General features: G+C 36.1%; 8 protein-coding genes and 1 gene segment (V, D, J or C); 2 read left to right on the top strand and 7 right to left on the bottom strand.

Moving 5' to 3' along the window:
* Positions 1–38,731: 38,731 nt before the first annotated feature.
* Positions 38,732–45,165, bottom strand: LOC127951284 (programmed cell death protein 10). The gene is made up of 8 exons (XM_052549092.1): positions 44,998–45,165; positions 44,009–44,168; positions 43,514–43,569; positions 43,228–43,345; positions 42,974–43,100; positions 42,396–42,474; positions 39,689–39,771; positions 38,732–39,530 (listed from the first exon to the last, which is right to left on the bottom strand). The coding sequence occupies exons 2-8, from the start codon at positions 44,094–44,096 to the stop codon at positions 39,449–39,451; spliced, it is 633 nt and encodes a 210-aa protein (XP_052405052.1). The 5' UTR covers positions 44,097–44,168; positions 44,998–45,165; the 3' UTR covers positions 38,732–39,448.
* A 236-nt stretch (positions 45,166–45,401) lies between these two features.
* LOC127951283 (Golgi integral membrane protein 4) lies at positions 45,402–54,648 on the bottom strand. 4 transcript variants are annotated; one of them, XM_052549089.1, is made up of 15 exons: positions 54,146–54,648; positions 52,764–52,838; positions 52,538–52,587; positions 52,375–52,428; positions 52,119–52,269; positions 51,898–51,980; positions 51,502–51,585; positions 49,167–49,328; positions 48,784–48,826; positions 48,493–48,711; positions 48,071–48,141; positions 47,475–47,612; positions 46,592–46,648; positions 46,398–46,487; positions 45,403–46,227 (listed from the first exon to the last, which is right to left on the bottom strand). In XM_052549089.1, the coding sequence occupies exons 1-15, from the start codon at positions 54,330–54,332 to the stop codon at positions 46,138–46,140; spliced, it is 1,554 nt and encodes a 517-aa protein (XP_052405049.1). In that variant the 5' UTR covers positions 54,333–54,648; the 3' UTR covers positions 45,403–46,137. The 4 variants fall into 4 exon arrangements, with proteins under 4 accessions (XP_052405051.1, XP_052405049.1, XP_052405050.1 ...); XM_052549091.1 differs by lacking the exon at positions 49,167–49,328 and having other exon boundaries at positions 45,402–46,227; XM_052549088.1 differs by having other exon boundaries at positions 45,404–46,227; positions 48,493–48,826; positions 54,146–54,647.
* A 1,897-nt stretch (positions 54,649–56,545) lies between these two features.
* Positions 56,546–60,443, bottom strand: LOC127951282 (pentraxin-related protein PTX3-like). Its single transcript, XM_052549087.1, has 3 exons — positions 60,129–60,443; positions 58,652–59,209; positions 56,546–57,918 (listed from the first exon to the last, which is right to left on the bottom strand). The coding sequence occupies exons 1-3, from the start codon at positions 60,301–60,303 to the stop codon at positions 57,302–57,304; spliced, it is 1,350 nt and encodes a 449-aa protein (XP_052405047.1). The 5' UTR covers positions 60,304–60,443; the 3' UTR covers positions 56,546–57,301.
* Positions 60,444–66,532: 6,089 nt separating this feature from the next.
* On the top strand, positions 66,533–71,558 carry LOC127951280 (cyclin-L1). 4 transcript variants are annotated; one of them, XM_052549082.1, is made up of 11 exons: positions 66,540–66,867; positions 67,140–67,214; positions 67,298–67,407; positions 67,753–67,870; positions 67,977–68,041; positions 69,096–69,195; positions 69,275–69,379; positions 69,478–69,619; positions 69,712–69,811; positions 70,641–70,736; positions 70,853–71,558. In XM_052549082.1, the coding sequence occupies exons 1-11, from the start codon at positions 66,628–66,630 to the stop codon at positions 71,193–71,195; spliced, it is 1,494 nt and encodes a 497-aa protein (XP_052405042.1). In that variant the 5' UTR covers positions 66,540–66,627; the 3' UTR covers positions 71,196–71,558. The 4 variants fall into 4 exon arrangements, with proteins under 4 accessions (XP_052405044.1, XP_052405045.1, XP_052405042.1 ...); XM_052549081.1 differs by having other exon boundaries at positions 66,541–66,867; positions 70,638–70,736; XM_052549085.1 differs by lacking the exons at positions 69,275–69,379; positions 69,478–69,619; positions 69,712–69,811; positions 70,641–70,736; positions 70,853–71,558 and adding an exon at positions 68,478–68,491 and having other exon boundaries at positions 66,534–66,867; positions 69,096–69,159.
* An 833-nt stretch (positions 71,559–72,391) lies between these two features.
* Positions 72,392–77,443, bottom strand: LOC127951278 (kelch-like protein 6). The gene is made up of 7 exons (XM_052549078.1): positions 77,032–77,443; positions 76,702–76,867; positions 75,298–75,747; positions 74,287–74,524; positions 73,958–74,160; positions 73,137–73,350; positions 72,392–73,037 (listed from the first exon to the last, which is right to left on the bottom strand). The coding sequence occupies exons 1-7, from the start codon at positions 77,301–77,303 to the stop codon at positions 72,736–72,738; spliced, it is 1,845 nt and encodes a 614-aa protein (XP_052405038.1). The 5' UTR covers positions 77,304–77,443; the 3' UTR covers positions 72,392–72,735.
* A 406-nt stretch (positions 77,444–77,849) lies between these two features.
* LOC127951279 (serine/threonine-protein kinase PAK 2-like) lies at positions 77,850–95,104 on the bottom strand. Of its 2 annotated transcripts, XM_052549079.1 has the most exons (15): positions 94,725–95,098; positions 94,186–94,204; positions 86,534–86,760; positions 84,520–84,623; positions 84,135–84,279; positions 83,930–84,051; positions 83,680–83,812; positions 83,488–83,551; positions 83,306–83,354; positions 82,702–82,814; positions 82,457–82,574; positions 82,277–82,376; positions 81,998–82,194; positions 81,716–81,853; positions 77,850–78,938 (listed from the first exon to the last, which is right to left on the bottom strand). In XM_052549079.1, the coding sequence occupies exons 3-15, from the start codon at positions 86,712–86,714 to the stop codon at positions 78,852–78,854; spliced, it is 1,551 nt and encodes a 516-aa protein (XP_052405039.1). In that variant the 5' UTR covers positions 86,715–86,760; positions 94,186–94,204; positions 94,725–95,098; the 3' UTR covers positions 77,850–78,851. The 2 variants fall into 2 exon arrangements, with proteins under 2 accessions (XP_052405039.1, XP_052405040.1); XM_052549080.1 differs by lacking the exon at positions 94,186–94,204 and having other exon boundaries at positions 94,725–95,104.
* A 272-nt stretch (positions 95,105–95,376) lies between these two features.
* Positions 95,377–97,257, bottom strand: LOC127951281 (inhibitor of growth protein 5). The gene is made up of 8 exons (XM_052549086.1): positions 97,067–97,257; positions 96,812–96,883; positions 96,553–96,719; positions 96,360–96,471; positions 96,151–96,244; positions 95,916–96,051; positions 95,724–95,785; positions 95,377–95,611 (listed from the first exon to the last, which is right to left on the bottom strand). Exons 1-8 carry the CDS (start codon positions 97,101–97,103, stop codon positions 95,572–95,574), a joined length of 720 nt encoding a protein of 239 aa, XP_052405046.1. The 5' UTR covers positions 97,104–97,257; the 3' UTR covers positions 95,377–95,571.
* Positions 97,258–105,490: 8,233 nt separating this feature from the next.
* Positions 105,491–106,280, top strand: LOC127950639 (T cell receptor alpha variable 26-2-like). The segment is given in 2 exon segments: positions 105,491–105,818; positions 105,928–106,280. Coding segments are annotated over 2 exon segments (489 nt in total).
* A 3,914-nt stretch (positions 106,281–110,194) lies between these two features.
* LOC127951266 (polymeric immunoglobulin receptor-like) lies at positions 110,195–118,384 on the bottom strand. The gene is made up of 5 exons (XM_052549074.1): positions 118,302–118,384; positions 117,876–118,187; positions 117,405–117,710; positions 117,264–117,300; positions 110,195–111,156 (listed from the first exon to the last, which is right to left on the bottom strand). The coding sequence occupies exons 1-5, from the start codon at positions 118,360–118,362 to the stop codon at positions 111,129–111,131; spliced, it is 744 nt and encodes a 247-aa protein (XP_052405034.1). The 5' UTR covers positions 118,363–118,384; the 3' UTR covers positions 110,195–111,128.
* Between the last annotated feature and the right edge of the window lie 3,391 nt (positions 118,385–121,775).

Genomic DNA, 121,775 nt, shown 5'->3' with positions numbered 1-121,775 from the left:
TAGCCTGTTTCAAAGAGCTACAGTAAACATTAAAGTAATCGAGCGTCTAAAGTACAAAAGTGTGTGCCTGAATGTTTTAGCTGCTCACAAAAGGGTTTTGCTGTCAATCCAGCTTCTCTTGAAATTGGCCAGTCGACGAGCTGAAAGTCCAAGGACACGTGTGTGAAAGGAGGATAACGTCAGAATGTGGCTCGGCTCTTATCGCGCTGCCCCTGTTTATTTTTGCTAATGTTGTACTTGGCAGATTCCATCCCTCACAGGCCATCCATCATTTACACAGTTGGACGTTTATAACGGCATTTCTGCTTCTGGCATCCAGATCTGCTTGTCAAAGAGAGCAGCTTCCTAACCACCTTTCCTCGGTGATAATTCACAAAGCTTTTGTCCAAAGTATGAGGAGAGATAATCCTCTCAATGCCACTCCAGTAACCCTCATTATACGCCTCTGCCGCCCAATCCCACAGACGGCCTGGCCAACTGATCCTGTACGCAGCGAATGCGATCGCAGGGGCAGTCAGCTGCTCTGCTACATAGTGCTCATGTGCCTCGCCAAGACAAAGTGGCATTTAACCAAGAGACCATGAACAGAGAGAAACGGGCAAATGTGAAATGATAGCTTATGTTTAATGGTTGATGGAATCGAACTCACCAGCAGTTACTTTCTTTGATAGTATTGTGTGACTTTTTTTTGATGGGAATGCTCCTGACATAAAGTGGCATCATTATGAGGTTAATAATTACTTCTGAAAAATGCTCTCGGAACAGCCATTTAACAAAACACCACTGTTATGAATTTTGAACACGACATATGGCGATGAATGTGAAAATGTAATGTGCCGCACAGCGGATAATGTGTTCCCAACACGTAAATGAGCCACAAAGTACCTGCGGAATTTTCAATGGGATGCAATTAGTCAGCAAACGGTGTGTGCCGTTGCTCTCTGACATTTGCATTTTTACCGGAGACTGTGGCCTTTTCCTCTGGCTGTCACGCCTGTAATGTGTCTGCTCAGACATGCCGTCAAAAACCCTGGCCCTTGGGAAATTCAGGGACACCACAGTGCAGGCAGTTGTCATTTTACTTAGTTGAAATGCTGGACAACTTGGACATGGTTTAAGTATTCTGCTGTCGTCAGAGCTGTTCTTACTCAAAATGTATCACTGAGCAGAAAAATATGGAAAAGTTTGCACTGCCTTGCATATAGATGTGTTTAGTTTTGACCAGAATTCGGTGTGGTATTGTTTTTATAAACCCTCGGCAAATGCCTTTCTAATATTGATGATACCATTCAATATTGACCAATATTGCTGTGGCATTGTGTTGGGTGATATTTACTGCATGTGGTTTGCTCTTTAACCTTTCACGATATTGAAGTGGCTTGTTTGAGAAAGAAAAGAGGAATAATTAGAATGTGCTTGAAAAGAACAGGTAGGGGACGCAGAGAGAAAATGGAAAGGTTTCTTTAAAAACAACTTATTTAGTTAAAAATGAAAAAGCCACAAGACGTCTTTGGATATAAGATTTTAATTTAAAACATATGCCTGTTTTATTGAACTAATTTAGTCCCTATTAAGTACTGTACTACATTATTGTATACATGGTAAACATCCAATGTTACTTAAGAGCTTTTTGCTAACTATTGCCACCAAATCTTTATGTTTTGTTTTAGTGGTGTATTTGATTTGAATAAAATCAGACTGTTTTGTGGTTACCACATTCAGCACTATTAGTAAGGATGCAAAATATCCAAACCTGTACCATGTTGGTTATTGTACAGTATATTAATATTCAGTGAATAATTAACGATTATTTAATGTAGTATATTTAATTTTCATTTACCATATATTTTTATATTATGTGAGTGTTAATGTTTGTGATAGTTAATCTTTGAAAAAACTATAATTTTATAAGACTTTTAAATTATTTCATATTGTACACTACAATTCTGTGATGCCTAAAATGACTTTTAGAATTTAAAATGTTTTGTGTTTTCTTTTACTTCTTTCTTTTTTGTTTTCAATTATTATGACAAAATGGTAAAACATGTTAATATATGTAATATCAGTATTGGGATTTATTGGTTAAAGTAAAAAATATAATAAAAAAATGCTCTATTTTGTTGCCCAGAATTAAAATTGCAGGGCATTCCTATTTTCCCATTTCCTTCTCTCTCTGTGGTTCACATCCACCTGATTGTCAAATCAGCTCACAAACCCTGACTGAAAGATAAATGGTGATTGCTAGTTTAGGAAATGATAAGAAAATTTTACCTCATACCACAAACTTTTCTAAATGTACAGCCGGTGCAAGAACAGGCTGGTGTTTTGTATGCCATACAGGTTCAATCTCTGTTTGAAGCAGCACTGACACCATGCTGAGAGCTTTGTCTTGGGAAAAGAGAGTAGGATGCTGTCAAACCAGATCTTTTGTTTCTCCTTTACTTTTCTTTCTTCATCTGGAATTAAACCCTGCCAGCAAGGAGAAAAGTTGTGTTTTAGTGTCTGACGAGTGACTTTTTATGCCCAATTTCTTCATACAGTGCGGAGTGCTGATACAGTCAGTGTGAGCTGGTTATTCCCTGTCCGTGGTGCTGAATTTCTTTTGTGCAAAGGATAGAGAAGGTATCGACAAGGCGTTCTGCAATGCCTTGTGCTGTGCTGTGCAGCTTTTGCAGTGTGCTATTTCCTGCAGTGGGAGCTGTTTTATGCATTCGAGGATGAATCTTGAATCTAGTACACTGTGAAGCAGCCATAAGCACCGTCTCTTAAGTCCACCATCTGCTGTAGTTCTTGGACATTTATGGGAGATCTGTCAGTGTAATTGTGTTTTGCCTTGGCTGGGAAAGCATTGATCTGACCCATGGCATCTAACGGGGCACCATCACTGTCTCAGTAATTACATGTTTTCCATTAAGAAATCTTGATCAGCGTGGAAGGGGAGAGACAAAAGGAAAACAAAGCAAATTATATGCGGTATTTGTTTATTTGAATGTCTTGAGTTTGTATATTTAAACATTCAAAAGTAATGCTTTTTATGTGTGATATCTGCCAAATGGTTTATTGGAAATGACCATATAACAAAACAGGCTTTTTGGAAGTTTAGATAGCACTAGAATGCTGGTAGCACTGTATTTTACAGTCCTGTTCCTTGTGTACATACTATGTACTTATTATAGTAATTACAATGACTATGTAATAACTAGGTACTAACCCTGAACCTACCCCTAAACCTAACCCTACCCAATGTAGTTACCTTGTATTACCAGAACTTTCATAGATAAATACTCGTAAGTACAATATAAGTACATGTTAGTACACGTACTGTAAAATAAAGTGCAACCAGAATGCTTTTATATGGCGTTTTATTTTTAATTAGGCTTATTTGTTATTCTCAATGGAGAATTTTGCTGATTATGTTTTTGCCAGCAGCATGTTTCCAGGAACAATCTTTCCCCTAGCAAATTCCAAATGTCTTTCTTCAGCTTACACAATATACAGTGAGAAAGAGACAGACATGCATGCACAATGGGAGTGATGATTTTATTATACTAATATTAAAAATGCTGAAGGTTACACAGAGGTGTTTACGTATGTGTCAGATAGAGCTGCTTTGGGCAGGTGGGAACTAAATATGGAAAAATAACATATAAACAGGTGAAAAAATAAAGCAGAAAAAAGCTCAAATGGACAAAGCAAGCTCTTTGTTATCCTATATCTATAAATTTGAATGTCCTACTCAATCATCTGTTATTGAAAATTATGTTAGAGATTATGTACAGTCAGTCGGTCATTATCACAAAATACAACGTGGTAATCGGGAGTGTGTCAATCTTATAACAGCCAGAAGGTGTTTTTTTTTTTTGCAATAATGACCATCTGATTGTACATTATCATGACTGATCACTAAATAAATAAACATGTGTACATGAAATGTGAATTGTGTTATCTTGAATATAAGAAAAAATTATGTACCTTTAAAGACAGATCTACTTTAAGCTATTTCAACCTTTTTAAATAAATATGAAATTCCTGGTGAAAAACTACCCATGATTCAACCAAGCAAATTGTGCTAAAAGAACACTTTAGTTCCTGTCCGCTCCCTTGAAACGCCATGAATGACATGAAAGAGTCTCCCATACTCTCAACACTCTCAAACTACGACAATGTCCATAACATGCATATTTTGCAATAAATATGAAAATATGTTGTTTCACATATATAACTAACATATTAAAATCAATAGTCTCATATTTCACCATTGTGTTTAATCAATTGTTATTCTCAGTGCTTAATGGAATAGTAGTTGTTTCCCTCAGTAAAGACTTTAAGCAGACAGTTTTGTGCCTTTTTCTTTTTTTTAATCTGATTTTCATTAAAGTTTGTAATGTTGTAATTAATCTAGTAGCTTGTTGATTTGGTTCATGGCTTTTAACTATAAAGCAAAGTCTTTCTTTTAATCCCTAAGGGAAAAATGAATAGGAAAAATGCTTTAGAACCAATACCACTGAAAAAGCGGACAGGCACTGTTGCAGTCTATTAGGAAATACCTGAACACTAGCAGCATAATTGACCAATAAGAATCAACCATTCTAGAACACCGTGTTATTAAATAATATACAGTACTGCAGTAATGATGGAATTTAATTTCATTATAGAACACTAGTTTCCATATTTAGCTAATTACATGATTCCACCGAGCTAGATAAGACCATAACTAGTGAAATGTACAAGTGCAACCTTTTCTTAATTGTTTTGACAGAATGACAGAAATAGTTTTGCTATCTTAATGTTTGTATAAGCAACCTGAAGCTATGCAATGTTTCTGCATGATAAGATGTAATAACAATCATAATGAGGGTTTCATGTTTTATATTGGATGCAACAATATAATTACAAGGAGAGCATAATTAGAGTCTTTTGCCCCTCCACCTTAAGAATATGAATTTCTTTTTCAGTCGATCTCAAATCAATCAGAATATCTTTGAAGAGACATCCACACATTTTTTTCCTTTTCCTCGATTTTCCTTCGTTTAAATGAGAGTTCAGACCCCATATGATAAAAAATAGAAAAGGGGACAGACTGCATTCATTTTGAGAATAGTGATTAATTACAGATGTTACGGAGACAATGAAATATGGATCATACCGACTGGGACTCCAGCCGGGTTTACTCAGTGTCAGGCTCTTCCAATTTTGATCAGAGGAAAAGAAATTCATTGCTGAGCTATTTGGCACAGGTTTCCGTGATCATTAACATTCTCTTCAAAGCATTGCAGAGAAGCATGCTAACCAGAAAAGAGGGAGAAGGAAAGCTGTGACTTATTGTGACATGCTGTGGTAGATTTATTTAGATATTTTTGTTTTTGCAGCGTGTTGCAACTCATTTGGAGCTTGTGGCTTGTGTAAATGGCACTCCGAAATGAAATCTCTAAACCGAATCCTCGAGAACGAAATGGAAAAGAGAGGATGTGCGAAGGAAAAGGCGAGAGAAGATATACTTTGCATGGCTGAGATAAAGGACAGATCATTAGTCAGGGCTCTTAATATAACTGCAGGAATAGGAGAGCACGGCACTGTCAGTTTTTAGACATTTGGGATCTATTTTCATTTTATGTGTGCTTATCTCACAACTATCTGCCAAGGTTTAACATCTAACATTAAGAAATGTGTGGGCATGTTTATTTTTATATGATGTCTTGAGTTAAGTTGATTTTTTTAAACCCTTTTGTTCTCTTATAACCATGTTTAAAACTCTTAAAAACAATGACTAATATTTGTTTTATGTATATAGAGTCCACCTACATTTTGGAACATTTCCAGAGGAAGCATTATGCAAAAAACTAAAACAATTCATTTTCATGACAAAATGCAAATCGTGATTCGTGAAGACATCAAAACTTTTAACTTGTTTGAGCAATGTATCATCGGCTCTACCTGTTTGGGGCGGGACTACCTGATTTTGGTGATAGAAGTAGAGCATTTAGGAAATCTTTTTGGAAATAATCATTATTGTTGCAGTTCCAGTTGGTTTTGCTAGTGTTGCTGAAATTTCTGCACTGACCACTGTTACAGCTTTGTTTTCAGGTTTACTCGTGTCATTCATCCAAATGAGTTCAGAAGAGATGTTCAGACAACACAATTTTTGGACATGGGCTTTGTTGCACTTTCTTTCATCTGGTTTTAGTGTAGAAAGACAAACCTACTCTGATATTTTGATCACAGGCAGATGTATACCTATAAGCCATCAGATTCCTCATAAAACAACTCCACAAGTACATTACCATTTTTAAACAAATTATATTTTGATTCAGAAAGAACACAAAAGTGAAAATAGATTTCTGTTTTAAACAATGCTTTCTATTCATCAAAGAATCCTAAAAAAATATCATGGTTTTACAGTGATTATTAATAATAATAATAATAATAATATTAATAATAATAATTTTTTATTGAGCAGAGCACCAATTCATCATATTAGAATGATTTCTGAAGGATCATGTAACACTTTAGACTGGAGAGACGGTTGCTGAAAATACAGGTTTTACTATATGTAAAAAATAAATAAATGCAGCTTTGGTGAGCAGAAGAGTCTTCTTTCAAAAGACCCCAAACTGGCAATTTATTGTTTCAGCCACAGATGGTGATAGAGAGGCCACACTTCCGTATAGTGTATCTTTGAAGGGACAGATCATCCAAAAATAAAAATGTACTCACCTTCATGTTGTTTCAAGCCTCATGTGACCTATTTTCTTTTGCAAAACACAAGAGAAGATATTAAAAAAAAAAATGTCAGGGTTTTTTCTTCATGCAGTGAAAGTAAATGGGATTCAGTGTTGTTTATTCCCCAGTGTTCTTCAAAAATACCTTTTTGTATTTGACATGAGAGTGAGTAAATCATGACAGAAACATCATTTTGTGAACTATCCTTTGAAAGAAAATAGAAGGTTTTTGTTGTGCCTAATTTCTGATTTCTAATATCTGACCAAAAAACAAAAACAAAAAAACAAAGGTGCTATTTGTGGGTTGTGTTTCTCAGCCTGCATTAACAGTAGTTTTGATGATGTTTAAAGTCACCATGAATTCAAAATTGATAATTCCTATTTTAGCAGAATATTGCAGTCTTTACTATAACTATATTATAGACAACTCTTCTCTGCTGATGTGTGCACAGGCATGAGAGCTGGACAAGAAGATACACAATATAAGAGGCCATCAAATAGCAAACAGCAATCTAATAATCTAATCAGTTCCTATGGACAAAAATCAAGTCCCATAATAATTTTTTTTTTGAGAATATGTTTGACTCTGATATATGTCACAATAGGGAAGAAAAGATAATTGCAACTTCTGTTTCATGACGACTTTAAGACTGATCTTCCTTTTGTAATTGATTATAAAAAATCTAGCCTTGAAATGTCAAGGATTACACAGTCATTTTTAATTGAATTACAGTACTATATTTCATTACATACCATACTGGAATTATGGATTAAAACATCAATTCTCTAAATATCCAGTTTAATGCCAGTGAATCTGCACATGCAGTTGAAATTCAGTGGAGTGAGCTGGAGTGATACACTAACGTAATTTTCTCGAAGCCTTTTGAATGTTGATGGCAGCTTGTTGGTGTCAAGGGGTGAGCCTGCAGACTTCATAATGACAGTGAGAAGATTCACCATCCACTCATTAGTACCATAGTGAAAGGAAATTTTGTACTGAGGCAAAAAAGAAACAAATGTTCACAAGCTTGTCCCATAATGCTCCAATAAAAGCTTAATGATTTCCTCAGTTGTAATGAATGGATATATCTATGCAGGCAGAGTTTAACGGCTTCCATTATGAGTCTTTTTTTCATTTCCTTTGAGGAGGGCAGGTTATTGTTCACATCATCACTAGTCTCGATTCCAGAATAGTTAGTTTCAGAGAGCCCAGCGTCTTCAGGGAGTCTTCTTCGCTCTTAGGCTCGCTGCCAATCGTCTCTTAACTCCGACTGCTGGAATAACACCCTCACAGTATCAATTATTCCAGTCTATTTCCCAGTCTGACACTCACCATTATCCTCTCAGATATCATCGCTGTCATTGAAACGGAGCCGAGGCGGAAGCGTTTGTCTACCTGGGAATTTGCGCCTGCTCATCCCTGACGTAGAATGGATGCACAGATGTCACATTTAAACGATGGCTCATCTTTTGCGACCCACATGTTCTATAGCCCATCTTCGGCTATACGTTCCCCCGTCATAATACGGCGGGCTTCCACTTTGTCTAGACTCTTGAAGACGGCGGAGGAGGAGGAGGAGGAGGAGGAGGAGAAGGGTTCAGATGGCCAAATCGATTTCGGTTCAGTAAGGTGCACATATGTCATAACAATGATATTCAAATTCTTTTTGAAGTGCTTCGCTCACAAAGAAAGCTCCTTACCCAGCAAGGGAGAAAAAATGGCCTGTGACTAAGCACAGTCTCTTTGATTTCAGCTTGGAGGATTCTGGCAATCCAGATGAATGAAACGTGACCGTTTCCAACTTGCGTTCAGATCAATTATGAAAGGAACCTCGAAGAGATCAGTCATTTTTTTTGCCGCTAATTTCTCTCTGGTTATGAAACGTACACACCATTAAACGTGTGAGCGGGACTGACCTTGGCTAGCGCACATGAAAGGGAAAATGACAGTGGCAGCTGTATGATATGCAGTGGTGCTGTCTTCTGCAGTCTCTTATTTAGGCCTAGTCCCCGAAGTCATTTGCAAGGATAATTAGAGAGGTACATGAATTGTATCTGCAGCGCTTCTCTCCCCATCCTTAATAAAATATGAAGTTTTTAATGACAGTGTGGTGTTATGCACCATTCATTATTCATCACTTTACGTAACCTTTATGTAAGTCCTAAATTAATCGCAACTTAAATAAGTTTGAAGGACCGAATTTGGAAGGCTTCACGGTAGTTATCGATGGCCCTACGCAAATCCAGTTTGGAGGATGAGGAAACATGAAAGGGAGTCCTGCAAACAAGCACATCGTAGATGTAAAAATGATGAGATGAATCATTCAGCGGTATTTGTTCATGTGCTGGGTACATAATCTGTTCCATACAGATTAAAAGAGATTATAGTTGTAGTTCAGTTGCGTTTCAAAGCGCCATACCTGGTTAATGGATTTCATGGTTTCGCAGAGACAGAGAGTGTGAATTTGCATTTCCCTGAAAACAACACTGGGAGAGCTTGTTGTTTTAAGGGAATTAACCTTTGATGTTAATGAGGCACGTTTCCAAAGCACATTTCAGCAGCCATATCTGAACTCTCCATTGCACGCTATCGGCTAGCATCAGTTGCTGCAAAGCAAATTGTTCTCTCAGTCCCTCTCTCTCCATGAGGCCACTAGCCAGGTTTTGCATCCCATGAGACCAAGAGGGAAGAGTTCACTGAATTATGGATGTTTTACAGTGCCAGGAATTCTGTCGAAATCTTCTGCAAATAAGCTTTAAATCACTGCGGTGTCATCGCAGATTACCTTGCAACCACTGAAACGCTGAAAACACAGCCCAAAACTCAGCAATCCCAACAAGTACAGCAAAGCAATTTTGCAGACAATGCAGCAGCGGAGGCAGAAAGCAAAGGAGCATGTTCTGACGTGTTTTTATATTATGCTAATGCTAAGGTGTTTGTTTTTGCGGGCACTTAAGGGGGCGTTCACATTGACAGCTATTAAAATGTTGGAGGTCACTGAATTTTTGGTGGATGTTCTTACTGCTTGCATTCCCATTGGTCATTGTTGTGTCCAGTCACTGCTCATTTGCATAAAGTTGAGCTCTCAAAAACAAATGATGCCTGGTTGTTTTGTCACTGTGAATCACTGTCAGTGTGTGGCTGGTTAGCATGGCCCTCTTGACCCTTGCTTGTGGATGTCAAACTTTTTACCTTGACTTCTACTCAAAGACCAAATATGTAACATATAAATAACAAAATATTTTAAGAAACTGAAGTAGATATTTTAATCGTTCCTGGTTCACTTTAGAAGGTTTTAAGATTAAACTGTTTTTATAAATTATCATTGTAAATCACCAGCCAGGTAACCACTAGTGAGAATAATGGGAATGTTAACACATAGCTCTTTCCAGATATTAGAGACCTCCTTAGTTTTCTCCAAATAAACCATTAATAGTATTTATTGATCACAAAGAGAGAGGGAAAAGTAAATGAGGTTTGGTTGAAACTGTGACACACAGTGTCATTGTAAGCTCTAAGCCTGCAACAGCTGTGGTTGTTTGCATCCCTAACCCAACAGCTATACCTCAACCTTAGCTTAGATTTGCTGTCGCCACACACCTCTGTGGCCCAATCTTAGACGGACAGCTACAATATGTTCCAGCCACAGGACAGTTTTTATTCTCTTATTGGGTTTGGTCTGAGCACTTTGGGTTATACCCTGTATCACTCTTATTCTCTCAACACATGAAGGGTCCAGTCAAATCCTAAGAGATGTTCTGAGGGACATTTTACCTCCCTACTGAATTAGAACACAAGCTAAAAAAAAAAAAGATAATGCATTCAGACTGATATATTTTTAGATTTGTGCCACTAATCATTTAACATTCTTAGATCTTTTCAGCATCATACCTTTCTAAGTAGGGATGTATCAATATTAAAATTATTTCTTGTACTAATAAGCCAATATATATATATATATATATATATATATATATATATATATATATATATATATATATATATATATATATATATATATATACATATTTCATGTTATGGCTGATATCTGATAAATGGGCAGTATTAAAACTCTATACTCTTTTGTCTAAATAAATGAATAAATTTTTCTTAGATCAAGCCAGGAGTTGCTAGAACATTTCTTTAATCATATCGCTGGCATCTGAAATATGACATTAATATGTGCAATAAAGCATTCTGACTTAGAACAACAAAGAAGCCGTCAGAGCAAAATGGAAGATCCTGGTGCTAGAAAAAAATATGAAAATTTCACTGCTGCAATGCAGAGAAAGATCCATCAAGCATGTACTTGATATGTCTGTTTGTTATATTGTTTATGCCTATTTCATCATCATGGCCACCACCACAATGATTGCATCATCTTTTGCACTCAGTGCACTGAAACATCTGAACACCCAGAATCCAGTAGAATTTCCCTTTGGTATTCTGTGCGAGTTTAACTGCAGTCCTTATTTCGGTATTTATATTTTTCGATTTCATTTCAACACTTGGACAGATTAGTGAGAGAGAGAGAGCGTACGTGTGTGAACATCTCCTAGCGTTTGGCTTAATAAATGTAATTCTATTCCAAAGTTTCAGCACAGCCGAGTGTCAGAGAGTATGCTATTACGCATTGTGAAGTTCAGAGAATTCCATGAGTTGCTTCACACAATGGCTTTCGTCTAGATTAATTGAAAATGACTTCGGCTGAGTACAGCCATGGCAGACACAAAGTCTGCACAGTGCTGTAATTATTATCCCTTGATTTGGACCATGCTGTACAATTTACTCTTTCTCCTCTCTTTTTTCTCCTATCCATTATTGTTGTTTGCTAAAGTAGAAATACAATTTCACAGCTCAGAGGCTGGGTCAGGACTGGAATTTTGATTAATAATATTTCACTGAAAATGATTCAGTCCTCTGCATGTCGGTGAAAAATAATTACTCTTCTTAATTGTACAAAATATTGCCGCACGTGACGCAGAATATTAGAAGAAAAACAAAAGGCGTGCATGAAGCTAATATATTAAACCCAAGTTTCGCCCAGCGCCTTGTAATGACCTCTGAAAGGCGTATCAGTGGTGTGCAATTATTGATAATTCAAGAGAAATTCCTGTTGAATTATTCAGACACAGAGTCGAGGCTTTCATTTTACGTCTCAAGCTGTCTGCTTTATGGTCCCTGCTCCCTATTCAGATAATTGAGCCAATCCATTTGGCTTGGTGTGGTGATAAAGTCCTCAGCGCTGTGAGTTCAGTTATGACACTTGAGTTATTAATTACTGCATCTTAAATTTGGTCATTGACCGTAATGCAAGGCAGTTAAATAGCCACCAGAAACCCAGCTTCACATTGTGTCAATTTACATGAAGTTAAAAGACTTTTGTAAATGCATTATCTTTCCAACTTCTGCCCTGTAGCTCATCCCTAGTTATTCTTCCCCTCCGACAATACACTGAGGGAGAATAATCTGATCTTTTACAGAAGCAAGCGCCGTTTATTTATCACATGACCGCTGTTGCTTGGCAACCCAAAGCCTTCAGTTGATCCACCAGCACAAGTCATAAATCCATTATACAGAAAAGCAAAGTAGCCTCCAACAACAGATGTACAACTCATTCTTCTATTTCCTACTGCATACGGGATTGTTCATTTAACATGATATCTATCTATCTATCTGTCTGTCTGTCTGTCTGTCTGTCTGTCTATCTATCTATCTATCTATCTATCTATCTATCTATCTATCACTACTGTTGAAAACTTTGCATAAATTAAGATCTTTTAATGTTTTCTCTTTTTCTAATCAAAGGTGCATTTAATTGATCAAAAATACACTAAAAACTGTAATACTGAGAAATACATTTGAATGTATTTTAACATTTAATTTATATTCTGGATGAAAAGCAAAATTTTCAGAAAAAAAAGCAGAAATAAATGTGACCCTGGAACACAAAACTGGCTGAAAAAAAAATCTAAATATTCAGAAAATTGCCTCAAAAGTTGTCCAAATAAAGTTCCTTGTCATGCATATTACTAATAAAAAATTAACTTTTGATATATTTATGGTAGGAATACAATAATTTTATCCATATGTATTGTTGGCTATTGCTACAAATATACAAATGGCCCAGTGTCACAAATATATTTGATGAAAAAAAGCTGAACATTTGATAATAAATATATTTTCAACATCAATATTCATTCCCTTTTCCAAAATGATAAAGCAAAAACCTGATTTGTGATAACAAATCAATAAATGTATTGAAAAACAAAAATTACTTGACTCTCCATTCCATTCTGATATGGTGCTGACAAACATTCCCTGTTATTGTCAATATTCAAAAGGGTTGTTTTGCTTAATATCTTTGTAGAAATCATAAGCCATTTTCTTCCAGAACTAATCACTATCAAAAACAGATATTAGATAGATAGATAGATAGATAGATAGATAGATAGATAGATAGATAGATAGATAGATAGATAGATAGATAGATAGATAGATAGATAGATAGATAGAATCCTATCACTGCAATTCATTTCATCAAATCAACAAAATGAGTTTTCGGTATGGGAACCTGTGAACCTGCAAGCAATCCTGATTGTTCCAATATCAGATAAGAGAGAAACACTAGCTTTCTCTTGATACAATCTCTCAAGTGTCCTCTTGATTTTTTAGATTGCCCCTGTGCTATCTGCTACTGGACTATCTTTAGATCCTGTCACTAACATGGCTGCACTGGCTTGGAAAAAACAAAGGCCATCTAGGTGCTGATCTGTAAAAAAAAAAAAATCCCCTGAATTTGGGGTGTATATTGCATGTGCCACTTCAACCACAGAGACAGAGAAAGTGAACCAGCTTTTAATGTTTTTAGACTTCCAGCACATTCTCTTTTACTCGGCTGCACACATTCCGAAACACGATCGAATGTGACCTTTTTTTCCTACAAAGAAGTGGGAGTATGTTTTTGAAGAGTTCATCTCAAAGCCTTTGACTTGATTACTCAAGCTGTGTTGTTTGTGCTTGCAGGCATCATAAAAGACAGAGACATACGGAAAATAGCAGTTTGAGAGCTGCTATTCATGTGGCAGAAACACAGGTCAATGACAGCTGAAAAGCCCAGTATTATTGCAGAAAGATAATTAAAAATAATTTGAAACAAATCCATTAAATGAGCAGCCTGTGACACTACTTGTAAAAAAAAAACATATTTATCAAGCCTGAATTTCCAGGAAGGAATCCTTCACAAAATGTGTCTGTAAGCAAACCGAGATACTTCCCAGACGACCTTGGCACAGAGCGAGGAGAGAGCAGACTCATCTTTGTGTGTGGTCACTGGCTGTGAATGTATTAAACGTTGGAGGACCAGAGCGTCAAGTGTGGTGCTTACAGGAAGGTGCGGGAAGCCCTTAACTGTGACCGAGAATCCATAAAGACGCTAATTCGAAATAATGCCTCCTACCTGCATTTCATTTCTTTCTTTTCTCTTCCATAATGGTGTGGTGGGTTGACATCGTCCCCATGACCGTCTGCCTGCAGTGATTAAAATAATGATCAATCACAGTGCACTGGATGGGCCCTCATCACGCTCACATTCCCACTGGGGCTCGAACACATTGATGAGAGCGGTTGATCCATTCACTAATGATTCAGAGCTGAGTTAGAGTCAAGACTCATTACAATAACAGATGATGTGCTCTTTGATGACATGGAATAGCTCCAAGGAGTAGTTATTGAAGAAGCCCTCACCAAATTGAATGGTGAGAAGCTGTGTTTGTGCAGGAATAATAGTGCAACCTTGAAATGCAAAGAAAACAATGCAACATAAAAGCTGTGTGCTTTCCTGACTTCTCCACTTATATTCCATCAAGCGTGCAGCCACGAGTCTGCTATGCCTGCAGCTTCTTATTTGACTGCGGACTAACATGTCTCTCATGTTTTGGCATAGGAAGAATTAAGGAGTTTTGGCCTTTCATTCTGAGCAATTTTGATTTCTTAATAGTCCCAACAACATTGATTGATTAAAGAGTAAGAAATATTTGGAAGGACATATGTGACCCAGGACCACAAAAGCAGTCATAAGTAGTATGGCTTTATTTGTAGCAATAGTGAAAAATACATTGTATGGGTCAAAATGATAGATTTTTCGGTCACACTTTATTTTAGGGTCCAGTTCTCACTATTAACTAACCATTAACTATGACTTTTGCCTCAATTAACTCCTTATTTGCTGCTTATTAATAGTTTATAAGGTAGTTGTTAAGTTTAGTGTATTGGGTAGGATTATGGATGTCATGCATTATATGTACTTTATATGCACTAATAAACAGCCAATATGTTAATAATAGACATGCTAATAAGCAACTAGTTATTAGTGTGAATTGGACCCTATACTAAAGTGTTACCGATTTTTCTTTTATGCCAAAAATCATTAGGATATTTAGATCTAAATTTTCTACCGTAAATATATCAAAATGTAATTTTTGATTGGTAACATGCATCACTAAAGACTTCATTTGGACTACTTTAAAGGCATTTTTTTTTTATGCACCCTCAGATTCCAGATTTTCAAATAGTTGCATCTCGTGCAAATATTGTCCTATCCTAACAAACCAAACATAATTGGAATGATTATTTATTCAGATTTTAGATTATATATAAATCTCAGTTTCGAAAAAAAAATACCTTATGACTGGTTTTGTGGTCCAGGGTCACAGTATATAGTTCAAATTAAAAAAATATTTTTACCAAATGCTGAGAACAGTAACATATAAAATAACAAAGAACAAATTATCATATATTTAATATTAACTTATTTTTTTATGAAATACCAGTTATATTTTAGATTTTAGAACACATGATCAAATCTGGGTACAGTGATATTTTAGCATTATGTATTTAACATATTTGGTTTGGGCTTATTTAAAATATATATTTTTATAAAATTTTAATGTATTTTTATTTCAGTTTTTGTTTTTAGTAATTTTAATAATTTAACACTAACTTGTTTCAGTTAGTTGCCAAAACAACATTTCTAACTTTCATTCATTTAAATTTAGTTTTTCTTTGTTAATATTAATATTTTATTTTATTATAATTTATACATTATCTTTATGTTATGTACAGACAACAATATTACATTTAAATATTAAATATTGTAATAGTTTAAATTTTTTACTTTATATACCAAAGTTTAGAAAGTGAGTTGATTTAGTGTGTTGCATTAATTGAGAAGCTGAACTGAAAAGTGTTTGTGATTAGCTAAAAAGAACCATCATTCATACTCAAATGGGATGCACTAGTTTCACTGCATGTGTTTCATTCACTAATAAGAACCTACTCTGACTTCACTAGCCATGCACTGCTCTATGCTTTTGATTTACTAACAATAATCGGCTCATAAAAAACATTTGCTCAAGAATCAGACTGGTCTAACTGTATGTTCTGAGCTAAGAAGTAATTCACTGAACACTATCAGAACGTCTGTGAAAAGATGCACACAAGAGAAGCGAAGGAACCTAGCGACATCAAAATTATGATTAAGCATTATTATTTTTTATTTTTTTTTAGATGAGACTGTTCTCAGTTCCCAAACATATATGTTTAAAACAAGTGATGTTGTTGGAGAAATAGCCAGTTAATGTTCAAGGCCAACATGTGTGTGGGTAAATCTGGCCAAAGTAGAAAAAACCTGTTAAAAGTTGTTAACGCATGCTAATGGTAGGCTGAAAGTAAGCCTCGTTCATGCACTTTCTACATCAGCATTTTCCTTCCCATATTCACTATAACCAGCTCTCGCTTAAGTACTTTTATTTACTCTTTATTTTTTTGCAGGCAAAATGTGCGGAGCTCTAAGCTCCTCACGGCTGCAGCATGTGCAGGACGATAACAAACAAATCTGCCATAAATTCTACAAACCATTTATAAATCACTTTTGAACTGTATGTATTACATAAAACATTTCCCATAAAAACCTAGTATCAGAACATTACATAGATGAGCCCAAAAATGTACAAACCAACCCGCTGCCTCATTACCCTGAAATTCAGCTCAACAAAATCTGTTACAAATATATTTAACTATAGGTTTACAGATAGATATTTTTAGGATGGGCTAAAATAAAAGCACTCTTTGCATAGGATACATTGTTGTCATCCTGCCAGCTATCTCTTGCTGTATGGGGCAGAGCATTTCTGTGTGTGTATGTACAGCTGTGCAGCTTCTGTTTAGACTCGACTCCAGGGATGTCGCTTGACAGTAATCCTACTCCAACCCTGATCTTTCAAACACACTTACAGCTACAGTGTTCGAAACCAAAACAAAGAAAGGCTTCAAACTCTAAATCGATTGTAACTATAAATAACGCTAACTAGCCATTTGTTAGTGGAAAACATCGCTCACCCATAGCCCGTACAAACATGGGTTCTCATTACCGTTATCCATCATCATTATCATCTTGGTGTTAAGTGCAAAGCCTAGCCTAAGCGTTGGCTTAACCTCATGCCCGGCTAACAAAAATATGATCTAAGACCATTTTCCCATTAAGGAAAATTTTATTTCTGAATGTTCTCTAAAGTCCAATTTGTTTTAAAATAATTGTTTTGGTTATGCCAACTTCAAGGGGATATTACATTTTTGAATTCTGCAAACATTAAGGTAACACTTTTTAATGTTCTCCTTTCAATATTTTAGCGGTAACATTAAAGGAATAGTTCACCCAAAAATGAAAATTCTGTCATTAATTAATCACCCTCATTTCGTTCCGAACCTGTAAGACCTTGTAAGAAAATAAAATAAAAATAATGACTTTATTCAGCAATTAGACTCTTCCGCGTCACCCTATAGTGCCATTTTGGAGCATATCACATAGGTAAAAAATGTATGAAATGAATGCATGCAGATACGTTGTTTATGTTTAGATCAAAACGTAAATAATGCAAACAACGTATCTGCATATGGTGCTGGTGAAACAGAACAGCATACATTGTTAACATATGTGAAACCCTCCAAAATGGTGCTATAGGGTAACACGGAGGAGACGAATTGTTGAATAAAGTCATTATTATTGTTTTCTTTGCACACTAAAAGAATTCTTGTAGCTTCGTAAAATTAAGGTTGAACCACTGATGTGGATTATTTTAACATTTTCCTTAACAGTTTCTAGAGCTTAACCGTGTAAGGAACCTTGTTGTCTATGGGAGGACCAGAGAGCTCTCAGAATTCATCAAAATATCTTCATTTGTGTTCTGAAGATGAATGAGTTTTAGAACGACATGAGGGTGAGTAATTAATGACAGAATTTTCATTTTTGGATAAACTATCCCTTTAAATAGTAACATTTAAAAACATTCAACTGAAGAGATTCAATAAAAAATGTAATAAATAATTGTGCTAACATTTTATTAAAGACCAGCTAAATTTAAATTAACATTCTATTAGTGTCACTTGAAGAATGTTTGTTTATGACTTTGAGAGAGCTTTGCCAGCCACAGTTCTGAGACATTATATTGCATTGGTTTCAGTTTGATCTATGCATTTATGCCATAAGTAATTCATGGGCATGCCTTAAAATGGAGCAAATAAAACTGGAATAATACTATTTCCCTGCATTTTGCATTGATACTGATATTCCTTGTCAAAGAAGGATCACTGTATTTAACGCACAATCTTGGTATCCCTTCCTCCAGGGAATGAGAACTAATGGGAAACATTTTTTTTTTGTGTTCATGGCTAAACTAGAGCATCCTCACTGTAATCTTGCAACTTTCATATTTGTCTCCTCACTGTCTGAGCTTTTGTGCATTTAAAATAATTAAAATACTTTAATTAAGCTCAGCATGCAATAACAGTCTTGGAGTGTTTAATTAGTTTAATAGTTTTGATTCAGCTGTAATACTTCAATGGTGAATTATATGTCCCATTTATCACAAGCTGTAATAGCTCATTTCGCAGAATCATAGCATAACTAATAAATAAAGGTCTTCTTATGTTGTTTTTGAGGATTGTGGCGCGCTCTAAATCCATGCTCCAGACATTAGTGATGCCTATGGGCTTTGAAAAGAAAATTAATTAGATTTTGACAAATAAAGCATCTCCATGCATCCTTTTTTGGAAGATGAAAGCGCTTGATTACCTTGGTTCTTTAAAACGAGTTGAGCCAAATCTAGGACATTATTGTGAATTCATTTGCAGTTGTAGGTAACATCATACAGGTGGTGAAGTAAAAACCACACATAACCTGACTTGAGTTGCGTATTTAATTATGTATAGGCTAATGTAAATGAATATACCATGATTATAATGGAAATTTATCCTTAAAGCTGGTGGACGCTTATTAGGAGATTTACACCATGACTGCAGCTCATAGAAACAGGGCTTTTACCATTTTATGACACAATTATATTGTATTACTTTTTGACATCATCATAATGTGGGCTGTGAGTCATCACTGTTAATTAATGCTTGCTTGACAATGGCTGATGTTGTATTGCACCGTGGGACGTCATGAGGTATTAGACAAAGCGTTCTCCAAAATACTTGCTTTTAAATAAGAATTCATTTGAAACTGATCAAACTTTGAGCTCAAAATGAGGTTCTGAGAGAGGGTGAAAAGAGTAAGAGCCGCAGCTCCAGTATTGAGCAAAAGGGCTGTTTTGTATGTACTGACACAGAGCTCATTACAGAAGAAGCAGAAGCCAAATCCTTCAGTGCCCGTAGGCAGGGATTTACCGAGGAGGAGATAAAAGCTGGTTCATGATCGCAATAGAAGAACATGCTTGGTCACTGCACTTAAACACTTCATTGTTTGGCATTCAGTTGAAATAGTGCTTTAATGGAGCTATGTGAATACAATTGTTTCTGTCAAATTACGTCTCTGCTCTCATTATATAAAAAGGTTTTGCTGTTGCTGTGGAGAAAGTACTGTAAAACATGTCGGCTAAGTTGGGAAGCTGTAAGTTGGAATTTTGCATGCGGCGAAAACCACCGTTGTCAACACCTTATGTGTGGTTTGCAGTTGCTTCTAAAATGTGCGTCCTCTAATTGCATGAACACAACTCATTGGCAAGATTCAAGGGTATCAGTGAAGTCTTAAAATAGCTTAAAAATGCATGCATTTTTGTGAATAGGGAGCTATGCATTCATGTGGGCAAAGTTTTTGTAATATCAAGAAACTGAGTTCATTTTCTTCTGTAGGTACTGACATCGATTCCTACGTGTGTTTGATTTGCTCCCCTTCTCTTTCTTTAATTGTGAAAGGTGTTTGACATTCCCTGAAGTGTCAAGAATATGGCAAGAAATATATCAATGCTAGACTGCGTACATGACAGATATTCTTGTTTGTCTTTGTAATCCCATGAAAGTCTAACTACATGGAGGCTGTATTTGTGTAGACTGGTATACATTTTCTTGGTGTCTGATTAACAATATGGTAAAAAAAAGAAAAAAAGAAAAAATGTTGAGAATAGGAGATGAACAACAAATAAGTACATGCATATATCCTCTTAATAGCTTTCTGAGGTTCTGTTGTTTCCCTTATTATGTTTAATATCACGAAGATTAAGTATGCAGACAGTACATTGTACTGCAGAGAGCAGTTATGGAATATGGAGTAGTCCTCATTACGTATCCCTCACCAGTCTAGCATTTAATATTTGTAGAACATTATAAAATGATGGAAATTAAACTGCTGAGATTCATTAACTGTATGTGTTGCAGCAATACGAAAGTAATTAAACCACTGCAGGCATTATGATGCTCCAGTTAAGAAAGAGGCCAAGTTCTTTGAAATTGTTTGTGCTGTAATGAAAAATGGATCAGCTGATTTTTGATAATGTTGTTTTAGATGAACAGAAAGACAAATGCCATAATGTCGTCTTTTTAACCTCTCAGAGATTTACAATGGTCTCACTGTTTGTTAAATTAGTTTTTTTTTTAAATGCATGATTCTGATCAATCATCGTGTCCTGTAGTCGGATATTTCCCAAGAGATCGTAGAACAATCGGGTTTAGGTAAAAACCTCATTCATTTTCCGCATAGGGAAATAGATTTTTTGAGGATAACATAAAACTTTAAAGACAGACCTGTTGTGAGCTCTGAGATTGTTGATTGATGAATTGTTGAAGACATTTGTTCACATTATTTCAACTAACTAACTAAAAAAGTTTAACAGCGATATTGGATGTTGAAAACTACATTACCCATGATGCTGCACAAAAGTTTAAACAATCATAGAGCTGCAGTGAGAAAATCATATAAAAAGAGCCTTCTCCCTACACTTTCAAAATACTTTGTAAAAAAAATGTCAATACATTGTTTCTATAGATTAACAACTCAAAATAAATAGTTTTATGTTTATCTGTTATTTTTTTTAACTCAGTTGCCATTTCAGTGCTTCATGGGATTGTAGTTCTTTCCCTCAATATAGCCATTGGTACAAAATCTTGTTCCTTTGTATTTTTTTTCCAATTTTTGCATCAAATCAAACAATTTTATGTTGTTTTTCACCTTTTAACTGGATAGCTTGGTTCAGGGCTTAAAATGGTTTAATGAAGACTTTTTTTTTTTTTTTTGAAATCCCTGTGGGAAATATATAAATGTTTGTAATAATTTCTATGTAAATAAGTACTTTATTTGGTAAGTAGCTATGTTAAGTGAGATAATATCCAGTAAGATCAAATATACAGCTAGAGTTCACCCGTTCCAGGTTGATTTTGCGATAATAACTGATTTGACTGTAAAAATGTCAAAAATTTTCAAAGATATGAGAAAAGAAGCAGCTAGCAGCCACTCTCAGAGAACAGAAAGCCAAAGAACAGACAGAAAGAAAGAAATGAGGACATTAATATGTGCTGTACAATAACAGTGTATCATATTTCCAAGCATTATTGGTTTGTTTATTGAAGATGGTGGAAAAACTCATTTTATGGATAGTAATAAACCTCTCTGTTTATTGAATACACAGATCAATTATAGACTGGGGAATCAAAACTATAATCATTTTTTTTTGTCTCCTGTGAACACAGACCCACAATTGTGCTTCGGCTGATGACAAACAAATGAGCCTCTGTGTAGGAGTTTTTTTCAGAGTCCAGATATAAAGGAACACTATGATAACAAAGGTTGAATTGAATTCTCTTTGTCACTGTCTGTTTCTAAAGAAACACTTTTTTTTTTTCATTTTGTGTCACGACTGTTTCATGTTTTTCCATCCATCTGTTGCCAAAGAGCTTTGGCATGCAGCTTTCATCTCTACTCTACTTCACTATCATCCGTTTATTCTGACCCCATCGAGGACAAACGCGATTGAACACACCTTTTTCAGAGAAACATAAACATCCTGTTACAATCAGACTTGGAGAGCAGGCAACTTAAAATTGGATGTGTAACAACGGATGCCTGAAATTGAAATAAACATAAGACTAGTTGGACAGAGTTAAAAGCATGATTCATATGTGGCAAGGTCACTGTGTCACTCAAAAAAATTCAGACAGATTCGTCAGCTTCCAAAATCACCTTTGATTAGCTATGATGGCAAATGTGCTCTAAATCATGTAAACCCCCACTGATGCCTTCCCTGTGCACTCCGAAGTCAGCTCGTAAACACAGACGACTGGCAGAATTTTAAAATCTGCCGATTTGATTAATATCAAAAAACAATAACCATCAATTACTTTCACAGCGACTTCCTGACAGCTAGTTGCCCATACGCTGCGATATTTGATTTCACATTAACCAACTGCTTACATGAATAGTGGAACATTTCATAGTAGCTGGCAGCTCGCTATCCCTTGGTAAATCTGTTTATCATTAATGTAAATAAGTGGCAATTTTGACATCCTCTGGAGAAAATAGAAACACACTTTGAAGATATTTATGCTCTTTGAACTGGCTTAAATTGTTTAAACATTTGTTCAATAAAATATGTTAATGGCTAAGTGTATGCTGATTTATTTACAGTTACATTTTGTCATTTAGCAGCTGTTTTTATCAAGTGACTTATGAGCGAGTCATGTGTTTATATCTTATTATTATATATTTATTTGTATTTTTTTATTTTAAAGTATATATCTATCTATCTATCGCTATCTATCTATCTATCTATCTATCTATTAAAAAAATGTTGTTGCTATTTTTTTTCACACAATTGCACAAAACCTATCAAGTTTCTCCATTTTGATTTATTGTTTTTAGTGTACATCTATAACAAAGTTGAACACAAGGAATGAAGAAGAGGTATGATTATTGATTGGAGCCACAAGCAGGTTTTAGTTAGACCAGAAAACCCGTCAACACCTGTCATGCGGTACTGGAAGAACAGCAGTGAGAAAGTCAATGAGAAAGAAAAAAGCAAGAGAGAAAAGCGGCAGGAGAAAAGAAAGAGAGAAAGAGTAAGAGAGGGAGGGGAGGATGAGAGACCTTGCGAAAATCGACTCCTCTGTAAATCAATCCTCAGCCAGGTTTCACAACAGTTTGAAATCTTCTATCATCATGATGAAGTATAAAAACACAAAGGAGGAGAAAAAAACAAGACTTTTGTTAAGTTTTACACATCAATATAATGTCAGTGCTTCTCTCCGCATAAAAAAGCTGGCCCACGTTTGTGCAGGAGGTGCATGCAGCCAGAATGACATGGTATTCCTAAAAAAAGGAATAGGAAATTGTCTGCCAGTCAGGGCCTGTTTGTAAAAGATTGCATTGTTATCAGTCCATTGTGAAGCAAAATCACATCACTGGATATCAGTGCTCCTGCTTGTTTACACAGCAGTTCTACAGGCAAGAAGTTCAGTAACTTCAGATGAAAACTTTCATATAAATTGGCCAGTTTGTACAGTTTGCACAAAAAAATGTTCTAAAACAAGCCAAACCATCAGTCTCTGCATGGCCCTAAGCAAAGCAAAGACAGAAATAGAATATACTCCAGCCAAGTGTTCTGAAATTACTCCACTACACATCTTTTGTTCCTCATTTTCTGATTCATACATTCCTACGATAGAGAAAACATACATGCATTTAAAATACATGCTCTGAAACATAAAGGAAACATTCAAGTGGAGTGAAACAAACAGCGAAAAGCCCCAGTTTAAGTTTCATGAACTTTTCTTGTGATTTGTTCAGTCAGAACTGATGAACGAAAAAGTTCTAACATTTCACACCTTGCAACTGATAAAAATGTATGTGCAATAAAAAAGTGTTGTCATTTGTAATTCATGCAGTGTCATCTATGCTATTCTTTGCCCTTGTGAAACATGGGCATCATGAAACACCTTGTGACTTTATATAGTGGAAACACCCAGGGAGTTGAGAATGTCATGCTGATTAAAGTAATCCCAAGGCAACACATCCCAAAGAACATTCATCAGTATTTTTTTTTTTGTTATTGAGTTATTAAACATGTTAACACATGATTGAAGATAAATGAAGCCATGCTTTGACTTCTCTTATGTTTATTTGATATGTTGGTTGTGCCCTCTGTATTCATCTAGATAGAGGGTGAGTGAATTTATTAGCTCATTCAGAGTGACTAATTTGAACAGGTTTTTATTAAAATTCTGTGTGTACACTAGCATTCAGAGTTTGGTGTCAGTAAGTTGTTGTAGTCTCTGTTTTGTTGTTGTAGGGCAGCAATTGTCTGATCAAAAATACAGTAAATATTAAATACAGTAATATTGTGAAATATTAATAACATTCTAAATAATCATTTTTGCTTTAATGTATTATAAAATGTAATTTATTCCTGTGATGGCAACGCTGAATTTTCAGCAGCCATTACTCTAGTGTCACATGATCTTTCAGAAAGCATTCTAATATGCTGATTTGGTGCTCAAGAAACATTTATTATTAATATATTTTTTTCCAGTATTCTTTTATGGATAGAAAGTAGAAATTATTTAATTTCAAATGAAATCTTGATTAAATAAAATAATATCTTACTGACCCCAAACTTATGTAGTAGTGTATATGTTGTTCTTAAGGCTCTACAGATAAACTGATGGATCTTATAGCATAACATTTATATTGTTGCCAACTCAACCAGTTTACCTCTGTGATCAGTCCAGTCTACCGTGGTGTGATGTTGGATTGGCTGGATCTTCTTTACCTGGACTGTACGTAGAAAAATCTCCAAACAAAACAATGAGAAGTCTTGAAAGTTCACACTTTTGGACAACACTGTGGCTTTCATTTGGAGCTCTGGGAAAAAATTGAATCTATTTTCATGAAGATTACACTCCTAGAGGCTGCAGATGGCTCTCACCGGGTTACATGCTTTTGATAATTGCTACTGCAGAGAGGCCTGAGGTTACAGCAGAGTAACGGAGCATCCCGAATGAGAGCCATCAAAGTGCTTTTCATTAGCCTCCTTCAGTCTCCCTATCAATTAACTCCTTTAAATCACACATTCACAAAGCTACCCGGACGTTCTGCGAATGTGAACTCCGTCGTAGAGCACCCTCATCAAGACAACAACCAGACATCTCACCTTTCCAGAGAGTTATTCTAGTAGGAGTCGCCTTGTATCCTCAACCTTTTACTTAGCGGCGGTTGTCTCTAATAGCCGTGATTATGCATTATTAGTTATGCTGGCGGTTGGATTGACTTTATCAGTTCGAAAAACAGTGAGGTGGGAGTTTTCGAATGAGACCCTGTTTTGTCCCCGCCTGACAATGAGGCTGCAATTACTGATTTGCCATTTCCAGCGAATCCCAGGCCCATTGTTTTAAAGGGTGCCACGGCAATGATTGATGCGGATGTTTTTGTAGCTGTAATAGAAGCCCTGTCACTCACAGTGAAGACGTGAGGGCCGCATTGTGTTTTGTGGGCTATCCATCTATCAGATTGTCATATGGTGGCATGCTTTGCCCCGATAAGCTAATTGTCTTTTATCAAATAAAAGAAAGCAGAAATTGTCAGATCGATAGGACTATCTTTAAAATGGCCTAATTGCTTAAAAAATGGGAGGAGAAAGTGTGAATGCGGCTATTAGAGATGTTTGCAGGGATAATTCGCTCATTAAATGCAAGCCTTGATCCACAGATGCACTGATACAGTTAGCAGTGAAATCTGTTCTACATGCTACTTTAGTTCTTTAATTCCACATTCACGGCACGCATGATGGAAGAACATCACAGTCTCAGTAGGACTCAAGATGTGAAATGTGGTTCTAGCACAGTAATTTAGTTCTCAGGCTCTGTATGATTACAACCAACATGCTACTTTAAACAAGGCAAAAATCATATAAACAGTGATTGCCATACTTATACATCTGCACTGGGGTCACTGCCACTGCCATGACTGACATTCATTTTTGCCATTGCATAACCTTTTATTGTTATTTTGTAGAAAAAAATATTTGTCAATATTATTTATACTTGAAAACTTTTGTATAGCAAATTTTGTTGTACAGGTGGAAAATGCGGTGCAACAAAATTATATATATATATATATATATATACACACACACACACACACACACATACAGTATTGTTCAAAATAATAGCAGTACAATGTGACTAACCAGAATAATCAAGGTTTTTCGTATATTTTTTTATTGCTACGTGGCAAACAAGTTACCAGTAGGTTCAGTAGATTCTCAGAAAACAAATGAGACCCAGCATTCATGATATGCACGCTCTTAAGGCTGTGCAATTGGGCAATTAGTTGAATTAGTTGAAAGGGGTGTGTTCAAAAAAATAGCAGTGTGGCATTCAATCACTGAGGTCATCAATTTTGTGAAGAAACAGGTGTGAATCAGGTGGCCCCTATTTAAGGATGAAGCCAACACTTGTTGAACATGCATTTGAAAGCTGAGGAAAATGGGTCGTTCAAGACATTGTTCAGAAGAACAGCGTACTTTGATTAAAAAGTTGATTAGAGAGGGGAAAACCTATAAAGAGGTGCAAAAAATGATAGGCTGTTCAGCTAAAATGATCTCCAATGCCTTAAAATGGAGAGCAAAACCAGAGAGACGTGGAAGAAAACGGAAGACAACCATCAAAATGGATAGAAGAATAACCAGAATGGCAAAGGCTCAGCCAATGATCACCTCCAGGATGATCAAAGACAGTCTGGAGTTACCTGTAAGTACTGTGACAGTTAGAAGACGTCTGTGTGAAGCTAATCTATTTTCAAGAATCCCCCGCAAAGTCCCTCTGTTAAAAAAAAGGCATGTGCAGAAGAGGTTACAATTTGCCAAAGAACACATCAACTGGCCTAAAGAGAAATGGAGGAACATTTTGTGGACTGATGAGAGTAAAATTGTTCTTTTTGGGTCCAAGGGCCACAGGCAGTTTGTGAGACGACCCCCAAACTCTGAATTCAAGCCACAGTACACAGTGAAGACAGTGAAGCATGGAGATGCAAGCATCATGATATGGGCATGTTTCTCCTACTATGGTGTTGGGCCTATTTATCGCATACCAGGGATCATGGATCAGTTTGCATATGTTAAAATACTTGAAGAGGTCATGTTGCCCTATGCTGAAGAGGACATGCCCTTGAAATGGTTGTTTCAACAAGACAATGACCCAAAACACACTAGTAAACGGGCAAAGTCTTGGTTCCAAACCAACAAAATTAATGTTATGGAGTGGCCAGCCCAATCTCCAGACCTTAATCCAATTGAGAACTTGTGGGGTGATATCAAAAATGCTGTTTCTGAAGCAAAACCAAGAAATGTGAATGAATTGTGGAATGTTGTAAAAGAATCATGGAGTGGAATAACAGTTGAGAGGTGCCACAAGTTGGTTGACTCCATGCCACACAGATGTCAAGCAGTTTTAAAAAACTGTGGTCATACAACTAAATATTAGTTTAGTGATTCACAGGATTGCTAAATCCCAGAAAAAAAATTTTTTTGTACAAAATAGTTTTGAGTTTGTACAGTCAAAGGTAGACACTGCTATTTTTGTGAACACACCCCTTTCAACTAATTGCCCAATTGCACAGCCTTAAGAGCGTGCATATCATGAATGCTGGGTCTTGTTTGTTTTCTGACAATCTACTGAACCTACTGGTCACTTGTTTGCCACGTAGCAATAAAAAATATACTAAAAACCTTGATTATTCTGGTTAGTCACATTGTACTGCTATTATTTTGAACAATACTGTATATATATATATATATATATATATATATACTTTTTTTTCTTTTTCTTTTTTGTATCTTGAAAAATATATTTAAATATTAATAATAATAAGTGTACATCTTTCTTGCATTTCACTTGATGATTAGACCACATGACATTTATCAAAACACATCAAAACATTTCTCGAAAATTGCATAAATTAAAATGGCCATAGCCATTTGGAACACTATTGTTTTTGTTAAGACTATTTTTATTCTTACTTAACTGTTTTTGTTATGTAAGACTATATAAAAATTATTTTCATTCACTAAAATAAAAGTGCATAGAAATATTAGATGAACAACCAAAACTTAAAAAACTTTGAATTTTTAATTTGGCAACTAACTAAAATAAGTACATTGAAGCTGAATGAATTACTATAACTGTAACTAAAATATACATTTATTTGAATAAAGATAAACAAAAAAAATGACAAGAGACATAAAATTACTTACATTTAAACAAAATTTTATTCTGAAAATATGAGGGAATTTAAAATATTAATAATGTAATCTTTTGATTTGACTAACCTTTTAGTATTTAACATATCAGGTATATTCATCTCTAACCTCATGTTTGTTTTTATCAGAAACCTAAATAAAGTTTATAAAACATCTATTTAAAAAGTCATTTAAATGCTATTAAGAATATATCAATATAAATAAATAGAAAACAAATAAGTGTGTATGTACATGAATACAAAATGGAGATGTTAAGCAAAATGTTCCTTTTTATTATCGCAGACTGTCTTATTTTTCATTGATCTAAAGAATGAACCACTAGCAGAGCAGTGCATTATATACAGAGCCCAGTGCCTCTCATCGCTTTCCGACAGACAACATTTGGATAATAATGGATTAATCTGACATAATTATTTCGTCTTAGGCGCAGACCTCCAGTCATGGCTAAGAAGATGCAGCGATGAGCTAATTTACTGTATTGTCAGAGGGCCTATCATGGCTTCTTATTAGGCTGCATAGCAAATCCTAAGCTAAATGATCTGTGTCCGGCCTTCCGAGGGAGAAAACGGCATTCTGCAGCACAAGTTCTGCCAGCACAAATGAGATGCAAGATTTGAAGAGAAATCCTCTTCCCCCATACAGATATGAAAGCAAGGACGTGCACAGAGCCGCCTCCCGATCCAAACATTGACTCATCAGCACACGCCACCTGTGAAAACACCAAGCTGTTTTCACAAGAATAAAGAGATGCACCAACTTGCACGTTTAACTGTTATGCGCCACACTTAATTCCGGCACAGTTGTGTGCGTGTCCTAAATCTACAATTTATCACATAAATGCCAGATAAACCTAATCACTATGCTAACATTTGCAGCTCCAATTGTGCCAAACACAGAAGCGTTAATTAATCTAATGTTCTTGCGGCAGACGCATGCAGTCGCACATGCAGTCACGCTGTGGGAGTGATTTGTAAGGCACCATGTGGGGCTCTAATCTGCGGGTTGCGGTGGGATCTTTACAGCCTGCTCACGGGCCCGAGTGGCAGAAATTAGGCCCAAATTCAATCAGCTGTCCAGGCAGGCCTGGGCTTTTCCTGCAGGCCTCGAAGTGCCTTGGGATGCCAGCTCCATCTGCACTAGGGGTACGGAGAGCTTTGTTTGTGGCGTTGAGGAGTTATGAGTATTGCGGGCCGCCATCTCTATGCACATTAGTGTCAAGGCTAAACTAAATAAGAACTCGGGGTTTGAGTGTTTAGCTGAGGTATAATTTATTTTAGGCAACAACGTGCTGTTTTAAATCACAAGGATGAGATGGTGGACTGCATCTGGAGAAGGGTATTTATCTCAAGGCAATACCAGAACATTAAGTTAAAAAGAAATTACACCCTGAGATTATCTTTCTACAGAAAGCGTTCAGATCTCTGTATTTCTGCCTTATTTGGAACCCGAAGTAAATGCGGAGCCAGAGCCGAAAACAGCTCCTATTTTTCGAGCAAGTTAACTTTCATACAGTCATTGTTGAGGGATTTTTGCAGCGGCATTGAACGCTGAGAGCACTGTATTGCCCGATTGCATCAACTAATCCGCCAACCTATCTGCTGAGGAATATACAGAGCAAGACACTGGAGAACGCATTCGCGTCTGACTCGGTCGTCTGTGAAATTGATAAGCCACAAGAGATCGACCGTTTCTTACGAAGCCACAAACACGCATAAAACATTGTGGAACACAGAAGAGCAGGAAAAGCTAGAGCCATATGCACCGTTCTCAGGTAAATTGTCTGCATATCTCAAATATAATTCATCATCCCCAGCTGCAGTCCTGGCATATTCATTTCTCTCTCTTTCTCTCTCTCTCTCTCTGCACACTCAAGGATTGTGGGCGATGTGATAGGGTGTATAGGTTGTCCCTTGAGGCCAAACTGACATGATTGGAGCTCCCAATAAAACCAGAATGAAAAGTCTTCACAATGGCAGAAACTCTTGGGAGCAAATTCGGCCCTGGAGACCAGAATAATCCCAGGGTTTTTTTCATCAGCAGGTGAGAATCTTGCATACCTTTGCAGCATTCTTGGGTAATAGAATTGATTCTGCAAGAGTGATATGTACGATCTGTGCAAATTAAAAGAAAAAAGGTTAGGGCAACATAAAATAAAAAGCTAATCCACAGCCTGAGTTTATCCTTTGGTGGAAATGGAGTATAGTTAGGTTGTAGGAGCTTTAGCCGCACAATCAGTGCAGGGGTTTGTGATACAGTGCTCCATTGGGACCTAATTTACAGAGAGAGGTGCTCCACAATACTACAGAGCAAAACTCCAACAAACAAACTACTTACCAATTCATTTATTCCGGCACTCATGCACAGGAGACACAACTATTTTCACTTTTACCTTGTGCTTCAGGAGCACCGTTTCAAATGCATATGTGTTTTTTTTTTTGTGCAAATCTTTTAAAGAAAGAAGGCCAGCATGCAAATAATTGATTGGGATCTTAGCAACCTTCGTATAGATTTAAGGTTTTGGTTAAGATAACAGTCTATAACTTTAAATATTCATATGAAGCATGCATTGAAGATTTATCTTTAGAGAAATGTACTTTTCAGTGAAGCAGCAGAACAACACTGAGTCACTCTTGCATGTTTTATGTGTCTTGGTTTTCAATAAGGTTGATAGTGAATCATAAAGATGGTCATTTTGTGTTTTAATTGCGTTCCAGAAAACATACAGTGGTGTTGTTACATATTGTGTTATTATACCCATTTTGGTTGTACTTTGATTTACAGTACGTGCACTTAACTGAACTTACAGTCTAAGAAAGAAATGGTAATGTAAGGTAGTTACATGAGTTAAGGTCAGGGTTAGTGCCTATACCCAGTTCTAATTACTATAACAAGTCCTTGAATTTCTTAGTATGTGATATGTTCACTTCTGATTTAATGGGCTTGAGCTGACATGGCCCTCTTAAGTGATGATTCATATTTTCCTGCATGATATGAGAATCTTCCATAGAGCATCTTTATTGCTTCAGTGGAAGCAAGACAAATGTGAAAAAGAGTTGTCACAAATTTACTACACGCTACACACAATGTCACTACACGCTAACCCAACCCTTAAACCTACCCATACCACCAAACCTGTTCCTAACCTTACCCACACAGTAAAAAACGTTGGGTTGTTTTTTTAACCCAACATTTTTTTGTTTGCATATCCCACCTCAATAGCAGTTTTGCAGTCAAGTGTTTTGAATTACAAAATGGACACATTGTAATTATTTTTGATGTAAGTACATTGTAGTTAAGGACACTTAATATAAAATGGTCCCCTAACTCATTTTTACACAGCACTATGTAATAGTTGATTCTAATTGGTCAGTTGTGGTATTCAGTGGTTGGATATTTTCTAATATTCACTGTTGTCCTTGGCAGCTCTGTATATCCGGGTAACTGAAACCAGCACTACTTTCACGTCTATCAAATCACACGGCAGACTTTCTCTTTTTTAATACAAACACAACTGGCACTATTTTGCACCTCATTTGAAGTTAAAATTACCTTTTCAGTGACTGATTATAGTTAAATGGGGGCAGTACTAATAATAATGTAATATTGTTAATAGTGTTTTTCTTGTTACCAGGCTGATTGTTTTGTATATTGTAATGATTTTTTTCTTAGCTGAAGATTAAAGATAATATATTGGTAAAACTGCTTTTAAAAATATATCATAATTTTAATTATCTTTTTTTTTTTTTTTTTTGGTTACTATCGCTGTTTACTTTGCAATAATGAATGCAATTTGAAGAATGAAGTCACGTGCTTTGTTTTTGTCACATTAAACAAAGAGTTTCAAAGGTTCTTTTTTTGTTTTAAAACATTCAAAATCCTAAAACTGAGATTTTCAGCCTGACTTTCACTGTGACATGTGTCGAGTCTATAAGAGTGCTTTGTATAGGATCAATCTCTTTTTCTCCCGGATGCTGAATGCAGCATACATTTGACTTCACAGTAAAGCTGTCATTTAACCACTCTAAGCAAAATAATAGATTTGATGGTTTGGGAATATTATTCAATTTTACAGCCCATCATGGAAGAGGGTTTTTATTTTCCTCACATGACTCCATCTGCCCAATTGCTGTTCCTGGTAATACACAATAAAAAAATATCAAAATCCATTTTTGCAGAACAGGAAGGGCAAGAATTGATCACACTCTTCCATTACAGAAGCAAACAGCGGGCTAGAGGGAGAAGAGGAGAGATGAAAGAACATCAATGCAGAGAAAATGTGCAAAGCCACAGAGAAGCACTGCCCGGCATAATGACTCAGCTACCGCGCAGGGACCAACAACTTTCTAAAGCATCTCAGACATTAGGCAGAGAGACGGGATGCTCCTTGCCCAGTACTCTAACTGTGGGCGCTGCCTGATGCAATTAAATCGAGCCCACAGAGCCCGTGCGCAGACGCAGTGAGGTGCCTCGTACTAGTGAAGGATCACATCAGTGTTGTAAGGCCGACCGGGCCCTAATCTACACTTTTTCAACAGCCGGCACACCATGCATAATTAACACACATTACTAATTCAGACCTAAAGTGGTTCCCATGTAATATACTGCAGTTCACTTTAATTAAACACATGTACTCTCGAACGATCTGCAACCGTGTAATGTGTGTGAATGAATAAAGGAAAGCAGTGGGATTGCAGTCATGTGCAACCACAGACCCATTAACTGAAAACGAGATGGATCATTTCAGGGCATTTTAATAATATGCAATACACTGGACCCAAAATGTATCTGGACACTTAAAAAATGTATGAATTTCCTAGCACACATAACAAAATTTAAAAGCAGCATTTCCAAACAAAGTCTGCTTTTCTCAGAGATAAGTTCACTTTAGTTAGGTACTGTATTTTTGCTCGATAACTCGATCTGAATGTGATTTTTTGTGGATAACACAATAACATATTCCACTAACATCGGCTTTAATAAATACATTTAAAAGGCACAAAAATGTGTTAATGTTGTTCATCGTTAATTTACTTATCCTCCAGTTGTTCTAAACCTAGAGGAGTTATTTTGTTCTTTGAACATAAAAGAAGATATTTTGAAGAATGTTGGTGACTTCCAAAGTAGATGACAGAATTTTCATATTTGGGTGAACTATTCCTTTAAGTGTCCAAATGTTTTTGGCGCAACTGCCAGATTTTTAATCTGCTTCATTTTAAGAATTCAAATTATTTAAGTTAATCTTGGGATGGTGCATAAACAAGATGTTTTTTAAAGGCAAATCCTTTATCAGCTGGTGTCCATAAAGCATAGGCTGAAACTCTGCAGTGATTTGTAAGCAAGCGTTTGAGATTGCCAGGAGCCAGGCTGAACTTTGCCCTCTCCTGAAACACATTATTAAGATAAACCTTTTAAGGAAAAGTCGGGAGACTGGATTTACTCTATTGTGCTTTAAACACAGTAATGGAAACAACCCCAGTGGGCAAGCCTTTGCTGGAAAGTGTTATCAGACAGCTGACCTACTGAAATATCAGTGTTGTGACCCACACTGCCCCTGCATTAAAAACAGCTGTCTCCTCACAGAGCAAGTCGGCTGAAATGAAAAAACCTCTCTGCTAAATTTGACAAAGGATCCTTAGTGAACTGAAATTGTGATTTCAATGCAAATTCATTCATGTCCTTCTCTCCTTCTTAACTGTTTCTGTTCTGCACAGACTCGTACACGTACACTGAAATTCTGAGGCAACACGTTGTGGGTGTTACGAAGGTGAAGTTCAGAGACAAATTGAGGAGGTGTAAGAAAGGCAACACAGGAAAATGATACATCTGTTCTGTTGCTGCTCAAACATGTACTTTGACACAATTACCTTGTGTGAGTGAATTTTCACCCTTCGGCTTGCGAGAGGTACAACAAGCCAGTGACAGGTGAGAACGGAGATGAGGATTGCCTCCAAAGTGCTTGGAAAAATTGACAAACTGCTAGAGCGATAGCAGCATTTGACACTCCCAAAAAACATAAAAACATCTCAACAGTTTTAAAGTGGTGACCTGTGCTGTTTGTCATACACCAGCAGTATGCATCTTTTAAAAGCTAAATTATTCTTAATTGGTCACATTATGGTAATAAATAGCCACTGTTTAAGAAAATGTAAGAATAGAGACCCTGCTATTAGGGTGCAGTCAGGATACCAAGTCAGTACTATACTGGCATCCAGTGGCTGATATGGGAAGATTGTAAGAATGCCTATAGCGATTCTACTTCTCTGTGGTTATACCAACAAATTATCTTCTTACATATGACCATTTACACACAACTTTATCCATGCATGTGGAATGAAGCATGAATCATCAACTTAGTCAGCATTTTAAATATCAAATCCTTTGCCATCTATGTTAAAGGAATAGTTCACCCACAGTGTTTTTTATAATATACAAATGTAAGTCAAAGGGCCCCACTGACTTTAGTACTGATAAGAACAAAATGTTTTTTTTGTGTGTGTGTCCCCAGTCTGTAACAGTTTTGTAGCAGTAAATGACACTGTTTTGTTTTATGAGAAAACAACCATTTAAGAGGTGGTGATTTTGTATGAATTTGTAAAATGTGATATGTACAGAAACATAGGTGCCTAGTATTACTATTAAAAAAGGGTTAGTTCACCAAAAGAAATTTAGTCCTCAATCACATACCCTTGTATCAAACCCTTATGGGTTTCTTTCTATGCCGAGACCGGAAGATGTTTTTAAAAAACGTGGGTAAGCAATTAATGGTAGCCTACCCACCGACTTCCATAGTACAGGGGAAAAAATACTAATGAAAGTCAATGGCTACCATCATCTGCTTGGCCACCCAAGTTCTTTGAAACATTTGTTTCAGGGGAAGAAAGAAGACTAGGGATTTGGAACAACATGAGGGTGAATGAATGATGATTGATTGATTGATTGTGTGAACTATCTGGCTGAAGATCCACCCTCAACATACTTACGGGTGACATTATGCAAATTCTTATGAATTAACCACCAATTCGCCTAAAAACGATTATGAATTTACATGAGACAGTTATGTTGACTGACCTTGTGAGCAAAGTAGACGTAAAAGGAGATCCATACATTTCGAATCGCACAATGACTGAAAAGACGGAGGTCTGTATTAAAATTAAACAACATGCTATTAAATGTATGCTGTGTGCTGAGACAGAAAGCAGGAGACGCACCACTATACTCTGAATGTGCTTACGCTTGTGTATTCAATTACCTCGCCCCAAGTTAATCCATGGTTCAACAACAATTTTAATTTCATGGAAGAGTACACAAATACCTGGGGATTGAAAGATTTCTGCATTTTAATGACCTGGGTTACAGTAGGACACCTGCCGACACTGTCTGCAGACCTTTTTTGTGCAACGGCGCTAGTTCTGAATGCTGAAAATAAACAGACGCTCAGCAATCTATCAATCAAGCGTGTTGCTATGATAACTAATGGTGTGAAGAGGTCCCGCATCTCTGCAGAAGTGCTCTCTCCATCAGTAACACCAGCAGGGATTCTCTGATGGCTCTTTATACATCCTGGTAAGAGAGACGGGAGTATTTCCTCCCAAAATCAAGGTGTGATGGAACAGAGATAACTGACATGAAGTGTGCCTCTAAAATGATTGAAAGCCTCAGTGCTTGCTCACGCTTGTGACTGTACTTTGGATAGGCGCTATAAATGTTCTAATGGAAGAGAAAGTCAGCATGTTTAGCAGAGAAAGGATAACTGTGAAACTTAACTGTGAGTGATAACTTTCCTATTGTGGTGCAGTCAATTCGATTTCAAACTGCTTGAAACAACTATTTCTTCTTGTTGACTTTTCCCTCAGAGTCATGAATGAGCCTGCAAATCTTTGACACAGATGTGTTTGGGAAATGGTGTACTGTACACATTTTCGGCGACTACATTGTTGGGGTCAAAGGATTGAAAGGATGTTTCTGGTTGTTATAATATAATATAATATAATATAATATAATATAATATAATATAATATAATATAATATAATATAATATAATATAATATAATATAATATAATATATATGTGTGTGTGTGTGTGTGTTCTCAGTTGCAGCACTGAAAATAAGTGCAGAAAAAAAGTTACCCTCAAAACCAGACAAAACAAAAACATGCAGAGGCTAAAATATTCTTTTTATTTTAATTAGTTAGTTGTAGTCATTTGCATCTAAGTGGGAAAAAAATTCTCAATACGAAGTAGCCATGACAAAAAACATCAAAGAAAGCCAATTTTAAACAGAAATCTGTGGGACCAATTGACCCCATAACAAAGAGTTCATCATTTTTCATATTTTACATTTTTTAGTCTCTGACAAGCTACAGCAGAGTTTTAGTTTTTTTCATGACTCATTAGTGTTTTCAGTAGTGTTTATTTTTTGGCAAATGCATTGCATTGGGGGTTAAACTGATGCCTAATATAAATGGGGCACCCATATTATCAACCCAACAGGAGGTTTAAGCTAGAAAGAAATCGGCATTGACAGTTCTAACTCCTGTTTATGACTGGACAGGATGCTGTCCAAGTGTGTAAACTTGTTCTGATGTTGCAAGAATGCAGACAAAAACAAAGCGGTCCCTAGTAGAGGCTCATTAAACTCAACTCAGACCATTTTAAATGCTAATTCTGCAGCAGCTCATGGACTTTCTGCATTAATGCCAGCTATTTTTTTTTTTTTTTTTTTTTTTTTGCTAAATCCAAAAGACTGGATTGGAGAGCATTGCATGAATATCAAACATTGTGTATGAATTAAATTGGAGATTTTGACTGGAATGACTTTGAGCTGTTTTAAATTTAAAATTCCAAATGCAAAGCCCACTTTGGAAAATGAAATGGAATTTGTACTTCAGAGCCATCAACTCTCTAGGTTGTTTTTATTCTGTAACAAGCACTTATTATTATGAGAGCTATTAAAGCCGGCAGTAGATGAGACCGTGTCAGCAGCATCTGCAATGTCAAAAGTCCCTGCGAAACGTCCAACCAGTGGCCTCTCTCTTCATAAAGAGGCTTTTCAGCAGGTTCTGCCAATGCATAAGGTCAGATTATGCACATAACCACTGTTGCTTTATCAGACTGGTGGACAGAGCCCAGCCAAACACCTGAACGAGAAGCAGTGGCCCTCGGTCTCATATCGACAGGTGAAAAAAAAGACTTATGAATACAATCGACTCGCACAGTCATGCCTGCTGACATTTCCAATCAATAGGCCTCTATAATTGATCAATCTGCTGCAGCTGCAAACTTCTAAACTGTTTCAACAAATAGCTTCAGACTAAATAGTTTTCCAAAGACAAATAGACCCCAAAAGGGCATCATTAGATATTAAAGCAGAAGCAGCAACTTGTCTGTGCTGGCCTGGGGCGTTCTATTTAGAGTCAGTAATAAATGGTTTGCTCACCAGTATCATCTGTTGCCTTACCTTGTGCAGTCACTTTTCTCTCAGATATTTTACCACACACAAAGCTGCAGCAGAAGGCCTATGTAGGTTTATATGAGTGCAAGCGCATCATTTACTCACTTTGATCCATACCAGTCATCATATTGATCCAATTCCTCTCTGGAACACAATAGAAGATAATTGAAAAATAAAAAACAGGATAAAATTGGATCAATTGGGTCTAATGTTTCAGATGACTTTCATTGTATATAGACAGAAACAGTAGATCATTTTTCAGAATTACATTTTTTGTTTGATTTCTGAATTAAGTCATACAGGTTTGGAACAACATGAGGATAAATAAATAAGGAAATAATAACAAAACTTAATTTTAGAGAGAAATATCCCTTTAAGACTATACTCTTTTAAACAACTGTTCATTAAAAATATGTGGACAGAGCATTCAAAATTATAGGGTCTGCATGATTTTATTTTTATATAAATTAATATTTATTTTTACAATGGCAAATAACTGCCAGTTTTGATCAAGTTAAGGACATTTATTATGTTACAAAAATATACACTTAAATAAATTATAGGCTTTTAACTTCTGAATAAATTCCATTCTTTTTTCAGGACTCAAAAGAAAACCTGATTTTTTTTTTTTTTTTTATAAATTCACAGTCTATGCACAAATATAAAGCAGCACACCTGTTTTCAACATTAATAAGAATTATATCAGAAGGATCTGGCGACACTTAAGATTCTTAAGTGTCGCCAGATCCTTCTGATATAATTCTTATTAATGTTTAAGATTAGAGTAATGGCTGCTAAAAACAGCTTTGCAAATAACTGGAATAATTAAAAAATTACAAAAAAAAGAAAAAATGAAAACTTCTTAATTGCAATATTTCATATTACCTTTTTGCTGTATTTTGTTTTTATTAAATAAATGCAGCCTTGGTGAGAATAAGAGGCTTCTTAAGAATAAGAAAAATAAATGACAAGCAACACATTTTTGAACAGTAGTGTATTTTTGTACATGACAGCAAATATGCATGTTTTGGTTTTCAGTTTCAAAACTAATAACATTATGAGGTTGGGTGACCCAATTAGACTATACTCAGCATCTTTCAGCCCAGGACACCCTCTTCTGCATCTACTCGCAGACCATTAAATATCCACTTAAACGCATAGAAAGTCAAACAGCTCTTCCATTAACTGTGCTTCTTTATGTACATTACAGAGCAGACTTCATAAAAGCTGTGTTTTTAACTTCCTTAGTGTAGCTGTGGGGATATATTAATTGAATAAATTAAAAACCTCCCAAGACTCCCGAGAATATTAAACATTTGGAAACTATTTATTGAACATTTATAACCAAATATCTGTTAAATACATAATTTATTCCTATTCTTGTTCTTTATGTCTCAATGACAAAGAAAGAATACTAATATTTACACTTTGAATATGGAATGTTGCATGACACTTTAAGGCGCAAAGTCTTTTGGCTTTCGTTTGATCGGAACAATAGTAAAAGAAAAAGGTAATGAAGCTGTCAGTAAGGGTAAAAATCATAATTTTTTAGGTAAGGGTAAATGAACGTGTCTTGAACTTGAACAAGTTCCTTTAAATGAGGCAAAGTTGATAAATTATACTTTGAAAATACAAAAATCTTTGTATATTAAACATAACTGGCTCCACACTCCCGCACACGTCACGTCTCCATCTCCTAGGCCACGGTTTTGAACGTCTGTAGTATCAAGTTAGTTTGGTGGATAAGTCTGTTGGCACTGATAAAGACGTTTATTGCCCTGTGGATGGGAAAGAGAAAGTCACTGCTCAGGACATCAACTGGCTGATCATTTTTCACAGAGAAATGTACTTTCATAGAAGATCTGTAAAACAGATGTCTGCTAGAAGCATAAGCACTGCACTTTAAAAAGACATCCGTCACTGTCTGCTTGCTTACTTTCCATCTTTGAAGTATGTTTTCAGTGTATCACTGAAGCTTTTGGAGTACTTCACAAACTCCTTCTTTTGGTGTTCAAGTGCCTGGGGAAAAAAAGTTAAAATGTTAATATTTGGTTATTAAGGGAAAAAAAACTTTTTTTTTTTTAGCCATTAGGCTGTCGTTGCAGCAAAATTGTAACAAAGTATAATTAGATGAACATTACACAGAAAAGGTTAGTAAATTATTTTCTTCACATTAAAATCATGTTAACACACATAATGTTTATGACTTGTGGCTCTATTACTACAATGAGTATTCTAACATTTATGAATTGGACAGATTCCACTGCAAGTGTCTCACTGCAAGCTACATTTCTTTTTTCAAGAAAAGATTCGAAATGTATTTATAAGCACTATCAATAGAGCTTAAAGGAACAGTTCACCCAAATTTTCTGAATATTTACGCACCTTCAGGCCATCCAAGATGTTACTTTTTAAAAACAGATGATAAAGACATCAAAATAATGTTTTCTTTTATCAGATATCCATCATCAAGGTGTTTTATTTTTAAACTGTTGAGTTCATAAACCATAATAATAAACATAAGCTTTTTTTGTTTATCAGCTGTTTGGACTCATTCTGATGGCACCCATTCACTACAGAGGATCCACTGATGAGCAAGTGACGTAATGCTACATTTCTCAAAGTCCGTATCATTGAAGAAACAATCTCACCTACATCATGACCTGAGGGTTTACATTCTTTCAAAATTTTCATTTTTGGGTGAATTATTCATCTCAAGGTATAGTTCTAAGTAGAAGTGCTGGTATTTGGTAGTGTGATACACCACAGTAATGAATATGCACAATATTGTTTTCGTGGGCACTTCTAAATACCGTGAATAATTATATATTACAAATTATTCAGAATTTGGAATGCATTTTAAGAATACTTTCCCATTAACTGGATGAAGGAACATGTGCTGAATGAAAGCACATTCACTCTCCGACAGAAGATGGCGCTAAACTGCAGAAAATGCAGACCTTATCCTGGAAACCCCATAAATAAAGCAGCTGCTCTACTTTCTAAAGGCTGGTTCACACGGCAGGATAAATAGGCCGATTTTAGCCCCGATTCCCCCCTTCCGACAATTTTAGGATGCTCCAATTATCGTAAAATAATCTGATCAAATATTCCTGCCGTGTGTGGTGTGTTAAGACTGCTCTCCTCTGCTCGGAAGGACGTCGGGACCGCTCCGATCTCAAATCAGGGATATCCAACATGTTGGATTTATTTGGCCCGATTTCTTCTCGTGTGTGGTGTCCCCCGAGGACAAACGATCACGCAGCCTGTGGACTGTGGCGTGTAGCCAGTCAGAAAGCGAGGTGACGAGGCGGTGAGGACATACCGGGAAACAAAATCAAAACAGCCGGCGGAATGGCGCACCAGAAAGTCCGGTGGACGTCGGAGATGGAGGACCAACTCGTCGACCTGTGGCAACACCGTGAATGTTTGTACAACGTTTCGTGTAAAGAATATCATAACCGATATGACAAGGAGAGGAATTGGGCAGAAATTGCTGCTGCACTTGAAATACCAGGTAATGTTTATCTACAGTAACGTTACCCATCGCTAGCATGACCATAACATTCATTCATATAAATGTCTCGTGTTTGCATCCTCTTCGTCCACCATGATTGTTTACTCTGAAGTCACGTTTGATCTTGAGGAATTTTGCGAGATTTCCCGTCTGACATGGGAATGCTCGGGAGTCAAATCGGTTTCTTGTGTGATGTGTTGATTTTTCCGTGTGGCTGCACACCACACACTGTAGACCAAAAATGTTAGACCCGTGATTTTTTATCGCCGTGTGTGGGGTCTCTCAGGTTTGGAAAATCGGCCGACAATTTTAAAATCGTCCCATGTGAACCAGGCCTAAGACGTATTTAAATAGCCATTAAGATTTGTGGATTTGCTGTGTTGTTAATCACATTTTTACATTTTAATCTGGACTACAACATATCCTAGATATTGTTTGAAAGTGTTTTGATTCTTTATTGTTTATTCACACTTTACTTCTTTAGTTAACATTAGTTAATTCATTAATTAACAAACTGCCAAAGAAAAAATCTTCTAAACATTCATTAATCTTACGTATTACAATATGTAACACGTTGCTGAAATTGAAAGCTGCAACTGTGTCATTTAATAAGCTAACGAACTAAGAGATTTTTTTTAACAAAGATAAATGACTTATGTAGCAAATGTAACTATTTCTCATTGTGAATGTTAATGCATTATCTAAGGTTAACTAAAGAGATCTTATTGTAAAGTGATAACTATTGGTCTTTATAGTTCTTTTGCACTTTAATCTATGTAAAACTTTTAACTTTATATATTTTTCTGTATTGCTTTATTGCATAGTTATTTTTGTTATAAGAAAAAAGTTATTAAACCTGTTATACTGTATTATGACCACTTTTTAAAATGAAATTTCAATATCGCGATAATACTGTATACCGTGATAAAAGCATTAGAAATTAATCGCAAAGAAAATCCCTGGACTTCCAAGAATGAAAATTACCCCATGACTTTCTCATCCTCTGCGTGTATGACTTTCTTCTTGCAAACAAATACAATCAGTGTTACATAAAAAAATATGTCCTGGTTCTTCCAAGCATAATAAAGGCAGTGAAACGGTTCAAGATTCAAGAAGAAATACTTACCCTGCGATTCTGATACTGATATTTCTTAAACACATTGTTGACTGTGTCCAGCAGCTCTTTTATGGCACTGGCGATGTCTCTGTGGAAATCAGTGAGGGGTCAGGAGTGATGAATACGTTTATGAACAGGGAAGCACTGACTCAGCAGTCAGCAGATAGTGGCAAGATAACAGAGGAGAGGCCCATTAAAATGTCTACAAATCTTTCACGTTTGAACATCTCCTGAGGTCTATGCAGCCATGGTATTGTCAGCTATGTGAGATCCCTTAGTCGATTAATAGTTGGCTGATTGCTTGATTAAAACTAAAGCACTAGACTTTAAGCAAGACTATAAGGGGAGAAAACTCTATAGGCTCCAAACGATTTCGACTGCAGTTATTGCGTGATCATTACTCTAGTTTGTAGTAAGTACAACATAAGTATTCATTTAGCAGATGCTTTTATCCTAAGTGACATAAAGTACACTTTTTACTGGGACAATCCCTCTGGAGTGACTGGAGGTTAAGTGCCATACAGATTACCGGGGCAGATCTTTAACCACTATGCCATCAAGGCAAAAACATGGGACAGGATCCTCACTTTATGGTCTGTAGAAATCGCACTCTGTCGTTGATCTCATCTGGGATTTTACTCAAGATATGTTTGAGGCCCCGTGCTTTCTCGTTTAGGTCCTGGAATTCCTGCTCTGGTCTTTCAATCATGTACTCTGTGAAATATGAATCACAAAACATCTTTGGTTCAGATACTACAGAAAGTCATTATTTTGTTAACATTTGAGTGTAGGAAAGGTCCAGAATTACAGACTGTACCAGAAGCAAATCATGTTTTTTTACCTTCCACGTCATCTGCAGCCATGCGCAGTAGTGACTCTGTGAAGTTGATCTCCACGCTCTTCTTCTCCAGTATCTTCATGATGATATCCTGAGTGAGGCCTGGGTTCTCCTTCTCTGCCTTGAGAGGGTGGCGTCGATTGAAGAGCATTAAACTCACATCAGTAAACCTTATATTATGTTGAGCATGAAATTAATCGTTTTTTAAAAAATGAAGCGAGATAACATATCAGAAAAAGTAAATTAATTTATTGATGAATGACGAACGGACACTTTCAGGAAGTCTTACTTTGATAAATGCTGCCCGCAACGTCTGTGCTGCTGACAGGTTTATCCTCTCCAACTGTCAGATGAACAAATTCAAAATCAAATATTTCATATTCACATTCTTTATCATGTAATATTAACTGCATTAAGCCACACCACTGCTAAAAATGTTGTGGTCAGTAAAACTTTTTTCATAAATATTTATCAAGTATGCAATTCACTTATCAAAAGTGACAATAAAGATAAGTATAATGTTATAAAAGATTTATATTTTAAAAATAAATGCTATTCTTTTAAACTTTGTATTTAACATGGATAAAAAAAACACAAATTTATAAGTGTGCAGAGAACAGCTGTAAAAAAGAAAAAAAAATGGTAGATAAATAAATAATTAATTGAATGAAAGATAAAATCCATAATTTGACAGCAAGTTCCATCATACAAATGTAAACATAACATGTTTATATGGTCAATAAACTACATATTCATTTATACTGAATTGTAAATCTCAATATCTCATTGAAGACTGGATACATGACTGCATATAATGTCATAGAGACTATTGAATTTGTCTCAGCTTCATTCTTCATCTCTTCCATTGTCATCCTCAATGGAGGCCCACCTCAGGTAAAAATGGGCAGTTGAGCCACACAGTTCACTCAGTTCTCTCAAGCACACTACAAGGTTTGGAAGGAATACATTGAATTAACGGATATCAAAAATGTATTCTCTCAACTCATAACAATTTATTTCATGACAAATTTTCTACATTAAAAGATTTACATTTCATAATTTAACAGATTAAATATAAAAAAAATGTTACTACTTGGAAGTTTTGAACACACTATTAGTGACAGCTAAGAGAATATGACTTTAAAAAAAAAATCAGTAACATTAAATTATTAGTATTTTTACTCTGAGGTGCAATTAAGAAGATACAATTAATTATATAACTCTTACTGCATTTAAATAAATATTCTGATCAAGCCTTTCTCAATGTAACTATTTTAATGAATTATATATACCTTATTTATATATTATGTAAAATATACATATATATTTTACAGCAATGGTTTCCTCAGTCAAACTTGACTGCTAACATGCATGACATAACATCGACGTCATCTGACACAATCTAACGTTGACACCTTGTTTTTGTCACAAATGTAGCCTAGATAGTCCAAGCTAGAAGAACTATGTTTAATTATTTAACCTGCTAACCCGTCCATTACAACAGACTTGAAGCAAATGTTTTTATAGCATCTTTGTCACAATCCCTTCGGCTCCTTTCGGTTCAGCTTAGCTGTGTTTAAACCGCCAAAAGCCAAATAAAACATTACTCATTCTGACATTATTCAAGCTTATTTCTCAAGTGTTTCTTAGAGTTAACAGCCTAGCTAACTCCTTCATAGCCAAAAATGAACAGGCTGGCTATCAAAGTTAGCAGACAGATCTGTTCATTTCGACGTCCATACATTTAATATATCACAATCTTAACAAAAATACCCGCTCTCGTCTTCGACCGCACGTCCCACAGCTGAAGGGTAAGTAATAAAGATTTCCTTGAAGCTTAGCTAGCAAAATGTAGCCGTGTTGTTTTTTTGTTTTTTATTTTTCAACTTCGGAAGTCGGAAGTTTTCTGCGTGAGCTAGAAAGCTGACGACTTCCGTCTCCTGACCAACCAGACGAGAAGACTGTACCTTATTGAATATAATGTAAATTACTGTAGAAAAATGTGACCTTTTTATTTGCAAAACAGTAAACATGCAGCATTTTATTCGCAAAAAATAATAATATTATATGAGTAGTTAAGAAAATAATAATAGTATGAGTAGTTAAGAAAAGACAAAACTATAAGGGGTGAAGATGAAAAAAAGAACCCACATTAATCATGAATTTAATTAATAAAAAAAATGAAAAAATAAAAATCCCTGATTTGGTTTAATGTAAATATTTCAAAATATAGTGTAATAAAAAAAAGTAAATTTTATGACCACATGTTCAAATTATTTAAGGTTCATACTGAGAAGCATAACAATTTAATTTGATAACAGAAAATGATAAAATAGCTTTTTTTACAGCTTTAATATATACACTATTTTTATACTTTACAGGGAATGTCCAGATGTGCTTTAGGTTTTGAGATGAAATCGACATACCAGACAAAAAGTACAAAAAGTACAAAAAGGTAAAAAGAAACATTTGAAAATCATTTACAATTGAACTTGTTATCCATTTTACTACATTACTACTTTTAATAAGTGTAATAATAAATTTTTTTAACCTTAAAAATCTGAAGTACAGAACTGAGGGAATATTAAAAAATGAATAGTATTTGCCTATATGAAATCATTCAACTACTCACTGACATAAGAAATCAAAAGTTTACTTATTTGTATTCAGCAGGGTGCCATTTCATATCCGTAAGATCAAAAAGATACAATGCTTTGATTAAATATGAATGCTAAACAAATCCTTGTACTTGGAAGTACAAGGCTCTTGCATAAGTAGTCACTTAAAAAAAAAAAAAAAAAAAAAAAAGGGATCACAGTTGTTGCAAGGAGAAACGTGTAAAGCCACTCATCAGAAACTAGAATCAGTCCCCTCCACATCTCAGGCTTTTGATTTCTTTCCCTAAGCTCTTCTTCACCCTCTTTTTATCAGTTTTTCTTGGAAGCTTTCCATCTGATTGGCATCTTTTTCAGCTTCTGGGTTTTCATTCAGTTTACCATGGCCCTGAAACAAAACATTTTTTCATATTTCAAATCTCCTGTGCTCAAAATGCACTTAGCCGGTCTAACATTCTGTGCATTTACATTCTAAAGACACTGCTCTGCATTTTCAGCTGAAGTACAGAGTTATAATTCTTGATTGATAGGAAAGGCCTTCTTAAGCAGTTGGCTGACCTGTGCTCCATTACGCTCACTGTAGGGATCTTCTTCACTCTCTTCCTCTTCTGCTCTCTTCTGTCTGTCATGCACTGAGTCATCAAGAGTCTAATGGATGTTGCAGTGGGGATGATGAGAACAAGTCATTTTTCATGTAGCATTTTGTATCACTTCCTCAGCACACCAGTCCATCAATGCCTGTATTCCCTCACCTCATCCTCATATTGCTCATCCAGCTGGTCCTCTTGCTGCTCGGGATTGCCTGCCACCTATTGATATAGTCCATCAGTAATCTGCTTATCGTTCCATACCAGTGGGTTTAGTTTGTTTGCTGGAAACTACTAACAGCAACTTTGTCAACAGGTTTTACATTTATTTATTTACTTTTTTGTCTAAACGAAAAAATAAATCACTAATATATATATATGTACATTATAAAATGGATGTTAATTTAAAGATTTGCTATAAATTATAAAATGGATGTTAATTTAAAGATTTGCTTTAGTTATTAAAGTGCTGAAGTGTTTTTTTAGACAAGGCTGCATTTGTTTGATCAAAAATACACTAAAAACTGTGAAACTAATTCTGTGAAATAGTTACAATTGAAAATAACTGCTTTTATTTTAATGTATTTTAAAACATTATTTATTCCTATGATGGCAAAGTTAACTTTTCAGCATCATTGCTCGGTGTCACAGTGTCTTCAGTGTTTTTGTTATCAATTTTTTTTTTCTGTAGAAATCATGATATTTTCAGAATTCTTTCGCCAACTGAACATTTAAAACATTAACTGCATTTATTTGAAATATATATATATTTTTTGTGACAATGTAAAAGGCATTACAATCAGTTTTGATCAGTTTCCTTGCTGAATAAAATTCATCTCTCAAAAAAAAAAAAAAAAAAAAATCATCTGACTGACCCCAGATGTTTGAACAGTAGTGTATGTTCAATATGCAAAATAATGATAAATTAAAGAAAATCCCTTGGCAAAATAAATCAAACTTGTACAAATGTCAGAGGTCAGTATCACTGCAGACTTTATTCCATGAATATTAGAAGAGGAGCTTGTCTGTATCCTTCTTGTTAGCTCACCACAAGCTGCTCATCCTCTTCAGGCCTGATCTTATTCGCATTGCTCTTGTACTCGGTCTCTTCTTCTGCCTCTTCAAATTCATCTTCTTTCTGATTGTTGGCCTCATTCAAAGAGTTCAGGTTTATTTCTCCTATGCCCTGCTCAAAAGAGTCATTTCAAGAGAGAAGAAGTCATTAATAGAAATCTTAAACTTCAAATGATATACTTTCCTGTGATAAAACTTTAAAGAAATTGCAATTTGCACTTCAAAGTCAAATAATTGAGCTTTTCGAGAAATAATACAGAGAAAGCGCAGCCACAGTGTTTACGCCACACTGCCTTGATGTTATTGAATAATTAATTTATGACTCTGCATGCAATTTGTCATTCACTCGCTGTGTAAGTGGTCCGGATCAGTTTTTTCCTCTCTACATGTGACACAGATCTAATTTCTGAACAGCGTAAACAAACATTGATCTTTTCAAATCTGTTTTAGGCCTCTTTCATGTCTGATCATGCAGTTCTTACTGCAAAGAGGAAAATTTGCAAATGCAGATCAAAAAAAGACACTGAGACATTATATATAATAAAACACACACCGCATTATCAGACACACCTTTTCAAGCTTTTGCATCTCCTTTACATCTTCTCGTCCAGCCATAACATGGTGTGCTTGCACAGCATTACCTGTATTTCAACAGAAATGAAAACTAAACTGTAAAAATTATTTTTCAAAGCTGTAAAAAAACACAGATTTTTGTTTTACAAGAAAATACTACTTTAGGTTATCTACTTAGTAATTTTATGTTTCATTTATATGTTACTTACCTTTTTTTTGTAATTTGTGAAATTTAACGGCAATTTCATGGGTAAAAAAAAATGTTTTTCAGCATAATAACATCAGTGTTTTGATTTAAATGTTGTCAGTTCAAATCTCAGCTTGGTAGCACTTTGCACTTTTGTGCTTGAACCCTTAGCTTCATAAAATACAGCGGAATCAGAAAACTCTATACCTGCCACAAAAATATCCTTCCTTACCAGCAATAACTGGATCCAAAGCCTCAAAGTGTCCTTTGGTTCTGTGAAGTGGCTCTGTCTGTGTCTGTTTCCCGGGGCTTTGGCTTAGCGTGTTGCTAGGGTTAATGCCCAGCTCTTCTGGGTTTGATAAGGAATGTTCCAGCACTGCCTTTTCCCCCTTATCCTCTCCTCCTCTATCCTTTGATGTGCTCCTCTCCTCTTTCTTGCCGTTTCCCTCAGCTAAAATATCAATTTGCCGAGGCTGCTTCATTGCCACTTTGGTTGCATTGTTATTTTCAATTTCCAACACACCTTGAGGGGATAAACCTTTTCCATTTTCCTCATATCCTTCCACCTGTAAAGGAGAAACATCCGTATGACCAAAGTGTGGTGTGGCCTGATGATAAGACACTTGCATTAGCCACAGTCACACATTTACATTATTAGGTTATGTGAGTCATCTCATCCTGGAGTTGACAAACTAGCCCAAATGGCCTTTGAATATATACTTCAACTGCAAAAGAAAGTCAGAATAATTTCAAAAAAGGATTAAGACTTAATCCATTTGTCACGCGAGAGTGTGAACAGCATACATTCATGTCTACAGTAGACTAATCCATAGGCTTCTTTATTAATAAAAGCAAAAAGCCAAATAGTAAATAAGTTAACGTTGTAGGTTACATTTCCTTCTGTACCTGAATGGGCTTATTATGCAGCTCCTCATTTAGGCGCTCTACTGTCTTCAGTATATAGCTGCGGGTGCGCTCAGTGGCAAATTTATAGATTTTAGCCTCGCGGCCTGCACTGGATGCTTTATTGCGATTCTCCTTTAAGCGCCTCAGCTCATCCACCTGAAGCTTTATTCAAACATTGAATTAGGATGGAATTAAAATTTCTCAAGTGATACTTTGTATAGCATAGATTGGGTAATGAAAGTCAAATAGATTGAGAGCTGACTCTACGAGAAAAAGATGCAAACTCAGCACAAAGACTGTAGAACATAAATTAAATAAACAGCCAAGGAGAAAATGTACTTAATTTATAATGTTATATATTCTAACCTTCATAAATAATTGTTATAAAACAGATTCCCAGTTTTATTTGAGAACAATGTTTTATACGGCATGACACTATTATTTCTACAATGCAAGGTGAGAGAGAATAAGTAGTTTACATGTTAGAATGTGTCACAGTGGGACATTAGAGTCCGGCAAAAATGCTGACTTTTTTTTTTTTTGCATGTCACACTTGAATGATTCAGATCATTAAACCAATTAAAATATTACACAAATATAACCCGAGTTAATACAAAATTCAGTTTTTATAAATAATGATTTAATTTATTAAGGGAAAAAACCTGCCTGGCACTACATGAAAAAGTAAATGCTCCGTAAATCTACAGTAATAACTCGTGCCGCCCTTTGCAGAAACAACTGCAATCAATCATTTGCGTTAACTGCCACTGCGTTTTTCACATCGCTGTGGAGGAATTTTGGCCCACTCTTTGGCCATAGAGTTGTTTCAATTCAGCCACATTGGTAGGGTTTCGAGCATGAAAGGACTGTCATGCCAAAGCATCTAAATCGGATTTAAGTCCGGACTTTCACTTGGCTACTCCAAAACCTTAATTTTATTTTTCTTGAGCCATTCAGAGGTGGACTTGCTGGCGTGTTTGGGATCACTGTCCTGATGCATAAGCCAAGATATTTTGGGGCAGATGTGAGACGAGCCTTTGTGTTCTTTTTGGTCAGCAGTGGCGTTAGCCTTAGAACTCTCCTGTGGATGCTGTCTCTTTCTTACTGTTGATCACCACATTCAACACTGTTACAAGTTTCTCCATTTGTGGATCATGGCTCTGATCTTGGTTCGCTGGTGTCCCAAAGCCTTTTAAATGGCTTTATAACCCTTTCCAGATTGATACATGTCAACTACTTTGTTTCTCATCTGTTCCTAAATTTCTTTAGATTACGGCATGGTGTGTTGCTCTTTAATCATGCTTAATAAATGAAATCATTTAAAAACTGCTTTTTGTATTTACTTAAATTATCTTTGTGAAATAGTAATATTAATTTGATGATCTGACGCATTTAAGTGTGACACATATGCAAAAAAGGGGGGAAAAAATACAGGAATGGGGCAAAAACTTTTACACAGCTCTGTATATCCGGTCAGATATAATGTCAGTATTAAAATGTTAATAGCAGGCAAACATGCATCACTCACACATGGTCAAATGCCAGGGTGACACATCGGTAGTATTTACAGCTTGAGATGGCCTAAGGCAAAGAAAAAGAGCAACCATAATAAGAGACTTAAGACATGCTTAAGATGTACACATCGCTAGGCAGGTGTTTCCAACAAACTTAACTCCATTTCACATCTCTCTGCACATTTAAGCTGTCTTTGTGGGGTGAGATGGCATGAAATGAGATGAGAACATGATTAGTAGGTTAAAAAGTTTAAGGGTCAATAAAAATCTTTGAGAGAAAAAACTAATATAGGTGCATTAGGATGCATTAAACTGATCCAAAGAAAATGAATGTTTCCAAAATTAATAAGTAAATGATTTCTGAAGGATCATGTGACACTGAAGACTGCGGTAATGCTGCTGAAAAACCAGCTTTGGAGTAAATTACATTATGAAATATATTAAAACAGAATAAATTGTAATGATATTTAACAATATTGCTCTTTTTACTGTATTTATCTAACAAATGCAGCCTTTGTGAGCATAAGAGACCTCTTTCAAAACAATCTTACAAACCCCAAACTTTTGAACGGTAGTGTACACCGTCTTTAACAGTTGTTTATCTTGACCACACCGTCACAAACATAAAATTTGTGTTTTCTTAAATTAATAACAAACACAGTATATTAAATGTTAAGGATTGGGATACCAAGCAATCATTTTTGTTTTATTTTATTTGCCAATTTGTTTTTGTATTTGTTAAAGGTGTTGCGGTGGCAAATGTGATTGACTTCAAGCATGATACACACAAACTTAAAGCAGTGGTCATGACTGTGTGTTACCTCGGCAGCAACAAGTGCATTTTTATGGTCTTGTAATGTGAGTGAGAGATGATCTTTTGAAGCTCGCAGGTTCTTGTGCTGTTCCTGAAATGATGAGGAAGAAATAAATACTCTAACTGTAATTTCAGTAACGGTTAGAATAGTAAAAGTCCAGGTTTTAGGATTACAAACTGAACAGCAATACAGTCGTCAGCATTAGTTAATCCAAGTTGTCCTAACACAAGAACACATTTTAGTTTTAGGTTTAGTTAAACAACTTTGATGAAAGGTTTTGAGCCACTTCAAATGTTGACTACCATATTCCCTGTCCTTAACTGAACTACTACATGCAAATTCAAACTTCCTTGAAACTCTAATCACACAATGCATCACAGAATCCTTTGTAGTTTCTCTGACCTGCACATCATGTAACTGTGTGTAGATGTCCTGATGAGATTTCCGCAGCTGTCTGTTCTCCTCTCGAAGGTTGTACACATTCTCTACAAGGGGGAAATCTGGTGATGAAAGACTCTAGCAAATGTATGTGGTCAGGTGCATTTTATATGTCTGGAAATGGATTTGGCCTGATCTTAAATCGGATTACTCTGAACACATAGAAGAGCAGCACACAGATTCACCTTTCAGTCTGGAAATTTCAATCTCCTTCTCCCTCTGTAGATTGTCTATTTCCAACCTGTGCTCATCCACAACACGTTCATGGTCCTGCCCTTGATTCTGGTGCTTCTCTTGAAGTTCATAATATTGCATCTTCAAGTCTTCATGCTGGGACTGATTTAGTGGTATGCAAACGATATGAGAATTATTATATTTAACATCATCCACAATTAAAATACTAATAATTTTTTTTTTTTAAACTACATTATTCCATCTCACCTTCAGTATTTGATGCTCTGTATGCAGAGCATTCAGTCGATAGGCTGATTCTTGCTGTTAGGTCAAACAAAACTGTAAGTTATTATGCATCCACAACATCTGACAGTAGCTATACCATGTTTATACATCATTAGTCATCAAAACACCATAAGTTTTAAATTACCTTTTCTTTGTTGAGGGCTTTCTGTGATTCCCGCTTAAACACAAGCAAATCTACGATGTATTGACAATCAATAGAGGCTTTTAAAAACAAACGTGAAGCAGACTGCATTCAGCACAACCTGGATTCATTATCATTCATTATCTCTCATCATTATCAAATCGCATCCAGATTAAGTGGGCTGTGTATATCAGGAAATCAATTATTGTGCAAATGAACAGGACATTACCCTCTTCAGCCTTCTTATGCTCAAGTCTTTCTTTCTGGAGGGATTTCTCTAGTTTAGAATGATGCTCATATACCACTGAAAAGAGAAAGAAAATTTTTTATTGTATAATATTATTTTTTTAGAATGTAAATATATGAAATTATCAGCTTTGTGGAATTACAAAAACATATAAATAGATTTTTTTTAAGTTAAGTTTAAGTTACATATATAAATAAAATAAATATTGATGACATATGGTTGCTTAATACACTGGCACATAAAAAAATCATCATAGATACATATATACATGTACACATACATGTTTACTATGGAAAAAAAAAAGTGACATTTAACCCATCCAAAGTTCACTGAACACAAACACACACTGTGAACACATACCCGGAGCAGTGGGCAGCTATTTATGCTGCGGCACCCAGGGAGCAGTTGGGGGTTCAATGCCTTGATCAAGGGCACCCAAGTCGTGGTATTACCGGCCCGAGATTCGAACCCACAACCCTATGGTTAGGAGTCAAGATCTCAAACCAATAGCCCATGACTCCCCTTAATACATATACTCTAATTTTCCTTTCATTTTTTAATGATATTATTTTCAGGATGTTTTAGGTGATTTCATCCCCAAATCATTACTGTAATGAAAATGTCATTCTCATTGGAATGACATAAATTAAAATTTTATTTAATATATTCATATATACATTAATTTATTTTATCATAGTATTTTCCTGTACTGCCTTTAATGAATTAAAGCTAATTATTTTTTAATTAAAAAAAAAATCTCTTTACTGCAGTACATTAAATGGCTGCATTACAGTAATGAGAATCATTACTGGGGAAAAAAGTAGAAAGAGAATACAATAAACTATACAGTGATTAGAATATAGGAGTAAAATTACCTTAATTGTCCTGAAAATTATTTCACAATGTAAAAAGTCCAGTTGTAAATATTCAAGTTATTTTATGCAAGATATGTTTGTTTGTTTTTAGGACAGATGTGTGATTTGGTTTTATGTTCTTCACTTTGATATAATAAACACTATGATCTGGCACAGAAAGGTGAAAATGCTCAGTGTGGTGTTACCCGATGTTTGTCAAAGGACCCCATTCAAAAGCTTAAAGGGCAGAAAGCATTGCCATCAAGTGAAAACAAATAAGTATTCTCAAGGAATCGTGTTCACAAGAAAATCTTGTTGTTCTGATGCTTGTCAATTATTATGCACCAACTATTAGGCTTGGATAAGAGGAATTAATAAAACAGGCCAAAACATTTTCAAAAGAAATCTCCGTAGGCATGCATCAGATATCTCAAATCAATCAGATAAGCCCCACTCAAACATCTAATACAAAGTGCCTTCGCTGTAGGGTCTTTTTCATTAATTTTCTACCTTGCAGCTGCGCAGAAAGTGACTCTTGATGCTGCTGGTACTTCAAAGCCGTCGCCTCGGTCTTTTTCAGCTCTTTATGCATCTCATATGAGATCATGAAGGCGTACAACGTCCCGCAGACGAAGATGAGAAGCAGGAAAGACTGAAATATTCTTCTCTGTCGTCTCGAACAAATTCCTTTCCCCATACTTTCCTCCTCTTCTTGAGTAGACAGTAAAGACTATATGCCATCCGATTCTTCTTCAGTAACGTAAATGTTTAGGAAAGCCACATGATCCGTCTGTTTATTTGATTTTTTTCTCCTCGCGATGCTGTCCCTTTAATGGACGCACCAGTTGAGTTCGCCTAGACTTCTCGAGTTAGCCCTAATTACAGGCTATTTATCCCTTACGGAAAAAGTAAGTCCGACTAATGGCTATGAATTAGCTTTTTCAAAACTTTCATACGTGTCATTCACAAAGGACTATCATTATTGTGAGTTGCTGCCTAACCAACTCCTCCCTTTTGAGTAGCGTTACAGTGCCACCCAGAGGCCAGCACGCTGACGTACTTCGGTTACTGTACTCAAAAGAGATTAATGTGCATCAGAAATCTATCCACAATATTATATATTCTTATTAAACAGTGTTTTCTCACCTATGGGCACAAATTATTTATTATATGTTTTCTGAAAGGCGTTAGGCTACAACTGCTACCACATAAATTCCCCGACATTCAGGCTATTGTTTTTATTAGCGTTTTGTGGTGAAGAAATACTGTGAACTTTTAAACATTGCTGATTTGAAATATAAATGTATATGCTCATTTATAAAGTAAAACTATTGTATTGCTATGACTTATTCATAACAGTTTTTTATGTAGGTACACAACTAAAAAAAAACTACAAGATGAAATTACAAACAATAAAAATTTAGTTTTATTCTCATTTCTGGCTACTAGAAATAAAAGTACGTGAAATTCAGGAAAGTAAATAGCTATAAACTGACAGAAGGCAGTCTGCTGAGACTAGTTCTTTACAGTCCTCTGTCTCATGGGCCGACGATAACTATTTGATGTCCTGGAACAAGTGGAATGAAGTAGACTGGGGTCAGGAAGAGAAGCCGGCCCCTGAGAGAAGAGTTCAGGAGCAGAGGAGCTTTAGAAAGCTGATCCACCATCATGCCAGCTGTGCTGCTAAAAGAACTTTGGGTACAAACTAATGCAAAAATGGTTGAACTTTTCTCTTTGGCAGCAAAGATTCCAGACCTGACAGTACTTCTGCTCAGTCTGCTGCTGTTATCTGGGTTGAGAATGTGGACTGGAGTACATGGGTTGATGGCTGGAAGGAGACCATCGAATGTGCTGGAAAGCTGAAGAGCCAGTCAGGTGTGATGTATCCACTGCCTTAGACCTCTTATAAACAATAAGATGAGACAAATGATATACATGCTGTTCACTTCTATAAGCTTGAAAGCAAGCTAAAGGGAAGAAAAAGAATGTGAAGTAGTCATCTGACCCCTTGTTCTTGGGTGAATGGCAGGCAAAGAAGGTTCCTGAAGATTTCCTTTGTCACCGTGCAACCTTTGTATTGTATGTATGATTTGTCATACGTCTTTTCAAAGTTTTATCACAACAATTTCAACACTTCTTTCATCAAAATAATCCTGCTGTGACTTAAGCATCTGACCTGTGTTTTGATAGACTTTCTTAAAAATTAAAAATGCAAAGAAATGCTACAAATTCACATATAGTGTAACCTCTTTGTTTTTGAGCTGATGGATTTCCAAATAATTCTGAGCTATATAAATGTAATAACTTGAACAATGTTGTTTTCGATATGCCATACAAAAAAATATCTAAATTGTCATGTTTCAAAACTATAGCAACATTTTATGATACAATGATTATTGTAATACAGAAATAGCAAGTGATATACATCAATTTGTACAGTCATTGATACTGATGTGTTAGGCTTTGATAATAAATAATAAAGTTAAATATAGCCTATTTTAAGCATGACAGGACAAAGTTAGGTCATTTAACTTGGGAGGGCTATTCTGACTGTATGTCTCACAAACCACTGGAAAATACTTCTCAGTGTAACAATCATTATATGTACACATGTGGGTGACATTTCAGAGTTACTGTCACTATGGTTAAAGCACACGCCTTGTTTGGGTTCATTTTATGTGATTTGTGGTCAAACTGGACCAATAGTCATGAGCAACACCTATACAGCAATACACCAGACAAACATTGTAAATTACCAAAAAACAATAGAAGAGGGAGAATCTGTTTTTAATTATTGGTGACCAAGGTAAACAGTAATTTCCAGCATGGTGATGTAAATAAATCCAGGCTTGCCCCACCTTAAGTCATTCAAATAAAAATTTGGAACAGCAGAGAAACTGTTATATTTATATAGTCTATGAATTATCCTCACTGAGCCACACCACTAGAATTTATTAAATTTTTACTCATTTAACTAATTTATGATGGTAATGCAATTGTACTAAAAGCTAAAATTAAAAACCATTTTAATTAAACCATTTTAATTGTTTTGTTGTACAGTGTTTTAAGGTTAAAGAGATAATCATCCAAAAATTAAATTTGTGTCATGTTTTTTTTTTTATATATTTTATTTATTATTAAGGTATTTTTTAGAATGTTTCAGCTGTTTTTCCATTGTGCCCCACTGAGAAATGTATCAAAATATATGTTTGTGTTCCAAATGGGGGAAAATCATTTATGACATAAGGGTGAGTAAATGAGGCAGAAATTTTTATTTTTGTGTAGATTATCCCTTTAAAGGAATAGTTCACTCAAAAAGAACAAAAGAACAGTACAGAAGATTTTTAGCTGAAACCATGGTCCTTGGTGAGTCGTAAAATATAGGTCAATTATTATTTTATTTTTTACATTTTTAGAGTAAAAAAAAAAAAAACATGGGTTCAACTAAAAATCTTCTTTACTGTTCTACTGATGAAAGACAGTCCCATACATCTTGGATGGCCTGAGGTTGAGTAAATACCACATTTTCTGTTTTGAGAGAACTACTCCTTTTAGCAGTGCTTTCTATTTGGAATGAAGAAGAAGTTAAATACAAAATCATTGATGATGTACAATGTAATATTACTTTATGTACAAGACTGTATTGCAGTGTATACTGGTGCAGTGTCAGTTGATATACTGAGAGCCACCATGTGGAATGATTTCTGAAACGCCCCATCCAATCACATTCCCACGGCTATCACAGGATCCGTCTTGATTGGCGAACTCTTTAATCCTCCCTGCGTCCAGCACATGGTCCCACATGTTCACCCCTGTCATTTTTCCTGTGAATGCAACTGATGAGTCCAGATCTCTGTAGACACCCGAGCGGCTGCGCTCCTGTCCGAGCAGAATGAACCCATTAATGGGCAAAACGTGCCCTTCTGCTACTCCAGGCACTCTGGCAACATTCTCTCCATTCGCCCACAAAGCGGCCAGCCCTTGCTCTGAGCTCCAAGCTGCACAGAAGTGTCCCCACTGCCCATCTGTTACTACGTTGTGAGCTTCCACTAGATGGGTCTCACCGCCTACCGTGAGGAGCACTGAGTGTCTTGCCAAAAGAAGCTGGAGCTCTTGAGGGTTTTTCTTGGTTCCGTAAGAGAAAAGCACTGTTTTATTCAGAGTCTGAGTCACTTTGGCCCACAGACAGATGGTGAATGATTGTACGGACATGGACATGGAGGGTATTACTTCTGCGAAGATGTGTTTGGAGCGCATTGGGAATAATAAAGCCATTTCACAGCCTAAAAACAGAGTGAGCAAGAAATTAAAGATTCATTACTGCATTGAATCATCATGCAAATACTAACAAAGTACAGTGTTTGCAAAGTATTTATTTATCATTTCTCAAGGCCACAGATGTTTTATATTACACTTTCTGTTATAAGTTCAAAGTTTGGAATCGTTGTTTTTTTTATGTTTTTGAAATAAGTTTCTTATGCTCACCAAAGCTGCATTCATTTGATAAAAGAAAATAGAGTAAAAATGGTAATATTGAAATAAAATTTTATCACATTTCAATAACTATTGTTAATTTATTAAAAAACATCTTTTGATTGCAAAGATGAATTTGCAGCAGCCATTATTTCAGATTTCAGTTGTGCTCGGTTATTTAGTAAAGGCCTTTTAAAACATTTTTTCAAGATTCTTTTGATGAATAAAAAAAGTTCTGAAGGACAACATTTATTTGAAATTGAAATCTTTTGTTAGAATATAAATGTCTTTACTGTCACTTTTGGTCTCTTCTTTTTAATAACGTAAAATATATGATAATTTATATCTCAATATAAATGTTTTTACTGTCTTTTGTTTAACTACATTCAGCCTTGTTGTGGATAAGATAAATAGACAGTGTTGGTCGGCTCTGTCAGTTCCGAATGCCCTTAAGCAAACTGTCCTTTGCAAATGAATAAAGTGTATTCAATTATTCAAACAAAAACAGTAAAATCATAGTTTGGTTTTCATTGAAACATCTACCTGAGGGCAGAAACCGATGTGCTGTTGTTCGTTGGAAAAGGGCCAGCTGGGCATGTACCCTTTGGAGATCCGCAACGGTGGCCATAAGCGCTCTCTCCAGCTTTCCGCCATCTGCATTGATTGCTTCTTGTTCCTTTTGATAAGTGGAGAAAGACTTCATGGCCACTTGCCCCAGACCTGCTCCCAGCAGTGAGCTGCTCTCCAGTTTGGTGAGACGGGTGGCCTGGTTCCTGCTGAACTGAATGAGCTGCAGCAGCGTCTCGTTGTTTTGGGCTTGATAAGTGTCTGCAGCCTCTCTGAGCTGCTCCATGGCTTGGTTCAAATTGCCGTTCATCTGTTCACTTATACATTTACAGGTGTTTTCTGAGGCCTGGAGGCACACTTTGTTGTTGTTAAGCTTATGGAGCTCCTTACGAATGGAGTCCATCTCCGTCTTAACCATGTCTTCATTCTGATTCAAGAGCATGTCTTGCTTCATTTGAGAGTCCTCCAGCATGACAAAAAGTTTGTCCCAGCGTGAAAGGTCTTGAGGCGGACAGGGAATTTGTGTTGCTCCTGCTGTGAACAAAGAGTATGCTTTTTACTGCTCTGTGCTGGTGCAACATAACCAATTTTTTAAAAGGTAATACCTTCATACATCATATAATAATACGAAACAAAATGTTCTTGTCATGAATAACATTGTGGTTTGTTGTCATTTTTTTTCCCCAGGGCTGCCGCTAAAGGTTTTGTAGTGGCCACAAGGAATACTAACTGCCTCTTTGCTAAATTCTCAGAGACAAGTTCTCTGAAAATGAATAACTTTTGATGCTCATAAGCATCCTCTGGTTAAAATGTTCAAGCTCCAGGCTTGGCTTTGCAGGAAAGTGTCAGTGGAAAGGTATGCAAAAGTCAAATGTCATGAAACCTGTCAACACTTTTGTATTTTTGAAAGCTAAAGGTCATGAATCATGACATTATGCTTTCATAGCACTGTGAATTAAAAATACAGATATTTAAATGTATTTTGGTTGTTGACATTAAATATTTGTAGAAAGTTGCCATATGCTTCTGTAACTACATTTAAAACCTTTAACAGAAATATTTCGCTTTTTTATAATGATGTGTGAGCAACTTTTATGACATTATAATGTGAGAGGTTTTATGGAATATTGTTCTTGAATTTGTCACAACATTTAAATCTTGTGAAAAGCATAAATGTAAAAAATCATTTTATATTAATTTATCACATCTAAAATATCAAATGAAGACAAAAATCTAGTGAAATAATTATAAGCACCTTGTATGTTTCCTTTTATCAATTTTAACCTGAAATTTAACAAAACAATTCAGCTTACCCTTTATTCAGTCATTCTGTTTTAAAATTATTTCTGATGCAGTCATGATTATTTTAAAAAAGTCAGATGAAAAGCAAAATGTCACTACAGCTGCATGTATAAATAAAAATGAAGAGACATCTGGAACTGAAAATACTTACTTTGCAGGCGCTCACCATTGGAGATTTCATTATAGTAGGAATCAGAGTAATCCTCTCCATATTCATAACCAAACACATTCCCACTCAAAAAGCAGGGCAGGCAGAGGGCCAGCAGGGCCCCGGGCGCACACATTCTGATGTTAAGGCTGGTGTGTATGTTAGTCTGCCCCTGCATGTAATCAGATTATTTTGAAGTAAATCAGATGTTCCACAGCCACACAGCCGTTGTCCCTCATGTGTCTGCAAACCCACTGAGCGTACATGAGGCTGAGCAAGCTCTTTTAAACACAGCCCTCAGAGCAGGGCTGTCACAGTGTGAGTAATACTTTGTTGGAGGTGGGCAGCATATGTGATGTACTCAAATGTCACAGCCTCTGCTGCTGGTTGGGCAAGAAACTGTCATGTGGGTGTGGAAAGGAAAAGTAGGAAAGAGGTTGGATCTCCCCAAAGGAGGTCTCAGGTCAAAGTGGAAGCATAAGGAGAGAGATTTGGGCAAAAGTATGTTTGATCTTATGGGAGTAGCTATAATGTCTCCAGAGGGAGCTTTCCTTTGTATGTTGTCCAGGATTTAGCCTATCCATTTATATCTTTCTTATCAGCACTTGAATATGGGAGAATCCTCTTTTACATCTGGTTCTTAAAGGGATAGATCAGCCAAAAATGACAGTTTTGCCAGTGATTAGTCACCGTCATGTCATTCCAAACCTTTATGAACACAAAATAGGATATTCTGAAGATTGTCCTCCACGATGAATGTCAGTGGGGTCCACACGTAATCAAAAAACAGATATTAGAGATATTTTTGCGTTCCACAGAAGAAAGAAAATCATATAGGTTTGGTATGACATGAGGTTGAGTAAAATATGATAGAACGTTTATTTTGGGTCAATCCATTTCATAATCTGAGGTTCCAACTGTCTAAATATTAACAGGTAGTGTAAATATTAACTGTGGGTGCATTGGAGCATCAGTCTCTGATTGAAGTTTAATTCATTCACCATATTGTATAGAGGGAAAAGAGAACTTGGGAGTTGAGTTACACAACACAATATTGAAATAATTGTGTCAAGGACTGTATTAATAAATTACCAGCAGATCTCAAGATAAACAATGAGAGAATGACTATGTCATGGCTATTTAGACCCCTAGGTCAAACTCTCAACGCCACAAACAAGTTAATAAATACAATACAAAACAATGAAGTAATATCGTCTGGTTTCCAGCTTTCATACTATTGAAGGAAGTATTTGTGACCTCACTACATTTTGTAAGAACAGACAGAAAGCCAAAAAGTCCCCCTTCACGCAATATTGTGTCTTGAACACCTGACATTTATTATTATAATTTTTTTGTCTGAAAGGTCTTTTTCTCAGTCTTTTTCCAGCAGAAATAATTTTGTCCCCATACATCAGACCAGGGCTAATTTCAATTAATGCTCCACCCACTGCTTATGAGCAGAGAGGTTTTTAGAAGCACAGCCAAAAAATTTATTGAGGTGAGGACAAACGTCTGTTAAATACTCCTTGTCTGAGGCGTGTCTTCATTTTCCAATATACTGGCAGTTATGAGAGGGACAGAAATAGCATTGTTTAAATGCAGACTGATTTAGTGTGTGTCTACTTTTGTGCTGGGCACATGTGTGAGTGTTCAATCAGTATCACCTTTTACAGTCTGTTCTTAGACTGTAAAATAAGCAATGAAAGTACTTTGCTATAGTAATATAGTTTATTTGACACCCAAATGTAAAAATATACTGCTTTTATAAAAAATTTTAATCTTGAAAGTTGTTTGAGATTATATGTATAATTTCTGCAGTTTTGTTATAGTGGCTTTGAACATATCTGTCACGCTTATGTTCTGTTATTTTATTTTTCATTCCTTATGTGTTCTGTGACCCAGTTCAGTGTTCAGTTGTCCCTCGTCTGGTATTATGAATGTTGCCCCATGTGTGTCTCCTGCCTGCTTGCTGATTTACTATGTGTGGATTTATTAAAAGAAAGGTTTATCTTGGACATCCGAACTGTGACAATATGTATGTATGTATGTATGTATGTATGTGTGTGTGTGTATATATATATATATATATATATATATATATGCACTACTCTCTCTCTCACACATACACACACACATACTGTCATTAGCTGTTGTACTTGGCCCACAATTAGAAAATTAAGTAGCAAATAAAAATGGTACTAAATTATATTTCTGCACTACTTATTCAAATTAAGTAAACTATGCACATATGTGTATGATTTTACTAAATATCTGCTCATTATAATGGCCAGATCTATCTCCATCAAGTCAGTCAGAAAACAGTAAACAACAAAGACAGAAATTCTAAGAAGCAATCATTAATCTGAAGAATTATGAAATCTCTCCTCCAGTGATTTATCAATACTGGCAGAGGGTTTCATTCCATTCTTGTTTTTACTATTTGTGGGGAATTTACAGACACGCCGCATACTATGTGTCACATAGAAACAGAAAAATGTGATCACATGTGATTTTGTTCTGCACTTATGGTTCGGCATTCAGTTCAGAAAACCGCACACTCTCAGTCAGAATAAAATTGAGAACATGTGGAGATGGAAATATTTACACTTCTGGGCCTTCTGGGGGGTGAGGTGGGAATTAAACCCAGCGTGAACCAGGCAACAGATCTAGCCTGTTTCTAAAAAATGGGTTTCGGATTGTGAGGTATAGAGGAACTGAACTTTCTGCAGGTGTCCTGTGATGCTGTTTCTCAATAAAGCCATGCAGCTGGTTTGTGGGCCAGCCAGGTCAATAACCGTGCAACAAGGCACCTGTAGTGTATAGGCTACCATATACCAGAGGGGATATAATATATTACAATTGGGAAAAAAAACACACACCTTTACTTCCCTCCTCTGACACACAATCAGGAATGGGAAATGACCTCAGGCCGTCAGGCCGTCAGCCAATCAGTATTACGGGGTAATGGCAGACGGAGATGTCTAGAAACAAAAAATTTCTCTGGTGAAAGGAACATTCACCATGAAGTCAGTCAAAGAAACATGCTGATTTACGTCACCCATCTGTCCATGCCGAACTTGCTACAGGCGACAACTTTATATTCCCAATCTTTGGGGGCTACTTCAAACCTGCCTTATAAAACACTGTATAGTTCATTTTTAACTGTGCGGTACTGCTGATGATATTTCCTTCCTGTGGACTTAAGGGTTTTAGATATTAATTTCACTCAGAATGTTTTGTTCATAATGATGGTACCTCCTGGGTCTATGAAGCTCCTGCACTGTGAAATAAAGCACTCGTAGAAAATTGAGCACACACACAGACATCATTTTTGCTTTTAAACTTCAAATTTTCACTCCTAGCAAAGATGCAGTGTGTACTTTTCTGAACCTGTGAGATGAAACATTACAGCTCTGTAACCAGATCCCAGCAGTGCCATTCAAGGGACCAGCAGAATCTGGAGTACATTATGAATCCCCAGTCACTGACAGAAAGGATGAATAATTACCTGATTAAAATGTCTCAGTGAGTGATTTATGCAAGAAGAAGCTGCAAGATGTTCCTCCTTTGGGACATTTGGTTTATTCAGTGCTACTCAGCTGCCAGTAACACCTTATACGTATGAGAGAATATGACGCTTTGCACTTGCATGACTGACACACAATGTAAGTTAAATGGCTGTCCAACTGAGCTAATTTTCAGTTTTTTGAAAGCCACAGCATAGTCACAAACATATTGTGTAACAAACTGAAGTAAAGGGGATGGGGCTTCTTTTTATACAACTGAAAAAGCAGCTTGTGTGCAAGGTGTTATTTGCATGGCTTATTGACATGCTGGCATGCACAGAAACTTCCCTGGAGGAAACCTCAAGAGAAAGGCTCCCAACAGTGAAACATTTGAAAATAATGCATATAACTGTGGTGATATAATGCATATAGTAATGCATATGCACAGGAAACAGGCTATATTGAGTAAGTTTCACAGAATATAATGGAACTGCTACAGCAGGATATTTTCTCTACAGTAGGTCTTGTTTACTCTTTCTTTCAGTAACTTGGGATGTGCTTTTCACAAAAACAACCACAGGCCAAGAGGGGGGAATACTGTGAAAATACATGGATTAAAAAAAAAAAAAAAAAGTGTTACTGTTCGCTGGCAGTGACATCAAAATGTTTTTACTTGGACTGAGAAAACAGCATTTGCACAACTTCTCTATAAAAACTAATTCCGTCCCGTAAATTTCTCTTAACTATTTAGTAGTAGATTTATGAAAAGTGCAGTAATAAGAGATCAAATTGGATTTAGATCTTTTACAAAACATTTGTTTATTGAAATCAGTGGTGTTTTGGGGAAAATCAACTGTGACACTAATGAATGCCTTGTGTTCTTTAATTCTTTTGGACACATCTCATAAGGATATTGGTTGATAAATGAGAGGGGCAAGGGGGTTAATGTAATTAGGTCAAAATAAGTATCAGTGACAGCTGGCATCTCTCCTACTTCTTGCTTGGTGCACAGCAAAGACAGAGGCTATCATTTACCCTCTCAGCAAATGTAGCCAATTAGTATAATCAGTGCTGATGAAGACATTAAAGAGGAAAAGTTCATCACAGTTTTCTGTTCACAAAGAGTAGGCTACCAAATTATCCTGTATCCATAATCTTAAGTATCAGTATATTTTAAAACAGTATGTTGAATGGGAAATTATTATGTTAAAAAGAAAAGGCAAATAGAAGTATCATACTTTATTGCAGTTTAATTTTTTTTTATTATACAAGTCAATTTTTTTTCCTCCTGGGTATGTAACTAATGGTGTTTTTGATATGAAGAGGGAAGCACAAGATTTCCTCAAGTCAACAACTATCTCTATGTCTTGTTGACCAAGTGTTTAGGCATATCACATCCCCTCTGTAAGCTGTCTCAACAGTTTCAGTAATGAGCCCCTCACCGTGGTGTAGGTCTCAAACATGATGATGTGATTACTTTGGTACTTGGCAACACAGTACATCCCTGCAGGGACCTGGTGCACAGCATGGCATAGCAAGAAATCTGACTTTGTACTTTTTTGTATCTATCTATCTATCTATCTATCTATCTATCTATCTATCTATCTATCTATCTATCTATCTATCTATCTATCTATCTATCTATCTATCTATCTATCTATCTATCTATCTATCTATCTATCTATCTATCTATCCATCCATCCATCCATCCATCCATCCATCATGTTGTTCTACGGTGGCATAAAGTTGTTTTATTCCATTTCTTTTCATTATTACACAAATGTGTGTATACACACATCTATATATATAGTACAGACCAAACGTTTAGACACACCTTCTCATTCAAAGAGTTTTCTTTATTTTCATGACTATGAAAATTGTAGATTCACACTGAAGGCATCAAAACTATGAATTAACACATGTGGAATTATATATGGAATTATATACATAACAAAAAAGTGTGAAACAACTGAAAATATGTCATACTCTAGGTTCTTCAAAGTAGCCACCTTTTGCTTTGATTACTGCTTTGCACACTCTTGGCATTCTCTTGATGAGCTTCAAGAGGTAGTCACCTGAAATGGTCTTCCAACAGTCTTGAAGGAGTTCCCCGAGAGATGCTTAGCACTTGTTGGCCCTTTTGCCTTCTGTCTGCGGTCCAGCTCACCCCTAAACCATCTGGATTGGGTTCAGGTCCGGTGACTGTGGAGGCCAGGTCATCTGGCGCAGCACCCCTTCACTCTCCTTCTTGGTCAAATAGCCCTTGATGCCTTCAGTGTGACGCTACAATTTTCATAGTCATGAAAATAAAGAAAACTCTTTGAATGAGAAGGTGTGTCCAAACTTTTGGTCTGTACTGTATATATACATATATATAATTCACAGGGGATACAAAGCAATAAGGTTAATACATAACCAGAATACAAAACAATAAATACATAAAGAATAATAAAAATTAATGTAAACAGAAAAAAACTAATAAATAAAAATCTTAAATTAATTAATCGTAAATAAATTACAATAAAAAATAATTTAAATGAAAAATTGCACAAAATGTAAGCTTAAAAGAATACACAGGGGGCAACCCTTAAATAAAAGTCACTATTTTATTTCCATCAATACAGTAGTTTTAGCAGCTTTCTTATAAAGTGATGAGCAGAGAGATTCATAAATTAATTTCAAATCAATACAAAAAATCCTAAAATTGGGCATACAATCGGTAACTTTACATTTGTGAAAATGAAATAGGCCACAGAGAGTTAACAGTTTTACGAACGTATATATTATAATTACAAAATGTACTATCTAAAATTTAAAGAACAGCACGACCCACACGGCGCACTAACACAATATCGCGGTATTCTACGAGAATTCACCCATCCAGCAGAGTCACTGACGTCACGTCCGTTGTTCTATTGCGTCAATCACGAAACGTTGCCATTTCCGCCTGGCGGACGAAAGGTCTACATTTTGTGAAACCGATTTACCAGATCACGATGTCTCTGGGTGTTTTATCTCCTCATATAAACACTCCACCGAACAGCCAAGGCATACTTATCGGCGATAAAGTGTATTCGGAGGTGTTTCTGGCCATCGATAGCTCGTTAGTACCCGAGGAGACGCTCTCCACGACCCCGTCCATGCTGGATGGCCTCGGTCATGAGACTGAGACAGACCTAAGGATCCTGGGCTGCGAGCTCATCCAGGCCGCCGGGATTCTTCTACGTCTGCCACAGGTTACTATAAATGTGAATGTATATGTGAATTAGTCCGACAGTATGTTAGAATTTAATTTCTAATGATCTTAAGCTAACGTATAAGACACTTCAAACCGGCGGCCTTTTGTCTTCCTTCAGCTGATGTAAGCCGGGCAAATATATTTTGGAATGTTTTTAAAACAGATTATTTGTTGTATACTTTTAACTGTTTAACAACCATGTGCTGTTTTCATGTAAGTCAAGTGACATAAACGTTGTTTTTGATGTTTTCTCTTTGTTCATTTGAATAGGTGGCAATGGCGACCGGACAAGTCCTTTTTCAACGATTCTTTTACTCGAAGTCCTTCATCAAGCACAGCTTTGAGGTAAGTCAGACATACAAAATGGAAAAAGAAAATGATTAAAACACCAGATAATGAAAATAATTGTGGTTGTCACTTTAAATCAGATTGTTGCCATGGCCTGCGTCAACTTGGCCTCAAAGATCGAGGAATCGCCGAGAAGAGTGAGGGATGTGATCAATGTTTTCCATCACTTAAATCAAGGAAAGGGCAAAAAGTAAGTCAATTATGGGTTTTTATTCTTAGTTAAAGGGTTAATCATTTAGCATGAAAACCATGAAATTTAGTAGCTAAATCCCTGTAGAATTCAATAGCCATTAATTACTTGGTGTTTAGCTTACATTTATGTAAGAATTTTTATAATGATGATTTGTTTACTTAAAACCATTTAAAAAATTTGGTAAATGTTTTAATTGACTTTTTTTTTTTAAACCTGTATCATCTGTGAAAAGAATTTGAAGTAAATCAGAGAACATAGACCATAGAAATGTAGTTTTTCTAATAATATATCATGTCCAACATATATTTACAAAGGCCGTTTTTGCTTTTCGTGTTGAACCAGGAGCACCCCTCTTGTCCTTGATCAAAACTACATTAACACCAAGAACCAACTGATCAAAGCGGAGCGCCGTGTCCTCAAGGAACTGGGCTTCTGTGTTCATGTCAAACATCCACACAAGGTAAGTTTTCAATTGCTATCCAGAATATATTTTGTTGCTGTGATCCATTTTTGTGTTTGAAAATCCTGCTAGTGTCCATAATTAATTTTCAGTTTTTAACTTTCAGATTATAGTCATGTACCTACAAGTTCTTGAATGTGAGAAGAATCAGATGCTGGTTCAAACAGCATGGTAAGTTTGTTGATGTTTTTGGATGTCATAAAAATGCCATATAAATTATGACTTGGAATTTCTTCCCCTTATAGAGGAGACATTGCCTCAGGTTTATGGTTGGACTCATGCCGTGTTTCCACTAGTAACATTTGCTGATAAGACCTTGAACTTGTTTGAAAGAGCTTGGTACTTATCTACCAAGTACTATGGTACTAAGTATGAACAGGAACTAGTGCAAACACTGCATTAAAAAGCATGAATTGCATTTGTAGCTTGGTATTCCTTAAGGTAAGATAGGTTCACATCATTCTGGCATCACATTTTTTTTTTTTGGTAATAAGAATGCAGGAGTGTTCTGTACGTCACATGTTTGGTGATTTCATGCACATCATTGAGGTTACGGCTTTTGGAGAGCTCTGTTTAACTTTGTCCTTTCTCTACTCTTTGATTAAAGGGTAGCCCATGGTGGTAAGTGTCACAGAAAACACCCGAACTCCTCAGGCACAAGACCCAGGAGCCCCTCGCACCTCATTGGCTGGCCTTTTCGAGACTGCCAGCCAATCCAGCGAGAGCTCTCAGCGGAGGTTCTCTGAATGGAAGGCCTTGGTTTTGCTGGGGGGTCCAGGATTTGCTTTTTCTTTGTTTTTTTTTTCTTTTTTTCTCACATTGAGCTTGAGTGCTAGTTCTTAGTTATGCACTTTATGCTCTCTAAATCCAAAATATTTTTTTTTTTTTAGCAGTGAAAACGGTATGTTCCTTTTTTCATATGAATCATGTTCATGTGAATTTTGTTACAGTAAGTTGTCCCTGATAATTCACCTTGAAGTGATTCTTGCCTCTCCTCACAACTTTTTGATATGGGGTTTGAAAGATTTCGATTTCGCAAAACACATTCACTTTGGTTGTTCTTCAGGTAGTTATGTCATTCAAATTTAAGATTCTAGTATTGCCACCATCTTTGCTACATTTAAAAAGTGAGGGAAAGGACATGAAGTTAAGAGTCTCCAGAAGCCATATGAGGGAGAGCGAGAGCATGGCAGGTGTTGCATAGGTGTTTCTTTATGTGTTTCAGGAATTATATGAATGATGCCCTCAGAACCAATGTATTTGTGCGGTTTGAACCTGAGACCATTGCGTGTGCCTGTATTTACCTCGCTGCTCGAGTACTTCAGGTACATCTTTAGATTTATCTGTGTATCTTTATCGATTTCATTCTTGTTATTTCATTAGGTCTTTTTCTGTTGTCTTCAGATTCCTCTTCCTTCCAAGCCGTACTGGTATCTTGTTTTTGGCGCTTCTAAGGAGGACATCAAAGAAATCTGTATTAGCACGATGAAGCTTTATTCTAGAGAAAAGGTAGAGTTTGTTTATTTGCTTGGGACATTACTTTGACAATCTGTTTCTACTAATTGTTGTTACTTCATGCTGTTGTTAATACTCCATCCATCTCTCAGCCTAACAGAGAACAGCTTGAAAAACAGGTGGAAAAGAGGAAGGTGGCCCTGGAAGAGGCAAGACTAAAAGCCAAAGGACTGAATCCCGGTGGCACGCCAGCTCTTGCTGCCATTGGTGGATTTTCCCCAGCATCAAAACCCTGTACGTTTTTGTTTGTTTGCTTTTACTTACGAAGCAAGCCGTTTGCAAGTACTTGTCAGTTCACAGGCAGCTAAAATGTTTTCCTTTTCCAGCTTCTCCACGAGAAGTGAAGGTGGAAGAAAAATTGGCAAACTCTAAACTAGTGAAGGAGTCTGAGAAGAGGCTGTTGTTTCCAAAAAGCCCCTTAAATGGGTACGTTTTCAAATACAGCGCCTAAACCAGTTATTATTTTTTTGTATTTGTGCTGGGCAATGAGAAAGTCTTAGTGTTTTCAAAAGTACCGACCATGATACAAGGCTGTACTGAAATTGAAAAATGATTTTGAGCGCTGTTGAGCGGATTCTTAAATGCAGCTGATTTATGAGATATAACTGAACAGATATGATTGTGTTTGGCTATGATGATCATGCCTCCACGCTCTTCACCGAGCGCTTGCACAGAAGCACACCGGAGCGTTTGAAAGACATAAACAGATCCACTGACAGACGCGGCTTTCATTGTAAAAAAAAATCACAATTGATACTTTTGACAACACTAGACTATACTAGACTATATATACTGTGTGAAATGTGGGTATACCAAACATTAGATTTGTCTTTTGATAAGAGATGGTGTTATCAGTTATTTTTGTATATCCGCTTTTAAAAAAAATTCTGAAATTATTCCTGTTTCTTTTAACTGTTGTATTAAAGCGGTTTCTGTACTGATGCCAAATTCTATCATTCAAGAGTAATTTTGCATTTTGGGGTAAAAAAATAAAATTTTATAAAAAAAATTAATATTGCTAAAGTTTTCTGGTAAATTTCAAACAAAAACATCTATATTGTGGAATTATTTTAGCGTTATTTATTATTTTATATGGTCATAATGCACAACATTTTTTTTATTAGTAGCTAATGGAACAAAAAAAGTAAATCCTTTTTTTTTTTATTGAACTTTTAGCAACACTGCTGTTTTGTTGTTCTGTACTATACTATATTGATTACTGTTTTCTGCTTGTTTTATCTTTCTTGTATAGCAGCATGAAAAAAGAGGAGAGCAAAGTGTTTCAGAATGGCAAGAAACACAGCCGGTCTCGCTCACGATCTGGCTCGCCATCCCGTTCTCCACACAGACAGTAAGTTTCAAAATACTCTTTCACTTCAAGTAATATATTTCATACATGTACACCAGGTTGATGTTTAAAATAGATTAGCTTTTTCTGCTGCTGACATGCTGCTCTCTTATCTGTAGTCAGAGGAGCCACTCAGGAACGTACAGCTCTCAGAGCAGCCACAGTCCATCGCCACGGCCACACAAAGGTCGCAGAGCTTCACCGACCAAGCAGCTCAGGACGGAGCGAGACCGACTAAGTGAGTCTAGTCGGCACGGCAACAAACGGAGGAGATCGCGGAGCCCATCTCACAGCAATTCCCACAAACAAGCCCGTGACCGTGACTATGTGAAACACAAGCACGATCGGGGTCACCACTGGGACCATCGTGATCAAGACCGTGACAGGTCACATGATCACAGACGAAGCAAACATCAGAGCAGGTCACATTCTGGACACAGCCACAGCAGACACAGAAGATGAGACATGTGGCACTGCTGAATGAAATTGAGGGAACTGCGATGGCATTGGACAAATGGACTTGCTTACTTCATGCAATGTTTCCTCATTTAACCTTGTTAAGAAGTGGATGTCCTCTTAATGTTTTTGTTCTTGCATCTGATTGGCTCAGATAGTGTTCGGTTAGGCAAGGTAGTGGTGCCTTTTATATATTTGACAATTGTGTTTTATGTTAAACTTGAAAGTGATCGACAGACTGCTATAAATCTGCCTATATCAGGGATCACAGTTGCACAGGAAAGAAAAGACAGGAACTGTGTGATAAATATTTTCTAAATGCACAGCTGTTTTTGTGGACTGTACAAATAAAGCTTATTTTTATGACAACTTCTTTGTATTCATCTCTCTTGACCAAATAAAAATGAATTACGAGATCCTTTATTTTACTGTATATGGTGTTTATTAAAGGATTAGTTCACCCAAAAATGAAAATTGTCATTACTCATGTCTTGCTTGACTAAAATCATAATTTTAGTTAGTTTTTTTTTTCTTTACACAAAATGTATTCTTGTAGCTTCAGACAATTACGGTAGAACCACTGATGTCTTTCTCTATATAGATTTCATTAAAAAAAAAAAAAATAGTGCTCCGAACACGAACCAAGGTCTTACGGGTTTGGAACGACGTGAGGCTTAGTAATTAATGACAATTAACATTTTCGGGTGAACATTCCCTTTAAGTTACTTTAAATTAATGAGATAAAACTGCAGAAAACAAAACACTTCTTGGATCTTTTCACAAAGCTGCTGGTGTTTTCAGCTGATAGTAGCTGGTTTTATATCTTGACCACATGAGCAGAATAAATGGTAACTTGGGTTAAGTGAACTAGCATTTATTATATTTATCTAGGAAAATGTTTATGAATGTACTAGTGTTATTCATGTTCGTTCATGACTAACACATTAAAGTCATGATTTAATGGAAGTAGTGATAAGTATATCTAGATAAAACATGATTAAAACCTAAATCTAAGGTGGGAACTTTTAGTTATTGTTCTATTCATAGAATAGAGCTTGCAAGAAAAAGGTGATTGGACAAATCTTGCACATATCAAAAGTATGTCATTTTACCTGAAGACTGAGTTACATTTGTTTGAAATTTACATGGTCAAAAATGACTTTAATAAATTAGAATCATAAATTAATTGTTCACAATAAGCTGTAAACATTGAATTTTTATTTTGTCCAAAATATTTTATTGTGTTCATGATACTGATTGTGTCAATATTAACAAATTTTATATTATTGTGAAGTGCTACAGAATAAATATTAATGTTGTACGGTAAATGTGTATTATTTCACATTGTCAAATTGAACACACCGGTAACACTTTGGTGCAGTTGTGTATCCAACAGCACAGTTAAATGTAAAAAGAAAGCACTTTCAATATCACAGAGGACACTGTTATAATGCTTAGACTTGATCGAATGGGCCTGAAACAACTCATATATAAAGGAAAAACATGTAGTAAAATAAAATTGCAGTCTCTGAAGCGGCTGAATTTGTCATCCGGTGACTGTTCCAGGATTTATCCTGCGTATATGTGTGTAGGACTTCCTGAGAGTCACACTGCCATGGTGGGATACTCCACGTGGAAGCACACACTCCTCAGTCAACTTGTTTTTCTCTGGGTTCCAGCAGAGAACAGTAGCAATCACTTCGTTCTTGTCATCACGACCACCAGTAATGAAGAGCTTGTTATTGCAGGCGGCAATGCCACAGCTGGCCCTCTCACAACCCAGCTGGATTATGAGCGTCCAGGAGTCTTCCAGAGGACTGTAGGAATACAAGGCCTTCATCGCACCACCTTTATTTGAGAGGAAAATACACATTTAATCATCAGAGCAAGGCGGTTATCTGTGGTGAGTGGTTTGTTTCATTTAAGCAAAAAAAAAATGGCACAAACCAACAACAAAAATGGCATCCTTAAAGGTCACTGCGTTAGTGCATTTGGCCTCGGTTGGCATCGGGCATTTTAAACTCCATTTGTTTGACAGGGAATCAAAGCACTGCATGTTGTTCGTGGCTAGTTTGCCATTGGGGCCTCCACCTATCACAAAGATGTATTTGTCATAGCTGGCAGCAGAGAAGGAGCTTACGCTCAGCATGAGCGGTGCTGCCTGAAAGGTGGATAAAAATATTAAATTGTGAATTGTAATCAAAATATATGATCAGATTAAATACTGTAAAGGCACAGAAAATTATTAAAGGTGCTGATTTCAACATTTTAATGTGAGAGACAAGTGGAAAATGGGAGGAAATTTTTCAACAGAAATTTCAGCAGCCATTACGCCAGTCTTAACTGAACATGATTTGGTGCTCAATTATTAATAATGGTTCTCATTATTATAAATGTCAAAATCTTTTGTAATATTATAAATGTCACCTTTGACCCATTTAATGCATCTTTGCTGAATAAATGTATTATTTCCTTTTTTATTCTTTTTTTTTCTTACCCCAAACTTTTAAATGGTACTGTGTCATAGTTTACAATAAATATTTTCAATACATATTTTCATTATTATACATTTTTCATACCTGTACTTCACAGATGTTTTTAACAAACAAACACTCTTTCAATAAGATATTTGTTAACAGAAAAAGAAAAAGGTAATTATATCTCTCTCTCTCATTTTTTATTAATTTTATTTCATTTTATTTTTGACTGTGGGGACTGCAAAGGGCCCAAAGTTTCTATAGCGGATACCAGATATTTACGGGACTCACCTCTGTCCAGCAGTTGTGAAATGGATCGTAGGCTTCAACACTGTTCAATCTTTGGGTTCCATCAAAGCCACCTAAAACATACACTTTTCCTCCAACAACTGCCATCTTGTGTCTCCAGCGGCCTGTGTTGAGATACTCTATCTGGATCCATTTGTTTAGTGATGCATTATACTTCCACACATCATGCAATGTTTCCTTGCCACCTGTTTTAAACATAAAAACACATTTCTTTGATCTTGCACATCAGCATCCATGCAAATAAACAGAATACATAGTTACTGTCACTTTATCTCTATCTCAGTGTGTCAGTGTGATGTACTGATGCTCACCCGATATGTAGACTTCATTTCTGAAGGTGACACATGCAAACTCCACCCACTTCTTATTTTCATTCTCAGATTCCATGTCGGTGTTGGGCAGTTTTGCCACCTCTAAGCGACTCCTGCGTAGTGGGTCCAGACAGGTCACCTCAGAAACAAACTTCTCATCCTTTGTGCATCCTCCAATGATCATAAACACCTCAGACTGGAACTCCCGCACTCTAGGTTTGGTGCGCTCTGAGATCACCTATAAACCAGTTACACAAAAATGTCTAAATGTCTTTGTTCTGTTGAACACAGAAGAAAACGTCTTAAAGAATGTTGGTAATCAAACAGTTGATGGTAGCCATTGACTTCCACAGAAAAAAAAACAAAAAAACAACAACAACAATTGAAGACAGTGGCTACCGTCAACAGTTTGGTTACCAGAAGGGGCGCTGCACAAGATCCCAGGCCCTATGCATAGGCAGTCCTAATGGGCCCCCCTCCCCTTGAAAATATATATTCCAGACTTTTCAATGGCCCTCTCTTCCTTTGGGGCCCTGGTAATCAGTACTGGCTTTACCCCAAGTCCAGCGCCCCTGGTTACCAGCATTCAAAGTCAGAATTCATTGTTTACCTTTTGAAATTCAGACCTGCAATAAATTAACTCAAGCTATGTTTGTGAGAAAAGTCGGAATTACTGACTTTTATTATTATTTATACTGTGCCAGAAATTAGCTCCCATCGTTTAATCACCGAAGGGTTTGTGAATAATATAATTTCCATATAATTTTTTTGCAATGGTCAAAGTTGGAAAGTTCCCTGTATAATTTACAGCATTCCCTTACAGACAGTCTCTTTCAAAAGTAAGCAAAGTGGACGTTATGAATACACTTCCTCCAAATAGAAAGCTTGTCATGTCATTATGACGCATGGTAAAAATTCCTAAGCTTGGATTTCGCTTCCTGTATTTGAATGTCTTGTGACCACTTCAACATGACATCAGGAAATAAGAAAGGTCACCTTTGTAAAACTGACCTCTTTGCCTGAGAGATGATAAACCCGGGCCTCCTGCAGCAGTGGGAACACCTCGGCACACTGGCGGATCAGAGGGTCTCCTTCCACCCTCTCTACAAAGTACCATGGGTCCAATAAGGGCAGCCTCACATGTGTGAGGACACGGGGCAGCTGAGCTAATCTTTCATCCTGTCCAGCCCTCAGCCAACGCATAACCACCTCAAACACCTGCTCCTCTTCTGTTACCCCCAAGTCATCATGCTGGAGCAGACTGACCAACACATCTGCAGGAAGCTCAAGGATCTCATCATGGTCCACCACTTGAGAGAAGTTTTGGATAATGTAGGTGTAAACTTGGGCTTTCAAAGTCTCCAGCGAATGAACATCAGCTAGATGCAGGATTCCCACACAGTTTTCCGGGTGAAGGGCTTTTGCTAAGTAACTGGCACAGGCATCCACTATACGCGGAAACTGCAAACATAGATTAGATTTGAGGTCATAACAGAGCATTCATTTTTTCAGGCTTTGCATTTAGCCATTTAGGGATTTAAAAAAAAATTATGTATACTTTTATGCAGCAAAAATGCATTACATTGTTCAAACAGTATTACAATATTACAGAAACTTACAATCCTAAAAAAAAGTGTTTATAGTAAATGTTTCTGAGTGCCAAATCAGCATATTAAAATAGTTTCTGAAGGAACAAGTGGCATGTGGTTTGCATCACAGGAATGTTACAGAAAGTCATTTAAAATTGTAATAATATTTTACAATATTACTGTTGTTACTGTATTTTGATCAAATATATCAGCATTTGTGAGCACAAAAGACATCCTCTGTCAATAAAGTATCCTACAGACACCAAACTTTAAAAGAGTTGTGTATATATACAGTATATATCTACTGTAAAATTGTTTTAAAATGTGCTATATATGCTTTAATCATGTGAAACAGCCTGATAACATATTTGGCCTTGGCAAAACATGTATTGTTATTATGATTATACTTAAAAGTTTATGATTTGATATATATAAGCTACATGAACTATATTTAGCAAACACGTGACCCCACCCAGCTACAGTACCTTAACCCAGATGTGACTACTACAACTGACTGTTATAAAAAAAAAATATCCCCACTGTAAATTATATACACTTTCACTTCCCTGTTATGTTGAGGTGATTTTGATGTTCTTACCTCCAACAAAAATAAACAAACACAGCAAAAATACCACAGATGTACCACTGGGGAAGTGAAAGCTGTCTTGTGTACCTAGCAAAAACATCCTGCTGAAAAATTAAACTATCATACTCGACAGAGACCGCTTTACATAACGGCTATTTCATCATACTAGACGCTCTGCTGGTTAAAAGTCCAAATATTGCCCATAAACGAAAAGTTTGATATAAAGCTGATATTACAAACCTGAAATAGACTGGCTGCCTCAAGCATTCTCTGAACATTGTCCTTGGTTATGATGACTTTGCTGGTGTAAGTGTATTCTAACAGGATTCCCATGGTGTCTGCATCAGTGCCTTTAATATTTACGCTTTCTTCGTGTTTTTCTCTCAAGTCATTACAAAACATTGCTCTGTAAAATATATATGAATTTAAAATTATATTAATATTTATATTAACTTAAATGGTATCTAAAATTAAATCACTGCTCTATTACAATTTTTTTCCCAATAAAAATAAATGTTACATGAAACAAGCAAGCTCATTTCTTCAGATGTGAATGTGCTACTGGCTAACCTGAAATAATGACTGGCTGCAGCAAGTACCACTCGATGGCACTGGAAGCTCTGACCCTGTACGTGGAGGCTGACGTCGGTTAAGCTGTCCTCGAGCCGGAGACTGTGTAGTCCATCCTGCAAATAACCAGCAAACACAGAGTCTTCAAACACGACCTGCCCATCTGGTCGGTTCTCTTGCACCGAGCTCTCTAGCATGCTCAGACCGCCTGCTGAAGCTTCACTCTTGGCAGATGGAGGGCACTCAGAGTTATTCTCTAAAGTGTCAGCCATGATCTGGAGACCCAAAAAGTTCCAGATTCCTACTCTGAATCAAGTTCAACACCATGTGATGTCTAGATATTGGCGAAACACTAGAGCCGAAAGCTGAACTGTTCTTTCCCAACACTCAAAACTTCCTGTTTTCAAAGCGGACTACAAAGAGGAAGTGTGAGCGAGGCCTCTAAAATTTGGTTTTGCAACTTCTCGAGTCATTTAATTTATTGCTATTCTTCTTTGCTACCTGTAAACTAAAAACTGTATTTTTAGAGGAAATCATTTCACATGCTCAGGCTATTCGTCAGACATCACAGCTTCATCAAAAATAAAGAAGTGTCTTAATTATACCTTATGATAAAAAATAAATAAAAAAATAGAAAAAGAATGAAGAGACATCCTTTTCAATTATAGAGATTATTAAACACTACAGTCTGACCAAATAGAATTCACAGTGATATTAATGTGAATTTCATTTAGATTTCATCAAGTACTGTAGTCAACTATGTCATTTAAGAGTCATAACAGAATGATGCAAGCTCAAGAAATGAAAAAAGGGCAATGTTATTGGTTCAACCATGTTTGCTCCAAGTCTGTTTTAATAATAATTTACAAAGCATATTTTTAAGATGGTTTCATCATTAACAAAAACTTTGTATCTCGAAGGAAACGAGCAGAAAACAGACAAAGTGTATTTACTTTTCTGGAATGTCTGAAAATGTTTCTCATTGAATTGTAATGTTTAAAACAAGTTAGATTTAACATGCAAAGAATATACCAAATTATTAATTTCTATGACAACCTTTGGAGATCCATTAAGGTCTGGTATTCTGTCAGAATGTTAGTTAAAATATAAAATATTGCATACATACACATAAATACAAAACATGTAAAAATGTCCTGATTTCTGTTTTTTTTTCTTCCCCATTTCGGCATTATAACCAGAATACATAATATACACAACAATTTAATAAACTTAAGGTTTTGCAATAAAAATGTAAAAACAGGAATGGTTCATTTAATTTCATACAGCAAAATTGTTCCATTTTGTTGAGACAGGTGAAGGCAAATAGGTAGTAGGCACAAGTAACAGGTCATTAAGAGAGGATGGGACATTTCAAGTATTATAATACTTCTCTGGAATGTAAAAAAGGGGAGAAAGTTTTTTTGTTAGGGCAGAGTTGAACAATACTCAAAATACAAGAGAATTTTGACAGAAATGCATGAAATGTTCAGGTACACACTGACCGATGCAATGGTGTCTGAACAGCGTACATTAAACAAATACAATGAGAGACATCAGTAGAAAACAAGAGAGATCTACAGTCAGTGGCTCCTCTGGCTTTGTAGCCTTTTTAAGGCATATTAAAGGAGAGTTTGGTGTGAGGAGGCAAAACATGGTGATTGTGCAAGTTAGTCGCCCAGGTGGAGATGACTAGGGTCCTCATGGCTGAATAGCAAAGGTCCTTTCCGGGACTAGAAGGAAGACTCTGCTGGAGTTATGGAGGTTCTCACAGGAATCGGTCATGTGAAGGAATTTGGCAACTGGCACATAGTGACAAATGGCTAGCGGTTACTCTTCATTGCCTCCTTGGCAGCAAGTATAAGGGGAGTGAGGCTGGAAAGAGGCTTCGCCAGCTTCAAGAAGGGATGCTGCAAGAGACACAGGGTCATTAGCACATTTTACAGAAAATTACCTAGTCATTAAAACCTCGACAGTCTATTACAGAGGTTCCCAAACCTTTTTGTTCAGCAAAAACCCTTAGATGTAAAATATTTACTTTAAAGGGTTAGTTCATCAAAAAAAAAAATCATAATTATGTTATTGATAAATCACCCTCATGTCGTTCCAAACCTGTGAGACCTCCGTTTATCTTTGGAACACTGTTTAAGATATTTTAGATTTAGTCTGAGAGCTCTTAGTCCCTCCATTGAAACTGTGTGTACGGTATACTGTCCATGTCCAGAAAGTTAAGAAAAACATCATCAAAGTAGTCCATGTGACATCAGAGGGTCAGTTAGAATTTTTTGAAGCATCGAAAACACACGAACAACGACTTTATTTAGCATTGTCTTCTCTTCCATGTCTGTTGTGAGAGAGAGTTCAAAACAGAGCAGTTTGTCATATCCGGTTCACGAACTAATCATTCGATTCATTCATTCATGATTCATTTTAGATGGTTCGCGTCTCCAATACGCAATAATCCACAAATGACTTAAGCTGTTAACTTTTTTAATGTGGCTGAAACTCCCTCTGAGTTAAAACAAACCAATATCCCGGAGTAATTCATTTACTCAAACAGTACACTGAGAAGTACACTGTGAAGAGAGAACTGAAGATGAACACTGAGCCGAGCCAGATAATGACTCATTCACAAGTAAAGAACCATTTCTGTCAGACGTGTCCGATTCGAGAACTGATGAAACTGCGCATGTGTGATTCAGAGTGAAGCAGACTGACACACAGAGCATCTGAACAGAACTGGTTCTTTTGATGATTGATTCTGAACTGATTCTGTGTTAATGTTATGAGCGCGGTAAACCGAATGCTTGAATCAAGGGCAATCATCACCAATGACACCATTACGTTGAGCGAAAAAGAACCAAGGAAACATTTTCTTCAACCGGTTTATTGAATCGAACTGTCCTAAAGAACTACTGGTGATCCGAAAACCGATGCAACCGGTTCTTGACTCGTGAACATTTAAAAAAGTTAACAGCTTAAGTCATTTGTGGATTAATGCGTATTGGAGACGCGAAGCGTTTAAAATGATTCAGTTCGATTTGGTGAACTGGTTCAAAAAGATCCGGTTACATCGAATGATTCGTTCGCGAACCGGATATGACAAACTGCTTTGTTTTGAACTCTCTCACAACAGACACGGAAGAGAAGACAATGATGAATAAAGTCGTAGTTTTTGCTATTTTTGGACCAAAATGTATTTTCGATGCTTCAACAAATTCTAACTGACCCTCTGATGTCCATGGACTACTTTGATGATGTTTTTCATACCTTTCTGGACATGGACAGTATACCGTTCACACAGCGGTATAATGGAGGGACTAAAAGCTCTGGGACTAAATCTAAAATATCTTAAACTGTGTTCTGAAGATGAACGGTCTCACGGGTTTGGAACTACATGAGGGGGAGTCATTAATGACATAATTTTGATTTTTGGGGGAACTATCCCTTTAAGTACCTCCAAAAAATTTAAGTTAAAGGGGTCATATGATGCGATTTCAGTTTTTCCTATATTTTTGGAGTGTTACAAGCTCTTATTACATAAGTTACTTATTACTGTTATTACTCATTACAAGTTACTTATTACTTCTACTTATTACTGTAGAAGATCTGTAAAGGTGCAAAGACTAAAGTCTTTAATCCAAAGAGATATTCTAAATAAAAGTTAAGATGCTGCAACGCTGCAACTGTCTTTACATTTATTTAGAAAGATGAAGCTCACAATTATGGAAATGGCCATTACATTTCCGACGAGTGCTTGCAGTGTTCGGCCAATCACAATGCACTGGGTCAGTTGGCCTATCAGAGCAGTCAGAAGGAGGGACTTTGTAGAAAACTATGCGTTTGAGAGAGGCGGGGCATAGAGGACCTACAATAATTTACAGTATTTGAAAAATAATGTGTTTTTTGAACATTAAATCATTTCAACAATCCGTTACTCAAAATACACAAAATGATCTTTACAAAAGCAACATATGACCCCATTAATATTACAAAAAACTAAAAACACATTCATATATTCATGGTTCTCTAGTGATGGTTGATAGTCACAATACTGGCAAATAAACAAAATTCATTTTTCTTTTTAGTGTCTTTTTTAAATGAATGTAAATTATTATTTTAATGAAATATTCATTATTATTCATTTTAACTACAAACATTAAGGCAAAGGTAATTTACCTGTACTTCAAACTTTACTTCAAAGTAAAAAAAAACAAATTTAATTAATTAAATTGACAATTTGAAATTTTACACTACAAGCTGCAACTACTAATAAGGGTTGTGTATAAAATTCTTCATTTTTCAAATGTCAAAGCGTCACACATAGAACATTTCAAACCTCAAGATTTTGGCAGAATACTGTTGAAATGCTGTAAACATTTATCCACAAAAATGTTGGAAATTATGTGAATGTAAATAAAGAGAACCTAGTGCCCATTGCAATCCCAAATGCACTCATCTAAATAGGCATTACCATTTTATTTTGATTAATCTTGTAGCCCTATTTATTTATTGTAATTAGAAATTCAATTTTATTAATTATTCCCTTTTCATCCCCTGACAAAGCCATAGCTAATTTCCTCACAAACTGTGAGGAACACAATAACCACAATAATGTTCACACAGAGTTATTAACTGACAAAACTAATTTGTCATTGCATTTTTGGGATTCAGTTTTGCCCCTTACCTGCAAGAGTTCTTTTCCTCCACCTCTCTTCTCCACATCCATCTCGAGGCAGCGGTTTAGGAAGTCTCTAAAAATGGGTGACAGTTTCTCTGGGTTCTGGAGCTCTGGGGTGCCATTAGTAGCGATGAGGTACAGCGCCTGGAGATGAACATTAAGCATTAATGCCATAAATCTTTTCTTTAAAGTTAAACAGATCACTTAAACCACCGTCATTAATTACAAAAAGACTTATCAAATGAATCAGTGACAAAGTAATAAACGTATAAGACAGGAAAGGCTCACCCTCAGAGGATTCTCATTGAGATAAGGAGGTTCGCCCTCTACCATCTCAATGGCCATGATACCCAGGGACCATATGTCCACTTTGGGCCCGTAGGCTTTACGTGTGACCACTTCAGGGGCCATCCAGTAGGGTGTTCCTACCATGGTGCTTCTCTTACTTTGCTCAGGTGTGATTTGAGCACAGAACCCAAAATCAGCTGAAAAGATAAGAGCAAACAATTCATTCAGACTGTTCTGATATAATAAATCCAGAACTTGACAGTGGGATCATGGACTCACTTAGTTTGACAGATCCATCCATCCCTAATAGAACATTGTCACTTTTGATGTCTCGATGAATGACCTGGTTTGCATGCAGGAACTCAAGAGCTTGTAAACACTGTAGAGGAAAGAGTCAATGTGGTGATGGGAAAAACAAACGGCTTTGAGCTCACACCTACTATGCCAGTAATACTGTACCTCTCGGCAGACAGCAGCGATTTGTGCCTCATCCATACATGTTTCTGTAACCACATCAGTCAGAGAGCCTCCAGCGAGATACTCCATTACCACAAAGAGCTCATCTCCTACCAAGAAGCTGCACATACAAAAAAAACCCAAGAAAAAAAACAGAATGTAGATGTTACAGTAGATGGCTGAAAATATATTATGAGATACAATGCACAAAATAATCAAGTTTAAATAGCGTTAAGGGATGTAACTACCTGTCTACATAGTTGACGATGTTTGGGTTCTTCAGCTCCTTCATCACCAGGATCTCATTGATGATCAGCTCCTTCTTGGGCTGCTTCTGTAGGTTAATCTGCTTGATAGCTACCTACAGAAACACATAACTGTCAGTTAGCTTAACCTATGACAACTAACTATAAAAGCACAAAATAAAACTCAAACAATTATAGTATGGAAGTCCATTTAATGTCAAGTTAATGTAATTAAAAATTTGGGGTCTCTAATATTTTTTTTAAAGAAGTCTCTTATACTCAGAATTTATTTGATCAAAAATACAGCAAAATAGTAATATCATGAAATTTTCCTGCAATTTAAAATTCAGTTTTTATACATTTTAAAATGTGTCACATGATTTGCTGATATGGTGTTCAAGAAATATTCCTTTTTAAATGTAGAAATGTGAATTAAAAAAAAAAAAAAAAAAAACTATGAATGTCTTTATAATAATTTTTTATTACGTTAACAGTAGTGTGCATCAAGCGATCGTCTTAGACCCATATGTAAATTACAGTTTTATTCAAAGACTTTTCTCAGGAAACATGAATTAAAACTAGATTAAGAACTGAATAAAGAAAATACCTCTTGGCCAGTAGCAACGTCAATGGCTGTATACACCGTACCAGAAGCACTGTAAAGAGACAACATTTAATTGAAGCAATCTTAGATTATAGTTAATATAAATTCAGTTTACTGGCTAACTGTTTTTGTGATAAAGACTGACATATTGAAAAAAATAAACAAGAATCATAGAATATATTTACCCTTGTCCAATTTTTTCGTATCTTGTGTATTTTTTCTTGGGGTCTCCAATACTGACGATAGTTCCTGAGATTAGTCACAACAACACAGTTAGGATCTGGTCATACAGAATCACTTTCACATGTTGCAGTGCATATAATAACAGTATTGCTACAGTGAGCATCTATAATGTTTAGTAACCACCAAAGACTTACTAAGTTTCTCCATAATCTCCTCATCTGTCATCTTGCCCTTGCCCTTCTTCTGTTTATCTGCAGCTTTGCAACCATCTGTGTCTGCAACGGCAGCAGGTGCCGGAATAGGATCGATGACTGAACGAGTGTATACCTATCCAGACAACAAAGACACCAACAATATGGTGTTCACTCAAGAACCAGTATGGAAAAAAAGAAAACGTAATATACCTATTTGACATGATAAATGTGAAAAGAAATCTTCACTCACAGATATGGTATGCTGTGGACGTGGTGCTACAACAGGGGGCGGGGCTTCATCATCGTCATCATCATCAGGATCCTTGACTGGTGATTGCTCTGAGCCTTTTTTTGCTGGTGGTGCATCTTTTTCTGAAATCAAGAGGAGGAACATAGACATTAGAGGATGACTTCAACTACAGTTGGAGTTGTGGTATGTATATGTACCCATTTACCTGTAAAACTGAGGTATTTCTGCCTGCTGTTGCCAGTGGAGTCGTAGAATTTGAGCACATCCAGTACAGCCTGAGGGTTTTTCTTCTGCTCAGATTTCGTGATGTTGGAGGTCTGCAGCAGCCGAGCCCACTGCTCTGGCATTCCCTGAGACACAGAAACGGGAATGAAAATAAGAAAGTAAGTTAGGGCCCATCTGATAATTTGATTAATTAAACTTCAGTAAATTAAATCAGTGCACTAAGACAGATGGGAGACAAATGGTCACAGAAATCAATCTAGGCAATTGAATTGGCAATTCTTTCTAGCATCTGATGGATTAGGACAGATCAGGGGCAGCATGGGTAAACTGCACCAGAGGAAAGTAGGAAAGTATGTCTGACTCACAGTGAACTCCCCCGTGACCGAATCGAAGCCCACGTGTATGGTGTGCTCGAAGTCAGAAGGATTTGAAATCTCTGGACGCTCCTTATCCTTGTCTTTTTTTCTTCCTTCAACAGAAAGAAGGATTGTGGTTACATGCTTCTGGTCACTGGCAAAATGACAGATTCCAGTGGACAATTTTACAACCAATGATCCCAAGTCTGAGATGAGCATCTGTGTCCAAAAATGTGATCAATTACAGCATACTATAGAAGGGTCAGTTAAAGGAATGCGCTGAGTTCAATTCAAGTTGAGCTTTATTGTCACCATTTGTGGTATTTGTAGCAGAAATCTGGGTTATAGTAAGTCATAAACAATGAAAGAACACAGGAAAAGTCAAATGTTGAAAAAACACAATTTAAACTGAACATCAAATCTTATATATTACAGTTTCATTCAAGGTGAAAGAGGAGAAAAAAGCTTTTTTATATTTTTAGTATTTTCCGGACTACAAGTCGCACTTCTTTTCATAGTTTGGCTGGTCCTGCGACTCCGGTGTGACTTATCAAAATTAATTTGACATGAACCAAAAGAAATAATGAACCAAGAGAAAACATTACCGTCTACAACCATGAGAGGGCGATCTATGCTGCTCAATGCTTCTGTAGCCTACCCCTGAAAACATTAACTGAAAACAACTGAAAATTGTTAACTGAAATATTAACTTAAAGACAACTGAGAAAGACTGAATGCAAACAAAATGCCCCCCCAAGAGAAAATCCTATTCTGCAGATTACAAACTGCAGGTAGTAAAATATGCAGCCGAAAACGGTAAGCGAGCAGCAGAAAGAAAGTTTGGAGTGAGTGAGAAACTTGTGAGGGACTGGAGTAAAACAGAGGTTATTCGAGAACGGGTCAATCTTTTGTTCGTTATATGGCTTGTCTTGGTGTTCATCTTCAGTCCTCTCTTCACAGCAGTTCAGTCAGTGTACTGTTTGAGTAAATGAATTACTCCGGGATATTGGTTTGTTTTAACTCAAGAGGGAGTGTCAGTCACATTAAAAAAAAGTTAACAGCTTAAGTAATTTGTGGATTAATGCTTATGCGAACCGTTTAAAACGATTCAGTTTGATTCGGTGAACTGGTTGAAGAAGATCCGGTTACATCGAATGATTCGTTCGCGAACTGGATATCACTACACTTCAGTGTTTTGAAATCTCACAAAGGATCGGAAGAGAAGAATGCTTAAAGTAATAGTTTTTGCTATTTTGGAACAAAAAGTATTTTTGATGCTTCAAAAAATTCTAACTGACCCTCTGATGTCACATGGACTACTTTGATGATGTTTTTCTTACCTTTCTGAACATGGACAGTATACCGTACACACAGTTTCAATGGAGAGACTGAGAGAAAAAATATAAAATATCTTAAACTGTGTTCCGAATATGAACGGAGGTCTCACGGATTTGGAACGACATGAGGGTGAGTTATTAATGACATAATTTTGCTTATTGGGTGAACTAACCCTTTAATGTTTTCAGGGGTAGGCTACAATAGCACTGAGCAGCAGAGAGCTCTCTCTCGCAGCTGTAGACGGTAATGTTTTTTCTTGGTTCTTGGTTCTAAATAAATGTGACTTATAGTCCAGTGCGACTTATATATGTTTTTTTTCCTCGTCATGGCATATTTTTGGACTGATGCGACCACTTATAGTCTGAAAAATACGGTAAAAAAATGCACCTAACCACCATACTGCCAATTGCTAATTTCTGAAATGACAGGTTTTTGAAGAGGCAGGGAGAGACACCAATAGCCACGCCCTCGTGCCATCACATGTGACCGGAAAAAAATTATGAAGTGCACGGATAAGTTATTTATAATCAAAACTACAGTATTCCATTAAAAAATAAGACTTGTCAATTTTTATATCATGCCAACTTAAAAGAAAATCCGAATTTTCTGTGGTATTCAACACAATTGCCGTTTTGTGTTGACACAAAATAATGATTTGAATGCACCCTGGGTCCTCTGGTCTTACCTTTCTCTGCTGAGAAGATGGATATGATCTTGTTGCGTGGTTTGTCCCTCTTCTCCTCTGGGACGGAGGGCAGGGGTTTAGAACTGGGGTTTGTTGACATACTGTCCTTGATGCCGAAGTTGCTGCTCATTCTGACTGGTGGGGCAGGGGGTTTGTCCTCCAGCTCTCCGTTGTCAGACATGACAGGGAAACACACTCAGAAGGGTAATAGGGTTTCAGAGATCAACCTGCAGAGGGTGGCAGAGAAACAAACAACATAGCTGATAATGAATTGCTGCACTAAAGCAAATTAAGATAAAACAAATGACGAGAATGACAGATAACAGGCCATTTTAAGGCATATCAGATCCACCCCTAGAAGAATGCAAGCAAAATAAACAAGGTTATTCATCCAGTAAAACTTTGTTTTGAAACTACTATAAAAACCATGTAACTATTTCAGTAAAATCTCAGAGGAGCAATTTCAGAATTTTATTGTACAGACCTTTTATGAAATCTTTCCAACCACCACAACATCCACACCAAAAGTCTGTTAAAACGGTGCAAAACTTACTAACCACTTGCTACTGTGCTACAAAACAACCAGTCAACAACTCAGCATAGACAGAGAGACTCTGTCTCATGTTCTGCTAGCTGCCAATTCTTCTTTAAAATACGCCAACAATGTCCTCCCCTGTGCAAAAGCAACTGATACATTTTGGAGTATTCACTGTCTATCTGTAACACAGAGAGCTGTCACTTAGCTTAGCAATGCAGTCCTCTGAGAGTAACAGTTCTAGAAGGTCATCAACTTAACTGAAAGTGCTGAGGTGTTCAGGCCAGACTGCACAACAGGATGTCTTGCTAAAGATTGCTGTGACGTAGCTTTGCTACCTTTTCTTTCTAGTGGCTATGATAGCATTTTAACCAAAAAAGAACCGAATACGTAACTGATGCACTCTTTATAGGCAGTAACTACAAAAGACCTCTTCTCATGTGAAATATTTCAGGAACTAGACAAATAAAAATACAAGGCACATGGAATTTTTTTTTTTACTTTCATTTCTTAATGACATATATATGGTATAAATGCATATATTTTTCCTCTCTGTACATTTTTCTTGGATAGGAATATGGACTATGGGATTATATTCTTTGTAACAGGTACATGCAAGGATAATTAGATCTTCAGTGGAGCCACAAAAGGGTTTAGGGAAAATTTGAGAGTATTTTTGTTTGTTTGTTATTGTTATGTATTTTAAGAGCTGTCATGTTTTATTGTAAAACTGCAATGGAACAATATTTAGATGAAAATGCTATACAAGTATATCTGAATGGAACTGCAAATTATTCTCTTAGTAATGGAACCGTTTCAGTAACAAAGATGTGCAGTTTTGTTAAATTTTGTCCAAGACAGTTTTGAAGGGCCAAAAGATTTTTCAATTATGTTTTGAATACACACAGTGCAGATAAGCTACAACAGGTAAACATTTTAACAATGTGTCCACATTTCACCATGGGCAAAAATTATGATATAATAGCAACAAGTTTAGCTGAGATGCATTGTGAGGTCCTCAACAGCATTTGTTGTTCAATTACCGAAACTTTATTTCAGTTTTGGCTAAAAACTATTTACTGATTGTTAGGTGGAAGCCCATTTATACTGCTTCAAACTTCCATCTAAAAGTTATTTTTCCATTTTTTTTATTTAATATTGGAATATCAAATCTGGTTAAAAATCAGTGGCATCATGCAGTTGTCTGCATCCTCTCCATCTCCGCCCCTGTCATCAACATGGCCAAATAAGGAAAAATCCTGTCTTACCTTAGTGATGTCAATTTAGCAAATCATGTGCAACTCAACCTCAACGTGACCACATTGTCTTCCTGTTTGACAGCAGTTCAATTGTGCATTGTATTGAAACAACAAAGATGTGATGCAAAGGAGATGCAAAACTTAATATTTAGCCTAGTTGAATTGCACCTTTCACTACATGAATTAACTTCTATAACAGAGACATAAATCCAGAATTAGTGCACCACAAAAACTTAAAAATGTCCTTAAAAAGACAAGAAAGTCATGTTTTACCTGAGCTTTAACAAAGATATTTCTGAAGAGTTGAGAAACTATCAATAAAAGATTAACTATTGCACAAGTCTTGCATGATCTTAGACTAACTCTTGTGAGCCAGTTCCTGTTTCCATATAGAGAAAAACACATGGGCAGATTAAAGATCAGAGGACTTGCTGCAAGAACATTCTCAGAAGCTAGTCTGGTAAGGAAATAGAAATAAAACTACGATATGTATCACATGCAGTCCAATGAAAAAAAACCTACACAAAAACACTTGTTTTTGCTTTCGTTAAGTAGTCAAACAGTACAAATTTATACAATTCATTTCTTTTGAAGCAAAATCACTTTAAACAGCTTTTTCCAGCCACCATACCCCCTCACATTAGCTTGTGAAAAGGCACACAGCCAACACTAAAGGAATCAAGGAAAAAGGAAGCAAAAAGATGCCAGAACCACTACTAATGCCACCTCACCCTGAAGAACCCTGATGGAAGATCCAGTGGAGGTCCCTGGCCCAGATCTGCCACACTCCTGGGACATTGAGGGTCTTCGCTATGGTGTGTCCACAGTCTCTTTCTCCCTGTGCTTCCACTGAGGAGAGCTGAGATAAAGGCGTGTTGATGCAGGCATACTTCATTCCACAGCAGGATAAAAAGCTGCAAGTGCAGTCATGCCTTTGTGCTATGCATTGCTATAGTGATGTACCAGCCCTCAGGCTAGAGATAAGGCTTTACAGCGGAGGAGACATTAGACTGGACATACCTTTACACATCATTGACTCTCGCTCTGAGGAACCACCACCGTTACACAATAATCCTACCACTAGGAATGAATCAGGGTTATGGGAGGTGTTTTGAGAGCTTGATAAGAAAGCACTTTCACCCCCACAAATCTATAAGAGAGGATCTGAAAATATACTATTGTTTAAAGCATGCTTTCATTCAGTATTGAATACCACTACACAGACTACCAGATATCAGATTAAAAATAAAAATCACATTTTTCCTTAAGGAATGTTATTTGGGATCATCAAGTTGTAACTTGCTTGCTCGTAATGACCGTGATTTGGAGAGGTGTGGCTCCCGTCAGCACACAGTGTTTTATAGGCCCAAACACACTTCTGCACGGTCCATTTCATTAATTTTTTCCAATCACAGCCAGTGTTTCACAATGTTCCACTGTTAGTCTAGTGCTATCACGAATCTTACAGCCTCAAGCTACTGTTTGCACAACTATTTCTGTGAAGCCATGGATAACGTGATTTAGGACTCCAAGGAAAACATTTAAGAATTAAATTAGCCAAATTACTTATTTTGTAAATACATTACAGAATAATTTGATAAAGTGTGAGCCTTTTTCAGAAATGACTTGAGATCCGTTTTAAACTGTCCCAAGAATCTTTTTCACTAAGAACTGAATTGTGGTCACAATTTTTTAGCATATTTGTGACCATTTCAATTGTAATTTCTAGAGCCCTGCTGAGGACCACATATTCGTCTGTCAATCAGCCATGGGTCTTATACTTTGCTGGTAATGTTAGGATTTAAAACAGGGTTCCTCAAACCAGGGCCCTGGAGATTTTAGCTCCAGTCCAAACACATATGAGCAAACTAATCAAGGTCTTCAGGATCACTAGAAAATCAAAGGCTGACCAAAAATGGAGTTAAACTCTGCAGGGCAGCAGCCCTCCAAGACCAGGTGTAAGGAACCCTGCTTTAAAAGAAAATAACTATATGGTATGCCTGGGCAATATGGCCAAAAAATGATGATAACATTTTTCAAAGTCAATTTCAAAATTTATCAAAATAAATGTTAAATCTTTATAACCTAATTTTTATATGGTAAAATTTAATTATGACTGTTTGATATTTATTCAAATTAATCGCTTTTCTTCCATAGTAGCATTGACATCAAAAGCCTTCTGACTGTATTGTTACGGAGTGTTTCTCCTGTTTGTCAGTGCTCTTTTATCTGGGTGTAAATTAGAATTAATCAACGAGTCATGTGTTTTTCACTGAATTCAAGTGCTTCACACTGGATCTCACAGCACTGTTTAAAAGAGTTGCCATTTGAACTTTGACCCATGTGGATAAAAGGTCCGTGTTGCGTGGTTCAAATGAGTAGTGCTGTTTCATTATGCTGTTGGTGCATAAACATTATATTGAACATTTATCAAACTTTTATTAGAATTTTATCGAGGAAACTTAGATCATGATAAGTATCGTTATCATTTCATTAGAGCTATAACGATTCACTCAACTAATGATTTGATTCATGATTTTGATTTTACAAAATGAGATTCAAGACAAATTATAAATTAATTGTGTCCTTTTATTATTGCTTGGACAAAATGCTGCACATTTCTTTGTGAAATTATTATACAGATATAACACTATAATAATATACTAATATAGCACTTTTATATTAATGTTCTTTTGTTGGTTTTGATTGCTTTTATTGTTCTCATTTGTAATTTGCTTTGGATTAAAAAAAAGTTATATAAATGTAACAATGTAACAAAACTAATCTGAAAATTTAAAACAAGCCCCAAATCAAATAAATAACAAATCAAATAAATCTCTTCATATAAACAAAAATAAGGCTTTGTGCTCTTTCCATTTAAAATTAGTGGCAACCAACCACTGCATTTTAATTATGATCCAAACAAAGATGCTGCATACATGCAACATGAGCAGTTTTTAATCTAAAGTAGATTTGAAGCAAAAACAGAATGTTTTGACTTCAGTTGAAACTATACATAAAAATATCTGCATGAAACAGCAGAAGAGCTGAATGAGACGCAGATTCACTCTCAGAAAGGAACGCCATTCAAGAGCGGAAGTAAATGTTCAGATTCTGATTAAATATTAACACAAACCATTTTTTTTTCAACAGATTAACGTGCACAGATTAATTGTTTACATTACGACTAGCAATGTGCATTAGTAAAGTAAACAAATTAAATTTCATGCAGACTTTAATATGCATTATACAGAGGCAAGATGAAAAGAAAAAATACTATCTAAACTTTTCTAAAAAAAAAAGTAAGTTCCCCTCAGTTTTAGTTTTCTACTAAATCAATCGCGATTTGTTCAGCATCTCAACCGATTTGAATCGTCACATATTTGAATAGATTTTCAACTGGCTAGCAGTTAATCTTTGGATCCCTACGTTTCATCGTATAAAAAATCTTAATGAAATGCTCATGCTTATACAGAGCTGAGAGAATATATTCAGTATGCTGACAAAAGTGTTTGCTAAATTAAAATGTGCAAATAAAACGATACACTGTTAAGTGAAGCCTGATCTATGCTTGACAACAACTACTGGCTATTCACTTGCCACTGCAGTGACGAGATTAAAACTCAAGAACATTAGAGCGCTGATAAGGAGGCCCAGTGAATCATGACTAAAATTCTGGTGATTGGCGGAGAGATGAGATATAAGCATCCCACAGACCTGGGGGAGAGAGGGAAAACTGTGGAGTGAGTGAAACTGTGGAGGCAGAGAGCTTAACAGCACTTTTTGTTTTAATTTTGTGTACTGTACAGAGAGAATAAAAAGGGTTTCCTGACTACCTCGTCCTTCATCTTATTTTGAACTGCCAAGTGCATGAATGTATATTAAAGGGGGGGTGAAATGCTCGTTTTCACTCAATATCCTGTTAATCTTGAGTACCTATCGAGTAGTACTGCATCCTTCATAACTCCAAAAAGTCTTTAGTTTTATTATATTCATAAGAGAAAGATAGTCTGTACCGATTTTTCCCGGAAAAACACGACCGGCTGGAGGCGTGACGTGTGGGCGGAGCTAAAGAATCACGAGCGCCAGTAGGCTTTTGCGTTGAAAGCGTTTGGAAGCTGTGACTTTACCGTGAGGTAAAACAAACCATGGCTAACAGTCAGATTCAGCGTATATTTATGATCCAGAGGCTAAAATTTAACATGAGCAGCATCAGCAACAACGTCTCTATGTGGTATGTACTGAAACTGTATAGATTTGCTTAGAGGTTTTGGAAAATGACTAAGTTCCACTTTATGTCGTCTTTTTTTACATTTTTTAAGGTGTACATGCTGAAAGTGCAGTTTGATGACAACATCGCATGTTGTTTACTTGATGTGATTACGCGCCGATAGCTAAGTTAACAACACAGAGATATTTGAAGCAGTTTCACTCACCGCCTGTGGTTCCAACACACGATCGTGACCCTTTTTCGTTGGGACTGCATTATCCTTAAGAAATAAACGATACGCAAATCCGTCGTCAAACTGGGCCTTGTTTGTAAAACAAGCCTCTTCGAAATGCAGGGAAACAAACACAAACACTTGCACAACTCCGTTGATGCACTGTAAAAATAAACTCCATCCACTGGTCCCTTAAAGCTGTTTTTTCTTTGGTAATCTGTGCAGGGTTGTCTTGCCCTGGCAACCAAAAACACACTTCTTTTGTGACTTTTCGCGACGCTCTCTTTCGGATCAGTGAATGTGTTTTGTGCTCTCAGTACTCTGCTATACGGGAGCGCGCGCTCTTCCGGCAGAAGTGCCCTTAGGACCCATATAAGGAAATTCCGCTCCATCTAACGTCACTCAGAGCCATACTCGAAAAAAACTTTCCGAAACTTGTGACAAACCGGAAGGAGTATTTTTGGAACAGAAATACTCCTTCAAACGTACAACTTAATTTTTGAAACTTTGTCCATGTTTAGCATGGGAATCCAACTCTTTAACAGTGTAAAAACTCAGTATGCATGAAATAGCATTTCACACCTCTCAGTTTGTGTGAACGAAGAGGGGAAGTGAGATGAAAATGCCAGAGAAAGCTCATGGGAAGCAGGACTCTGGACATTCCCGTCTGCTCCCCTGAGCCTCTTGACACTAGCCACGGCAGGCCTAAACTAACCAGCATGAATCTATTTTTCACGGTTACAGGCTGGTGGGCCAAAAGTAAACATACGGTGCCAGCCCAGTGACTATGCATGCAATGTGGGACCTCCATATTAATGAAAAAAAAAACATCATTATACACCAATCAGCATTCAACCAATAGGCATAATACACTGAGTCCCGTGGACTGAATCTTTCAAACATTTTTGGTCTAAAATATTTGAGCTATGTTACTTCTAATAGTGCTGATTACAATCTTCAAGCAACCACTCGAGAGACAGTGAAGAAAAAAAAAAAGTTCATCAGCAAAGTGCTCCCACTTCCTATTACACACATCCCCTCCTCTTCTGATTGGTGAACAGATAACAGAAGCATTTCCGGATCCTACCAGCCACAACCTCATAGGTCACACACTTGGACTTAATCTGACCAACTGAACCAAAACAAAGATATTAGAGCACACCTTCTTTTAAAGATGTGTGGTTGTGTAGAGGAACTGTTTACAGGAAGACAGAACAGGGGCTTTTTGTATTTGCAGCTTCTATAAAAGGAAATACTGAGCAAGGCTTCCTGAACTAAGCCTAGCTGTCTACCTCCTTCCATGCTGTTGGAGAAAGAAGGCATGTGCTTGTCCAGCAAAGAAGCAGACAACTATCTAACTGCCAAAAATGCTTGCTTATTGTCAAAGAAATGAAAATGTTGTCATCATTTACTCACCCTCATGACTTCATTTCTTCTGTGGAACACAAAATGAAATGTTAGACAGAATGCTGTGAGAACTATCCAGAGTCAGTCACCATTTATTTACTGTATAATTTATTATTGTTTTCATAAAAAGGTGAGTGGTGACCTAAATTGTGATGTATGCCAAATATATAATTTGTTTTCCAAGAAGAAAAGAAAACAACTGTCACAAGACCTACCAGCAAAAACATGAAAGAAACGTTTTGTTTCTCACAAAAGTACATTTTAACACACACTAATAAAAAACAAACAAATTAAGCGTAATGTAAAAGCTTTTTCTTTGCCTTGGGTTTGTTGAATATTATCTGCTTGAGCTGATTCATTTTCTTATGGAGAAAAAACAACCCAGAAAACAAATCGAAATAGCAAACAATTCTGCATTATCAAAACAAGGCTGTCCAAGTATTTACAATAAAAATAAAAAGCGCAGTAATAAATCAATACACAACCCTTTCTGAACATCAAGAGATCTGCGCCCTGTTGACCGAGAAAATTCTGCATTTTTCACTCACCAGAACTCCTGCAAATCTCTTCAAAGTGTTGCCTCCGTCTTTTTCACTCTCGTACACTGGTTTTGCTGCAAGTGTAATGAGAATATTTCCCTTGCTATTATGACTTGCGACGCCGTGTCGACGTGCTTGTAAGTTTTGTTTAGTTAACTTCTTCTTGGACCCCAGGATCTATCTGATATGGCGGAGGGGAAGCGGAACTGTCGACCCAACCCAGTGTTTGGACACTAAACGTAGGTTTCACTAAACGTAGCTTTTTAGGTTGGACAGTGTTTAATCTAAACTATTATTCAGAAAAAAATTAATTAATAGGATTAAACTGCGCGAAAAACGAAGGGTGATAAGAAGTTTTCTGCAACTGTTTGCAAATGGGATTCCGTCCATGAATGCTGACGGTTCTGTTGCATGACGGGAAATGTAGTCTACATCTGATTGCACTGCACTGAAGTGGAGTACTCTTGAAAAAAAAAAAAAAATACATTTCCCTACACTGACCTGATTCTAACTTTGCCAAGTGAATTCATTCTACGATTCACCGGTATGTCAAAGTAAGTGTTTCAGTCCTATGAGAGCCAGGCGTTTAGATACACATAAATACTTAATTTAGCTATTTAAACGACACATAAAAGTAACAACATAAAAAAAAAACAACAACTTTATTCTAAGGCAAAATGAAAAGAGATCCAAGCCCTCTGCAGGCACCTACTGGAAAATACATAGAATATTATTCCCTATTGTTACATTCATGGTCGTCTAGACATAAAAGGCACATTTACAAAAAGGTAATTGATTTCCACTGAACAGGCTGTAATAACTGGACATTTGATTTAGGATGCACTGTAGAAGAAGACTATTTTTTTCTCATCTCTTGGGTGCATCGTGGGCAGTACCTGTAAATAGACAACACAATACTTTAGAACTGCAATATTAAGTACATGGAGACGTCAGTCAGTATGTGAAGTGTGTTGATAAGATAAATATTAAGTATAGAATTTTGCTCACCATTTTCCCTTTGGTTTGGTTGTTAAGCCAACACAAGCAAAGTGAAACCATTCTATTGGACACTGTTAAAAGAAAATAACCCTTCCTTTTCATTATTTTACATATACACTTTTTTTATTATGAAAATGTTTCTATTTGACAATTGTATATATATATATATATTTTTTTTTTTATTAAATAACTATTACTCACATCAGAATTGTCACATCCAATCATTTCTCCATATGATACTTGACTACATAAACAATAAGTGGGTTCATTTGGGTCCACTGGCATATCCAGGACATCTGATGGGTGCATGGCAAGCAGAGATTCACTTATATTTGCACTAGTGTTTGAGAGACAAAACACACACACATGAATACAAATCCTTAAAATAATATACACATTCATCAATCAAATGTGTCCCTTTAATAAAATGTGTTACCCATTTTTCAGCTTTTTCTGCTTGGGTGAGTCTTGATCTGATTCTTTCTTGTCTCTTCCATGGGATGCCCTCTTGTCTTTTATATTCTTATCTTCTGAAACAACAAATTAGTCTGTTTAGGCTCACCCCAAATTAAGGCAAAAGGGATATGCTGGGCATTGACTGTATTGATACATGAATGAAGATACGCTCTGAACAATAAGACTAACTTCGAGGCTGCTTTTCATCTGAGCTATCCAGACTGCCTGAGTCAAGTTTCTCCTGCAGATCATTCTCAAAGCGTGCAAGATCAGCATCTAATCTCCGAATGTGTTTATCCACCTGGAAATGCAAGGAGACTTGTTTATGCTTGATGCATCACATGGTGCATACAAATATAAAACAGAAGACTCTTCATCTTACCATTTCATATATCTGCATTGCTAGCTGAACTTTGTCATCGCTGTACTCTTTGCATTTGTTGTAGGCATTTTCAATCTTCTTTAAATGCTGGACACGCTCCTCAGATGCCAGATTTCTAACTTTTGCAATATACTCAGAAGCTAGTACACTTATCTCTGCCTTTTTCTCTGTAAACAACATTTAAGAATATAAGTGTTCAGTAGTCATAATTTAAAAAAGTGTAATGGCCTCTGATAGAAAGTGGTCCAAACATTCATACCTTCAGTTCTATTATCTAAATCCTCCATTAATGAGAAGTTTCTTTGCAACTCGCAGGGAAGTCCCTCGATACCTGGAGCGAATGATTAGAAGTTAAAATCGTGCAAACTGTATTTACATGGCAGGAAAATAAACAACATGCATGCACATGCAACAGGAAGTTAACTTTACATACTAAACTCATCTAATTTCATATAACCTGACAGCATTTAAAATGTGGCAACGAGTCTATGAAGAATATCGCTTAAAAACTTACTGTCTAAATAATGTTCTAAGTACATTCCTTTCGCCATTTTGGTTTGTGTTGGCTTTGTACTGCAGTCGTGTGCGATGATTTATTTAGCGCGCGCTGATTTTCCCTTTCTGGAGTCGCTGTGTAGGTTATTCGATATTTATATGAAAATGATCAACTGTACTCACTAAGTAAACACATAAGACTGTCCACATAGTTTATATATCAGTAGTGTAGCATCTTTATCTGTAGTGCATCAAGTCACAACTTGCTCTACATCGCCACCTGCTGCAGTGGAGTTGCAGTCTGCTGCTTTGCTCTCTGTGAAAAACCAAGACAATACAGAGAATGTCGGTTGGTATTAGTATACTGTTTTTAATATGTCGTATACTCGGTCGTAGGTTTCTTAATATTAACTGCAACCTTATGTAGTTTTTGATAATGTTTATACAACGTGATACAGTCTATGATACTGTAAAATGTTCAGAACTTACCACAAGGTGACGGTGTCGTCTTAGGTATTAAAGTGACAGGTTGCGCCCATCGCGATATCATGTGAAATACAACAAATGTCTTGACTTGATAGACTACTGACAGTGGACATGGTGAAACGGCGGTCTAATTTTGTACATACGGAGATTAAAAGAGATAGGCGGCCAGAAGTCATCCTCAGCATCGGTGCTCTGAGACCCACTGTGACCAAATTACATTCAGTTCTCCAGCAAAAAGACTAGAGATGTCGAGCTGCAACACCATATACGTAAAAAGAGACATGTCACCCCAATATTTGATTTAAAATGGTTAAATTAGAGTTAGGGCTTAAATAAAATCCCACAGGCCTATGGAAGTTGGATAGCTAATATTTGCAGATCACACATTAAAGTTCATGTTTGAATTTCACAGATATGAAAATAGGCTATTTATCTGATACTTGTACATATATGCAACATTTATTTTAAATTATAGCAAAAATGTCAGTTTTTATATACACTGTAAAAAATTTCTTGTTGTTTTTACAAAAACTTTTTGGCAGCTGTGGTTGCCAGAATAATTTTGTAAAAATACAGAAAACTGTAAACACATTTACGTCAAAAACTGTTAATTTTACAATATAAAGCTGTAATTTACAAACAAGAAAATGTGAATATAAACCAGTAAATTCAACAACACACAAAATTAAATCTGTTTTGTACCTTGAAAATACTGACAACCACCATAATAATAAAGATGGTACTGTATAAGAGAAAGCCACATGAAGTATCAAAGCTCATCACAAGTAGCTTCACCACAAGCAGAAGTATATAGTAACATATAGAAGGTGCACATTTATGGAAACACAAAACACCATCATGGTAACACACGTGATACTTAAATAATGCAAAAAACTTTCATTAAGCAACAGAAGATGTAACATAAAGCTCAAATGTACATAACTGATAACAAGAACTATTTAAAAACATGATTATTTAAACAAAATACTTTCAAACGTGGAGTGTCACGCAGGGAATTCTGGGAATATCAGTTTACAGTTTTAGACTGTAAATTATACATTGATTTGTTCTTTTTTTACTTCTAAAAGCTGTATAATTAACAGAATTTTACTGTAAATTTACATTAAATGCTTTGTTAGATCTTTTACAGTTTTTCCCTGTATATAGTACGGGAACTTACTGTTAACCTATTATCAGTTTTTTTCCGTAGCGTTTTTACAAAATTTTACAGTTAAAATTACACTTATTTTTTACAGTGTATGTCACAAATATTTTCCCAAATACACATATATATGACACATATATGCATATAAATGTCATGTTCATGTATAGGTAGGCTATTTCACAGATATGAAAATATAAGTCTAATACCTATAGATATATGCAACATTAAAATATAGCAAAAAGCCTGTTTTTATAGGCTATGTAACAAATATTTTCCCAAATACATAAATGCCTATATAATGCATGTTCGTATAGCAGATATGGAAATATATGTCTGATACCTATGCATATATGCAACATTAAAATATAGCAAAAAGCCTGTTTTTATATATGTAACATATATTTTACCAAATATACATATATATTACACACATGGCTATGCCTATGAATGCATGTTTATATATGGGTATTTTACAGATATGAAAATATATGTCTGATTCATGTACATATATGCAACATTTAAAATATTGCAAAAAAGCCATTTTTATATATGTAACAAATATTTTCCCAAATATGACACATCTATAAAATGCATGTCCATATGGATATTTTGCAGATATAAAAAAATATATCTGATACCGATATGCAAACATATATTTTAAAATATTGTAAAAAAGGCAGTAACTAAATGTGTAAAGACTTTCAAATTGTTAGGCTAAAAAAACAAGACACACACACACAAAAAATCAAAACACTCAAATGTTGTTCAAAAGAATTTAAGAATCATGAAAAAACATGCATCATGGTTTCCATAAATATATCAAGCATATATCAAGTACAATTGTTTTCAATGCTGATAATAACAAAAAATGTTTTTAGAGCATCAAATCACCATATTAGAATAATTTAATGTCACCATGTGACACTGAATACTGTGAGAGACCTATAAATAATAATAATAATAATAATACCAACCTCAAACTTTTGAACAGTAGTGTATTTTATGGAATGCCACAGTATGCATTTAGAGCACACAAAATATACAAATTTTTATTACAAACAATATAACACACAAAACACAAACACAAGAACATACATTAATGAGTGTAACCTGGTCTTGTTTTTGTTTTCCAGGTATGAATGAAATGGCTCAAAGAGGAGGGACTCTGTGTTCACAGATCTGACATGATGTAATGTGTAGGACAGAGACTGTGGTAGAAACAATTTAACATGACTCTTCTCAGAGTCAACACATACAATGGATCTTCATTAGTTATTCTGTTCTGTGCTTCAGCTGCTGTGTATTTCTTGTGAATGATTGATTTACTTGACTGATTGCATAAATTGTCTCTAAAATGCTGCACATTCCTCTTCTGTTTCAGTTGCTGTATTTGGAAATATCATAAGTACAGACACAACATATTTTGGTGCTGATGATGGTCAAAAAGCTATACTGTATTGCAGTTATTCCTCCTCTGGGGGTACATGATCTTTTTTGGCACTGTCAGTATGGAAGATCAAAACCTGAATTTCTTGTAGCCACATACAGTACTGCAAAAAAAAAAAGACTGAGGTATCTGGAGTAGATTCAAAATTTTCTGTTAAAGTAACAACAAAGCAACAAATCCATGTGATTCTGGAGATCTTCTCTGCTGCTGTAACAGACTCTGCTGTGTACTACTGTGCTCTGGTGCCCACAGTGACAGGAAACACATCAACACTGTACAAAAACCTTTCCTTATTTAATCCAGTAAGTACAAACAATAGACAGAGAGTAAAGGATTAAAAGAGAATCAGTAAACTGCAGATGTTAGTAAAAAGTTGAACAATAAGTGCATGAAAAGAACGACATATTTAAAATAAATGTGACATAAAAAAAATCAAATAAAGCATCTTAATATTGTTAATTACTTTAATCCCATATAAAATACACTATTATTGAAAGTTTTTTTTCCAACTGCTTACACACATTTTCTAAATTTTGCACACACAAAATGCCTCATATCTCTGTGAAAATGAAGCACTGCATTCAAACTATCACAAACACATCTCAAAAGCAAACATTTGTCTTACGTTGTCTTACATAATACGTTTATATTTGTCTTACATCATATACATTTTTGGATGTACCATATACAAACAGTTGTTCAAAACCTAAAACCATTCTTTCATGAGCTCATATTTACACAACTGTACAAGACTGAATGTAATTTGCAGACAGATGTTGAAAAAAAAAATGACAGTATACATGACAGAAAAACTGAAACCAAACTTTTTCTTTTCTTTTTTCTTTTCTTTCTTAGTGGTTGTGAATACATTATTACACAGTACAGAAGAAAACAAATACATCAACCATGTGTCATTATGTAGATGTGTATTTACAGGACTATTCTAAAGCCATGATTGGTTGGTGATAAGTACAGCAATGAGTGTGAGGCACTGCTGAATAAGTGTGCCATTTTGACTGGTTGTAATTTGAAAAAGGTAAAATAATAATATTATAAGAAATATTCTTTGTCTCTTTTTTCATATATCACACAGTTAAACATACTTTTTATGAAGGTTCAGAGCTTTCACTGGTTTCACACTCACAGAGCTCAGGAAGTTCCTGAATGTCTTTAACTGAACAGCAGAAAGCATGGTTGATCAGCCAAGACACACGCCACTGAAACTGAAGGAAGGTCAGTAATATATAAAACAGATTCAAAACTATTCATTTTATTTTGGTACTTTTGAACAATCATTTGAAATCTGGTGGGGGGAAAGTGATCAAACACATTTAAATGATATACAATAAATAATACAGCATATGGAAGAAGATGAACAGCAGCTTGAAGTTCAGAGAGGAGGAAGTTCCTGTGTGTGTTTCTGACAGATCTGCAGTGACTTACAGCTCAGAGCACTGAGAGACTCAACAGAGAACTGAACTGATCTGACTGAACATGGACAGATGCTTTATACTGATACTCATTGTGGGAACAGGTACATTATTCTATAACTACATCATTTTAAATAATTTGAGTTCATTTAAAATATTTACTTTTGTAAGAAATACTGTAAAATGGGTCTGCTAAAGCATTTTATAAACATTGCTTTCACAGTTTAAAAATCAGTTTATATGTGCTTATTATTGACAGGTTTGGTGACTGGAGACAGTATTGAACCAGATAAGGGGACAGAAAAAAACTCTAAAGAAGGAGAAACTGTCAAACTGAGCTGTTCATGTAGTACAAGTACCGAGTATGTTTATCTTTACTGGTACAGACAGTATGCTAATGGAGGACCACAGTATTTACTATACAAAAACGCACGGTCAGCGAGTGATGCAGACAGCTCTGATCGTCGGTTTCATTCGACTGCATCTCGCACATCCACTGAACTCAGTATTACTGATGTACGTCTGTCAGATTCAGCTCTCTATTATTGTGCTCTAAGAGTAGCAGCCCAGTGATACAAAACATGAACCATATCGTACAAAAACCTGAAGCACTTTTCAATTTGAACTTATCTAGTTAACCCACAACCACAACCACAATCTATCCAGCTCTTAATGTAATTAAAAACATGGTAACACCTGCATTGAGGCCTGTCATTAATCTTCAACGAAACATTAAGATATCATGTTCCACATGGCTCCTTTTTTGCACAAATAGTCTTCTATAAAACATTATAATGTGGCATTAATATGGAATTAATATGGAAAACAGTACAAATACAGGAAGAAAATTTATTTTGAGTTTATTGGCAGAAAATGTCCAAAGGTAGAAATAAACTATGAGCCAAGTCAGAGGGAGGAGTCAAAGCTCATTAGAGCTAAACAGGCCAGAGTCTGGTCAGTGCACTGTTGGGAGATTTAGCTGTGAACTAGTTTTAGTCCAGCCAGCAGGGGATGCTAATTTCCTGGCTTGAATGGGTGCAAAAGTCCTAATTTAATGACGCGGACTTTAGACTGTGAAAAGAAGCATCCTTCATCCTTCAGATGAGGCATTAAATTGGCCTCATGACATTCTGTTTTCATGATTACCCCTCTATTAGAGCAGCTTTATTAAGGCGCAGAGTAAAAATCCAGCTGTTGCATGCAGTATGGGATCCTGCTATTGCGACCTTCATAATCTATATATGTTTTATCTTGAATAATTATTAATCAAAGTTACATTTATGCATGTTAGACAATAATTGGAATATGAATTCATGAATTCCCATCTCAGTTATGAATTTGACTTAGACTAAGTTTTTTTAAGGTGGTAGCACATTCTGTTGCCTGGTTGGCCTTTCTGAAAAACTAGCTTACTCCTGGAGCTAGTTTTAGTCCGGCCAGCAGGTTGTGCTCATTCCCTGACCTGTATGGGTCCAACAAAAAAAAATCTTAGTATAATGAACCAGACTCAGAATGTAAAAAGAAGCAACGGTTACGTATTAAACCGGCCTCTATAAGAGAAGCGTAGATCAGATGTGGCGTTAAACTGGCCTCCTGACAATCTGTTGTCATTAAGCAAAGTCAATAGCTCAAGACCCTTACTAAAAAGAAGTTTATTAAAGTGTGCTATTAGTATACTTCTTTTAAACTAAAATAGCAAAGTATGCTTTCATGTACTTCTGGGAAATGGGCTTCATGACATTTAAGTATACTTATACTTACAAAAATTCGAAATATATTTGAGCTATACTTCTAGAATCCGCGTTTTCATTATATGGTAGAGGGCACTAGCACACAAGTGAAGAAGAAAAACCAGATACTAACGCACGTATTTAACACTATCCTGTAACATTATGGAATAAAATGTTGACCAATGAAGAGGTAATAATTACAGTCAAGCTTTGAGGTGTTGATCGACTCCATCTACGTTATGGTTATGATTCTGAATCAAATTCTTAGTCTTTTTTCAGATTTTTTTTCAAAATGCTATTTCTTTCTTTCTTTTTTTTTTTATGAAACTTACCCACATTAAAGCGTTTAAAAAAGAATGCATGAAGCTACAATAAAATGTTTTTGTTTACAAGCAGATCCCCTTTTCTTTCTTTGGATGTTTTGTATGTTCAGATATTCATATAACAAAATATATACAAATTCAAACCTAAATAGGGACATAGTTGTATACTTAAAGTATGATGTAAAGTTCACTTAAAGAAAACTTATGAGTATATTTGCACTATAAAACTACTAAACTATTAGTTTACTGAGACTATACTTCAATGAGTAAAGTATTTAATTAGTATACCCAAAGGTTCACTTTTAGTATAACTGCAGTACGAACTACAAACATAGAGATAAACTAGTTGTTTACTCAAAGTTTGCTATGTTTTACTTAAAGTATAGGCCTACTTAAAAGTACACTTTTATAAACTAGAAAGTGGGCCAATTTAGTCCCAAGGAGTATTGAAACAGTATTGCAAGTACTAGAACGCTGATATTTGTATACTTTCTACATAAAGTATACTTAAAAATATACTTGAACTTTACTTAAGTATACTTAGTAAAATAAACTTGAAGTATAATACTTTTTGGTAAAGGGTGATCTTGTGCATTACGGTATATACTCTATCACAGTCTAGATCTGGAGTGAGAATAACATCTGGATTTAAATGTTCCTTGATTCTTAAAGCAGGAAAAATGCCACTGAATAAAGCAAACTATTCTTGTTTTCATATGTCTGGGGTAAGTACCACTTTTGTGAGTAATTATTTTCATTACTCTTACAAGTAATTTGAATGCTCATGATATTTCTTCTGATTTGTTCATGATTTGATTGTACAGGAATGGAATCACTGGACTGTTAAGCAGAAAACAAAAGCTTAAATCTATGAAGGTGGAACTGTAATAATCAATTGTACATTTCAAACTTCCTACTATCCGACTCTCTTTTGGTACCAGCAAAAAGTAAACAGAGTTCCCAAATACATGCTCAACAGAGTTGGTAAGACTGGAGATGAAGAAAAAGAGTTCAAAAACAGATTAAATGCACATATCGACACATCCTCAAAATCTGTTCCTCTGATAATCAAGTATCCGCGTGTGTCTGACTGTGCTTCAGTGCTGTGTACTGAGGCCCACAATGACTGAAACACACTCAACACTCAGACAAAAACCTTCATCATTTCATCAGTTCTGACTGTTGTAACTTTTTCTAAATGTAAATGAATGGATTATTATATCTTAACTGGTTGCTCAATCATCCATTTATTTATTGTTGTTTTTTCAGTTATTTCTCTATTTTTTTTCCTCTTTCTGGTCTAGAAATGTCTAACTTCTGTAACGTTTTAAATGTGGGCAGAATGTCAATATTCCTCAGTGATATTTAATCTCCCACAGAACTGATTGTGTTAGCTTAACTTTCAAAAACTGTTTTCTCTTTATTACTCACACATGGAAATAGATTTTACATTTCTAAGAAAAATAAGAAATTACCTTGAATTTTATTTAAATTTAAGGCTGTAACGTTTTATTATTATAAGACAACACTATGGGTCAGACATCATATCGGGGTGAAAAAATGACCTGGTTGGAAAATTAACATTTACAAACAAATGTGTGTGTGTGTGTGTGTGTTTAAATATGTATCCAAACATTTTTCAGATTCAACAAGCAGTATCCCAACAGAGAACCACAGTATTTATTACTCAGAGGTGCTTGATCACTATAATAAAATCTAAATTATGGAGACAGCAATCATTATTATCATGATTTAATGTAATTGTTTCAAATTATGACACTGTATTGTCAGTCAAGCCCAAAATAACATTCAAAATGTGACTGGAAGAAAAACACTAAATACTTTATACCTCATTTAAAACAACAACCCTTTTTGACCAAACATTTCCAGTTAATGATGTTACATTCCCTCAAAAGCATGAACATATTACAATAGTTCCATTCTCTCATTCTCATCTTAAATAAGGATGGCAGATCAAATTTGGTTATTTGTTCTGTAATCATAAAGATGTAAGATTAGGTCATGTGACTGGATCTGATGTCAAATTCATCATAATGTGGCTCAGAGAGGAGGGACTCAGTGTTCATATGATCTCGTATCTGACAGAGACTGAGGTTGAATCGATTCTTCTCAGAGTGAACACATGTACAATGGATCTTCATTCAGTCATTCTGTTCTGTGCCTTATCTGGTATGTTATCTGGATAATTGTTATTATATAAATGTAGATTTTTATTGTTAAAAATTTGTTATATGAAAAACATCTCATAAAAATGACCAATATTCCTCTTCTTTTTCAGCTTCTGTCTTTGGGAATGTCATTAAACCAAACAAAACAGATGTTTCTGCTGAGGAAGGTTCAAATGTTACATTATCCTGTAATTTCACTGCATCTGGAGGTTCAGATAATCTCCACTGGTACCGTCAGAACGGAAGATCAAAACCTGAATTTATAGTACTCACCTACAGCAATAAAAAAGATGCTCGGCTGTCTGATGTAGATTCAAGATTCTCTGTAAATATTCCAAAAAGTGAACGTGTGGATCTGATCATCTCCTCTGCTGCTGTATCAGACTCTGCTCTGTACTACTGTGCTCTGCAGCCCACAGTGACAGGAAACACAAGAACACTGTACAAAAACCTGTTACAATGAGAGACAGGAGAAAAATACAGCAAGATATATAGCAAATAAAGGTTAAATTATCTCAAATGATAAACTCTATCTCAAAGTATATACTCTAAGATAAACACGTATTTCTTGTTTGTTCCAAATTCTCGTTTCATTTTATATAAAAATAGCTAGAAATAGAAATAGCTATAATAAATAATAAATCTTCATAATTTCATCAATCAGAAATGAAAATGATAAATGCAACGACATGAAGAATTTAAGCCATGCCTTTATAAAGCAGGAAGTTCCTGTGTGTGTTTCTGACTGATCTGCAGTGACTTACAGCTCAGAGCACTGAGAGACTCAACAGAGAACTGAACTGATCTAAATGAACATGGACAGATGCTTTATACTGATACTCATTGTGGGAACAGGTACATTATTTATGGAGTGAAAACTAATAAAAGTGTATTTACATGATGTGAAAATCACAACCTTACCAGCCCCCAGTGTAATAAAATATGTTTGAATCAAGCCTGCTAAAAAAGCTAACACTTTTTTTTTTAAATCTAGTAAAAACAATTTCAGAAGATGGCAATCATCTATCATATTAAACTATTCAATTCAGATTGTCAGTGTGTAATGTCTGCAAATTTTGCGCTTGAAAACTGAAAACTGAGTTTACTGCAGGTCTCTGTTCAAATACTGTGTATACAGGTTTATATATTTATATATGTGACACTGTGGTCTGTGAGGCACAATATTTTGCACTGTTGTATGCCTCAACATTTAGTAAAATAACAGTAAACTTGGCTCGACTTAAACTTGAGATACCACTTATACAATATCCTTGTAGTTAACCAGAAGAGGGCAGTATGTGCTCAATATTACACTCAACAGTACAGCAGCTTTTATGGATCTTCACAACCTCCTCCTTGGATCAACATTTAAATACCAAAAGCAAAACTGTCATATTAACCGATTTATTAGTACTTCAACAGACACAGTCATGTCACACAGATTGAGGAATATATTTATCTTCACAATATTCATTCTTGGTATGAATTCTCATTTAATGCATCTGCATATTCACATAAGTTGATTATTTGTTGTATTGTATTGAACATTAAATCTTCTTAAATCTTTACAGAGTGCAGATCAGAGGACACAGTTGATCAGCCAGACAAACATATGACTGAAGCTGAAGGAAGATCAGTAACATTACAGTGTAAATTTAAAACAGATTCAGCACAAGAAGATTTATTCTAGGAACATCCAGAGAGCGAATGACTTAATACATCCTGAGGAGAAACAGATATGGAGGAGACAATGGCACTGAGTTTCAGGAGAGATTTCACTCTAAACATTCATCAGATTCAGTTCCACTGAAAATCAAAGATGTGTGTGTGTCTGACTCTGCTGTGTACTTCTGTGCTATGAGGCCCACAGTGAGAAAACTCAAGTCAAACCACATACAAAAACACATAAACATGCACAGTATAATTGTCTTTCAAGCATGTGAAAAACTGGATTATGAAACATGCATAAGGTGGTCCAGGAATATATTTCTATTTGCACTATTCATTTTTGGTATGTATTTCTACACATTTTAAGCAGCTATATAACTCATTTGTATTGACTGTTTGCTGATTTGGATTTTATGATATACATAAAAAATCATAACTACATCCGATATTCTTAAATCCTTACAGAGTGCAGATCAGAAGACAATGTTGATCAGAAAGATGAAATACGTGACTGCATTTGAAGGAAAATCAGTGACATTAAATTGTACATTCACAACAACCTCAACACAACCATACCTCTTCTAGTACATCCAAAGAGCAAATGACATTGCATACTGATGAGAGACAAATACGGAGGAGCAGATAATGTAGGGGGCCATATGCGCCGTAATACGGGACACGTCCCGGACAGGATTTTAATAATGCCTAAAACATCCAGAGCAGTTTGACCAATAACATGCAGGTATTGTACATAATAAAACAATCGTGGGGCTGCATATTATGTCGTGGCCACAAGATCATTTTGTCGAGGTAACGACATCCTCATGCCTCGAGATGCTATGTTGAGGGGACAACATCCATTTCTCATGGCCACGACTTCTTATGTTGAGGGAACGACATGTTTTTCTCATAGACAGTAAAAGAAATGGACACAGCGACCCCATTGGAACTCAACTGAGACAATTGAAGCCCATTTTTAGCGTTTTTTAGCACTTCCGTTTCTGACGCGCAGACTCAAACGAAGCTTGACGACGTCAGCAACCTGTCTGACAGATGTAAATCTTCTAGTGGCTGTGCGTGCAAACTGCCATCGTTAATCTTGCAGAGACGGCGAGCTTGAGCGGGGAGTTCTTTGGCGTGAGTGAGCAGTTTCTACGGGGGCCAATGTAACATAGAAAGTAATGGAGCCCTTTATACATTGTCGTGTATCTTTAGAAATAAATAATGGACAAACGGAGTCTTTAAACGCCTCAGATGTAAAGTTATTCGCTGTCAAAGTGACGCCAAAATGAATGGGAGTCAATGGGAATGCTAACGCAAGTGAAGTTCTGCTACAAGATGGCGGCACCCAGCCGACTTCAACTTCCGGTCGAGTTCCTTGCCACCTGGTTTTTCTCGTGGCCACAGGTTTAATGCGTAAACAAACCTGCGTGACCATAGCAACCCGGGATAAGCAAAGATGGATTTAATTAATATTTTATTTAGAATTAAGAAATTATTATATTATTTACACATATAAAATTTGTGCATTTACATTTTATGCATTCATTTCATTTTATGTTAATGTCGAGCATTTACAGTACTCTATTATTTACAAAAGTATTCAGAATGTTAAGAGATCGAATTTGAAGCAAAAAAAAAAATGTATATAAACGAAACAAATATAACCAATAATAATAGGTTAATAATAATAATAACGTACACATATAACGGGGGAAAGACTATCACTTTATGGACTTGCAAGACTGTAGGATAAAAAAAAGTTTTTATATTTTATTATGCACTTTATGTAATATTTATTTATGATAAACTTCATGTGAATGCTGATGATCGCATGTAATACAGCCTGGTAGCCAAAGCGTATGGTAATATAATAATTACTTAATTCTAAATAAAATATTAATGAATCCATCTCTGATTATCCCGGGTTGCTATGGTCACGCAGGTTTGTTTACGCATTAAACTCGTGTCCACGAGAAAAACATGTCGTTCCCTCGACATAAGAAGTCGTGGCCACGACATAATATGACGTTCCCACGAGTTAATATGACGTTCCCACAAATTAATATCTTGTGGCCACGACATATTATCACGTTCCCATGAGTTATTATTTCGTGGCCATGACAAAACTAAGTAAACCAAACAAGTCACCTTACGGGCACCGTATTTTATTGTATTAAATATTATATTTTTAAATATTAATTTGTATTATTTATATTAAATATATTAAAGTCTAATCCATAAGCCAAAGAGAATTTTCTTTCTCTTTGAATTGGTTTGTTTAAAAGTAGACATTTCAGGCTTTCTGTAGGTATATTTCTCATGTATGTTAGACACCCCTATTTTAAATTATTTCATTATCAGATTAAAGGATTTGTTTTAAAGTGAAGGGAACTTAAAATATCCTGTTGGAACATTACAACATTATTTACGCATGCCATTATTATATCTGAATGTAATAAAATACAACTTAATTTATTTTTCAAAATATATTGCAGTAATAAGAAACCCTTGACATCATGTAGGCCTAATTATTTTTAGTTACATTATTGGGCAATTCCAGCATTACTGATGTGACATTCGCAGTCAAAACCTGAAATATAAATTCTTACAAAATGTATTTATTACCAATATATTGATCCATCTCTTAATGTTTTTCTAAATCCCAAAAAGAGTCCAGACATCAGTCTATGAACGTGTTTTATTTTAGATTTGGGAAATTCACATGCATTACAGATGTGGCAAAAAAAGACCTTTTTGGGAGACAAGATATTTTGTAGACTTACTGTGATTTACAATGCACAAACCATTCTCAAAACAGAAAATATGAATGTTATTTCAGTTTTCATTTATTGTTTCAGAGGAAAAAATTTATGTTAAGGCATCTCTCCATTATGGACCGTCCTGATATCAGAATTTAAGCAAAGTCATATAAAATGCTTTAAAAACTTGGTAACACTTTATTTTGATAGTTCCCTTTAGACATTCTACTAACAATAAGTAACTTTGCAACTATATATCAACTAGCAGTTATATTAGTAGACGGTCTGCTTAATATCTTCAACACTTTCTTTGTCAACTTATTCAACTAATCCAAATCCTACCCTACAGTGTACTCTGAGAATTAGTTGCAAATAATACGATTTATTTGATATGTAGTTGACAAGTTACAAAGTTACTTATAGATAGTGTAATGTCTAAAGTGGACTATCCAAATAAAGTGAAACAAAAACTTTAACAGAGATGTCTAGATGGTATTTAATACGTCTGCCATCCATGCAAGATTTTCTAGTTACTAGTAGTCGTTAATTTGTCATTATTCAACTAATTGCATGTTTATATTAAATTAACACAGTCTAATCCATTAGATGTCCAAAATAAAGGACAGGTAACGAATAAAGTATGTGCGTTATCTGTTTTATCCGTTCTAAGAAATTAACATAACATAAGGAGGCTACTAAATTTTGTAAATATTTTAACTGCAGTTAAAACTGCAAATGCACTTTGCAGACGTGGCGGCAGCAAGTCAGAAATATAGTGGTTTCCCAGGCATTCTGTTGACTGACTGAAAAGAAGAATATAAGCTTTTTATTAAGTTTTCCAATCTGTTCTTTCAGGTCGATTTGGCAAAAACTCCAGTTTGTTAAAGACAGAAACTGTCCATGTTCCATCTGAAAGATAAAATACAATAGCAAATATTAAAACTGAACATGTTTCTATGGTTTCCATCCAAAGTTGCAAATTCTCATGCACCAAACTGGAACATTACATAAAACATTTGCGAATAAACACTGTTTGCATCCAACAAGTCAAAGAGATATCACTACGATATTAGCCACTAAATATAACAGTTCCCTTTCAAGGGAACTTCAAACTGCGCCCTCTAGGGGGCGCTATGGGGAATACCTCATCATGACCCGTGTCTGAAGCATACATTGAAAAAACACCAACTTGTTGGCCGGCTACAGCCTCTGACGTCACTACCGGTGCGACTATAAACAGGTACCAGGAGAACACGTCAATCTCTTCTTTGTCTTCACTGACTGTTCTGTTTGAAGCGTGCATCTAAAAGAACTGGTAAGAGTGATCTTTCTCTGTATATCATGGCGACTACTAGCGTTTACGTTTATTAATGTGTGCATCTGTGTTGCCGTTATTTGACACCCGATGACACACGCGATCTTTGTGTCATTTGTTTGGGTGAAGAGCATGCACGTGATGTCTTTGAGGAGACAATCTGCGTGCATTGTGAGCATTTTTTCAGGGAAAAAAGCTCCGCTCTCGTTCGTCTCTCTTCTGAAAAAAAAAGGCTATTACACCTTGGTTCCTTGGGCTCCATTCAGCCAGTGTGTATTTATGTATATACCTCAAGCATCGCTTCCCTCAACACGAGGGGCAATTTGGGTGATTCTCGTGGTAGTTTAGTAGCGCTCCCCTTTTTTCCAAAAAGGGTCGCCTATGAGCGCGCTACTCTGAGTTCTCCTCTCATGTGAGACTGAGTTCACTGTTTTTTTCCCCAAACATACTGTTTTGAGATGCACATAGAGCATAGTGCTCATAGAGCATGTTGCCTATGAGCACTATAGTAAAATCATGAACGTTCACTGCTATTGATTACTCCACATTTTCTGACATGAATATTCCATTCATTCATCAGGAGAGAGCAGCGATTTGAGAGCTACTGAGTTGGAAATTGTAGAAGTAGGCTATTTGGTGATTGCTCTGATTAACATGACACACATGTACACACACAGAAATATGAATACTCAAACTAAAGAATTATATTGTTTTGGATTTCTCGATTTTAGGTTTATGTTTATTAGTCACATACATTTCTGCATTCTGCTCTTTTTAAGATTTAAAGTATTTCAGTTCATACACAAATAGGAAACATTAATTCCAAGCCCCTGCTGAAAAAACAAAACAATAGGAACGTCATTAGAATTTGTAATGGTTTTATAGGTGAAGTCAGCAAAAGTGGGACACTTTGTTAACTTTTGTTAAACTTTTGTTAAACTTTTAATTAAATACAAATAAATAAATTCTATCAACACAATTTATAATTTTTTCTTTATAATTCAGTCTCTTGTATCGAGCTGTTTTTTTTTTAAATAATACTGGTCATTTTAAACATACAGAGATTTAAAATTTAAAGTATTTTTTTAACCCTTTGGGATTTTCAGGTAAAGTGGGAAACATTTTTATTTACAGTTGTGACCAAAAAGACAAATTTTGTGTTTTGCAAAGTTTGCTGCTTCTGTATTTGTAGATTATTTTTTCTCATGTTTCTAGGTGTATTGTAAAAACAGTGATAATCATAAGTTTAAGGCTTTTATTAGCAAAAAAAGTCAATATTTACAGTGTTGACCCTTGTTCTTCATAACCTCTGCAATTCACTCTGGTATGCTGGATATTAGCTTCTGGGCCAAATCCTGACTGATGGCAATCCAGTCTTGCCTTATTAGTTCTCAGAGTTGATCACAATTTGTGGACTTCTCCTTGTCCATTCACTTTTTGAGGACTGACCACAGGTTCTCTATAATTGAGATCTGGGGAGTTGCCTTTCCACGGATCCAAACTTTTAGTGTAATGATCTTCGAGTCCCTTCTTTATATTGTATATATATAAAATATATGGTGTCTGAATAATTGTTGGTTTGACTGTGCATTAATTTTTGATTAAAACTACAAAGTAATGCAGTGAGTGATTTTCTTTCCTTCATTTTCTTGGATTAACATTACAGTAGTGGCTAAATAAGGCGTGGTCACTTTAAAAGACGATAAATGCATCCAGTATAATACACATCCGATTTTTTTCTCAACTGTTTACTTTCGCTTAAGACAGTCTACTACTTGACCGTTTTTCAAACATACTTTCCAAGATGGGTATTTGGACATATTTTGTATGTATTTGTCGGTACAAGAGCAAAAAGAGGAAAATTTGGTGTTCAAGCATTTTAAGACGCCTCTCTCTTCGTGAGCCCTGAAGACCAGAACACCGCTGCTGTTGAATTGGGCTCTTTCACACCCTTTTTTGCTTGTTTAAACAACTGCAATTTGTATTTGTGCGTTCAGGTGCAGGATGTTTCGAGGAGCACTTCGCAAAGGAGAGCTTGGTCCAGTGTTGCTGTTAATTGGTGAGAAACAACCCTGTCTGATCTTATATTGTGGCAGTAAAAAGGAAAGCATCTGCTATTGTGACAGACTCTGCCCATCCTCTGCACAGCTCATTTGATTTACTTCCGTCTGGTAGACGATTTAAAGTACCTTTGGCGAAAAAGGCCAAACATAAGAAGTCTTTTATCCCGACGGCCGTTGACATTTTAAATAGGAAATAGGGGAGGGGGTTATCTTAAATTGTGTGGTTGTCTGTTGTATTGTATTGTTGTTTGCTGTGTATTGATAGTTGTATATTGTTTGTTGAGCCTCTTGTCTAAAGACAATTTTCTACCCCTGTGGGGATACACAATAAAGCTTTTTGAATTTTTAATTGAATTTGTGAGGATCGGCTCTCTGCTTACGCACCAAAACACAGCACGCAAGTAACCAGCTACTCAGTTGAGATTTTCCGCATCTTGTGTTTGAACTGTGCTTTAAACTCTTTTGAATGTTTAAAATGGCAAGTGGATAGGCTTAAAAACACATGAAAATGATCAGCTTTCGTCACAAATGCAGCAGTGGCCTGTCAACTGTCCTGATCGTCTTTTTAGGCTGGCCTGAGCCAGGCGATTGAGATCGCCGGAGGCCCCCCTCAGCTGTGGGCCCCTATAATCATGACCACCTTTCACCCCACTAGCGACGGCCCTGGCTGTAAAGAAAGCAGCTCAGCTGTTTTATTATCGTGCCGTCATCTGATAAAATCACTTGCATTTCTTCCTAGCAATGGAAACAGCTTAAAACACGCAGTCATTTTTGCTCATAATGGTAAGAGTAATACATCATTCTAAACAATAAAGGTTCTATTTTATTTGTGTGCAATCACAATATCAACAAAAAGTTGTGCTTTTATAAATTAAAGATAACATAAGCAGTCTCTGTCTTGAACAGGAGCACTTCACAATTATGAACCGAAACTCAGCAAGTTGCCTCACAGACATGATAAAAAAAAGAAAAAGAAAAAAAAAAAATATATATATATATATATATTAGGGGTGTAACGGTTCACAAAATTCACGGTTCGGTTCGATACGATACACTGATATCACGGTTCAGTTCGGTTCGGTACGTTTTAGATACAGCAAAATGTAAAAACATCTCAACTTTTCAGAATGCCGCAAGCGCACCGCGGGTCATGTGACAAGAACTAACCAATCAGCTTCATCCTTTCCCGTAACAATGTTGAAAGCTCAGCCAAGATGAAGGAACAGCTGATCATAGTTGTATATGGATTGCAATTTTGAAATAAATTTTGTAGCAGAGCTACTGCAAGCGATTTCTATAGCTGCAAATCCATTTATCCTTTGCTGAAATTTCCGCGTCTCATGGAGAGAGCACGTCATTGTTGCTTAGCAAAGACAGACGCCTCATGAGCACTTCTGCCCGAGCGCTTTGGAAAGGAGGAGAAAGTGGCGTGACTAGCATTTTCCACGCGTTTTTAGGCACGATATGTGAACGGCCCCTAAGGCGCTCGCTCACTCAGCACGCGCTGAAGTCTCACACATTTAAATTTAATCACACATTTTTATCTGTTCTAAATGTATAAATGTACCTTAAATTAATACTTTCCCCCCCCGGATTCACAGATCACAGAAAAGACTACAATCGCAATATCAACAAAAAGTTGTGCTTTTACAAAATAAGAAAAAAATAGAAAAATAGAAAACATACATAATCTCTGTATAAGCGAGATAATTTTAAGCAAATAAAACATTGTTTTACTCTCTTCTTTGCATAAAGGTATTGTATGGCTTCAGAAGACTTGGAATGCAAAACGACATGTTCGTAATGCTTTTATACTGCTTGTTTATGGTTGTTTATACCATAAACATGTGTATGTTTTTTCAATTAATAACGGTGACTGTACTTTTATTTGCCTGTTCCGTGTTTTATATTGTTCAGAAGTGGGTAGGTTTAGATTAGGGGTGGGGTTACATGCTCCAGTGAAATTAGAAGTTTATATAAATTATTTATATGTACTACAAATAAATGAAAACCATTAAATTAAGACAAACAACTAAAAACAATGGAGCAATGGACCCTGTGTTTTGAAAAATGATGCTAAAGGGATACCTTGACCGTCAAAAAGTAATGCCAAGGTGTCCTGACCTAGCATATATGATGAGTTTGAATGAGACTGTGTTTGCTCCTCAGTGGTAGCAGATGAAACACAATGAATGCGGTTTTGCATCACTTTTCTTATGTGATACATCAAAATGCACATAAAAACAGGGTAATTGAAACGTTTAGGGGAGAGCGGGGCACAACCTAACAGTTTAACTTTCTCTTTTTGTTTGTGTAAATCCACACCGGGTTCAGAGTATATTTTTTCTCTACATTAGCTAATTAAAAAAAATGTTTGATTCAAATACGTGGTTTTGTTTCATAATTAGGCTACAGTGTAATCTTTCTTTATTTAGCCTACCCCAAAAGAAATATGACATATTATAGCTCAATTTTGCAGTTTTATTTTAGAGGTGATTGTTTGTTCCCAGCATGCTTTCGATATTTTCTTTTGCTAAATTTTGAAATTAAGTGCTATGTTTTTGAGTGAAGGGAAGCATCTATTAATGTTTAATGTTCAGTTATGTTTGACATTTGTAAGAGTTTCTGTTACATTGATGTTTCCATTGCACAGTGCAATCGTTACCACTGTGCAGAAGAGTAGAGCTTGTGTTTATGGTTACTTCTCCTCTAAAGCATTAAGCCTTGTTTAATGAGCAGTAGCATTTCTCAAGTATTTTCCTACTTGAGCTGATTGTCTGTATACAGTCTTGTAAATATATAAAATAACAAAATACAAACAGACCTCACTCAAAATCACAGACTTTTGAGAATAAACTTAAAATAAATGAGCACATTCCCCTAATTCCTTGATATTTAATTGCGTCAGAGATTAATTAATTTAGGAGATTTCACATGATTTATTCATGTAGATTATATATATATATATATATAAAAAACAAGCTTGAAAAACTACTCAAAAATATTATGTGTAATATTGTTACCATAATTTCTTTTAAGGAAATAGCTCATTAGATTTTTTACAGTGTATAAATAATAACCTCTGAACATTGACTCTCAGTCTTAATTCACCTGTTTTGCATGGTTTCTCATTAAAATTCATGCATGTAAATACTGTCTTACAACAATCACCATCTGCGTAACTGGAATTTCTGCTAGTTAGTGAAGCAATAAAAAACTATCTAAATCACTAAATAACAAGCTGGATATTAAAATAATAGTAGATATGTCTAATTTTAAATAAACAGTACATTTTTAATTCAAATATATCTTCAAAATATTTTGTAATTTTACAACATTTTTTCTCTATGAAGTCTTGATATGGCAACTAGTAAATATTGTAAGTTTTGTTATGCTAGCATGTTTATATATGTTAAACCATGTACAGTATGCTACAACTAATCCAGTGTTAGTTTGTGCCCCGCTCATCTTGTCACATTATGTAGCCTATTTTGCACACATTTAAATCCTTGAAAAAATTATAATATTTGGTCATTTTGCACAAAGACCAGCAATATATATTATGCAGCAAGATTAAAGACAAATATTTTGCTAAAGAATAAATCACAGTAATGAGAATGTGATAATAGCCTACTAACTTGTACTTCTCAGCGCCAGTGTCTGTTGTCACACTTACTGTCAAGATAAAAAGAAATAAAAAATTCTAACAGCAGATTTTTTTTTATATTATTGATTATGGATTGATTATTCAGTATTTATATACACTTAATAAGGTTTACCTTGTTTTGTTACAGTGAGTTGAACAGAAACCTGCAGATTTCCTACAGAACACCAGTACCAGCCAAAATCAGTAAGTCTCAGTCCAGTTATCAGCACAGTAAAGGATCTTTTTTCATCGTCATCACTGATCTGGACTGATGAATTCTGGGATGTGTCAGTCTTCCCCATTGTGTAACAGCTCTGATCTGTATATTTGCACCACTGTTTGGTTTCATTCTTATATCCAGAACTGTAGAGGCACTGAACACTGATATTCCCACCTTCATGTCCAGATACACTGCTGTTCACCACAGACACACCAGGAGCTGAACACACACACACGCACACACGCACACACACACACGCACGCACACACACACACACACACACACCAGTCATTTAAGATTATATAATATGTATGTGTTAGGATAAAATACAAGTCAGAGAATTTGACATTAGAATGTGATTACAATAATTACAAAACCTCTTACCAGATTGAACTTTGATATAAAGCTCATATGTGACAGTAGGTTGTCCTTGATTGTCCACAACACAATAATAAGGTCCAGTGTGTTTGTTCTGCAGTCTTCTCATAGTCACAGTAAAGAGACTCTGATCAGGATGATCAATTACTGACAGATCATTTTCTGTTGTGTTTGTGTATTTACTAGAATAATCGATTCCTGCGAACCAGTATTTTTTCTGCTGTGTGTATTTCTTGTCATAAAGACATGGGATGGTGACAGATCCTCCTTTCTTAATAGATAATATATGATTTGACCGAGCTAAGTCACATTTAACACCTAAACAAACAATACACAAATCATTATTACATCCAGGATTACAAATAAATCCCTTTATTTTTAAATCAATAAATCACTTATTACTTTAATTAGCAACAAATATTTAATACTCACCTAAAATGAGCAAAAACCAGATTGAAATGTAGAATATTTTGTTCTTTGCATATGCAGTCATTGTGCAAGTTTCTCTTCCTGTATCTGAGCTGTCTGACTGTGTTTGTAGTAACTGCTGTACTTCCCTTTTCACCCTCATTTAACACTTTAACATGTTGCGTCACCTGGTTAAGAGTTGAGGATAGACTCTAGATCAGGTGTTCTCAGATCTGGTCCTAGAGGTCCACTTTCCTGCAGAATGTAGCTCAACCCCAATCAAACACACATGAACAAGCTAATCAAGGTATTCAGGATTACTAACAAAATACAGGCAGGTGAGTTTGGAGTTACAGTAGACCTGTGAACCTTGGAAACCTTGGGTGGGGGTGGGGGTGGGGGCAGTTTACTGTTATACTCTGTATTTTGGGCTGATTTGTGCTATCACAAAAATACACTTATTTTTAGGTTTAAAATTCCACATATGACACATTTATTGTCCAACTACAGATATTTTTGTATAATTTAGTCAGACTTTTTGCGCTCCTAATGAGCTCAGTCTGGTTGGTGCGTCAGGGCTTGTTCTAAATGAAGGCTGTGGAGTTTAGCAAAGCAAAAGCTCATTCACTTCTGAAAGCAAAATGGAAATATTCCCATCGTTTTTTAAAATTAATGCAGTAAGGAAAACAGCACATTAAGCATCTGACGGGACTTTGTGCTGATACTATGCTAGTAAGAGATAATTAACATGCAGAAATTATTTAAAGGGGGGGTGGGGGGGTGGGGGTGAAATGCTATTTCATGCATACTGAGTTTTTTACACTGTTAAAGAGTTGGATTCCCATGCTAAACATGGACAAAGTTTCAAAAATTAAGTTTACGTTTGAAGGAGTTTTTCTGTTCCAAAAATACTCGAGTATGAGTATTTTTTCGAGTATGGCTCTGTGTGACGTTAGATGGAGCGGAATTTCCTTATATGGGTCCTAAGGCACTTCTGCCGGAAGAGCGCGCACTCCCGTATAGCAGAGCAATGAGAGGCTGAGCACAGACAATCACTGATAAGAGGCAGATCGAGAGCGTTGCGAAATGTCACTAAAGGAGTGTGTTTTTGGTTGCCAGGGCAAGACAACCCTGCACAGATTACCAAAGAAAAAACAGCATTAAGGGACCAGTGGATGGAGTTTATTTTTACAGAGCATCAACGGAGTTGTGCAAGTGTTTGTGTTTGCTCCCTGCATTTCGAAAATGCTTGTTTTAGAAACAAGGCCCAGTTTGACAACGGATTTGCGTATCGTTTATTTCTTAAGGATGATGCAGTCCCAACGAAAAGGGTCACGATCGTGTGTTGGAACCGTAGGCGGTGAGTAAAACTGCTTCAAATATATCTGCCTCCTTGTTAGTGTGTCCGCCTCCCATCGGAGACCCGGGTTCGAGCCCCGCTCGGAGCGAGTCGTTGCTGCTGCTGCTCTCGTTCAGTTTCAGCCTCGGGATCTGATTCTGGATCATAAATAAACGGCTGAATCTGACTGTTAGCCATGGTTTGTTTTGGATGATGGTTATTTCCTCAATGTAATGTCAGCTTCCAAGCGCTCTCAACGCAAAAGCCTACTGGCGCTCGTGATTCTTTAGCTCCGCCCACACGTCACGCCTCCAGTCGGTCGTGTTTTTCCAGGAAAAATCGGTACAGACTATCTTTCTCTTATGAATATAATAAAACTAAAGACTTTTTGGAGTTATGAAGGATGCAGTGCTACTCTATAGGTACTCAAGATTAACAGGATATTGAGTGAAAACGAGCATTTCACCCCCCCTTTAATGCAAAAAAACAAAAAAAAACCTAATTGGTTGATCTCTTCATATTTTTCTGTTTCTTGTTTTGAATACTGCACATGGACAGAGGCGTGACTAGATTTCCGCGTAGACAGGTCAAAATGCTTAGCCGCAATGCAAAAGCGTACAGGATGGCATGCCCGCTACAGTAAAAAGAAAAGTGGACCTCAAGGGCCTGAGAAACCTGCTCTAGAGTTTATGAAAAGTTAACTATTGCACCTCCATGCTTCTTTCATTTAGATCACACTTTTATTTACAACTCTATCCTAGAACACTGTCTAAGAATTGATGGCTGCTCTGTCAATTCTTCGTCATCAGTTAGGAACCTAGGTGTGCTATTTGATAGGAATTTTTCCTTAGAACGCCAAGTTTCTAGCATTTGTAAAACTGCATTTTTCCATCTCAAAAATATATCTAAATTGCGACCTATGCTCTTAATGTCAAATACAGAAATGGTAATCCATGCATTTATGACCTCAAGTTTAGATTATTGTAATGTTTTATTTTGGGTGGTTGTTCTGCACGCTTAATAAACACACTTCAGCTAGTCCAAAATACAGCAGCTAGAGTTCTTACTAATTCCAGGATGTATGACCATATTAGCCCGATCCTGTCAACACAGATTATCTTAGAGAACAGTTTCATATATTGACACTAAAATGTGCCAGCATGGTCTGAACATGAACATGAGTCAAATGTGGTGAAAATCGGAGCAACGGTCTAGGAGGAGTTAAAAAAAAGTAGGTTTTCAACATGTATCAAAATGGCAGACGGGAAGTTTGGCTAATTTTGGCATAAGTGGTATTGATGTTCTCAGCATGACCCAAAGAATATAGGTAGACCAGTTTCATTACAATTGCCCAATTTATTCAAACATGGCATTTTTGTAAATTTCTTTATAACTTTTTACCACAAAGTGGCACTGTCCCCAAACTTTTTGAGTACCATCAGAGGATGGTGTCGATGATGCATATCAAGTTTCGTACTGATACATCAATGTGTTCGTAAATTATTGCATTTTATGACAAAATTCAAAATGGCCGACGCCAAAAATGGCTGATATGGGATATGGCATGTCATTAGACTTGACATGATACACCCAATCTAAAGAGACCAGTTTTGTGGGTTTTGCATATGCATTTTTCATATCTCCCAACCACTAGGTGGCACAGTACCAAAACAGGTAGTCTTAGGTCATGCTTTTTATAACTCAATAAGCTGAGATATAGCCTCATAACCATTTTTGTTTGCTTTTCGCCACATTCGTTCGCAAGTTATTCAAGAACAGTTTCAAGAATCAATTGGAATTCCATAACTTTTTGCCAGCATGGTCTGAAGATTATCTGATCAAATTTTGGTGAGAATCAGACAAACCATCTAGGACGAGTTCAAAAAAGTAATTTTTTCAAAAAAAAATTAAAATAGAAAAAAATTAAATAAATGAAAAATTGTAGCCTGGAATATTTTGTGTGCATACTCATTGTATATCTGTCCTCCTATCCTTATGTGCAGCTGCTTCAATGGAATCGACCCGGTCCCTTAACTGTTATGCTGCATTAGTTAGCTTTTCATTTTCTACTTTTAGCTCTTTTACAGAATCATTTTTCATTTGTATGTCCAAATGTAGATCACAGAGTTCTGGGGTCAGTACAGAGTCTATTTCTTCTC

This window comes from Carassius gibelio, chromosome B2 (assembly GCF_023724105.1).
Source record: "Carassius gibelio isolate Cgi1373 ecotype wild population from Czech Republic chromosome B2, carGib1.2-hapl.c, whole genome shotgun sequence".
NCBI lineage: Eukaryota > Metazoa > Chordata > Actinopteri > Cypriniformes > Cyprinidae > Carassius > Carassius gibelio.
This window is presented reverse-complemented; position numbering and strand designations above follow the sequence as displayed.

Coding starts and splice junctions, on each gene's coding strand:
- LOC127951284 (XM_052549092.1), bottom strand. CDS start 44,096: ATGACAATGGAAGAGATGAAGAATGAAGCTGAGACAAATTCAATAGTC. Junction 43,346..43,513: donor TGCGGGCAGCATTTATCAAA/GTAAGACTTCCT, acceptor CACCCTCTCAAG/GCAGAGAAGGAGAACCCAGG. Junction 42,475..42,973: donor CGATTTCTACAGACCATAAA/GTGAGGATCCTG, acceptor TGATTTCCACAG/AGACATCGCCAGTGCCATAA.
- LOC127951283 (XM_052549088.1), bottom strand. CDS start 54,332: ATGGGGAAAGGAATTTGTTCGAGACGACAGAGAAGAATATTTCAGTCT. Junction 52,270..52,374: donor CAGAGCATCAAATACTGAAG/GTGAGATGGAAT, acceptor CCACTAAATCAG/TCCCAGCATGAAGACTTGAA. Junction 46,228..46,397: donor GTGAGCGTAATGGAGCACAG/GTCAGCCAACTG, acceptor GTTTTGTTTCAG/GGCCATGGTAAACTGAATGA.
- LOC127951282 (XM_052549087.1), bottom strand. CDS start 60,303: ATGCAGGGGCAGACTAACATACACACCAGCCTTAACATCAGAATGTGT. Junction 59,210..60,128: donor CAATGGTGAGCGCCTGCAAA/GTAAGTATTTTC, acceptor CTTTGTTCACAG/CAGGAGCAACACAAATTCCC. Junction 57,919..58,651: donor ACATCGGTTTCTGCCCTCAG/GTAGATGTTTCA, acceptor CTCTGTTTTTAG/GCTGTGAAATGGCTTTATTA.
- LOC127951280 (XM_052549081.1), top strand. CDS start 66,628: ATGTCTCTGGGTGTTTTATCTCCTCATATAAACACTCCACCGAACAGC. Junction 68,042..69,095: donor ATGCTGGTTCAAACAGCATG/GTAAGTTTGTTG, acceptor TATGTGTTTCAG/GAATTATATGAATGATGCCC. Junction 69,620..69,711: donor TTCCCCAGCATCAAAACCCT/GTACGTTTTTGT, acceptor TTCCTTTTCCAG/CTTCTCCACGAGAAGTGAAG.
- LOC127951278 (XM_052549078.1), bottom strand. CDS start 77,303: ATGGCTGACACTTTAGAGAATAACTCTGAGTGCCCTCCATCTGCCAAG. Junction 75,748..76,701: donor AGGCAGCCAGTCTATTTCAG/GTTTGTAATATC, acceptor CTATGTTTGCAG/TTTCCGCGTATAGTGGATGC. Junction 73,038..73,136: donor GGATGCCATTTTTGTTGTTG/GTTTGTGCCATT, acceptor TCTCAAATAAAG/GTGGTGCGATGAAGGCCTTG.
- LOC127951279 (XM_052549080.1), bottom strand. CDS start 86,714: ATGTCTGACAACGGAGAGCTGGAGGACAAACCCCCTGCCCCACCAGTC. Junction 84,052..84,134: donor GAAATACCTCAGTTTTACAG/GTAAATGGGTAC, acceptor TCTTGATTTCAG/AAAAAGATGCACCACCAGCA. Junction 78,939..81,715: donor GAGGAAAAGAACTCTTGCAG/GTAAGGGGCAAA, acceptor TGTCTCTTGCAG/CATCCCTTCTTGAAGCTGGC.
- LOC127951281 (XM_052549086.1), bottom strand. CDS start 97,103: ATGGCGAAAGGAATGTACTTAGAACATTATTTAGACA. Junction 96,884..97,066: donor CTTAGAACATTATTTAGACA/GTAAGTTTTTAA, acceptor CATTCGCTCCAG/GTATCGAGGGACTTCCCTGC. Junction 95,612..95,723: donor ACCAAACCAAAGGGAAAATG/GTGAGCAAAATT, acceptor GTCTATTTACAG/GTACTGCCCACGATGCACCC.
- LOC127951266 (XM_052549074.1), bottom strand. CDS start 118,362: ATGACTGCATATGCAAAGAACAAAATATTCTACATTTCAATCTGGTTT. Junction 118,188..118,301: donor CTGGTTTTTGCTCATTTTAG/GTGAGTATTAAA, acceptor TTGTTTGTTTAG/GTGTTAAATGTGACTTAGCT. Junction 117,301..117,404: donor ACTCACTGTAACAAAACAAG/GTAAACCTTATT, acceptor TTATCTTGACAG/TAAGTGTGACAACAGACACT.